A 144,179-nucleotide genomic window follows, 5' to 3' on the forward strand; every position below is an offset into this window, starting at 1 on the left:
ACTTAACCTTAACAAAACAAGATGATATTTTTACAGTTTTGTAAATATTTATTTTAAAAATTCCTCTTAAGCCACCTTAAATAAGGCAGGCAATCTTTTCTTGGTCACTAAGTTTTAGTCTGCAGACTGAGGGGATAGAGAGTTTCAATGTTTTTGGCTGAATAATAAACAGAAAATAGGCACATATACTGAAATTCTGACTGAGAGGTCCCTGAAGCAGGAGCGCTGTAATGTACTTTTCCATAGCCTCACTTCATGCACTGCAAGCTGCTCAGTCACTTGTTATATGTAAGTAAGTAAATAAACTTCAATCACACCGTGTTAGGTAATTTCTGACTGGGGGAATGTGTTCACATTTGAGACAAAAAGCAGTTGATTCAAGTAGCCATTAATGAATTCCTTTTCTGATTATTCTTAATACCTTGGATTAGCATAACAAAGTTAGACTCTTTAGGAGATCAGTTCTTGAAGCAGTTAATTTTTCAATTGAGCTTTTGAGAAGCTGGGATTTACAGTAATAGATAAAGTTCTTACTATTTCATCGAAGAAAAGTTCCTGAGTAGAATTACACTGCTGTGTAAATTGGCATTGTGGTCATCAAGTCTGAGCCTCACTGCCAGTCTGTCAAAAAAACCGTTGCTTTTGTAATAATAGGAGAATGTTGAATGTCCTGTATAAGGTGCTAAAATTTCTACTAAACAGAGAAAATATCTTTCTTTGTCAAAATAAGGGGAAAAAACATTATTTGTTCTTTTTTTTTTTTCTGTGGGGGACATTGTGTAGTAGAGCAGGAGACTGCATTGATGCTGTCCCTGGCTCTTTCATAAAACTGGAATGTGATCTGAAATTGCTCCCAATGTCTTTTTTTCTGATGCGATAAAATGGGAATGGTCAGCAAAATACTCCTGTATTAATAATGGTATTATGTACACAAATATTTGTAAAAGGCTTAGATAAAATGCACAATTAGACTCACTAAGCATTAATTTGGGGTGTTGAAGATTTTTATGATGCTGGGAGTTAGCTTTGAATGTTCTAAATGTACACGTTTCTGCCCTTGTCATTGTAATAATGCTGAAGAAGGCTCCATGGGTTGCAAGCAGCAGAAGAAAGTGGGTAAAGAATTTATTAGCAGAAACTTTAGTTCAGTCCTAAAAGTTGTCATCTCCCTTGCTGTGGCTGCACAGAATCCCAAGATCCTTTGTTGCATTAACCTTAACATCAGTCTATCCATGAGGAGGAGAAAATGGAATGCGTGTGTGTGTATACACACACATACGCAGCAGGACTGAGCAATTCAAATTAATCCTCTGAAAGGAAATTTTAAGATTAATAAAATCACAGACTTTTAAATTGTTTTCATATTAATTGTTCATTGTTAAAAATGATGCAACAGAAACCTGTATGTTAACAGTTGCTTTCAAATGTCTCTAAACTGAACTCTCAGTTGCCCTCTCTAATCTCCTAATCTTTTTGCAAAGGAGAGCAGAAGGGCCTCTCTACAAAGCAATCTTGACTGCTTTATTTGACTCATTGGGGTGAGAGGAAAAAGGGAGGGGGGGATGCAAAACATATCATGCTGCAAATACAATTCAACGTGTGCAATGAAGTGACAGCAGAATTCTTTGCGCCTTTATGTCAAAGAATCAGTGCTGGACTGTGGTGTGTAAGCAAAGACGTCTCGTACCGTTACCTGACTAGTGTCCTCTAAAAGCAACAGTCTGACCGAGAGGAAAGAAAATCAGCTCAACTCTCCGGAAAATAGAAGAACACTGGCACTGACTTTCCTCAGCAACTACCTTGCATAAAGCAAAGCTCAGCTCTTTACCATAAGACTGAACTAGTTGTGACCTCTCTCCACTGTTGCAGGCACTCGCAGCTGCTCTCTGGTGGAATGAGAAAAATCCAATTTCCATACAGAAGTGCATCATCTAAGATTTTGAACTTTTGTCTATTCATCCAGACATAATGTAACCCATTTTTATGATTGTTCTCTGGATGTGTTAAGGGGCTCAGATAAGTCTATGCTTGAAAATTTGGATCTGGATCCAAGCCTTTGACCATTTCTACCCTATAATATGAAGGTATTGAAACAAGTAATTCCACAGGAAAAAATTACACTCGCGGTATTTTGGGGTGCTGGTTTTGGTGTCACCTGAAAGAGAGAGAGATGATTGTGTTGTGCAACGCATGTTGTGCTGTATATTTTCATAAGGAGGCTGACTTTCTTAATGCAAACAAAAAGTTTGAGGTTAGACTCATGGTGTTTCTGTTCCCAATGTACTAACCTTCATGACAAATTCTATTACCTCTTCATGTTGTAGGACCTCAGACTCACAGTGAAATCACCTTTATCCAGAAGTACACATCCTGGTATATTCCTTAAAACCAGGGATGGACAAAGATAAGAAGCAGGGATTCCTAACTGCATATGCTGAATTGGACTGAGACCAATGGGCCTGTATAGAATGTAGATTCTCAAATATTTGGGTGTTCAGGAACATGGCCAGTGCAGTGCTGGGCCTGGGGGATGAGAGGCAGCAGGGGAGAGCAGCCACAGAGAACAGAGCTAAGGATTCAGGCTTGGATTTTTATAGGAGCCTATGCAAGTAAAGGCACCTCTCTTCCATAGTCTGTCATGAATACCTATTAAAAGCTTATATTTCTTGCTGTTGATTTCTCTCCATTTGCTGTAGTAAACTGGATCTGATTTCTTGATCTATCTTTCTGCAATCAGCTACCTTGACCCAAAAGCTGATTACAATAACTAAATTAAACTGTGTGCAGTAGTGTATCATCCCATCAGATGGCACAGATGAGTTCTACAGTCTCCTTGGAGTCACCCAAATCAACTATTAATAGCTAGTTTTAATGTAAGAATTCCTAGGCGGTTCAGTTTTTCCTTGGTCATAAGATAATCTGGAGGTTTGGGTTTTTTCCTTCCTGAAATTGTTGTGCGGTTTTCGGTACTTAAGAGACAGACTCCAAACGAAGCAGCCATTCCTAACCTATGCAGACAAAGGGAGTGGTTCCCTTAGCAACAGGAACCATGTGGAGGTTCTCAGAGAGCTCTCTTTTCCCCCTACTCGTGTTTTCTTTTAACTCAACATTTTGCACAGCATCTTGCATGGAGACTCCGACAGCTGGGCTGGAGGCAAACGGTTCTTCCGGCTCTAGCTAACCAGTGCTCGAAGGGCAATTGTTCTACGCTCATCAGACAGAAAAAATTATAATCATGGGTAAGTGAACTGGCACACAATCAGAGTTCACGCTGAGGAGGGGGAAAGTTCACTGGCTGGCAACCAGAAGTGTCCAGCACTTCCCAGTAGGCATGTATGTTTGAAACAGGGGTACTAATGTGATGCTTACCTTGTTTACTGGTAGGATTGTATGTCTGCATTTAGCATTTCAGGGTTTGGAAACAGTAGCACAACTGGGTTCTAGTCCTTAGTATGCTACTGACTTCCGTTATAGCCCTGAACATCTCACCTCACCTCTCCGTTTTCCCTCCCCATCCACTAAATGGAGATGATTTGCCATGAGGATCTTGAAAGGACTGTAAAGTACTGTAGAAATATACCATATTGCTTGGCAAAATGATATTTGCTTCTGAAGTTAATGATAAGGTGTGCAGAATCTGAGATAAAGTATTGCTCTTTTATTGAAGATTTAGCTCAATTAACTTCTCTGTAGATAGATCTAGTTGCTTTTCTTCATGGTACAGAAGAGGAGATATGTGCATGTAGTGTCTGTACATACATGTGCATATGTATAAAAATTTGTGTATGCTGGTGTATAAATAACAGAAATAGAGCAATTTATTTCCCTCAAAATAGCTATAGTACTGGTAAAATAGTAGCTGTGTTTCAAGGAAATCCAGCATACTATAAAATAATGGAATTTAATCTTTGTATGTATTGAAATAAACACTTGTTCTGCTGTCCCTCAGTGTTACATATTACCAGAGCTCTTGCTCGTCTCAGTTGGAAAAGCCTAATGCATAAAATCCGTAAGTCTGTAGTCATTTTACCTAAAAAGAGACATGTGAATTGATCCAATTTTAAGTCAGTTATTTTGTGGGGAACTTGCATAAGGGACAAATTTGTCTCTCAGTTCTTCTTAATTTAATGTACAAAGTTCCTCTGGTCACAATTTTTCATCACATTTGAATTAAAATGCAGGCATTTGAGTTCATATTTTGACAAATAGCGCTGCATACTGATCATTTTATTGCACACATACAGACGAGCCTCATAATTTCACAGTGAATGCATTTACCACTACAGGCAACTTAGTTGCTCTTATTTCAAATATGATTACTGCAGGAAAAAATAGTCGTTGGTAACTACATGCGCAGAGCAGCTGCAGAAGTATCACGCATCAGCTATCCACAGTCATGTCAATGATGTACTGTTATTGCTCTTCCTATTGCTTGTGCAATGCTAACCTTCTACATATCGCTTGCTATGTGCTTGTACAGCACCCAGTACCACGGAGCTTTTCCTAGATGATCACAGGTTCAAACAGTCCTAATACTCCCTTTTGCGTGGTAATTGACAATTTGTCTCTTAGCTCCAATTTAAATGAAGAAAAATTGCCATGTTTGCACTTTATGAATAATGTTAGCTTTTGTGCTTGAATAAAGATGAAGGCAATAATGTAAAGTCATTGAAATGAATTGTTTCTCTTTTCTCTCTGTGGTTATATTTCCCTCCTTTTGTGCTCTACTTCAAACAATACTACTGCATGAATCAGTGATACCAGCTAAGGTACAGGATTAAAATAGTTTACATTTAGTAGGCAGTGTTTGAGCTCCAAACTACAATCTGGTATGTATTTTTTGTAATATGTGATGAAAATCCTACTTTTAGTGGTTTTTTAGCAAAGATTTTAAGTAATTAAGATTGATCTTCTTGATTACTTCCCCCATCCCCATTTGGTGTCTAGTTCTGCAGTTTTCCCTTGTTCGTCATTTACCCTGTCTTTTTGGGTAGAGTTTATTTTCATTCAGACGAACAAATATGTCAGTCCTTTTGCCAGGCCTGCTGATTTAGAGGTTTTGTATGAATAAGCAACTGAGAGCACTTTGAGTTACTTCAGATTTAATAAGTTTGTACTGTTATTAGCAGCAGTTATACAGTTCCTTTCATCCAAGCATTTGAAGTGCACTGCAAACGTAAATGAAGCCTCCCCAGAAATCTGGAAACAAGGAAGTAACACTAAGGGATCACTTCATCCAGAAACTAAGTAAATAACAAGAATTTTAATAATCTACAGAAGTGCTACATATCCTAGAACAGGAAGCAAAGATCTAATGTAGAAGCAGCGGATTAGATTGATACCAACACCTATTTCAGTTTCTTGATGCCTCACATAGAGGACTCATATGTAGAGTAAACTGAAACGGAAGAAAAAGTGGATGTTAGTCTTAAAGATGAAATAAATGAATGATGATTGACCTATAGGAAGAGTTATGAGAAGCTTATTTATGTGGCTGGCAGCCAAGAAGTTGGAGAAGTTTCATGCTTTTAGCAAGAAGGATAATCTCATACAGATCAAATTTCTGGATTTTACCATTTTTATATACTATATGATATTTCAACATCAAGTAAAAGGCAAGGCTTATAATGTGAGTAATTCTTTTTTCAGTCTGATTTATTTATTAAAAGATCAGCAGGTGTAACTCCTCCAAGATACTTCTGGCTAAAAAGCAAGTCATATATTAGCTTATGCATGGATCATGGCTTTTTATATAGTAGCCCTGAAAAGGGGACTGGTGTGACAGTCTGATGCGATACTGCCCCTAGCAACCTGTTACCAGTCACCTGATCCGCTGCTAAAATACATTACTATTGCATGAAGGTAGGCAGTGGGCATCCTCTTCTGTAAAGACTTTTCAGCATCTTTTGTGGGAAGAGACAGAAAACCTAAGAATTATGAATGGCTCTTACGCATCTGTTTCCAATCCTGGAACTGGTCTGGCATTTTCCGAGAGCCTTAAAGGATTTAAGAAACCAGGACTAGTGACCATATACAGTCTGTAGCTGTTGTTCAGCAAAGTAGCTACAGTCTTTATCCTTGTGTCATTTAAGTCCTGACTCTGGGTATGTCCACATGGCAAACTTTGTAATGTAGCTAGAGAGACGCATGTGGGTCAAATGCCAATTAGTCCATGGGACTAATGGCCCAGCTACTTGCTTATATAGATGGAGACCCTGAAAGCAGACAAAGTGCCCCAAATCTTTCATTGCCCTGACATCCCATTTAGTCACGTTGTATTACTGAGTCAAATACAATTCTTACTGTAGCACATGCTAGTGTGCTCCCACTGACATAGGCAACAGCAGCTGTAAAAACACTGTGGCAATGGGTTTAGCTTGTTCCAGGTTGATGAGAAGACAAACTCTCCAAAGAACCCTGAGAGCACTCCGGTTTCTAAGGTGTACTAAATCCAGTGTCTTCACGTCTTCCTTGCTAGGGTCATCCTTGCTAGCTCATTTATGACAAAATTTGCTATAATCACATTATGTTATCTTGATGTGTAGGCATACCTGATGTGGTATAAACTGTACTGAATAAACAACTGGAAAGTGTTATAGCCCAAAGATTTATTTCACTGAAAAAACATATTCCCCAGCAATTAAGATGTAAAAATAACAATGTGATGTGCTTAAAAACTTAATGGCAATGAGCAGCACATGTACATCCTCTGAAGTGCAAGAGTAGGTGGGACATCTGAAAGAGTTCAGCAAGGAGTTTGGATAAACAAGCCTTGCCTCAAAGCCTTTTCCAATTTGCAAATATACGTATGAGAAGACCTAGATTAATGTTTCTTCTCTCTACTTGAATGTTACCGATACAGTTTTAATGGACAGCCCTATGGAGAACGGGTGTTACTTCCTTATGCCCTCATTTTTAATCACTTGCTTCTATTAATTCTTTAGTCATGATATTTGTGGAGCTGCTTTCTCCTCTTTCTATGAGAAGTTGATTTTACTTCTGTATCAGTTTTTGTTTGTAGATGTTGCTTTTCACACTTCCTTTCTCTTTTCTTCCACTCAGCAGATGAAAAAAGAATCTTTTCTTTCTTTTCATTTCTCTCTCTACTCTTTCAGCACCATTATGAAAAAGCACATAGATGTGTGTTTGTAGAGTCTGCTATGCAGAAGCTATTCTGAATTGGAATAGATGTATTCATGGGATCATCCTTCAGAGTCTAGTCTATTGCCTGGGGCAGTTGTAGGAAAAACTAAGTGGGAGGGTCTTCAAAATAAACAATAACTGTGGTTTATAATTTCCTTTCTCTGTCTCTAGAAATATTTCTTCCTGATCTAAAAAAAGTAAACCCAAGACCTGAAAAAAGTCCTTCACTGATTTTGTAGCCTGCTTTTGTGTCATCTTCAAGCCTGTGTTAAGGATCATCTCATGTATGATTCAGATTAGGTTTGTTCTGTAGTAGTAAACCTTGAAAGTTTGGAGTATACTTTGGAGGAAGGTCTGGAATTTCACCAGGAGCTTAAAGTTGATGTCTAAACTTGCCTTCCCCAGAAACGTATCAGAAATGCATATACAACGGCTCTGAGTTCAAGGTTAGTTTCCTGCCTTAAGGCAGATGGTGAGCTGAGAAAGACAGGAATCTGCAGAGGGATCCTAAAACACCCTTTTCTAAATCTTTTAAAGCTAATGTCTCCTTTTCCTTTTGCATCCTGACAATGTTGAAATTAATGATCTTTCCATTTAAATTTCACATGGAGTCAAGCTGAGAAGATGTACCTGAATCCAAGTTTCTTCTAAATACATAGTTGCTGAAGCTTTTGTTCAGAGCTAATCCTTGTGTGAATCATATGGCAACGCTCAGCATGCCTGGTCTCCTGAAGATGTTCCTTTGAGGTCAGCAATTGTCTCAAGCAAATATTTGCCACTTCATAAATCTCTGCTTGTATAGGCTGGATTCTATAGCCTCTTTTTTGGGCAGTGCCAGATTATACAATCGCTATCATGTATCATCGGGGGAGTAACATATTCTTTTGGAAAAAGGAGACCAGATATTCAGACGGAAACACAATGGTTTTTTTAGCCAAACTAAGTTTTAGATCAGTCAGATTGTCACTTCAAATAGATAGGAATTTCAGGTCCAACATTTTAATGACTACAATAATATGTTGTGAAAGTTGACATATGCAGCCAGTGCACTTTTGAAAAGCAAAGAACAAAGTTTGAAATATTTCATTGAATGTATGATTACAGTGCTTGTGGAAGTTTCTGTAATAATGTTTAAAATTATGACTGTATTTCAAAAATTATTATAATGAAGTGTATCAAATTTGTTCAGAAGTTAATGTTGAGTTAGAATTGCCATTTAGCCATTTGTACCTCTTGAAAAGTATATATATCACTAGGCATTTTATATATGGAAAATTTGATGTATGGTCATTGCAAAAGGATATGGAAAAGTACTGGCCATTTTTATTGGATTCTGTCTGGTGTGACAATACTTTTTGGCTCACAAGTGAAGGTAATCATTCAATTTTTATTTAATATATAGCCAGAAAGTTATTCTTCAAAAATAATCAACATAGAATTTTACTTTGTTTGAGTTGGAATTCAAACCAGATGATGGTTGTTGGGGGCTTTTGAAAACTAAATGGGCTGATATGTTATAAAATATCCCACCTCTAATTAGTTAATGTCGATTATGTTAAAAGTAACCTCCATCGCATAATTCCTTCTGTATAATCTGACTTCCGTTCTCTGCGGTACTGTGTACAAAGAAGCTCTGTGGCATCTCCATTGGGCAGCTGAATGTCTCTACGTTGTCTGTTTAACGGGTTCTTCAGATTTCTAACACAATGGTGTAAGGCTTAGACCGATGGTGTCTGGACTCGACCATTGTGGTCAATTTGGGATTAAAAACAAATGTCATAATGTTCACTGCTATATGTTCACTGCTTTCCAGGGTATTCTTGTATAAAGTATATTTTGTATCTCGTTATCGTTATCTATTTTGAGCATTTAGGACAGAAAGGGACAGTCTGAGTGTTCACAGGGGTAAGGATACAGCCTCAGCTGTGACATGTTTCAGTACTACCAAATTCAATTGAACTACTACAGTTCGTATTAGCTAAAGAATTGTTCCTTGCAGCAGTACATTAAAAAAATAACTCAATTTCATTTATATAATAATAAGAGGCTGAGAGTTGCAACATTTGATGGCTTACGGTGAGGCATGTATTTATACATGACGTCATGCTACAGGCGTGATATTTTAGGCATTTTTAAAACTCCATAAGATGATAGGAAGATAAAGTTTTGGAGACCATACCAGGTTCTGAGCAATGTAAGAGAAAAACAGGGTGGAGGGAAAGATTGGTTTGAGGAGTTGAAATGTCTCTCATTTTGTCACTGCTTGTCTGCAGTTTGGCGATAACCATTGCTCCAGACAGCTCCCATCCTCTCTTGTTATTGTCCCTATTGAACAACAGTAATTCTTTGCTATTTTCTGTTTAAGGGAACAAAACAGAATGGCAAAAGAGTTTCTCCAACTGAGATCTGCTGTTGTGTTCATATGGCTGTTTATTTAAACGGTATGCAATAGTAAAGCTGTGAAAGTGGCACTCTTTACACCGAGCATTGCCAGTCCTCACAGTCAGATTATAGTGCCAGTTAGGATTATATTTAGATTCATCATTCAAGAAACAAAGAAGGAATTGGGACAGAGAGAGGAGAGATGCTATAGGAGGATGGTAACAGGAAAAGTAAAAATATTTTAGCCTATTACCTCCCAGTCTACCCGGCTACCTGGCCACAGAGTACGGTGTGCCTTTGCAGGCAGAGGTGGCTAAGTGGAGATAAATGTATGTGATTTTATACACTCTTCATACCTTGCAGCTAAACATTATTTATAGATATTAATTAGTTCTCTGTCTCTGCTATTCTGCTATGAACCTCTGTCCAGCTTTCTGGCACGCTTTTTATGAGGACGATGAACAGTGAACTTTTAAAATGATTTAAAAACTAACTCCCCTGCAGGAATCTGTAGAGAGAAGAAAGGTGATAGTAATGCACTGCTTTAGTGCGATACTGAGAAACTGTGTGTTGAGAATAAGTGTAGTCATTGTTGCATGTGGGTTTTTTTCCTTTGAAAACTTTTGCTGAGCTTAATATTGCTATTGAAAAAGGTGATGTTTTAGAGTTTGTATTTAAGTTGTTGACATAAAGTGTATTTAGTTTTAAACCCAGCAAACTCTCTGTAAATTGTATGTCTCGGACTTTACTCTTGCAAACACCTACTCATGGCTCTTACCTCATCAAAATCAGCTATTTATATACATAAGTGTGCCGATTGGGCTTTCTTGCTTTAAATCTTTAAAGTTAAGAAAGACTAGTGCTTTCAGGACACTGATTGATTTATGCATGTTAGCAATAAAATATGTAATATACCATAGTTCTTTCAAAGTGCCCAGCCAACTTCATTGGGACTTTTATCCCGCTCACAAAGTTTGCCTTACAGGACCAGGTTTCAACGGTGATAGACTTCCCAACAAGTGGCTAGATTGTTTATTTCATGTTAGTTAGGCCACTTCACTTCTTAAATAGGGGTTTTAGATTTATCTTGGGATTTCAAATTAATATTATAAAGGGGTTTTGTTGGGACAGAAAGGGAACATAATCCAAAAGCCTCTGAAATTAATGGAAGCCTTTAGCTGATTTCAGCAAGCTGTGAGTTTAACTTTCAAAGGATGTTTTGCAGAATTAATCAGCTTATTTAGATACTTCCTTTATGAATCTGATAATATTTTTTTCTGTCTTGCTAAAAACCACAGGGTCTTTAGGATCAGAATTCTGAAATTTCCAGTACCCAGTACTCATACTTCATTTTACTATTCTTTTTTTTGTTGTTGTTGTTCTTAAAGAAAAGATTGAAATTATATATAAACCCCAAGATATCCAGCTGGTCAGACACCAGAATGGGACTAAGCAGAGCCAGCTGCTAAGCATGTCTCCACCGCTATGTAACTAAACCCACACATAACTACCATCTCTTCACCTTGCTGTTTCCTCTGTGTCTTATTTATTTATATTGAAAGCTTGAAAGCAAAAGTATTCTCTCTTGCTAAGCGTTTGTAGAGCATATAGCCCCAGTTTCAGCAGAGGCCTCTTGATACTATAGTAATAAAAATAAACAATTAAAGTCTAGAAAAATTGCTTTAATTAGATGTTTTAGAGCTGACCAACTGCTGATTATGGTAGAAATGTGTCATGCTGGCTGCTGTACTGGGTACAGAATAACTGGTTTGTGTCCTTATGCTTGCTAACAATATTCTTTTCAACTGGAGTTAGTAACCTGTATTCCCCCAAGAACTGAAATGTAATGCCAGTATGGTAACAAACATAACAAAAATGCATGCCATGTTTCCATGTATTACTAAATTGTTTTATTTTGAAAAAGTTTAATTATTGTCTAATGTATATTCCTTGCCCAATCCAGAATCTGTAACATTAGGGATGTCCACAGATCGTAATTCAGTCTTTGCTCCCAACACATTCTCTCTTATTTCCTTCATACTTCCGTATTGCAAGAATAAGAGCAATTTTCTTAAGATCCAGACTTTTCCTCCTTTCTGGAAGTTCTGGTTTCTGTTCATAGTTATCTGTTTTGTAGAGTTGAAAAAAAAATATTTATTAACAGTTGGTCAGGTGTAAAGTTCCAGTTTGCAGTGGGTGGAAGTTTTTAGTTTTACTAAATTTGTGTTGTCTATTTTTAATAGGTGACTGCTACAACACAAAATGTGCACCATGTTTGGTGTGGAAGGCTGGGAAGAGAGAGATACCTTGGTTTTGTGCAAAGATTTACTGGAATCTTCTGCTGTGCTTGTCTTTCTGGTGTGACTAGGGAAATTCTCGCAGACAGTAAAAAAATATACTCAGGGTTAGAAGTGTAGAGTAAATCAGATAAATTATTTCCTTTCCATAATGAAACATGAATAGTTTGTACATTATTCTGCAGGTGAAATTCATCATTAATGGTTTCCTGTTCTTTGGTTAAATCTGAAACAGGAATGGATAGCTTTTGAAAGTTCTTATAGTGTCTTACCATAGCCACTAATAATGGTTTCCACCCTATATGTGACAGTGTTCTCTATGTGTGAGAGAACACTGGGTGTTGAGACTGCATTTAACAAAATAAGAGCTTGTTCTTCTGAACAAAAAGTATTTTAAAACAGTGGCTTTCAGAAATCTGTCCTTATTGGGAGTCTCTTCATTTTTTGATTTAAAAGTTGGACTCTGAACTGGATTATTAACATGCAAAGCCACACACCAGCAGACACATAATATACCTGTCTCAAGATAGTTTTGAAATGTCACCTAAAATAGTTAATAGCTAATAGAAAAATTGCTGCAAAGGAAGCTATGGTGTTAGTTTATGTGTATTAGCATATGCAGCAACTCTGTGGGGTCACTTTGAACACTCAATAAGTACAAAACAGTTTATTCCACTTTCTAAGGATTTGGGCTATGGTGAGTGGATTAAGACAGGGAATTACTGCAAAGTAATAGGTATGCTGTAAATTTATGACCCAGTGTAATTTGCAGTAATTTCCTGGGTAGACAAATGCAACGGAAAATGAAATGGAAATAAACGAACAGACAGAAGCAGAGCAAACCCCAGCTTGCAATCCAGACTGCAAAACTGAAAAAACCCCAAGTTTCCATCTGGCTGAATATAAAGGAAACACAATCCATAAAAGGGGATACTGAGATCTCCTACAAGTTCAAATGAGGACAGCTATGCATCCTTAGAGAAGCCATGACCAAACTTGTATGGGTAGAAGTATAAAAATAGACTGTCAGCAACTTTGCGGTTTTGTTTTCACGTTCTCTAAGACAATCACTGGTGGCAGACAGACCACCCCAGTTTGCATTTTGTATAGGAGGTTTAAAAATGAAATACGATTTTTACCTAGTTTCTCCTAGTCCGCTTGATAGTGCGTGGCGCAGGCTTTTATGTGGCGTATTTGGTTAGACACGTTAGGAAGAAGTGGTAAAATTAAAGTATTTGCTAACCACTATGAAAATTAAATGCAGCCCCTGTGTGTGGGAAAAGTGGAGAAGATTTTTTTATGTAATTCCGTCTTAGTGTACTGAAGAATTTGTCCCTTAGCAAAGTGGTGTTGATATAGGAGTGGGACCTAACGGCCCCGCAGCCATCTTTTCTGCCTCAGCTAAATGCATTCATTGTAACTAGAAATGCAAAGATAAAAAATGGCTCACATAAGCCAGGCACCTGAGCATGTCTCAGTTTTAACTGTTACCTGATCTTTTCATAAACACAGTGTTACATTTCCCTTTGAAATTTTATTTTGCTTTTGATTTTTAAATTTAATGATCAAGCACAGCAATCTGAAATCTCATAGGCTCCTTTGCAAAAATCTTGCCCTTTGAACAACAGTGAAATATATGGGTCATTCCCTGGTCTGACTTTTGGTAATGGGACAGTAGTATATTTTCGCAAAGTGAGATGTTTCTCCCCAAATCTGAACACCTTGTAACATCAGTCTTCAGTGATCCTTGCAGGCTGGCAGGAAACACATAGTCTCACAAATGTGTCCTGGTCACAGACATAACAGGGCTGCCTGTGCATACAGAGCAGGTTTATCTGGATTCATCACCTCCAGTGAATAGGAGAAAAAGAGGTCTTATTCACCTGCGCCTGCTTCTGCACCAGGCAAGGTTAATATCGCAAGACAAAAATTGTTCTAGCAAAGGAAAAAGGAACGCTTTCCATTGCAAAATTGGAAACATCAAGACAGAAGAGAAAATGGGAAATAACAAAATGGACTAGACTTGTTACCAGTCCTCTGTGTGAAGGAAAGACAAAGGCATCTTTCTACCCTTCTTCCCCAGTTAGGCAAAACAGATCAACCAACACTTGGTTTTTATCTTGTTCTCTAAAGAAGTTCTATAGGTACATTTCTTTAACTGGAGCAGGGAAACAGGCAGTTCATAGATGGGTTCAGTATCATCAGGTTGCACCAATCCATGGCTCATAAATGCTACCACACTATTACTACCACTACTATCTTCTACACACTGTGTCAATCTGAGCATCCCTGTAGTCATTCCCAGCTTCGCCTCCTTGGAAATCCCTTTGCAGCATTTTTTGTTGAAGAGGAGAAGCTAACTTGGAGTTAACTCTATTCACCAGGAATGGGGTAGCGCCCCTTCATCAGGTCATGCAACAAACTCATAAAGAAATAAAAATAAATCTGATTTTCATTCCTAGTTTGTTCCAGGCAACTTCTTTTCTATAGATGAATGTTGTGGTTCTTTTTCCAAGAATGATGTGGCTTGATGGGATGGGGAATGGTATCTTTTCAGTTTACATGGAAATTGCCAAGAAAAAGATTAAACAAAAAATGTGTTTTCCTAATTTAGAAGTCACTCCAGGAGGCTGATTTCTCAAGAGCATAAATCTCTGCCACATAATTTTACTTTGTGCTTTTCACAACTGATTAGAGAAGATAATGCTGGAGAACTTTAAAGAAAAAATAAGAAAAACACAAAGTCATGAACTGGAATAAGAATGAAAGCTTGACTGTCGTCTGTAAATAAGTTATTTTGATAGGGGAGTGTTCCTACTGGCCTTTTCTCTCTCAGGGCGAAAACTAATTCAATATAGTTACTTTCCCAGTTTTCTCCCTGGAAAAGTTGAGCTCTGCATCTGGCTATTACCACAAAAGCATTTAAGAATTACTTCTCTGATGTTGTATGTAAAGCTCTTCCCCTTTCAGGTACTGCCTGACCAAGACATTTCAGCCCATGCCCAAATATAAGCAGATTAGTTAATTGTGCTGAAAAGGCTGTGTGACTTCCCACTCATAAAGAAAGACTCATGCTTTCAAGTATCTTTTTTAACTGCATCTAAAAACCTCAGCCGTTAACGAGAAATCTGCATTTCACAAAATTTATTTAAGGATGAAAAGATTGTTCCACATTTGTTTTCAGATATACCTGTGAATTCATGGTTCAGTCCTTTGGACTGTAATCAGCTTTCACTACAAAAGGTACTTGCACCACTTAGCTTAGGTGGCAAAATGGGGGGCCCAGACTCACCTCGTTGGAGGTAGGTGGCATCCCAATGTAACCAGTCTCAGTTACTCTGAGATGCTTGCCTCTCTGCTTTGACAATAAAGGAAGCATATACTACTGATGTATATACCTAAAATGAGGCGGGGTGGCTGTCTCGTCCTCACTCTGTCTTCCGACAGAGCTAACAGCATGGCATTTTGATTACAGGATTATCTGCCTCTCAGGTAAGTATTTGTTGCACTTTAAACTTTATGTCATTGACAAACAGACTGCTTCTGTTTAAACTTAAGTGCGTGCTTTAATATTTTACTGCATAGGAGGAAAAATGTCTTTCCAAACTGATTGAACGAATGTTAGAAAAGAGACTAATGTAATAGGGAAATCTAATGTTGTGTTACTAACTGCTGTGGTGATGCTCACCTACTTGATCTATGAAATCAGGATCTGGGTCAAATTTTGTCACAGTTTTATAGCCTAGATTTTCATGGTTTGCAAATGGTGGAAATCTGTTGCTCTGAAACTTCTAGCTTGTTTTTCAGGCTGTCAAAGCTCAGAAGTTCAGACAGACATTTGGCTGAGAACCCAAAACCTGAAATTTTCACCAAACTGGAAAATTAATCGAGTTTTACTTGTCACTGTGTATGATACTGATACTGGTGTTTACAGCAGAAAATATTCCTTTCCTAGCTAGAATTGTAAAGCTTTTAAAATAAGGTTCTTCAACTTAAATACTCTGACATCTGTGGACTTCTGCCAATTTTTAACAGCAAAATCATTGGTTCTCTGGAAATAAATACTACAGGCCTCTTGATAAACCACTTTAGACTTCAGAAATTTCCAACTTCCTAATTGTGATCAATAAAGGATTCTTCAGCTGGCAGAATAACTTCCCTTTATATATATGCTTTCTTTACACAAGGATTTTGTTGACATTAGCGGATTCTATTTGTGAAACAGTACTAATATACAGTGCAGAAATGTCCTGAACAGCAAGAACAATTTTTCAGTAATTGAGCTTGCAAATAGAGTAGTGAAGAATTTGCATGATTACGGAGGTTGTAGAAGATTAAATATAAAGGCACTGTTACCTGCAGGAATGAAATCCATCTTGTCAGCTAGTTGGAAGACTCATGAGAAGGAATTTCCTGTTGTGGCCAATTTCAGCTCTCCTTCCTCCGCCCCCATTACGTCTTTGCTGTGCCTGCTTCTTCAGCTCTATCCGAATATATTTTCACTACGGCACATTTAGTTATCAATCAACGGGAATCTCAGCTGCTGTTGTGCTTGGTGGACAAACTGTTCTTTCTTTACACTAACAAGGAATGCCTGAAATAGCCAGACACACAGCACTGATTGATGCAGCTACAGTTTATACACCTAGATTCAGACAGTCTGAAACTGCCAGAATTAATGGCTTATTATTAGAAAAATACTTCTGCTAGACTTATAATTTAAAACCATTTAAATGTCTCAGGCATAATCACTGAAGTTAAAGTTTTAGCTCGTAGCTTGATGGTATGAATTAGACACGTCTGCCTGTCTCAGGTGCGTTTTCTCTTAATGTTTTTGCTGTTCTAAGATTTTCCTGTATTTCTAGGATGTGATATCTGGGATGATCAAGATTCATGCACAGCTTTCTCTAGATTACATTATGTCCCCGACTTCTATTGCTGAGCAAAAGAGCAAACTGTCCCTCTTCCACTGAGTCAAGCCGAGTCCAAGCAGGGTCTGGATCTCCTGTAGAATACAGCCCCCACTTTTCAGTTCTTGTAGATAGCAATGTTCTGGTGTTCACTTCAGGGAGGGAGGGAGGAATAATTAAAAAGTGAAATGCCAACTTCCCCACTCCATGAGCTACCAAGAAGGGGAAGAGAAGGACGTAGCAAGCAGCATCAGAGACGGGAGCTGTTTCTTGCTTATCACACTAGCGAAAAGCAGGTTTAGAGGCTCTTGCAACGAGCATGGTTCTAAAGAGCTGGGAGTATACAACAACCAAACTTCAAATCAGCTAGAATACTTAAAGCACATTAACAGTCTGATTTGGGGGAAATTACAAGAAAGATGACGGGACCCCAAAAGTTTAGGCCTATGTAATGTTGTTGCACAAACAGAAAATGACCATACATTTTCGCTTACAATCTTGAACTATGTCTGGTTAGCTCAACTCAGCGAGTGCCCACTGCTCAGGGAAAACACCAAGAGGCCACCCCCTAAAGGAAATCTACATTTGCAGTAGTGTTGGCAAAAGCAACAACTGCTTTTTCTCCTGGACTTATTCTGACATATGACAGAATTAAGGGCTTCAAAGAGAACATGTTGGAAATGAAGGGAAGGTACCGAGTGAGATGTGACTGGAGTAAGATACCACAGGAACAGGGGCTATGGGACAAACTTGGCCACACGCATTCTTACTGCCTTTGACCGTGACTCTTAACCTAATGGTTAGCCTTTCTGGTTTATATATGAGAGTTTAAGTTTGTGACTGGCTTTCATCATGAAAATGAACCATGATTTAAAAGCTCCAGCAGCACAAATGCAGAATATTGAGCTATGGGAAACCTGCCCAAAGGCTGTGTTAGTGCTGAGTGCTCAAGACTAGTGCATGGGCTGCCCAGTTCGGTGAAATCATAAAACAGGAGGAACTAAAAGAGGATTGTAGCTCTAACTGAGATTCAAAGCACAAGGCTGTGTGTTGTCTAAGCAACAGTCTGCACCCAGAAAAAGCTATCAAGCAGACCTGGATATTCTCATCACCGAGTGTGTTTTGTAATGTGCAGTACATAGCACCAGGATGCCCGAGCAAGGACAGTCTCCTACATTTTGCTGAACTGTAAATGGCTATAGCTCTGCCACCTGTGTTAATACAATACTCTTAGTTTGTGTTACTGTGTAAAATTGTAAGAGCAAAATTATCAGTGCACTTAAGGAAGGTTTTAACTGATGGAGCTCTTCTGTTAACCAGCTAAAATAAGTTTTCTGGGAATACTCAGCATTTCAAAATATTTATGAAGGCTGATGCAAATATTTATTTATATATCACCTGCTAGATATCTTTTTATCTCTATTCTGTTGTAGCCTAGATGATCAGAACATCTAGTGCTTGAATCAGGTCAAGCTTTTTGTGAACTGACAAACTAAAAAAGGTGGTGTGTGCTGAACAGCATATTTTTTCTTAAAAAGTTTATGCTTTAGCAACCATCAGTGCTGTTATTTTAGCAGTCCTCTTTTTGAAGAGAATCTTTTTCATGGTCCACTATCCCATTCTCTAAGTCATCAGTAAAAAAAAAAAAGTCTCGGCACTATTTCCCTTTTGAACTAAATGTGTGCTATTCATCAGCTTTCGAGAGAGAGGAAGGACTTAGAGGCTAGCTAGGGCGGAATCAGGAGGCTTCTCTGTAACCTTGAGAACATGTGGGGCTGCATCCAGGGTTGCCTGTGTACTGAGGACACACAATGTCAGTCTGCCAGCTTGGTTGGAAAAACAGATTTTTTACCTGCTCTTGCAAAGGGCATCTTTTTTTCTCCAAGCGAGACTCCTGGTAGCTGAGCTCAATGTGTTAGTCTGGAGAGCACAACAGCAGTCTTCAAACACCGGTTGTTATGCCAGACCATTGTTCCTTGGTTTGTCAGAGCACTAAGTCACTCTGTAAATATACATGGGGTGTTAAGTATATCTCTGTTCTCCTTCTACAAGAGCTGCTTCTGAAAAGGTTTCTTTAGCTTGAGCAGTGGCAGGAAAAACACGGTATTGATTTCGTGGGTTATCTGAGGCAAAGTCTTGTTTTGCTTTCTCTGGATAATCTGAGGCATCCTTTATAACCATGACTTTCAGACATCCCTCAGAAAAGAAAGAATTTTAGAGCCTTTTTTCCTTGCTTTTTTTAAAGTGAATTCAAATGTAAGTCCTTTATCTTTAGCCCTTCTTGGTGAATCTCAATACATGTGCTGTATTTAAATAAAACATGCCTTTTCTATTTATTTTCATTCATTTGTTTCAGGAATAAATTCATAATATAGTGAGTCACAATACACAAGTGCTTTTTTTTTTATCTAGCTCTGAGTAGTTAATATACTTTTATACAAATTAGGGCTAAATTAATTATATATTTGCACTAGGAACACTAGGACTGTTTGCACTCTCATCGCACTAGGAAGTTCACGGAAGGACATATTTCTTATTTTTATTTAACATCCCAAATTTTATTGACTCAGAGTCTTAAGGTTAATAGGCGTATTTATAAACATACCCACATCAATTTATATTGTGGCTCTCAGTAAGTGCTAGAGAGGAGTTGTTTGCACAGGAAGTTAAGACAAATTAACTGAAGATATGATTTTAAAGTATATTAGTTAAAGTGCATTAAAGCTTGGTGTGAATGTTCTCATTCAGAAGTAAAGTGACTAGTTCACTTTACCTTAATGCACTTTAAATTCACACCTTTCAGCTAATTTAGCTTAACTTCCTTTGTGGACAAGCCTTAAGATTGTTCCCATTAAATGGCTGTGCTGAGCTTTATTTTCTACTTCTTAAATGCAAACATGTAGAACAGACTTATGTTCTAAAGAGACTATGTTTTAAAAAGAGATTTTGTTACAAGTTTTCCAATCATTGCATTTACCTGAATGGGGTATTAAGTGGTAAATTTTAGGACAATTTATAATTTTTTTTTTTTTATTTCAGATATGAGATTAGTGAGAGATAGAATGTATTTATCCAAACAAAAACATAAGGCACTACAGGCAGCACATGAAACTATGACAACTCTTACTCATTCAGTCTGGATTATTTTCCTTGGGAATCTATTGGAGCAGAATAAAGAGAGTTTGAACTAATTTTTCAGGATTTCTGAACTTTCAGAGCTCTGGAGAAAAGGTGCTGTACATAGGCAGATCGACTCACCAGCCCATACATAGTGACTTCGGTGCTTTGAGGTTGTGCAAAATTTGGAGTGGGGAGACATACACACGTAGACCTCTGCCCACTAAACCTTGTCACTAACATGGCAGGGCACAGACATTTCCTGGTTAAAAAACCTATTTCGTCTCACTATTTAGCAGTAATTTTGGTATAGGTATTCCACCTTACAGATGGATGCTTGGTGATTATTTATTACTTATTACAGTGTCTTTGTGTATTTTGGGGTACTTAAAATATATAAACTAATCACCTTATTACTCAGCATAGATTTTTCATTAGTTTAGGTTTAGGTTTGTAGCCTTTTATTCTCATGTTTATTATCAGATAAAAGATAATTGGCTTTCTCCGTTCCATTAAAAGCTGTATAGTTCAAGAAACTGAGCTCTTCTCACAAAAACTTTTGGTTTACAAATTGCTTAACGTTATTTGACGTGTTAGGCTCTTATTAATGTTGCATATTTATAATATCAGGGATATAAGCAAGATTGACCTATCTAGTACTAACTGAAGTCTAACCCTTTATGTGAATTTATCCAGTCTACTTGTAGCAACATTATTTACCCTTCACAGAACTAGTGCTTCTGCAGTTACCTGTAGGTTGTTGTATCAAGCGCCGTACAGAGCTGGCGATCTAAATGCATTCAACTGAAAACAAGGATGTGAATTAGTGGTTGGATCTGCAAAGCGTGTTGGTCCCAATCCAGCAGCCTACCTGAGTTTCCACTTAATTTTTAAGTACTTAAGTGGTCTCATTGTTTTCAGTGGAACTACTTAGACTTCTGAGGGGTTAAAGAAAATCATGTGCTTAATGCTTTCCAGGGTTAAAACCAGAATGCTAAACACATTTTAGGGTTTAGCGCTATGCATTTTACTCTGCCGATGACATGAACTTTAACCAGGGAGTGTGTGTTACATTTGCCAGCTGTTATCCATGGTGTTCTACGGTTTGATCAGAGCTGGCTTGTAGCTGAAAAAAAGACTGTATGGCAGCTGATAGTTAAGTATGTGTGTAATAAAAATTGTATTTTTGGTCTTCAGATAATGGTGAAAAAGCTCCAATTCTCTTCATACTCTTTTCCCCATTTGTCTTTTTGTTCGCATTTTTTTAGGAATTTTTACAATTCTTAGATCAGTCTTTATTCACTGTATTCACTTTATCCGCTTTGAACATAACTTCTCTTCCCTTTTTGCATTGTTGATAAAAGTTACGAATTGTTTGAGAACATTAAACTCTCGAGTACCAGTAATTCCTGATGGCCTTTTCCATAAAAGCCAAACCCTATGTGAGACAGAAGAATAATACATGAAACTGTGGGGTTAAAAAATGGGTAGAGAATAGTAGACAGATATAGCAGTGAGATACGTTGCCAGTGACCAACTTTTCCACATACTTTAATAGGTAAGATAAAATATATTAATTGGTGCTTCAAAATATATTTGTATCTGATATGTACTAGAAAATTTACAAAGGAAACAAAAAGCCTTTGGCGTCATTAATGGTTCACATATTTGTAAGACTGTTTTGCCACTGAAATTAGGATAATAATGTCTCCTGTGAGTTTGACAGTGATGTGTTGCCATCTCTTGAATCATAAACATAGAATATCACGGAGGGAACACGTCTTAATAAACATAGGCAAGGAGCATTGTACAGATATTATTTGTGTTACAGGATCACCTACAGGCCCTGGTTTATTAGGTATTGCATGTAAGAAAGCAAGCTTGCTGTGCAGACAGATGATGGATGAGGGTGGAAGGGGTCAGAGAAACAGGAAGCGACTTGGTCACGGTCATATAACAAGAATAGAACCGAAGTCTCCTCACTCCCAGGCCCAGCGTGTTATCCAGTATTCCACACTGCGTCTCCATCTGTATGCTTGGTTATTTCTTAAGCTCAACCACTGCTTGAAATCTGAGCCCACCTACCCTGGATGTGACAATAAGCACCGCCAAAGTTTTAAGTAGGTAAGCTGAATGTGCAGGTATAGCAAATAACTTAGCAAGTGTAGTGTCAGGTTTCTAATTTTACCTGCAGAAACCATCATTCCAGTTGTTACTTTAGCACCAAAACAGCACATTAGGCAAAATGAATTTGGCACAAATAGTGAGTTTATCATCTCTCTGTTTCCTCTGTATATATGATGATAGTTTCAAAGTTGCTTTTCTAGTTGCTTCACAGACAGAAGTGTAGTGTGTGGGAAGGACTGTAAACTAGTGGTCTCTGCAGCCAAGTTTTTAGATTTAGGGATTATTGTCAAAGGAAACTTTTTTTCAAGCTGTTTTAGCTTCAAGAAGAATAATTAACTTGTACCAGCTTTTAGGCTTAAGTCATAACCTCTGTGGACTCTTTTCCCTGGTATGCCATGTTCATCTTACAATAAGCTGTCTTTTTTTGTAAAAAAGAGAAAGTCAGTGATATTGTTCTGAATCAAACATGCAATTTTATGGCAAGGCTGCATCTCTTCTGTAGTGAGAGGAGAAGGAGTGAGATTGCTTCCTTTATGCTACAGTGGGAGTGTAGCAAAAGACACAGGGAGAGAGATGAAGTATCCCCGAGTTACAAGAAACGTCGTCCATGTTGTATACATGTACATTATCTCACAATTCCAGTATGGGAATGTTTAGCTTGTTGTACTTTGGTCATGTGTCAGACTAGATACAATTGACACCTTTTAACATTATAGTCATTACAGGGATTCAAGAATTTCAATTGGGAAACAATTCTTCACACTGGAGTTTACTGAAGAAGAAATATGGGGTACCACACCTCCAGATTTTCCTCTTTCTTGATAAAAACTTTAGGTTCAAAGATTTTGCCATTTTCAAACATTTATCCAGGATTTCTGGTCACACAGCAGGCCAACGGGTGCATCAGTGACTGCGTCCCATGCGGCAGTCGTAGTAAGCTGGTTCTTTCAAGAAATGTTTGAGTAAGTACACATGCACTACACAGTTGCTGCCTGCAATAGATCTGACACTTTCCGGAAGTTTTGGACAGACCTGCCCTACCACACATGTGCTTTCAATTCAGGCTGCACTCACTCAGTAAGTCAAGTCTTTCAGGAAGCATCTGACCTGCTTCACAAGCTCTGTATATTTTTTCCCTGCACGCACAGAAGATTTGTTCTGTTCCTCATGTGCACAACAATTATGCCCCATACAGTAGGTCTGCTGTGATGTTTTCAAGGTGTTGAGCTGGCTGCACAGGTGTTGCACAGCATATGCGTAAGTATTTCAATCTGGACTTATTATAGGAACCCCAGAAGGCTATGTCTTATGTTTAGCTGAAACAGTTGCAATCACAAGCAGTTGCTATGGCAGAACACGGTGCACTGAATTGTTACTGTATGGGTGGAGCTAGAGACAAGGGAGGGTAGAAACACCGCAAGTCAACTCCGCTATCAGAGAAAGTGCTTCTGGTACTCCAGCTTTTGTGTGCATAAGCCATAGAGTAACTTCAAGCATGCATATTAATCCAACGTATCTCAGGAGACTAGGTGACCTGCTCATGAACGGACAGTCTATGCAGCACGTGTGCACTAGGTCTGATGACTTGCAGAAGTGTTAGACTTACCGTATATGTGATACACAGATCATATTTGCATAGGGCAGCCCTGAGTATAGACTCATTCATAGGCTGTAGGAACACAAAACATAACCATGCTCTACAGCCATAGTGGCTTTGAATATTTTGGAGAGAGTTGCAACTTGTGCTTCAGCTGCAGTTTTATTTAAAAATTACTTTTCTTCTGAAATACAGAAGAAAATTTGTGCCCAAATTTCCATAGAATAAGATGACCTTTATAAGTATGGTAGATTATTTTAATCATTGATGGAAATAAATTGCATTATGTAGTCATTCCTATGCATGATTTATTTATACCGCATGTCCTATCAATATATCAACTTCTTAAATTTTCTGTTTACAGAAAGAGTATGGCCAGTATGTTCAGATGTGGCTGTTTTTCACTTGTTTAAAACTTCATTGTCTGCTCTTCCAAGAGTTCATTTGCATTAGAAATTACACTTTTGTGCAAATTGTTGGCAGATAATAATTACAGCTTAAACTGTCAGCCAAAAATACACCAAAACTGTGGTTCTCATATTTGCATTCTGTATTCCTTCACTGTCCACTAAAGCAAATTAATTACACTGTGTTTCTTTTGCAAGTCAGCAGGAGGTAAATTGGTATGGTAGAAATGAAAGGGAAGAGTCTGAAAGAAAATTGTCAACCAATTTGTTAAGTTTTCATTTCTCTTTGCTGCATTGTTTTGCAATATCAAAGCCTGAAAATTATATGCCTGTCATTGCTTTGGGCATTGTCCTAGTGCTGCTGGCACGGGAACTGTTAGTGGTAAGTGAAAATGTCAGATGGCGTTTTGAACGGCAGCTAAAGGACACCGTGAGGACTTAAAAAATCTGTTTCCTTTAATTTCTAATGGGCTTCACCGTTCATTATATTTAAGAGATATTGAATAACATGGCCTTGGTTTACTTTTTTGAGGCTCCTGGTATCTTGGCCTTTGCACGTGGGGGGATTCTGCCTCAATTTTTTCTTGAAAATAAAATCTTCTCTTTTGCTGAAGTCTGTACTCCATAGAAATAATCTAGGACATCTTCCATTATATTCAATGGTCTTTACGCTTGGGTTTATATACAATAAAAAAGTGCAACGTTGTAAGTGCATGTATTGCTCCTACTCTTTACACCTGTGTTTAGATTAAAGAAGCTGAAGCAGCTCATTACTGAAGGATGAGGAAGAAGCATAGTATCTATACACCGAGTGTGATCCAGTCCCCTACCGACATCCTCCCCTCGATTCCTTACTTATGACACCTCTCTTGGCTCACTCAGTTATGATTTACCAGAGTGCACAGATCTATGAGAATATAGGTTATCAGTAACGCAGGTGCAGTCTTGTAAGTTAAAAATCACATCAACATCCTACCAATGTTCTACTTCTAGAAATTTACCTGGAAATTGAGTTTTGTGAACCACTAACTGGTCTGATTGTGAGCCCTTGTTGATAAAATTCAGGTGACCTAATTTTCTGTATTATTTTGAGTCATATGGTTCCTAGTCCCAGTGAGAAAATACGAATAGTGACTTCTCCTGTTATTACATATATAGCAAAAAAATCATAACACTTGCTTCAAAATTCCTGGGGTAACACAAGCAACAGGTCATCTTGAATGGTATAAAAATTTTTAGAGGTGAATAATTGATTTTGAATTGAATCTTGTTGTCTAATGTGGAAAAAACCCACACCCAAACTGGAAGGTCTCAGAGCATTTAAAAAACATTTTGGTCCAATATTTCTAAATTTGAAAATAGAGGGAAGAATCTTATTTATTTGTTTCATTTTCAACCCATTGTGTAACAGGTAAAAAGGTAAATACGAACTTTTTATAAGAACTTTCATTGACATTTGAGATTTCAAAGAAAAGGAAAATGTACCTAAACATTTTTCTATGTTTGTGAGTAACTTCAAACAATAACACTCAAAACCAACCATTTTAATCTCTATAGTGTTGATTTCCAATTCTATGATTTCAGTTTGCTGAGCAGATGGTGTACAGTAATAAAGGGGGAACGATACAAGGGTTGAAAGGAGCTGCAAATATTAGAAAAGCTTTATTTGTTTATTTATTTATTTATTTATATTTAGGGGGAAGTCTGGGAAGTTCACAAAAGCCAAGTATGTTGGTTCCCTTGTATGCAATAATTCGGGTTCCTACACTGAAGGGGTTAAAGATCCGACTCTGATCTGAACCTTCAACACAAGTGCAAATTGAAAGATGTAAATCTGATCTCACAAGTCTAGACATAACTGTCAGCTACTTTTAGCCATTGTTCTGTATTGATTTTTACGTTCTTAGTTTCATTTAATGAACAGGCTATTTTTCCCTTCCTCTGTAATTCTGACCTTATTCAGCAGAATCTCACTCTGCAGCTCCCCTTTAACTTTCAAAAAAATCTCTTCCATAACAGGTTCAGAAAGCAGTTTCCTGTGAATTTTTATGAGGATGTTCTGAAAATTAGGGTTGCATTTTTGACCCCATTTATTCTCCAAGCATCTGGCTTGCACTGTTCTGTTTGGTGATGTTTCTTTCCCCCAATATGACTTTGATAAATACTTTTGGTAGGCTGCTTACCCTTTGCAATTCAAAGCATTAGAGTTATTTACTACACTCCTGCAAACTTTCCTATTGTTTCCACTGTCCTTTGTATCAAATAAGTTGGAGACCAGCACCAGCTTTGCAGCAGATTGATTATGTGGCTGTTGATGGCTGCTTCTTTTGGTAGTTTTGAATTTCAGTTCAGAGTAAGAAGAACTGTGCAAGTACTATAAAATTATATCTTTCTTGCTTTTATTTTCCCTTTGCACATGATGCTTTTATTAAGATGATATACTATTTTTATTTGCCATGAAATCTTAGTTCTACAAAACTAATTTAGTTCAGATGGCAATACTTGACATATGAATTTTTAAGAACTTTGATGTCCTACGGGACAAAATTCTTTGCATGCACCTTTACTTGACGAGCTGTATTTTTACTGTCAGTAATATTTACTATTTTTTTTGTAGCATAGTAGTACCCCACTGTGAGCAGATACCCACTGCAGTAGGCACTAAACCAACATTTATTAACAGAATTCTTGCCCTGAAGAATTTACAGTCTGAACATGAACATATAGAGGAGAGGAAAGGAAGGACTGTTTATTCTTCTTTTACAGAGGAAAAACTTGAATGCAGGAACATGAAGGCTCAGATGCACAAAGACATTTAACTGCTGTTGAAATCAACTGATTGATTCAAGGTCCACGATCACTCTCCGTACAAGTACCAGAGCGAAGACACCAAAGTTGGATATACACTTCCAAATAAAAATACTGGAAAAAAAATCACAATCAAATAAACTAGCCACAAATACATATGTGTACATATGGTAAATGTTTTTATCTCTTGGTGGAAAACACTCTTCCAGTATAAGTATTGGCAGTCAGAACCCCAACTATATTCATGGAAATTTGTAGCTCAGTGCTCTGATGATCAGAGAAAATTAAGAGGTGTCAGGTATCTAGTCAGAGAGATTTTGGAGTTTTGTCTTTGTCCTTGAAAGCTAACATTAGAGGCTTCAAAGTTCATTGACTCAGACTCATGATTGTGTGGAGGTTTTGTTTGTTCTATAACAGTTATAAATACATAGTTTATAATGCTTTTGTTTAACATGGGAAATACCCATTAGAAGCACAGAAGCTGTATGACATGTACAGTGTTTTCTTGCAACAAAACCTCTCATTGATCTGCTAGAGATCGTGGGCTTTCGATCTCTACTCAGTGGATGCCTCCAAACCTGAAGATAACCTGTAGGACTACAAAAATAAAATTCTGAAGTTTATCTAGGGAATTGTATAAAAAGCCCTTTTGACTGACTAATCTTAGAAGACTTAGAGAAGACTCATTGAAACTATGCCCTCGAGATGAGAGGAATACTTGGGAACCTGGTAATGTATCTTGTTATGCCAGAAAAAAAACCCAGGTCAAATACAATGCATGAAACCCAAAAATTATATATAAGCTTTGTCGTTTGCTGTGCTGCTTATGAGGAGCCAAACTGATATAAGCCAGCTCGTTCTGTGTAAAACAACACTGAAATTGAAACGGCATCATTTCATTGAGCTATCCAAGTAAATTCTGTATTTTTATAAAAATTAAATGTTTCATAATTTGTGAGAAACTTGACTTTTATTATTCCCTTGACAGGGATTACGGCATAAAAATAATTAGACAATTTTTGAAGATCCATGTAAAATCTTAGAAGTTAATGCTTTCCTAATAGCAATTCACTTTAAACATATCTCTATAGTTAGCTTACAGATAGTTCTGTTTCAAAGTTAGGAGAGGAACTGCTTTTACATTATCTCACTGGATAACAGAAAATCCCCAATAATTAATGCCAGATCCTCAGCTCTGATCGTTTCACTGAAACCATTAGATCTATGCCAGTTTACATCATTTGAAGATCTGACCCAGCAGGTATAAAAATGAAAATGGCAAGGCAAAAAAATACGAGCAATTTGATATCAATAAAAATGTGCATGAGGTCAGTGGGGACAGAGCCTTTTCAAGTTTTCCTTTGACTTTTTTATCCTAAAGAAGAACCTTTTTTTCAGTCATTGAGCAAGGTAATGTACAGCAAATGATAAATTACAAAAGAAATTAATCTGTTGTAATAAAACCTGGGCAGAGGCCCAAGTATTTGTTCCGAAAATATTTATTTTTCCCCAGCTGTATTTATGCGTGAATACACTGATGTTTCTAAAGCAAGTATTAAAAAATGTAACATCTTTTGAATAAGAAACTGGTTTTAGTTATGCACATCTCCAAAAAAAAGTTTTCCCTTTTTCAAAATTCGAACTTTGACCTTTCTGAAATCTCACTATCACAACTGACAAATTCCAACTGTTTTTATTTGACAGCGTTCGCAGAAAAAGAAATTTCAATTCAGAAGTCTGAATCAAATTTCTGACACAGCAAGTTACTCAGTTGCCCAGAAAAGAAACTGTAATAGCTCAGAGGACAAGTTAGTTCCTCACTTTGCATAGGAAAAACATTCAATATCTTGTATTGAAATTATTGTCACTGGAAAAGGTATGTTAATAATTATTTACCAAAGAAAAATTAAATCAGAGACAAATACAGAATTTGCTGTTAACTCAAATAGGGGATGTTTTCTTTTTATTTCATTGTAGCACTGGTAGAAAACCTCAATTAAAAATTGTTGTAAGGAAAATTACAGTTTAAGTAATGAGCTTAGTGAAAAAAGAAAGATCAGACCTGAGACCTGAGTGCAGAAAATGAAAAGTTTGAATTTTACTGAGCCACAGGGAGAGAATATTGTATTAAGGAGCTGGGTGTGTAGCCCCACATGTGATTAATTAGCTGCACCCAGGTGGTGAGATAAAAGAACAACAAGCAGCTTAGTTGAGAGAGAGCTGTGGGGAATAGGGGGCTACTGTAGAAGTGCTGGGTCAGGGAAAGGGGCTTGCTCTACCAGCTAGATGAAAGGCCTTGCTGGGTACACCTGCTGTGTAGACAGCAGCAGAAGCCCTTGGAAACAGAGGTCTTAAGAGAGGCCAGACAGCAGGATTTGGTTTATCTGTTTTCTTTATTGATGACCTGTGTTTGAACAGTAAATATGTTCCTTAGAGGAGGATACAGTGATGCTAAAGATGCTTCATTAAAAAGCGTGACTGGCTTATACCAGAGTGGGGAAACTGAGGCAGGGATGTCGGAAGATGGAGTTGTCGCTTGTATTGCAGTGAAGTGCTGTTCGGTTCTGCTAAGCCTGTATCTGACTTCCCCCTCCCGCTTTGCTTTGCCTTTGGAGTGGGTCATGACCAGTGGAGCAACTTGGAATGTTCTTCAGATCTCTGACTGAAGGTGAATAACAAGGATAATACTGGCTAGCAGAGAGCTGCACAGAGGATCTGGGAACAGAGAGTAAAATAAGTGGACCCTATGGAGGAGAAGTTCCTTGTCTAGAGTGGTTTGGGTGTATGCTGGGGCCTAGCCTCGTTATAAGGAATGGAATATATGGAATCAAAGTGAAATTCTATATGGGACAAGAAATGGGGTGGTCTTTATAGCAGGGTGGTCTTAAACTGAGGTTTAATGTATGTACAATATACAAACATTTTTGACAGACCATTAACACCTATAATCTTGTAAATATTTGCAATTTTCTAGATCATAAATATAGCTGCATAAGCAGTTCTTTCAGGACATCATTTATACTCCATTAAAGGTTAATTTACAAGTTAGTACCTTATAGAAAGAAGATATGTGTACTTTTATGTTAACTTTCTGTAAAGGGAGACTGGTGTCTCCAGCAGCAATTTGTAATTCTCCTGTGACGCTCCCAGTGGCACTATTCAAAGCACTATTTGAATTCTTTTCATCAGCTCATGTTCGCAGCAAACTTAATCTTCTGTTTTGAAGACAGAGAGGGAAAGAAAAAGAAAAAAGAGCAAGATCTTAGGTCTTCTGTCTGCGTTCCCAAGCATCCAACTGTTTGTTTAAACAGTCTCCCCTGACACACATTCTCATTTGTCACAGTGCTGATGATACCTGCTGCTGTATCTTAGCCCAGCTTAACTAGCTTGGTTGTGCTAGGGGCTCGGTCGTGAAGGGGGGCAGGGAGGCAAGAGGTAAATAGTAGGGGATTGACTCTGTGGGCTATGACTTTATTCACTGTAATGGCATTTGTGCTTTCTAAAGATCAAAGGCCAGAAAAAGGGTGGGGGCAGGGGAAGAGAAAGAAAATTGTTCACTGTAGACCCAGTCAGGAGCTTTCAGAAGTGCCTGTGAGAAATTAGGTGCCTCTCTGCACATTTGATCATCTAACTTTGAAATCCTGATGAGAGAGCTTAGGGAAGGATCTGAAGAGAAGGGAGAATAACCACTCATAGGTTAGGAATATTGGGAAAGAATAAACAAGGAAGGTGCCAAATTTAACTGAATTTGATCCATTTTATTTTTCTAAATGGCAACTTTCCTTGTTGAGCCTGGTAGTTAAACAACTGACGGGCTCTAAAAATTGCTGTTAGCTGCAGATATACAGGAAAAAAAGAAATCTGTTGTAAATGAATATTTTGTCAGTTATTGGGATAAAAGAAAGCTTTCTCAAATGGTACGGCATGACTTCCTACAATGGTCTCTATGGGTTTATTCACCTTCCATAGGATTTCCCATGAAGAGAGATGAAAGCTTTGTTTGTTGCTCACTATGTGGTGTATGTTTATCTTTGTTATTCATATCTTAATAGTGTAAAGATTTCAGCTTTTTTTTTTTTTATGTTTCAAACTACTGTGCACATTGCAGAATGTTCCAAGCTTTTGTTTTTCGTATATTGAGATTCTTTCAGCTGGTTTAATACAAAAAAATGGAGGGTGGTCATTATAGTACATTCACAACACACTAAATAGGAGCTAATTAGGTATTCTTACTATGCTGTTTTCACTGGAAAGCACTTTATAAAAAATTGAAGGTTTCCTCAAAACAGAATGACATCAACACTTGGGTAATTTTCTAAGGCTCAGGGTTGAATTTCTGACTAAGGGATGCAAGAACTGGAAGCTCTGACCATTGCACATTGAATTTGTGATCTTCCAATCCACGCTTACATTTCTCCTCTGAAAGAGGCAGATTGGGGAGTAATTAAAAACTTGCAGACGGACGTGGAGAAGTGGGAATGAGCTTCTCTCTTGCCAGGTTAGTGATTTAATCGCAACACTACAGGGTCAGTCCAATCTGTCAGAACTGCTCCGCTTGTTTTAAACAATTGCTTGTTGTCTCAGAGAAGAACTTTGAGGTCCTGCTTGTAGCCTCAAACCAGTTTTTCCTCAATATTTTTAAAAACACACTCTTATTAATCCACTTGTGCCTCCAGTGTTGAACGAAGTAACTGCCTTCTTGAGGCCTGAATGAATTGGCATGTATTTTAGTACTAAATTCAGCGGAAGGACTTCTACTATAAATGTAGCTGGAGTTGTGCCTGGCTTTAGGAGATATCTGGTACGCCAGTGGCAATGCCTTGAGTCCTAGTGTCATACACATGCTTGGAAATCACTGCATTTTGCATGACCAAGGAGACATCTTTAACTGTTTTAACAGGAACATCGATCGTGATGGTGAAGAGCAGCTGTGTGGCATGATGTTGCTGATCAATGCCATGTGCTGTGTGGCACAGGAAAACCAACAAGAGGTTGGAGAGGGGCATATTAAAATGGCAGAACTGAATCGGTCAGTCACAAGTCCAGTCAGTGCCCTTATGAGGCACAAAGACGGTTGCTCTGTCAAGTGGAGTGCTGGGTTGCATATACGTATCAAAAATGTGGTTTTAATTTATCTTGTAGTAGTTACCATACATAGCCTTATTATAGTTAACGTTGTAAGTGGGTGGGCAAAACAAGAGTAATCATAAAGAGAAGTCTAAAATGCCTCGTTCACTAGGGAACTCATCAAAGAACAGTTTCTTCCTACAATCACTAGTAAAGTGGCTGTGGTGAAGGAACACGAGGTTTAATGGCTGTGTAAGTGCTTTAGCCTTAAAAATCAGTTAGCCTCAGTGTGTGCAAATCCCTTTTTGCTACTTTTTTGGTATTGGGCCTGCTTGTAGGTCTATGGCTTGTCATTGCACACTTGAGGCAGCTTAAAGAAATATTTATCTACATTAAGAAGTAGCACAAGTATTTCACAAGGGCATTTGCCACTCATCTTGCAATTTGTGAAAGGACTGTCTTAATCATCTGTCTGGTCTTCTTTTGTACCTCCTGAAATAACTCCCCTCATATCCTTCAGAAATAGGGAAATCCTCTGAAGAAATCCTTTATACTACCTTTTTCCCTTTTCTCTTACCTGCCTCTCAGCTCCAGAAATGTGCAGTCCCCACTGTACTAGTTAAGGGCAGGGTCACAACTCAAAGAAGGTTTTATTTCATCTTACTCTGTCCTGTGCACAGCTGAGGGATGGCTGTGACTGGAAGCTTTGCTCCTGCGGCAGCTTTATTCATGTGTATAAAACTCTTCCTCATGAGTTTGCAGGACCAAGCCCAACACATTTGCTCTTGGCCTTCCTCTCCCACATTTCATATATAAATTTACACAGTGGAAGCTAAATTTTAAAAAAAAAAAAAAAATTAATAAGTAAATATATGATTGTCTCAGTGTGTTAAATCTTCCTGAATTCTATGGGTTGAATCCAGATTTACGCAAGTACAGAGCTCAGTGAGAATGTAGGCCTCGCCCATTATAATGCCTACTCATTTGGCTGCTCCAATGCCATTTACCTCTCTAAATTTTACAATAAATTGTGGAGCCTTTAGGCTCCTCTGTAGAAATCTTAATTTAGACAAAATGTTAAGGTCATAAAAGCCTGAAAATGTAGATTAAAGCAGGATTCATTCTATTAATTTTGTTTCCTAGAATAGAAGCAATTTTAGCTACATTAGAAACTTAAAGGAGTGTCTGTTAATTATTAAATTCACAGTTAAAAAAAAAAATCTAGCAGACTTTTTGGAATTGCATGAAAACCTATTTTGTTATGTAAATTGGTGCAAAAATATGTTCAGTTGCCTAATCTTTGAAGAAGTGATATGTCACAGAGTTACTTAGGAAGCTTTACAGAAGGTTACTTGAGGACACCGTTAAAGTGTAACATCTTTCTGCTGATAATTTTGTATATTTTATCGTGAATGTGGCTCTTACATTTATCAGACTAGTATCTCTTCCCTTTTCGTTTAAAGGGTGATGAATGGATGTAAGAGAGCGGTTTTTCTTTTCTGTTGTGAGGGAAGGGCAGTGTGTCAATGCTTATAAAATTACTATGTTATGGTTTGTTTATGATATAATTAAGTAAAAAAAAAAAATAACGTTTTTATCTAGACATTGATCAGGAAGGGTTTATTCCTGCAGTAGCAAAGTTAATGAGAGATTAACTGGCGCTTTGCGGTTTGATCAGAGCTGTCATTCCACAGTACTATTTTGCCAGTCCTCTGAATTACTGCTTTTATGGTAGAGTGTTAGTGTGGAAGAAGACTTTCATGTTTTCCTGTCATTTCTAAAAATGCTCTGTTATAATTCCAAATACAAGACAGCAATTTCATCATTGCAATAGATTTCTGGGAATAATAAGTTGTCATTAAATCGTTCTGCTTTAACTAGCTTGTTGCAAATTGACAGTACAATATTTTTCTGGGTAACAGTCAGCTTTGTTTTCTGAATGATAGTTTGCATGAGTTGAAGGTACTGCCAACGCTTGCTGAATGCGCCACGCTTCTGATCTTTCAATATAAAGCATAAATAAATTGCTCTGGTAGCTCTTCCTTTTATCTCCAGTCCCTCTCTGAAGCCGCGTATTTCACAGGTTTGTTGTCCTGAAGGTGACCATCAAAGCAGAGAGAAAACCAAGATCCTGATTTTCTAAGAGTGAAACAATCTAACAGTTATCTAAATATTTGCTTTAGGAAATCTGATGCAACTTTTTTAAGAGTCTCCTATTACCTTATAACCAGACAGCGCAGAGGTAATAACTGGAGCATCTTTAGATTGTAATAAACAGTTGCCAAAATGCAACGGAAAACTACAAGTTGAACAGTTGCACAGATTTCTTATTTTCACCTTGGAAGAATGCTGTAGATGCAATAGTAATTTCCTATATGACTTCTAAGCATCTGCAATTTTTAAGCAAAATGTGTTTTAAGATTTAAAAAAGTCTGCCTCCAAAACAGTAATAGGTGGATGCTGCACACTTTGATTCCCCAAGAGCTGCTTGTTGTTGCTACGCTGGTATCAGTGGAGGTTAAAGAAGCTTTCAGCTTTGGTGTTCAGATTTTATAAAAGATGCCAGTAAAAGAGCACAGACAGATGAGTTGTGGGTAATAGGAACAAGTTGCAGAACGTGTAACCTGTAGTTAAGAAAACCCTTCCACGTCTTCTGTGCTGTCCAGCAAAAGAATTAAGCCAATCAAAATGTACTCTTGAAGCACTTGATTGGCTCAAATTCTGTTTAGGTTAATAGTGGTCAGTAGCTTTGGATGGTAATTGCTGATCCATTATTGGTTGTCTTCATTCATCATTTGTTGAGGTTTTTTGAAGGTATATTATGCATCGTTCATTCTTAATATAGTATTTTCAGAACAGCACAGATAATGCAAATGCCATTTTTTGACCTTTTTTAATCATGACCTGTCAATTGTAAAGAAAGGTGATTTTTTTTTTTTTGCTTTTCCATTTGTTCCTGGATTAATAACAGTGTAAAATCCTGTGTTATTTGAAATAGGTGAAACTCTATATCAGTGTGTTGCCTTGTCATCTTAGAGACAGGTGAAAATGAGTTAATCTCTCTTTATATAGAACTAATGGAATAAAATTCCATTGTAATTACTTTCAGACTTCACTGACTTTCATATATCACTCACAAGCTTAATTTTCTCATCCATCTGTGTGTGCTATTCAGTTGTATTAATTATTCCATATTGAAAGACACTACTTGATAATTAGTTGGTTGTATAATTTGAAGCAAATGCTGTAGTGAATTTTATCTTTCTTTTTATTCAGAAATCATCTGCAAGCAGTTTTCTCAAAAGTACTATTTACAGAAAATTATTTACCTGGTAGTTATACTTGAGGAAATACAGTTGCTCTTTAATCGTGTCTAAAAAGCTCTTGTATGTATCTAATTTTTTTTAATATATTCTGACTCTCTTCCTTGCTTTTTATTAGATGAACACATCAATATAGTAATTTTCAGTACAGTAACTTCTTCACTTTCTGCATTGCTTTTCAAGGAAAGGAAAAGTTCATGAGTTATCTCTGAGAAGTCATCTAGTTTTATTGTTTGCTTGGAAATACGGGTCAGATGCTGCTTTGCATAGACAGACAGACAAAAGAAATCAAAAGGAACTGACTTGGCTTTGGAGCGTGCATTCTCAGAACCTCCTCTTGCAGGCAGACAACTTTTACTGCAAATTCAAAACTTACCCCTGCAATCCTAACTATTTTGTTTTCTTGTATACTTGTGAAGCAGGAAATAAATGGGTGATCACATTTCAAATGTATTTTTGGTATGCAAGTGGCATTTAATTCTTACCCTGTCATCTACCGCAAGCACCATGTGCACAACTGGAAATATTGTCTGAACTTGGAAACAGCTTTCTTCTACAGTTTGACAACTGATTGACAACATAGAACAGCAGTAGCTCAGTACTGCCAAAGTTTGCTAGGATTGGTGTTTCTGTTGTGATTATCTGTTTTTAGTAGTTGAATCTAGGGTTGAAGAAAGTGGCTATTTCTCATACGCAGTGAGGTTTCATATCGGTAACCTATCGGGAGAGTCTCCCTATCCAAACCTAAGATCAAAGAGCTAAGGAAGCTTAGAAACTAACAGATCTTTAGGAGATATCCAAAAGGCATTAACTTAGAGGGTGGTTATTATTTGCTAACAAAATAGGAGCCTCTATTATGGAATGAAGATCAAATTGCATGGAGTTGTAGCACTTCACTTAAAATTAGAGAAGATTCGTTTCACTCTAAAGCCTGAACTCCTTATTTTTCATGAGGGCTGCATAAATGACTCTGGCAGTTGTATGATCCTCTTACTATTCTCAAAAGCCTACTGAACAAGCTGCTGCATACTAAAATCACATTCAGCTGTTCATAGATAAGTTTTTGGAAAAACTGACCAAAATTTCTATTCTTAACTGTATGTAACTATAACTGCATTATTTCTTTAAACTCATATTAGAACTATTTGGAATTCTATGAATTATGGTTTTTCTATCACTTATATTAAAAAGTTAAATTCTGGTATAAATGGAGGAAAATCTAGGCAATCTTTGTGGTGGGCTGGTACTATTAAGCTTGTATCTGTGAACATAGCTGCTTCACTTGTCTTTTTGTGTGTCCCACAATTTTGTATTCTCACAGCACAGTTTGTATCTGATACGTCAGAGCATTCAATTTTTAGACTGCCTATCAGTTTGCATTTTCAGGAGGCTGGTAGTTACAGTCTTGGATTTCTCACCCTTCTGAAGAATCATTCTTTAAGGACTGAACTTGTTTGAACATGCTTTTTTAAGTGTCTGGATGTTTTTCAGAAAATATCAAGTTGTACTTGAACTGTGAGATTATGATATAATAATGGGCTCGGTAATCAAACTTTTCTATAATACTGAAATACTGACACTTTAGCTTGTTGCTGAAGTACAGGTTCACTTCTTAGTGTTAAGTTCGTTTTTAATATACCTTCATTTAAAGAAGAAGATGGCATCATTCATTGGCCACTAACTTTATTCTATTCTCATTTTATGTAATCTAATCTATGGGCTTTTCTAGCACAACTACCAGTGTAGTATGTCAGTAATCTTAAAATTCAGTTCCATGGCAATTTCTTGAAGGCGTGGGAGGTAAGTCAGACGAGCCAAGCTTGGACAAAATTCCAGCGTTTCTGTTAAGCCATATGATGAGGTATACATAGGCATAGGAGCAATATTAATGTCCAGTTCTAGCTCTGCCACAGGTACGCTGAGTAACCATCGGACAAATCACTCTCCCTACTTTCCTTTTCCTGTCCCATCTATTTGTAATCCATTGAACTTTTAAGTATTGGTACTTACAACAGCAATTCCAGTTCAAAATACACATTTCTGTACTGAAATCAGTGTGAAAATGCATCTGAGTTTTCTGATAGAATATTGTAAAAGGGATTACTCTGTCATTGACTGGTCCTTTTAAAAAAAAAAAATAAATAAAATGGAATTTTTATACATTTGTTTTTTTCACGGTTGCTCTTTATCTATGATTCAAGGTTGAAGTAGTTCTTACCAGCTTGACTTTTTCCCCCCTCTGTAGTTCAATATTTCTCTCAAGAAAATTCACCTTATTTGTAGTGAACAGTAGGCAACAGAGCCATCTGCACCAGCAATTCTAAGAAAGAATCTTATGATTCATGTTTAACACTGCTTCTTAAGAAGTGCAGCTGGAATAACCAATTTGACCTTCTGTTTTTCAGCAAATTCATCTGAAAGATGAGGCAAGACAGCAAATTCATCCTGCATACTGATAGTGGGTAATTCTCAAGTTCTTTCTAATTGGTGCCCCTAATTAAAACCAAACTACATTGTTTCATTATAAAGTACAGGCAATAGAAAAGATCAAGTGCTTCCAAAGTATTAGAGCACAAGATTTTCTGTTAGAGGACTGTATATAATGAACTACCATCCATCTGAGAAACTCTTAATACTTGACAAATATTGGTGACTTAAGCTTCACAATTCCCTTTCAGCTGTATATTTAATAGGTCAGAATCTCAGGAAAGGTAATTGTAACTTACTTAGGACACAGTGAGGTGTCCATATTCATATTAAAACCGGTAGTGCTGTCTGGGCTTCTTGAACCTTCAACTTGACCATTAATCTTCAGGACTTCCCTTCTGTTTTTAAAGAAACAGGTTATTCTACCTAGAAAGCTGCTGCTATCAACTTTTAAATTAATGTACCATCATCAGAGTAGAAGTGGTTTTGGCTAATAGCATCGTAACACATGATTGTGGTCATGTTTTAGGAGATCAACAACATATCACCAAAACACAGGAAAAATAAGTGCTCAGTTTCTGACCATGGTATGCATATTTGCCAATGCTGCTCAAATCAGTGCAAAACCAAAAACTGATCACAAAGCAAACTTTTCTTTGCAAATACATGGCTTTATTGCTAGCTGTATAGCAACACTGGATATTTTATGGAATCTGTTGCGATAGTGCTGATTTGGAAAAGTGGATAGAGGTCCAGAGGCAGGAGTTTGCCCTGAATGGTATCTTCAAAGAGGCAAATTATAGTCTCAGTAGCAATCATTCAAAAGATCTGCAGTGAGTGAAACAGTGCAGAATATGTTCTAAATCATATTATTTACCAATCGGAAAAAGTCACAAAGAAATTAAAAACTAATAATTGCTGTGATAAAACCACAGGTTTTTTGGTTTGTGTTTGGTTTTTTTGATGTTACAGTCAAGAAGAGTGCCTGAATTTAAACCTGTGGGCTTTTTTTCTGTACAAGGGCTCAGGTGTCATATTGATCAGTGATATTTGAAGGGTAATTCTCTTGCCAGTACTTAATATCTATAAGATTTCAGTTGGACTCAGTGTTGCCTATAGGAGAGACTCCCTGCATTACCATGTGATACTTCTATGCAGGTTTGTAGGTTACTCACATATATGTTATCTATTGAATACATGCATACAGATCATGCCCCTTTTTAAAAAAAAAAAAAAAGGCAGAGAAAAGGTACTCAGTGAGAGGTTACACATTGTGTGAATTCAGTTAATTTTTCCTCATAGCACCTCATAATTTTTCTGAACAGAGATCATTAATCATTCCAAAGCGTGTAGAAGTTTGTGCGATAGCTGTAAGACCACCAAACTCTGACCCTGGAGGAAATGAATTCCGAAAGGTGAAAAGCAAGTGTTTTCTTAATTAAGCCACCTAAGCTGCCTGGTTTTGCAAATATTTATTAACTCAATTCAGATGAAGTCAGATTAGCACTTCTAGCTGTAGCGAATGTTGTTTCATTGGACCACGAGTCCTTGTTTTCAAATCAATACTCGATCTTTTAACGCAACAGCAAATTGTTCTCCCCATCTGTCTCCTGTGATAACTCTAATGAATGTAATATCTGGATGGTGATGTACCAACGCTTTCTAAGAAGTACTTCATTTATACAAATATAGGTAGTAGTTAGTAATAATAGGCTGTTGGGGTGTTGGGTTTTTTTACACTTTTTGAAGTTAACTTTCAATATTCTTTTCAATTTGCTCCACGTAAATGAAACGTAAGTAAACATGTAGATAACAAAACATTCTCGACACAGTAAACTTGTGGGGTGTGTGAGCTTGGTATCACAAAGGCTTTCCCAGCCAACGTCTTTGTACTCTCGGACTAACAAGTGTTTTAGTATGAGTTGAAGAACAAAAGGTACTTTGAAACCTGGCCCAGCTGGAGACTGAACCAGCTCAGAGTGTGACTTAGAGCAGGCCATGCCAGTGGTACCGCCCTGAGTGGATCTGGGCACTTGCCAGAGCGCTGCTGTGTGCTGTAAGCACCTTCTGCCCCAAGATTAACCAGTATTGTTCTTTCTGATTTAAGGATGAGTGAGAATGAGTAAAGCATGTCCCAGATGGCCTATTAACAAGATCGAAGTTCAGAGACTTTCGCTAATGTATCAGGATTTGGCCTATACCACAATCCCTCATGAAGAGGGATTGGTTTTTTTTAGTCCTGAAAGGAACTGTGGCTTGAAGGCTGCATCCCAAGTACTTAGCTAAGGCAGAATTTGAATGTGGGAAATAAAACCAAGAATATCATGGTCTGAATCAGATTCTCTTCGACCCATTGGAAAACAGAGTAATGCTTGCTGCAACCTGCTATGAAAAGTAGGAATTCATTTCAGATTCGTTTCTCACCTTTGGTGTTGATTGGTGCATTAGTTAGGACATGAGGAAGATGGAGGAATGGAAAGAGCAGCTGTGAACTAAATCCATCCAAAAAGTACGTGCTCATTAGAGAGCGATGATCACTTTCTATTCTGTTCTCACTTGTGGTGGTGGAGGTAGGACTTGTGGCAACCAAGTGAGGACCAGTAATAATGTTTATTGCTTACTGAGAGGCTGACATAACTAATTGAAAGGAAACAGATTCATCAGTTTTAGGGCTTAACGAAAGTGATGAGAGGATATTTTCATGAACTGCTATTCGAACTGCTACATATGTTAAAAGCCTCCACTGCAATAAAAAAGTAATTTTTTTTGGCAAAGTACGTTACAGATCTCCTATATTCTAGGAGGAAAGATTTGGTTGCATTTCCTGCATTTTAATTTTACTGTTATTGAAATGTTGAAATTCAGGAAAGAAAAATCACATATTTCGAGTTTTGACACTGATTTTGCTGTGCCTCATACCCCTTGTGAAGGATACATAATCATATGTCCTGGTCTCTGTAAATTATAAAAAGGCTTTAAAAAACCTCTTCTATGTCCATGTACGTCGCCTCTGTAGTAAAGCTTGAATCATCAGGATTTGAAAGCTATCACAAATGCTCAGCAAAAACAAAAGTTTCAATGTGCTTTTTAAGTCAATGTGAAATAGAATTGCACCAGAAAGCCTGGAGTTACTGCATGGCAATCGCTTCTATTCTGTTTAGGTTTTTGTATTGCTCCTGTGAGACACTGGTTTGGAACTCCTCAGAGTTATTTTCGTTTTAACTAAAATGTAAATGAACAGTCACATCAGACCAAATGATTGCAGCGTGAATTCCCGCTTGTGTAAAACTCTCACAGCCAGGAAGTGTGATGTTTCGCTAGTACAGAGATGACCCATGGGGCTATTTACAAAAGCGGGTCTAGTGAGACAGATCACCCTGTGGTTCTTTCTCTGATAATGCAGACAGATAGGCTCTTGTTTTGAATTGTTGTTATCTAGAATAGTCTGTCTCGATCAGGATCTGGAAAAATTATTCTCCCTAGGTAAATGTTAGCCTTTGAAAATAGTTGTGTGTCCCCTCCCCCCTACTCCTTGTCCCTAGTATCAAAGTTTTTCTGAAATGGTACTTTATTCTTGTTTTTTGAAATGCCTGACTTTAATCACTATAAAATATTTTCTAAAGAGAAATCATTGCCCTTAAACAGATTTCTGCTTTTATCAAGGCAAACAAGCTGCTCTTTAAGGAGTATCTGTTCAGCAACATAAACATCGCTTGGGGTTCAGAGAATAGTAGGAAGTTGTTCTTCTATTATCAAAGTTGTTCCTTTGCTCAGTGTGAAAAACAATGACACTTGTTTAGTGCTTTATAATAGATGCTCTTATACATCAAATTTTGAAGAAAAAGGAGGTTCACCCTCAGAAATAGGCCTTAGATTAGTAAGTACATTGCTAATTGCTGTAATCATACAAAAGTTGCAATGACTGCTATCTATATATTTGTAAGTACATTTTGCTCTTTTTAATCACCACGTCACAGCTTTAAAAATTGTTCTGATTTTTGAAGACAGCATCACTTTATAACTGTAGTTTAAAAAAAAAGAAGTGCTTCTCTGGAATTGTGCATGTCTGCCTCTGTTCAGCTTTGTTCCATGCTCAATTTTGGTAAATCCTATTTTTCTTTTTTCTTTCCTAATCTAGAAATTGCCAGCTATGAAAAGCTTGTTAATTTCTGTTTGTAAAATGTTCGGTGGTAACTTGGATTAAATGCAGTGCAGCTGGGAGTAGTCATGGCCAAACAATACATGGCATAAATTATCTCTACATGGAGTGTCTGACTAGATAGCATAATCAACATGAGACTGACAAAACAACACACTTGCGCTGTTGTTGCTGACAACTTCATTATTTCTATGATGTTCAGCTGTGTAATTTGTTTCTGAGGAACAGCAATATCTTCAGATATGTCTAATGGCCTGTATGTACTTTTATAAGCTTTCTGAAGATGGATGTGTTTGCACAAGTTTAGGGTTTTTTTCCTAATATGGAGAAGAATTGCAGGAACCATTAGCAAAGAGCATTCTGCTCGACATTGTTTTTGCAACAGTGCAGCATTTCCATCAAGCAACGCTGGTGAGCACCTCTTGATATGTATGTGGATTACTTAGCGTAACAGCAGCTGCTCTTTGATTCCTTGTTTCAAACAGTAATGGCTTTAAGGATCTGATGAACTTCTTATACTAAGGTATTTCTCTTTACCTTACACTCCAAATGATCCCAAGTGACCAAATGTTGTTTTGTGGCTCAAACAATCCAGGCCTGATTCTGTTCCACTGCAGCCAGGGATTATTATTCTCAGGAATTTTCCAATTAAAAAGACTAGGGGAAAAAAAAATGCCACTTGGTCAAAAACAAGCTATACAAAAACCATGCCATCTTTAAAGAATTCTCACCAAACAGTTCTGGTTTCCTGCAGGTTCGTCTAAAACCGTCCTCTGAAATATAAGCAACCAGGGTCCACAGCTCCAAGGCACCGCTGCCATACAGGCTGCCACAAGGCTGGAGAACTCCTGGCCTCCACGTCCATTCCTGTGGAAGTGGGAGTCTGCAAGCCCCAGGCACTGGTGTATCTGCCAGCTTCGGCCCCGCAGCAGAGCCAGGGGGTGTTGAAATCCAGGTTGGGCTGAGAGGACTGTAGGTTAGGGACCACGGCGAAGGCAGGAAGCCTGGAGGAGCTGGGGCTGCCAAGCTCAGTTTCTTTTAGTCGCTTACATCACGGGTGTCTCAAATATTTCAAAACACTTGGGAAAATTATTTCATTGGGAAATTTTCTAAACTTATTCCAAATACAATTATTTTTTCTTCACTCACAATTTCAGAATTTCTCGAGTTTGTTCATGTCTATGACTGATGAACTGGGAAATATTTGTCTTTTTTATGAATATACTGAATACCTCTGTGTCTCTGTGGATAATAGGTTATTTGCTGTGGATTTGGATCAAGAACACTGGCTAAAGGAACTAGTGAAACAGTAAGACTCAGATCAATGTCCTTGACGAAACACAAGAAACCAGGGAATAGGACAGAGAACTAACGAATTGGCAAAAGGGTATGTGTGAAAGATGATAGGTAAACAAGGAGCCAGAGAGGCAGAAATTGCCAAAACCAGAGTTGGAATTTACTACAGTAGCTCACATGTATAAAAGTTTGCAAGAAAGAATAAGTGTGGGGACAAAGAAAGATACACTTTTATAGGCTTGCTTGTGGTTTTTGGGTTTGGTTATTTTACCTTTCCCACTGTATACCTTTGGCTGTATGAAAAAAACGCCCCAATATCTTGTTTCAAGGAGCAGAGTCACTTTCATCACCTTTCTAGTCATGGATTTCCAAAATGAGGGAGCATACAGATGCCAGACAGAGTTGGCCTGACCGTGCTACTTTGGGAGGGAGGCTGGAGATCCTATTCCCGGGTATCTGATCTGCCTGGCTACATTGCCCGACCCTGGCCGCAGCAGTGTACAGGACATCAGATCTGACGTTTGAGCAGTAATTGTTCTTTTAAGGGGGTTATGAACAGTCTAAAATACAGCTTTGTCTCTAGTGATGATGACAGCTTTGCCATTGACTGATTAGGAAGTAAAGTCAGGCTCCATGTGAAGTTTTCAAATTCCAAATGTTTGAGTGAGTTTCTTTGCTCTAACTTCCCACCCAGTTGCCAGACTACTGGTCTACCGAGCGTTTTTCACAAACTCGGTGTATGCATAGCGCCGAAACACAAGGCAATATAAAACATAGGAACGTTAGTTTCCGTATATGGAGGACGTGCTTGCTGCTGAAATACCATCTGCAATTAAGCGTTGGACGTTGCGGACTTGGGACAACGCAATACCTGTGTGTGGCTGCTGCTCCATGGACCACATCGGGCTTTTGAAGAACTGGGTGAATACTGCCACCTATTGATTGAGGAACCGAAAGCGAATGTCTCCCAGCTACCCTGAGATTTTATACAGAATAGCTTTGTGAGCTTCTCATCCTCCGCATGAGAACAGCCTCCCTCATCCCAGAAATGTTACTGGTGTCCAGAAGAAACAAATAGAATTTGCTAAATGGAATTAATGGCCAATACAATGTGCTGCTTGGCTCCTAAAAAAGTCTGTGGTGTATAAAGCTGAAAACAATGCAGGGGTAAAGATTTTGGTAAATCTCTCAGTTAATCAGCCAACTTGGGTGGCCTCTTTAAACGAAATGTACCGCTAAATGTACATCTTCATTAAAATGTGCAGCTTTAGCAATAGCAATGATAATAGCAGCTTGCGAAATCAGTTCATGGTGTGTACTGCGGGTAGGTAAACTTTTAGAGTGGTCAAACATGGAATGAAAATCTGTCACACTAGGTTAAATAGTATAAGGACAGCAAACAAAATATTCTGTTCAACTAATAAGTATGAAATGTAGGCAAGTGGAATAATAAATGGCTGACATCCTTGAGCCATCTAATGGAATCATCAAAGGCTAAAAACATGCAGGCTTCTGTACAAGATCAGACTAACGGATCTGCTTGCATGTGTTTTATCATAAACCCAGATTTTTGTTTTCTGTAAGTCTTTTAGTCTTCTCTATTTCCAGATCTAGATGAAGGTGCCTCTAGCACTTATTTACACACATTCCTTCATCATTTTTAGTAATTAATTTCATGGGTTTATCATTTGATAAATTTATTATTACTTCTCTTACCTTACTGAGTGTTGTTTTATGTCTTCTGCCTTTTGAACAGCTTAATAATGAACTTAAATTCATATGACAGGAAGATTAGAAATACGTTTTCTTGACATAAACAAACTAATTGTCTCTCATAGACCTAGCCTAGGCAAGAAAACATCTTGTCTTTTACTGCTCTACTAAATAATGTTTGGGTAGTAATAGAGAAGTACTAAGCATTATAAAAATTGAAATGGCAACTGCAAAAGGTCTACTTTCCACCAAGCTGAAGGGAGAAAGTAAAGGAGAGAAGGGGGAGTATTGACCCATAATGAGAAATTGCTAGAAAATGTTTAAGAATAGACTAGTTTCAGTAAGCTCACTTCAGCTTTTTCCCCTGAAAACAGCTGGAAATTGAGAATTCCCTCACAAGTGAGCTCCATACATGGGGTCTATACAGTCCAAAAAAACTTAATCAGGGATTTTGAGTCAGAAGAATCATCCCTATTCAGCACAGCACCGAAAATGGAATTTTTATGCTTACATTTAATTTTAACTAATTTAGACATTTCAGATTTTCAGCATGCTTTTTTTCCAGATAGTATCCCAGTGTTAGAGAGGTATTCAGTGGTTTTCGAAAGATTTCCAGTCTTCTTCCTGTTGGCAAGGAGCAGTGACCTCCGTCAGCTGTCCTGCAGCCTTCGGACTAATGATCCTTAGAAGCAGCAGAACAAAAGAGGGAATCCTATACACGTATAGCCTGTGATTTTTCACGGTATAGGAGAAGGAATGGTGTGCATAGCATATTGTCATAGCACTTTGTAATTCTCTGCTGTAGCAAAACATGCAGGTAGTTGCATTTGATATTCTTGTTATGTCTCTGAAATATGTACGTAGGCATGTTTACATACACACATATGTAAGCACGCATATATATGCAAATAGAAAATCTCTCAAAAAATGGCTTGGTCTGTATACAGATTGATTTAAAAAGTATAGAACAAGTTCAAGTCCCATGACATACAAATGTCAGGCTCAGGACTAGATTTTCGTTTCAGCTGCTTTGGCAAAAGGACAGTATTTGGTATGAGGTGCAGTACCCTTAACTGGGTTTTGAAGCATGGGAGAATCAGACTGGTCACCAGCTTTTGGGAGGTTTCCAACATGTTCCAAAAATCAAGCATCGTGTCTGAATAAAGCCAGTGAGATTTTTTCAGCAGATTGTAACAGGAGCTCTGGTATCCCTTTCAAAACAATAAAAAATACCTTTTCTGTAGATATTAATGATCATTGGCTACGACAGACCTAGGAATTAGTATGGTTTAATTTTTTTCTATTGCCAAAGGTTACACAGGAGTGTTCTGGTCACATGAATTTAACCCAGTGGACTGTCCAGGAAAGATAACGATTTTCTAGATTGTTTATCTTTGTTTATCACCGACACTATTTTTAGACTTCTAAGGCTGTGTACGGTTGTTCCGTATTCTGACTTTGTAACATCTTTTGGGGTTTCTGTGGGATCCAGCATTTGTGTTTGTTGCCCTATAGTAAAAAAAAATATATTTTGAAGTATCACTGTTCCACTCTTTTGGAAGCTCTTAATGCAGACATTACAGGATCTGTTTTAGCTGAAACGTAGGCATCAATAAAATGTTTTTCTTATTCATTTAATAATCTTTTTTAAGCGTAACCTGTTCAGGCTGGGAGCCTTCAAGTGATCTTGCAGATGTCCCATAGCTATGGATATGGTTGCTGCTTTTGTTGCTATGATTGCAGACAGCTGTAGTGATAGCTTGCTTGAAGAAAGAAGAAACAATACATCACATGCAACATGCATTACTGGACTGAGTGAGGACTGTGATTCTTTTTTTTTCCCCTTTTATTGGTTTCACATAAAACTAACTGCTTTAAGATGGCTGCATTAATGTCTTTTTGCTCATACTTCATGGCAAATTAATTACAATCACAGTTTTGTTTACTCTGGCAGTAATTTTTTTTTTTCTGTTTGCACGCTGTGCTGCTGATCAATTTTAAGGGATACAACAAGCCAAAAGCATACAGAAGTCATGGCATCTTTGACTACGGAGGCAAGAGCTTTATATATTAGTCATTCCTATAGCTGCACAGGTAACTAGCATAGAGTTAAGGCACCAAATATTTTACCTGTGATACAACACTATTTGCTTTAAATGCTCTTTTGCTCTGAGATCTTATCAGTGATCTTGGACTTCAGTAATTGCTAGTAATAAGCTTTTTCATATCTGATCATTCATGCAGTATAAGAAAGAGGTTTCCTCATTCTGCCCAGAGGCTGAACCAGCAGAGACAGCAAAGCCAATGTGATTCATTGAATGAAGACAGTGGACGATTACCAGCAACTTGTTCACGTTTTGCCTTGGATAGCCTAAGCTGGTAAGTCTAATTTAACTCTTTAATGCATATATTCTTAATTATTAGTTTCAAGTATAAAATTGTTTCATAAACATATTTAAGAACACATATAGCGTTGAGTGGTTTCTTGACTGTTGTGTTTTCCTAAAATCTGAAGTTAATGCTTTTACAGCTATGCTGTGTCCTACTAGTGCACCTGTCTATACAGTGCAGCATAGATGTGCCACATACAACAGACGGTGATCTATAATTGTTTTCTCTCTCTCTCTACAATATGTTTTTAAAAGGATGTGAATATTAGGTCAGTATTTGTCAATCAAAAAAAAAAAAAAGCTTTTACAAGGGTAACTAATTTATATTTATTTGTATTTGAATTTGACTCTTCAAGCACCCTGCTGTTGAGGAATAAAACGGTTGCTTCTGTACTTAGAAGCACAAGTAGAAATCCGATCACAAAGATTAAGCTACAGTATGTGCTGCATGCAATGTGTGTTGGAAGACTTCAGTCACTGGTTCGGTACATTCTATAGCAGGGTGACAGTCACACAAACGAGACTGCTTTGGTGGTTATTTCCAGGGTAGTGCAGTGACTGCTTCCCCAGAGATTCAGGTTATTTGTTACTGGAACCGCTGCCGTAAGACTTTCATTTTGTGTTTTTTAATTCTTGGAAATGTCATAATTAACAGTAGTTTGCAAGTTATAAAGGGAGCTGCTGTTGTTATTCTGTCTAGTTCTGCCTTTTGCTGAGAGCCTTTGTAACGTGCTGCTTGTTGTAGTTCTTGCCTTGCTGTGAGAATGCTAGTTAGTCAGATCGCACAGGGCTCTTCCGAACTGTATCGAGATGTCCTTATCTTTTCATTCTGACCTATGCTAGGGACGTGCAGAGGCTTCCACAGGTGAAAATCTCAAATGGGCCAGTTCTGGACATCACCTGTTTCTAAATTGTTAGTGTTTGATATACTGTGACAATGACATATCCTCAGGTTAAGTGCATTTCTGTTGGGGGATTTGTTATTTCAATCAAGACAATGCACATTTCAGGGTTTCACCTGATTGGTGAGGTGAGGACATGATTGTAAAAAAACCCCAAACGAATGACTTAAAGGAGCCTAAAACTGCTCTTACAAAATAGTTCATGTCTGTAAAAATAAAATGCCAACATCCAATAAAAAACAATAAGTTTTCAATCATAGAATCATGTGAATTGAGCTCTCTTTGTTTTCCTTATTTCTTATTATACATTTTACGCATTATTTTGCCTGATCTCATTTCCATTGCTCTCCCGGGAGTCATTTCTACAGCCTAACAATATCACGCTTCCAGAAAGTTTTCTAGAATATGCAGCTTACCTTTACCTTTTTTCGTTTCATACCTTGTATGTGACTAGGAAACATGTTAAGTATGATAATTTTCAGTAGCGTTTTGCATCTTACTGTTTCAGTACACTGGTAAAAAATGCAGATCATTTGCATTATATTATTCCAGCTATTGCTTTATTGTTCCACGTTTATTCCATACACAATTTCAGGATATCAATGGTTAGTATACAGGAAACATATGTTTCAATTCATTTGTGATGCACTGATTCTGTGTGGACAGCAAAGATGCCATCTGGTTTATTGTTGAATAGCTGCAATTTTTACAGTGTTTACTTAGCTTCTCTATAGACTTACCTGCTCTTGACTTAAGAAAAGCTTTCATGAGATTATAAAAGATTCTGTCCTCTTCTTACATTAATCTTAGTCTTGGGGATCTGCTCTGGCTGTGTACTGAAAAAGCTTCCATGCGTAATACGGACACCCTATTGTTACTGTCCTCAGAAGTCATTGTAGATGGTTAGTAACACACTATCGTTTTCTGAATGTATAAATCCCATTTCATTGACCAGGTCAAGGTGGGAAGGACTCCAGCAACCCCTAGGAATTGTAATAGCTAGAGTCAAACTATGTTGAGACACAGTCAATATGAACAGTAACCCATGCCGTGGGGAACAGGCCTGAGCAGACTTGGTATTAAACTGCTGCTAGGCTTTTCTGGGTTGGAGACATAGGCTAGCAGCCCAATGATACCTAAATTTGCTTTGGTCCTGAGACTACACCAGCATCTTAGAGTGCTGTAACATATTCAGAGAACCTAGTTTCTTTTTACAGTGTACATATTGAAATAGAGAGAACTGACCTGCAAACTGTCTGAATTTTGAATGTGTATTGGGAGATGTGTGACTAGAACACCTCTGCCAAACCCTCAGATTTCCTGAAAAACTGTTCAAAAACTGAGAGGTGCTTGTCCTTTACTTACTCAGGTTAATATCTCCTCATAAAAGAAAACGTTGCTGTCAAGCTGTTCTCTGTAAAAAGTTGGGATTCTGAAAACAACTTTTCTACTTCTCAAGAAAAGCTTGAATTTGATGACTTTCAAGACATTCTGTGCAAGACATCTGGGCAACTGAGTTTAAGGAGATAGATACAAATACGCTTCCTGCATTAGTGAAGGCTGGAGAAGAGACTGGGTTTATTTAGGAGTCAGGCTGGAAAAATTCCTTTTTTTAGTAATTATTTTAAGCCCCAATAATATTGTCACAACACTAATTCCATGGACTAGAAGCACTACAGCTTCTATAAGCATGACTTTAAATATAAATAAATGCCTCTTCACATCAACACCAAAAATCTCCAGCCAAGATCAGCTCTTCTTCAATGGTTGTCCTCTCCACCCGTAACTTAGGGACTTGAAGTCAACAAGCAGGTAGTTTGGTCTAGCGAGATAGAGGGAGGACTTTTTATCAGCCTAGGGAGGACTGATAAAGGCATAAGCCATGTTAGCTTTAATAACAGGTATTCTTGTTTGGTTTTAATAATAACAGAATAGGTATGAGAAGTCCTACTAAGTAGATATGCCTAATTTATTTAACGTAAACTTACTAAATGTCTACGCAGCTTCTCAGTAAGTTTCCATATTGACATATAGGCTCTCTATAATGTAATATTGTGCCACTCAGAGGTGCTGAGCCTGTTGCTTTTCGTATATAAAAATATAATCCTGAAGCAAACAGTGGAGTATGCTGAGCTACCTTCGAATTAAGTATTGGATGGGTCTACTCTTCTTTTTTGTCCTTGTCTTGATGTCCTCCTCTTTAGGTTTGTGTGGTAAATGCAAATTGTTCTCTCTTTCATGAATTTACTACTAACTGTGTGGTATTTGGTGTTCAATGACTGCACTCTTGGAATCAAATGATTTGGGGAAATTGAAACTTCCTTCACGAACATGCCTATAACATTTATTGGCATATTTTTATCCACAATTTGGGACCGATTCTTGACCCCTATTTATTGATGAAAGGAAGAAATTCTTTAAAATGGAGATAAAAGGAGAAATTTATGTGGGATAATCTGTAGCTCTATATACTAGTAAACTGCAAGTGTTATGCTAAGTAGCTGAGAATTAAATTATTAATAATAATATTTGGTAAATTACTGAGTTTCTTTAAAATACTAATAACATGGAACAGTGGAAGATGGATAATCAGCTTTGAGGGTAATCGGCTATTTCTTAAGCTTATTTTTAATAAATACCTGAAAATAAACTGGACTACTCTGAGGATAGTGAGGCACTGGACCAGGTTGCCCAGAGAAGTTGTGGATGCCCCATCCCTGGAAGCGTTCAAGGCCAGGTTGGATGGGGCTTTGAGCAGCCTGGTCTAGTGGAAGGTGTCCCTGCCCACGGCAGGGGGCTTGGAACTGGATGATCTTTAAGGTCCCTCCCAACCCAAACCATTCTGTGATTCCATTGAAGCTATGCTAAACAGGGACAGATGTGAATGAAATCTTTTGACTATCTTAAAGAATTTTATTTCAAGTTTATACTCCTAAATGGTTCCATGGATGCATCTGTAAAACAAAAGGCTGTCTTCTAAGTTTGTCCAATATTAAAACTCAACACTTACCAGTAAATTCCACACAGTAAAGCCTAGCCCACACTGATTCCAGCATAGGGTTCCAAATAATTCTGGCACGTCTGGAACATTTGTGAGTTGGCATTGGTGATCATAATTTTAGTATTATGCTCTAGTTTGACATTAACAAGCAACTTCTCACAACAGAGACTTTGCTTAAACATATTTTACTATGTTCCTTGGTTTCCACTCAGCCTTTCTACATAGTCTATGCAAGCTTGCTTTCTGGGGCAGAGAATAAAATGCTTCATTTGAAGAGACAGTGATTTCAGTTAGTCCTTGTAGGCACTGCTGAAATGCATGTAATAATTAAGAGGCAGGATGAAGTGCTTGTGAGAGCCTCACTTTACCTTTTTTCCATAAGCTCAGAGAAAAGCAGTCCAAAAATCATTGTAGTATTGTCACTCCCTGAGTCCCAGAGAGTTTGTTTCTTATCATATCTGCTCTTGCACATTAGTTTCAGGGATGCAGCTCCCATAATTCCCTTCTTCTGATTGTACACACTGATGTTCTAATTTAACAAAGTCTTCTCATCACATATGACAATTATGTTGACTCTGTTTCTCTTCATTCAGAGACTTGATCTCTCTTCAATGCCCCATGAGCTTGGAGAATATGTGAGAGTACTTGTAATCAGATACTTTTGTGCTCAGGATGTCTGCTTCACCACAATTTACAAATGAGAAAGGAAGATGTAGACAGCTAATGAGACCTGGGTGGTGTCTGTAATCTTAGGGACCAATTCAGGCCAGCGAGCAGCCTCAACAGCAGGGCGAGTGTTTAGTAAAAAATGCTTTTATGATTGTAAATAGTTATTAGAGTCTGGTCCTGCAGTCTGATTTGCTTAGATGCAGGCTGAGACCACGAGAACAGAAAGTTACAGAATTTGTATCGTAGTACAAAGAACTGAAAGCTTATTTCCAGGAACAGATAGTCTGAAAGGGTAGCCAGATTTACTATTACAACTGTGAGGTCTTCTAGAGAGACATTCTGTCTTTATAAATGTGTACACGCTCTTGGCAGGGAAAAAGGAAATGTGAAGAAATGGTGCATTTTCGTCACCTCTTCACTTACAGAGATCCCTGGGGATAGCTTCTGGTGCTTGCAGTTGGGTCAAATCTGATTCTTAGTTTCCCTTCAGAAAGGCAAACCTATTCCTACAGAAAGTATTTCCAGAGAGTTAAATATTAATTCAGTTTTTCCTAATATGGAAAAATGACTGTAATCATAAGAGCATAGAAAGTATTGTTTAATTATGAGATAATATGGAAATCCTATTGGGCTAGGCAGTCTTAGAGAGAGGAGGCAGTCCCTCTTGGAAGAGTTTGTAGTCTAAATGGACAGGGCAAACACAGAGCAGGATAAAGTTATAGAATATATAGTCAAAACCAGTGCCTGTCCACTAACTGAGGGAAGAAACTACTCAGTATGCAACTGTAAACAGCAACAGTTAGAATCACAGATTATTTTAACTGTAAAACATAGAGCGTAAAGTCTTTGTTTGCAATAACCTGGACACTAGCTGGCCATAGGTAGTTTAAACTAAATGTGCACATATGCCTTATTCTGCCTACAACAGAGCCTAAATGGGTTTTCTGTGTTTCAGCTGTTATTTGCTAATACATAATGCCTGAGGAGTCTTGGTCATAGAGCAGGTTCCCTCCCTGCCAAATGCTCCTCAAAACTCTAACAAACAAAAACATTCTCTGTAGCAATGGACTTTCGTTTTGATGACACGTTCAGCATATAATGCAAATGAAATGTAAGTTCACGCATTATTTCAGTAGTAGCTTGTGAGGGGTTCAGAGATGAAAAAGTATTTTGAATCCAGCCATACTTCCAGAGTGAGAAATACTGCTTTGAGTCTCTAGAGAAAGAGAATCCACCCACCCAACTGAAAATATCACATGCTTTTGGAGCACACAGTTTGCTAGCGGATAGTAATGTGGGAAATAAAGCATATGTCTTGCCACAGTTGTGCTTGTGTCAAACTTAAGTCACTTGCTCAGTTAAAAAATTCAGTCTGCATTGTGTTCTGTAATCAGTTAGATTTTTTTTTTCTCTCAATTGCTTCAGTTTTGTTTTAAGAAACCATTGTACTGACAAAACGCATGTTATGTACATGTTATCCAAACTGCATAGTAACATTTACATTTGGGTGTCATTTCTTCTGACACCTGTATTACCAGAACCCACTCTGTCAAAAGGCCATTTCCCTCAGTAAATGAAATCCCTTCTCCTTATACAAATTAGCAAATAGTTCTGAAGTGGTCTGTTTTCATTTTCCATCCTTAATTCTCCCTCCCCATAGATATCCATGGGACTAATTCCATAAAGAGCAATTTGCCATTGAAAAAGCCCCAAAACATGCTTCTGAGTGTTCAAAAACTGTGTGTGTGAAGGTGATTTTTGCCATAGAAGTCTTGCAATGTGTGTTTCAATGATACGGTTCTGATGAATGATGATAGCGTAGCAAAACCTTGTTAAACAGCTGTTGTTTTTCTTCTAGAAACTACTAGCTGAAAATGACACAGCAAATGCATAACTTAAGTCTCCTCCAGACTAAAAAGAACAGCATGCCATCCTCTCCAAATGCTGCAAAGCGGTTATATCGGAACCTGTCAGAGAAGCTTAAGGGGAGTCATACATCCTTTGACGAAGCATATTTCAGAGCTCGATCTGACCGGCTCAGTCTCCGTAAGACCTCAATGGTAATTACTTCATACTTATCAAATTGCTGATTTAGTGTCCTATTAATCTTCTTAATTGGTTTGCTTTTAATCTGTACAATTTTCATCATCTCACTTTGTCTGTTCCCTGACCACTGCTGTGTGTTCTTCCCAGACTTACCATTTACGATCCTGTGTCAAAATAAACTCTCACCTTCTGGAAAGCTAAAGAAAAGCTACATTTCTCAAGTGATGATGCTTTATTTTAGGAGTAAGGTCTTAACTTGGCATTAATGTGACAAAATGTGGATTAAATATATACACACAAGTGTTTCTCTTACAAGAAATGAAGAAAAAGTATTTTGAGAAAACTGAAGATTACTTTAGTAGAAGTTCCCATTTTTCCAAACAACAGAGCAAGTGGAACTTACATGCTGTGACAGATAAATGCAAGGTTGTTCCCAGACTGTGGTGATGGTCACTAGATAAGACCATGGAAAAGGGAGATCGCACATGAAGCAGTCTGGCCTGGGTACCCTACCCTAGCTGCAGAACACAGCCAAGCACTCTGGTGCCAGTACAGGAAAGCATGTAAGCACCAGCTTCACTTAACACTCACAAGCGCTCCTATTTATGCCACTGCTGGTGAAGTTACACAACCTCCAGCACACACATTTTGAAGAATGGACTGTGCCCCTGAAATAATAGCACAGTGTAAGTTCAGTGCACAACAGAATCCTTTATATTTGCTGGAAGAAGATGAACCTGCTGTTGATATCACCAAAACAAAATAAATTCTCCTTTTCCATAAGTAGGAAGAACAGACACATCCTTCAACTTCTCCTCTAAATTATTTTGAGGGAAAGAGTTCCTCACCACTTCTGAAGAGCAATGACTTATGACAGTGTCTGTGAATGTGCCAGGAGACACCTCTTGGAATCATTACTATGCTGCACTAAAGCAGATGCTTAGCGCAGTGCAGGACTAAACTGAATATGGTTGGGCCAGATAATAAAAATATTACATCTTGTCAGAAGAAAAAGCACACTCTAGATACTTCAACTCTCACAAATCTTTGTGATGTATGAGACAAATTATATGAATCAATGCAAGAATTGAAAATAATTTTAAAATCAATTCAATGATCCTATCCCCTAGGATCACTCCTTTCTTGAAGTCAGAGGAGCCATGCATGCCCCATGGAAGAGCTAAGCTGAAAGGTAGCTCTAGTGCATTGGAAAGTCAAGAGACCGTTGTCTCTCTCCTGTGACAAAAGGCTATGACCTGAAGGAAGCGGGGGATCATGGCTCCTTCCTCTCAGCTCTGCCAGAGCCAAGAGATTTTGTTTTACAGAAGGAGAAGCCTGAAACTCAACCAGGGCTTGATAGCTGGAGAACAGCCTTTGCATAGCAGCCAACAGCTGCGTTTTTGAGGCAGTGGGTTTCCAGATGCTTTCAGTTTGTAGACATCATTTGAATTTGGGCCTCTAACTATGAACTGTGGGAAAAGATTCTTTAGATTCATTTTTTAGCCACTATCTTTTCTTGCCTTTTTCTTTTCAATTGCAAGCCTGTGTGTGACTAAGTGAGTGAGAAAGAGGAGGATAAACTAGTGCTGGGGACCATGCCAGAGCAGACTGACATGTAGACTGAATGAATGCCAGTCTGTTAGAGTATCTTCTGACCAGTGTTTCTCTAAATATACACTTCAAATCACATATTCCTTCAAATATGGGGTCTTCTGTCTTACTTAACTAATGAGAAGAGAAATGGCAAATGAGCATAGCCCAAAGACTGAGGAGCAGTGTACTGCTGCTGAGGTTCAAGTCCTCTGGTATCCACAGTGCTAATCCCTTACAGTGTCACTTCTCTCCCTTTTCAGTCCAGATCTGTCAGGCAGTGGGAGTGCCTATTCAATCAGCAATTGCAATTAGGAGACTCAATTTTACATTGTGATGTGGACGGTGGTTTAATGGGGTACAGACTTACTTGTACTAACTTTGTTTCCCCCGACTCCCTACACTGTCATGGGAGTGACACAGCTTTTCTCATTGCTGACCTACAGCGAGCATAGGTACCTTTAGGTATCACCAGTCTGGGCTCTGAGCTGGTGTCCACAACAGTGAAGAGACTCCCGCTGAAATCAAAAGGCTTTGGATCCCATTCTATCCATTCTGCCTGTTGTTTCCACAGTTTTCCCTAGAAATAAATAGCAAGGAAACCATCAGTGAAGGGGTGGAAATATTCCAGGTCAAGTTGCTAGCTGATGTATTTTCTAATCATTGAGTTTCTGTGCTACAGAGCGAAGTCAACGACTAAAATCATGTCTCCAGACAAGTGAACAACATTTGTTAGAATTTGTTTTCTTTCAGCTTTGGCTAGTGAAGAGTTTTCTTTCCATTCTCTCTTGCTGTGCAACACTTTCCATTCAGTAAATTGTTGTCTTGCTGCAGACATAGCAATGTCCCAAAATAGCTTTATTCTTGAACTCATGTTTATCAAAACAAGTCTTTGCAAAAACTACTTTAACGTTTTTTCCAACTCCAGTAGCACATAGTGGACTTTTTCAGTCAAACCTAGAGCAAATATCTTGAAAGGGGCACTTCATTTTAATTAAGCTACATAAGATTGCATTTCTAAACACTCCAGCACTGAATCACTTACTGGAACATGGTTATTACTTACTGCAAAGCAATACTGTAGTCCTTTTCAGTATATACATTTGTGCATCAGAGTAACACCTAAATAAATTAATCACATAGCACAGCTGTCTAGCTAATGATTAGAGGCTGCAGGACTGAGTCAATGAAAAAGCAATGTAAAAACTGTCCCTAAACTTTACCTGATCACTTGTAAATGTGATTCAGTTTCTATTTGAATTCAATGGTTTTGTCTTTTCAGAGCAGAAGAAAGTTATCTAGTAAATGTAAATGAAGGCAGAAAGCAGAAGGCTCGTTAGTATTTGTGACACTACCTGCTGGACGAAAATTGAGCACATGGGTCTAAAGATACTACGTCTTACCCCTATCTGAATTTCTTACCCCTGGGCTGCAGATGTCTGAATAATGCTGCAATACTTGAGAGTCTTTTACATAGAATATGATCAACTTTTTGCGGAAAACTATATAACCTTCAATGTATTTCTGTTTTCTGTGTGAAAGCAAATAGTTGGGGATAAGTTAGTCAGGTGTGTAGAAAGTTTTTCTGGCCTTGGAGAGCTGGGCTTGATGCCGGCTTCTAAATGGGGCAATTTACTGGCATGGCTGAAAACGTGGTAGATATTTTGCTGTCTCACCAGGACATTTTTTGACTGAAATAGATACAGCATGGTTAGATGTGCACTGCTATGTGAACGAGGGATGCATACATGCCCAGGGAGAAAGGCCATATCACAGTTCCCATGTTTTCACACTCTTTGAAGTTACAAGACTTGCCAGCATATTTCAGCCTATTCCTTGTGTCTGAATTGTTCATTTGGAAAACCTGGTATTTGCAATTCGGTCTCATAATTGTTTGGATTGGATGAAGTAGCTAATAAAATTCATGCTCTGTTTCTTGTTTAAATCAGTGCAGCTTTTTCAATCAGATTTGTAATGAAATGAAGAAATAGAAATTTGCTTATATTTTTTTCCCCTTTTGGTGAAACATTGCTGCCAACCAATTAGCTGGCAGGAGTGTTTATGAGGAATTAACTTAAGCATGTGCTTAGATTCTGCTCAGCAACTTACTTAAGGCCAAAATTTCACAAATACTTTAGGTATTTCATTTGGCAAGAAAAAATCCAAAGATGCATTTTCAAAGGCATCTAGGCAGGTCTAAATCTTGATAACTGAATCCAAAAATAATAATTCAAGTCAAAGTTTTTAAAATAATTCCACACTAATTATTCAGGAAGGTAAAACCTGTTGTTACAGTGTGTGTACATATATTTGAAAATGGCCAAATGCTTTTGTCAGCCATGTCATTGGGTTAATTTCAGCTGGAATACTGCAGTTAGCCATCTTTTTTTTATTATGTAACAGGGATTTTTTGGTTTTGTATAACACAAGAAACTCCTGGGATGTAGTACAAGATTTATTGAGTTTCAAGTAAATAATGGTATTGAGCACTTAGGGTAGCACTCTACAAATGCCAACTCATTTAACTTTTGTGCACATACATAAAGTCAACTAAAAGAGAATTCTGATTTCAAAAACAGGGAAGCCCCTGTATGTTCCCAGTGCCACAGAAGTGGGAATGTGAACCAAGAAATACCTGTTCCTGTCCTAAGTGAGCACCACAAGCCTGTCATTGAGTAACACCATCAGCTGTACCCTTTTGTTCGGCTCTCAGACTGTTAGCTGGTGCTTCCGAAAATGAACTTAACTAAAAGAACTGGAAACTAATGTAGTCGTTCAGTTTACTTCAACCAATTCCCTTTGTAGTAAGCTCTTTATGAATTTACTGTTAAGTAGATTTTCCTAACTGTGATCAGTTACAAGATTAATAAGGTTTTGCTTGTTTTCTGATTGGATCAAAATGCAGATGCTTCTGAAGCATAATTACACTTTATTTCCATAAACAACAGTAGAGAGGAAGTTCCAAAATCAGTAGAAAAAAATTTGAAATGGATGTAAACTGTGATGAAATTAATGCTTTTTAGAATGTTGATACATATTTTTGGAAAACTGGTGAATATATTTTGCATTTCTAATCATTAATATGAAAAAACAGTCTATCAGTTCACAGTTCAGCATTCATAATAATGAAGTTTCAAAGACTGAAGGAGCACAGCCTTTTTTTTTTTTTCCCCTTTACGTGGAACATCAATGATCTATTTATGTTGATTTTGAGTACATAGTACAGTGACACATAGCTGTTACATGTCTATCATTGACTTGAGTGGGAGTTGATGACATATAGCATGTATCAGAATCATACCATTAATTAAAATAGCTTGTAATTATAATTAAAATTCTTTTAATTTCTAGCCAGAGCACTTCATCCCTTCAGGGTAGCAGCAAAACACTAGAATAAGAGTGAGATCTCTGATTTCAGGATGATAAGGTGTTATATAAGCAAGACAGCAGATGTGTGGAGCTACTGGAATGAAAAGAAATATTGCTGCATTGCAGTAAAAAATTCTCTCTTTTTTAAGCTTTACCTTATAATAAAAGAAATATGTGCTGGCCTCTTTTCTAAATTTCTCCTGGAGATGTGTCCTCTCTAATGACAGTATATGTCCTTAAAGACAATTTTTTGCCTTGAACAGAGGGGTGGATAAAGAATGATAAATCTCACTGCTCACCATTCAACTGTTCCTTTTTCTGAGATTTTCCTCTTACACCTAACACTGAAGTATGATCTAAGTATTTGATAATGAAGTTAAATCTGAATCCTACAATCTAGACAAGAATCTGAAAACAAGAATTTGACAGAGACCCATTTTGATGAAGCACTTGTTTAAGTAGTGTCTTTTATTCCACATGAAAATTTACAGAAAAAATATTTCTCCAGCATGAGCTGTCTTTTGTAGTGAAGTGTCTAAACAGCAGATTCCCAAGTTGACACTACTCTCCTAGATTTGCTTTACTGCTGCATAGTTCATTTCATCCTTAGATAGTCATCTAACATAAGTATCTCATTTCTCTATATCGACAATTTTGGGTAAAGATCATCTTATGTACATCTGTCTTCTTGTTCTGCTGATCCCTCATATTCAGCATAGGTGGGGTCTATATTAAAACCTTAAGATAACATCATCTTTGCAATTTTGTAGTGTAGTACCAATACTTTACATGCAAAACAATAGACCAGAATATCTCTGTCAGGCCTGAGAATTTCTGAAGACACTTCTAACTTCAAGCAGAACTGAAAAAAAACCTGTAGAACGGATCACATTCCAAGGTGTAGCTGTGGACTCTAGTTTTCAGAACTGCTTGCAAACCATTAGTCTATGCGTTTTAGGAGGAGACAAAAGATGTTCCAGCAGATCAGTGCTCTTTCAGAGAGTGTTATTTCACTGAGAGCAAAACTTGGACAGGGATATGGCAAATAACACTACATCAATTTAAAAAAGAAAATGAAGTTTTGTGGCTGAAATGTTAATTTCTAATCATGGTAGAAGACTCTTTCAATTCAATATTTATTTCGTATCATAAAGAATGCATTATTACATGAGAATAAGAATATAATAAGAATTCTTATTATATAAGAATTTTCTTTGTGTTTCCTCCATCTGGGTTTCAGGACACAGGAAGCTAGTTTACATCATGTATCCGCATCGCTTGCTGTCTTATGTATGCCTTTCTTTAGTATGCCCATTGGCACAATATGTCTATGTAGATCTCGGTTCCTTTATGTGACTGCATGCTGAGCCCTCCTTGCTTAGCTGGGCCTCTTGCTTCTACTAATTCATTCTTAAGAGGAAAAAAAAGCCTTCTGGGTAATTATGGCAATGGGACACTGGGAGAGAATTTAAAGAAACTTGGCAAATAACATGTCATTAGTGTAGGCTCCAGAAGGATGTTCTCATAACAGAAACCTGCAGGCCATGCTACTCTCCTGCACCTGCTTCTCCCCAGCTCAATTAAGAAATGATGGCTTTCTTTGGATGATACCATTCTTTTACCTCCTTGACATTGGTAAGGAACAGGTTCAGTGGTTCTCCCCGCTTGAGAGTCGGTGCCATGTATGTTCTTGGTTTTGGCTGCTTGCGTTCTCTGCTGTTCAGACACATCACTTTCTGGACATCCACGCTGGACAGTCAGTTTTGTCAGTCTCATATCTACCTTATTTAAGGACTATACATTTCAAAGCTGCTTCTAGTTACAAGGTAAATGCAAAAATATGAGCATCTAGAAACGACTGAAGTGTTTCAATGAACAGTACCTATTACTAGCTCACAGGGGAGTTGTGAAGGTTTTTCTCCAGAATAGCTTGTTTGATTTGGATTTTGATCACCTGAGTTTGTAGATTTTTACTTTAAATTTTGAGTTTGAAAAACTCAGTAGTCCAAGACTCTGCCAAAATCATAGTCTTTCATCCAGTTTCACACTGAAAACATATAATATTGCTCATATAGTTTGATTACAGGACAGATGTCTAAATAAGTAGGGGTTTGTTTTGTATGGGTTTGAAGCTCGCTTGAATCTTCCCACCGACCTGAAGCAAGTTCAAGCACACAAGTCCAGAGGCAGACCGAGCTCAGTTTTGCTGCAAACCATTTCCATGTTTCTAGCTGAACCTAAGCTGGGGCTGAGGATCAACATTTTCTAGCAATCTCACAAAACACAAATTTTCTCGATTTATTTTTAAAACACTGACATTTGAAAAGTTTTACTGAATTTCTGTTTTTATTGATACACAGAATTTCCAGTGCAATGAAGCTATGTTTGAGGCCGTAGAACAGCAAGATCTGGATGCTGTTCAGATTCTTCTTTATCAATACACACTGGAGGAACTGGACCTGAACACACCAAACAGTGAGGGACTAACTCCTTTGGATATTGCCATTTTGACAAACAACGTCCCTATTGCTAGGACCCTTCTACACGTTGGGGCAAAGGAAAGCCCACACTGTAAGTAAAGAACATGAACTGACTTAGATAATTGCCTGTAGGAGATTAGGTTTGCTGCTGTTCTGGGAAATTAATTACATTACACATAAAAATTGACTGGTTCTATCATAAAGATGATCATACCAGCAATAGCACCACAGCGCTGGAGGACATTTGCAGCAATACCTGCCTGTTGAATGCATGCTCAGTAGATCTTTTGTGTTCTCTATGTCAGATACACCAGCTGATGAATCAGGTTGAGCTTCTAATGTGATTAACACTGGGGCAGTTGAGTTAATATCAATACTGAGAAAAAAAATCTTTAAAATTATGGAAACAGGAACTGAGTGAGTGATTAAAGATCATGGTCTGAAATATGGAGTTTGTAAGCGAAAATGAAAGGATGATGGGTTGTCTAGACTTTGGTTTATTTTGATTATCCTTTTCATTTTGGCTATGCTGCCTTCAGGAGACAGGCTGCATTGAAATCTATCATTTCCATTACCTGCAGACTCCTCACTCCTAGTCTTCAAATGGCCTAAAATCCCACTTAAATGAGAATTTCAAACCAGAGAAAAACTAAACACAAAACAGACCTCCTCGCTTTACTGGAATACCAATATTGCTTATAACTACATATTGTAGTTATAAAACTCCTTTGTATTCCTTCATGGGCATTTTTATGCACAATTTGTGGGTTGGAGGGTGACTTACCAACCCAATTAATCAACCGTGTACCATGACACAAACTCTGACGCCTTACTTGTGTCTAAAAATACACCAATGTATGCGAATTTGTTTTAAACTGTCAATGCCTATATTTAGGACATTCCCAGCAAGGCTATAATGAGACTGTGTTTGAGGGGTTCGGCCACTGCAGACTCTGCCATTAATTTGAAGTTAGTTAAATTAACAACATTTAGTGCTGGCATGTCAATCTCAGTGCTCCAGGAAATTGCACCTTGAGGCTACTAACATTGCCAGTTTTTTCACTGGAGAGTGTGTGTGCATGTGCGTGTGTGTGTTGAGTTTTTTTGCCAGACCCTCAGTGTTGGTACACCTTTATTGCTTTTCTATGTCCACAGCACTTATATTATCATTTATTCTGGCCTCCTTTAACCTTCCCTGGAGATTTTTGCATAGTGTAGCTGCTCAGTGAAAAGAGTTTTTTAGTTTTATATTTATTTGTTTATTTTTCTGTCATGGTTCATGACTGAGGCTTTAAAAAAAAGTGTGACAGCATTTAGAGTACATGATTGACTGCTGAAGCAACATTCATTAACCATGACAAATCTAGAGGAAAACACAGTCTTGAGTGTTCTAAACAGCAGTAAAAAAGACTAAACTAATTTTTCATTGACCTCATCTGTAAATAAATGCAGTCTGATGGCGAGCAGGGGCAATCATAAATTAGTATTCATTTCCTGTAATTAATGCAAACATGCCTATGAACACAGGGAATATGAATATATAACCACCTCATTTCCATTTCAAAATATACCCACCAAATTTCCACTTCACTTGTCTTGATTTTTAGTTTTTCTGATTGAAATAATGGATGAAGCATTCTCAATAAAAAGCAAATGATTCTTTGTTTTGGGGTTTTTTACCTTAAGGGTTTACAGTTGCTACTTGAGAGCAAAATGCAAAAAGTTATTTTAAGCACTCAAAACAAAGGTTCACAGCATCTTTGTGTGAGGCTTCATTCTTGTGGAACTGATAGCAGTCACTTTCTATTTTCTCTAGTCTTTCTGCTTTGCTCTCTGTACTTAACCAACCCTATTAGAATGAAATCCAGTCTGTTTGTATGATCTCAGGGCTGCAAGAAGATGATCCAGCACCCAGCAGGAGCATTGTCATTTCTCTCTGGTGGGCAGTTGAGCAAGACTTCCCCAGGCTGAGTGGGAGGGGAGGGGATTTCAAGGTAAAATTCTGAATCACCCCAGTTTTGGGACAGGACACAAGCATCTCTTAATCTGATTGGAAGTGTATAGGACAGACGCACAGATCCGGGAGACTGCAAGGTAGAGGAATTCCTCATTCCAAATGCACACAGAAAGCTTGCTCTTCCACTGTATTAGCCGTAGTGATCCAGCTGAAATCTCATTATAGCCCCTAACCTAATGTTGTAGAAAAGAGGATCTGGAGGACAGATAGCTTCCATCTGTATTACCTGGATTTCTGCCTGGAATAGGAACAGCAGCAGATAAAGCAATAGAAAGTAAAACTATGATCTTCATTTCCACATGGAACTTAGACTGTATAAATCTTAACAGGAGCCCAACATCTCTTAAACACAAAGCAAGTAAGATCAGAGAGAACAGCATTTAAAATATTAATTTAGTTGGGGAGGAGGCAAATTCCACTGTGTTATCTTTTCAGTTACTCTTGTTCATCATATACTCATGGTTTGGCTTGTTCATGTGAACCCAAATAAAAATAAGATTAAAATTTCCAGTGGCTGATTAGACACATTTCCAAGACCTGACAATTGTGGATCAGAATCTTGATTAAACAGATAGAACCAGATCCTTAGTGAGAACTTGATCCAGTGCCAATTCTCAGTCCCCTGAAGTTCTGGCACATAAAATCTCCTTCCTCAGTCCTGTTGTGCTGTCAGATGTGTTGCATGCTTATTGTAGGCATGGATCCAGGAAACCATATCACCTTTGGCCTCCCAGTAAACAGGCAGTTCTGAGGATACCAGCAGATTCCAGTAAGCCTGGCCATATGTCTCTGATGTCCATATGAAGAATGATCAAACTTCAAGGATGGCTTCAAGCCAGCTTCTGAAAGCGAAGTCTTGGAGACAAACATTCTTCAAAAACAACCTTTTGCATGTCAGAGGTGTTGAGTAATTCTTTGCTCTTCTCCTGTGGCTTTAAAGATCCCATGGCACTTTCCACATTAGTGTGTAGGGTTATTCTTAGACTCCACTAAACTTTGATTGTGATATTGTTATGAAAGACAGAAGGCAGAAGTTAAAACGAGAGGTTCAGACTGGATAAAACAAACACCTTTTTCAACATAAGGACAGTAAAGCAGTGGAACAGGTTGCCTAGAGTCGTTGCAAAGCCTCCATCCTGGGAAATTTTCAAGACCAGACTGGGTAATGCCCTCAGTAACTTGGCCTGACCTCACAGCTGACCCGGTTTTGAACAAGAAGACTGGACTAGAGAAGGTCCTTTCCAATGTGATTTGCCCCATAGTCCTGTGATTCCAGTTTAGGAATAACACATTCATATGCGTGGACACTTTCACTCGTGGTGTTTTGATGTCAAAAACCTGTCAGAGTCTTGGTCCTTTATATGGCAGTTTGATGTTTTCAGAAATGTCTACTGCTCATGGCTTATGCAAGTGAACGATCGGTGCGTCCTGTGCAAGATTCAGGCTGTTCTTCTAAAAACCTTAGGGAAACCAAGAGCCTGGCTGTCCCTACATAGCAACTCCCCATCATTCCTAAGAGTAGTGCAGCGCTAGGGCAGTGTTTTCAGTAAATAGGGGCCTTTTAAATTAAGACTCTCTCAGAGCTCTTCTGCAAGAATACCAGACACTGGAGAAAAGTTATTTTCTGTGATTTCAGAATTCCTTCTCTTGTACACCATTTCCTGCATATTGAACATCAGATCGGTGGTTGCATTTCTTTTCAGATTAAACATCTTTACAAGTCCTATTTTCTAAAGTGCAAATAGTTTGAACAATTTCAGGCTAAGAGCATTTCTGAAAACAGGGCTTGATTCATCACATTTCACTGTATAATAAAGGGGCTGGTTTAGTGTAGTCTTGTAGGGTTGGGCTAAAATCAAACCTATTTTAGTTTGTAACCTATGCGATCTTCACTTTCACCTTTATTATCACGCAGTAGTTCATGCAGGCAATCTGAACTGCTAAATGTCAAATTAAAATTATTCTGAGCACTGGATAAAAACAAAGTCTCCATGTGTCAAGCCACTCACTATCTGCCTAGTCTGCCGGAGGACTAATTAGATAGCACATGGGCAAAATTGTGGCACAAAGAAAACCTGGAAAGAGATCCATTCGATACCAGCCATGGCTCTTAGGCACAAAACTCTCATTCTTAAGTTTGCCAATTAGATCTCCTTTCGCTTGTAGAGATTTATATATTGTATGTGTTTAGAACCAGTACAACCTTCTTTTTTTCTATGAAAGCTTATGATATTATGGCAAAGTAGGGGTTGGATAGAAACCAAATGATTTATTATTTTAGTTCGGTTTTAATATTCCACCAACTTAAAACATACATGCAATTTCAGTCTAATTAAGACATTTTTAGGCATATGAGAAACACTGGAAGACAAAATTTGCTCAATTTATTCATGTTGTTAATCCCATTTAAGTGGCCAGATCCTTAAGTGCTGTAAATTGGCATGCTCTAATCCACTTGATGACAAGATAACTCCTGGAAGGCAGAGTGTTCAAGGATTTGACCTCACGTGTTATACCAGAATGTGTAAGGCCAGAATTTTGTCACATAAGTCCACCAAGCAATTACTTACTTTTCCCTTTTCTTGGTAGTTGTTAACATGGAAAGCAGGTCAGCGCATCTGAGTACATTGGTCCAGGAAGCACAGCAGCGAGTTACTGAATTGTCTGCACGAGTGATGAATGAAGGCCTTGGTACAGACAGCACAGAAAAAGAGAAGCAACTAAAAGCATGGGAATGGAGATACAGGCTATACAAGCGCATGAAGGCAGGCTACGAGCATGCTAGTAAGTAGAAGAAAGTACTTGCAAAACTCAAGATGAGAACTCTACAACTGAGAACACTCTGCCTTTGTTAAGCAAAGAAGCTCTCGCTAACTGATCCTCACAGCGCTGCTGTGAAGCAGTCGAATCTTAGGGTGGGAAAACTGAGGCATACGACTAAATGGTCTTCCCAAGAATGAGAAGGAAATTGATCTTAGAACAATAGTGGATGAAATATCTGAGAGCAACAAGCACAAAGCTCCTTTAGGAGTGGGCTGCATAAAATTGATAAGATGACACCTTCAGACTCTTGGTTCAGGATCTAATGATTCTGTTCTGCTTATTTCTCTTCACGTTTACTCCTGGATCTCATTTAATGTGCTCAGAGTTTTAAACAGGATGATTAGAAATTAATATATGAATAGGGAGGAAAAGGGATGGGGTCGCTGGCCTTATTTCTGTTGTAATTTGATTTTTTTTTAAAAAAAGTATTCTGTTTTAGAAGAATGGAGTTGTTCTAAACATCTGATCAAACAACGGAATTTCATTTTACATATAAAAATTGTGAAAACTTAATTTTGGCATCCACATATAACATTTCATCAGCATAGTCACAGATTGGGTCACTTTAAACTGTTGTACAAGTGAGTCTGTACCCAAAGTAAATGTGAATTCAGGCCCATGGGAAGGAGTAAACAGGGCTGAATTGTTTCACATGTAGATCTTTTAGCTGTATCCTATTCAATGAAATACAATCATTGCCATTAACATTTTTACAACCATCTTTATATAAATGTACTTACAAATAATTTTCTCAAATTTATTGTATTCTAAGATTACTTCCTCAAGACAGATGTAGTGCTCCTTGTATCGGATACTAAATACAGGAAATATAGCAGTAGTGTAAGTTAATATAATGGGCTTTTAAATCAATCCCAGCAGTAAGTCATGACATTTTGTTTGATTTCTGAATTGAGTCTGATTGATATTCTGTGAATTAAGCTTTTTTTTTTAAAAAAAAAAAAAAAAGATGTTAGGCCTCAACTGACAACTGTATTTTGGAAACACTACACCAAAACATTTGTGGAATTTGCAATTTCTGAATCACAATAATGTAAAAATGTTTTCTGTTATTTGATAAATTTGAGTTTGTTAGTGAAACCATAAAGGTTTAATTAGCTCTTTGTGGTTTTGTCCTTTCTCTCTCCTCCTACCCACCCCAAGAGATTTATAGGGGCTTTTCATTGACATAATTAGCATGAATCTGTTTTATTGGGTTACATATATGCAGGAAGATATTTTTAACCAAAAGGAGCCCAAACCATGATAGAAACAAATGGTGTCTGCAGGATATTGTTAGCAGGGGCACTAATTAAAATGCTCAAAAGGCAGAGAACACAAACACCTACAACCCAAAGCTCACAATTGCAGGGTGATTTTCAGTGGGTTCTTTGAAGACTCAGAAACATTGTTTGAATAGGATTTGTTGTGCTGAAGAGCTGATGTTTTCTCTTCTCTCCCAGGAGCCCCTGAGGCGCCAACCAATGTCTGTCTCATGGTAACAAGCAGTACATCACTCACTGTCACCTTCCAAGAACCTCTGAGTGCCAACTCAGCTGTGGTGACCAAGTATAAAGGTACTGGATTTAGACATCTTTCATTTACCTTAACAATGTACAAAAATTTGAGGGCTAAGTGGCAAAGGTATTTATCTACAAGAGACTATATTACAATGCTAGTAATGTTTGAAATTAATTATTTTCCCAATTAATAGCTGTAGAAGTGGAATTTTCTTAAAAGATTTCCCAAAGACAAAATTTTTATTAAAAAAGAAAAATAAATTAACCAAAAGCTTTCTCCATGAGTGCTTTGAAGAAGTTTGCTTGACTCACTGTGGTTAGGACATCGGCTCAATGACTGGGTTGAGATGAGCAGTTATAAAACACAAGCTAACTTTTGGTGCCTGTGGGCTCCTGAAACCATGTGTATCCTTGTAAATGCCAAACCCACACCACCATTCCTTAAAGGAATGCCTCTGGAAGCTGAAACTTTTGGCAGAGGCATCATACAGCTCAACTAATTAGCTATTCCAGGGCTCCCACATCATTCTTGGAAGAGCAATACATTTGGGGTGGCACCAGTTAGTTGCAAAGTGGAATGAATAGGAAAATACTTCCATCTGAATAGCGCTGTTGAATAGAAATGGTTTTAAAACAGAATTTCTGTTCCACAGGAAATTCCAACATTTAAAAAAAAAAAAGTTTTATTGAAGATTAGGACAAAAATGAGAAATTTTAAAATTTCCTGTTGAAAGGAACTTCCAGGTTTTCTAAAATGTGTGGAACAGTAAGTTCTTCAGTGTTAAGTGCAGCCATCAGCAGTCTCCATCTTCCAGTGGGAGCCTGAGTCCTTCCACAGGTCAAGGGACTGAAAAGCACTGTTCTGGAGATCTGAGACCTTCTTTGCCCAGCCCAGGCGAGTCAAGAAGTGGGGAGCCTGAAAGACTTCTTAGTTATTTCCCACTGTGTCTCTCTTAATGTTTCCTGTTGTGTTTATTTCTTTGTATTAATAATTAAAAACTCATTTGAGAGGTACCTGAACCTTGGATTTCCGTATGCATAGCAAGAACCATTCCAACTGTGTTGTGGGGCAGTCTATTTCATGCTTCCATCTGTGGGTGTCACAGGGATTGCTTCAACAGGAGAGATTCAGAAAGCCCCAGTCCATCGAGGCTCCAATAGCTCATGGAGCTCTTCTGAAGTTGGGACCTGCCGGTGCACAGGCTCCACTGGCATCAAGCACAAGCACCCAAAGGACTGCATGAGTTTATTTTGGAAAAGGCAGATTCTCTCTTTCCATCCTCCCCCTGCTTCTGGTCAGAGATTTCAGTCATCACTGGCTATGCCCAGTAAATAATTTTTTACAGTGTAAGAAAAAAACCCAACCTCCTAGACATCACTAAAGCCATCAAAGTGATTCCATTCCTGATAGCCTCAGTAGAAGGGCAAATTACTGTATTTACACCTAGTCAGCTGTGCAGTGCTGCAGGAAGTGTGATTTTCAAAAACATCAAAGCCCTTTAGAACCCTAAATCTAATTTTCAGCAACGGGTTGGGTTGCCAGAAAACTAAATTTCATTTAAGGGCCTCCTACTGCCTGATTTACTTGTGAAAATGATACTTGGGCTCCTAAAACACTTAAGTTCTCTTGAAAATATCAGCCTGCTCTTTGTAACATGCGTATTTTAAACAGCCCTGAAACATTGTCCACACTCTAATTATAATGATTGTTGATATTTTCACAGTGAAGCAAATTCCCAAATAGAATTCATTTTTAAAAATACTCTTCTAAATGTTGTAGTATTTTTCTCTTGTGTATTCATTTGGGTTGAGTCTGTTTTGCACTGTGTCAATTCTGTCCTCTTTTTGGTAAGCGCAACATTCAGAGAAATTTAATCCAACCTGACCTAACTTTCTAATCAGACTAGGTAGCATTGCTGTTGTATTTTGAATTACCCTCACTGGTGATCATTTTATGCTTTATCAAGTTGACAGTTAGTTTTGCCAGAATGTTCTTTTTAAATCCTTTATCCCAGGAGACTTGCATATTTATGGTTAGATAAAAAGAAAGATCATTAATAGCTCCTTTTGGTGACTTTCGGGAATTAATTAAGCACTGGTTGTAGAATTGTTTATTACATTATGGAGTGAGATTTGTGCTAGTTTGAGGGGTCATAAAATGAACCTTTCAAATGATCACTTGCAAGAATGATTAGAACCAGGTAGCAATTACTAGCCCTCAAAGGAGAGCTTGATAACATTGTGTGAGGATCTTTTTAGTCAGACATATAACCTCCTATCCAGAAAACCAGCTAAGCATTTTGCGAATTCAGGGACAAAAATAAGCTGTTAGGGTTTTTTTTCCCTCAATACTTTACCATTTATTTTTCTAAGCAAATTAAAATTCAGGAGCATTTGCAGCAGTGTTTAGGGAATACCTGCTCATTAACAGAAGCTAATAATGTTCTTTTCTCCAGACCTGAATTATAGGGGGTAAAAACTGACATCACTTCTGTTCAGTTTAGTTTAGCTCCCTAAAAACAGTGAGAAATTGCCAATTCCTTTTTTCTGTGTCATCTTTTTTTTTTTTTTATTTATTTTTTCCAAAGCTTTATTTGCCCAAATGTCATTTAGAAACTGGGCTTGGAACATTATCTAACTGTCTGCTATTTTCCTGTGTGTGATCTTTTCCCTTGTTAGCTGTATAACTTACAAATAATAATACAGGAGAATAATACTTTGCACTCACTCTCTAACCACTAAAACCATCTCACTTCATTAGGAGATTTAATTTTAACCACACACGGTGAATGGGTATTGACTTTGGTGTCCCAGCTGGATGGCAGTTCAGTGACTGCATTCTGTTGAGCCATTGCTTTAGGAGCCAGAGTATTCTTTACTTCCTCTCCTGGATTGTTGTTTAATGTTGCAGGCACCATCCTAATGGCTCCCTTCAGTTTCCCTCCAGAGAAGGCTACAGCGTGGTGGTGGCTGACGTGAAATGATTCCTATGTATATTGTAACTTAGTAAAGTGTTTTGAGTCTGGAAGCAGACAGGCATGACATAAATCAATAATAACAGTAATAACCTGCTCCATGCTAGAGAAAGATTCAAAGCCAGAGACACCTCACCCCAGCCAGTTTTAGGAAGGATGTGAAGCATCACTGTAATATTGAGAAGAAAAACCCCTGCCCTTGGCTAATCATGCCCTAAAGCCAAACATCCCATCGTGGAAGTACTTAAGACCTGCTTTAGTTTTACATCTTTGAAAACACAATCAAAGTGTTCCACACTAATATACAAAATAACTTGCCACGGTTTGAAGCTAGGGTGAACCTTCTGTTTACACTGTCATAGTATTACTGCATGATGTATTTTTATCCTAGAGCTACACTACTGTAACTATCCTGATGCAAAAAATCCCAGCAGCAACATAATCCAGATAGGCACTACTTGACTCCTAGGAGCAGTCCCAATAGAGCCAAGTGGTAAGTGCTTGTAGGGCTTTTAAGAACTGTTCTTTCACTAATTAGCCTTCCTAGGGTTCACATGTTCCACACAGCACATACACATAAAGAAAGCAGTTTTATTTAAAGAACAAAATTATAAGTAACGGTAAGTAATTTTGTTGCACTTATTTTCTGTGCATTTTAAACCTGATTATTATTTGGCCTTTACAGTGAATAAGTACAGGTAAACCTCCTCTTATTGCATTTTTTTTTCATCCATTTCCCGTCAGAAGTAGTCATAATAATGCTGTGATCCCCAAGTATAGGATAAGGAAGAAAAATGGACACAGCACTGATCATTACCTACTGGAAAGGATCACTATGCAACGGAAACTCTCTGTTTATATTTTATTTACAATTTTTAAACAAACATCTATATTCCCTTTTGGAGAAAAAACGAAACAGCTTGTGTAACCAAAGTTGAGCTAATTTATTTAAGAGCCTGGAACTATTTGTGTTTGAAGAGGGAGGAAGAGAGAAAAAAATCTGAGCCATGTTTGATGTAGCAAACAGAGCTGATCTTCTCTCTGTTTGGATGTAGCTGTGGACTTAGATGCCAAGTTATTTTCCAGATAGTGATGCTAAGCTGTCTAGGCCACTTTAGCCCTTGTTACCTTTTTTAGTTTGTTACTTTAGCAGAATATTTCGTGTTTGTCAGGACTGTCCAGCTGCCTTCTAGGATTTCTGTGGGATGGAGAGAAGATTTTTTTATTTTCTATGTCAGTGTAGCTCTTTAAAAAAAAAAAAAAAACAAAACACCATGTCAGCTTAGATCAGGAAAGAAGGAATTATGTCTTGCTTAAATTTTGACAAAAAGTCATTCCCTGCCTCCCTTTGTCCAAGCCAATTTGCGGTTCATTTCAGAATTTTTTGCTTGAGAATAATTTAAATCATCTTTAAATCTCTGGTTCGGTCCTAGCTAGATATGCAGTAGCCACGGTATGTTGCTATCGCCTGGCTGCATGAAATGGGTTGGTTATAGGCAAGTACCTTTGTCCAGGAGAGGGTGATGCGATTTGGTGTTATCATTGGAAGTCTCAACTAAAGGATGAATGGAGCTGCGTTTTCATGATGGGTCATGGGATGAGGAAGCCTGCCAGGTTGGCCCTGTCTACGTTCTGTAGCTCAAAAAAACCCTGTATTTCAGATCCTCAGTTGACACCTCACTGTGTCAATGGAATTTTTTCTTTGAAAATTTCAGTGTGAAAAAACCTCAGAGATTTTACAAAAACTATCTAAAAATTTTGTGTGACTCTGCATGTTTTACTCTCAGGGGTAATCTTTTCATAACCAAATAATCTTATCATTTTGCGTGGGCTTCTGCTTGTCCTGTGAGCATGTACAAACAGCATATACCATATGTTTTGTAATTACGGATTTGATTTGTCTATCAATAGTTGACTTGCCATGCTTGATCAAGTTTGGATTTGTTCCATAGCAGGTTTCCTGCAGTGATCCTTCTAGTACTGTACAGTGGGGTTTGACTCCAGAGAGATTTGGCTAGTCTAACAGGTAGAGCTTACACAAAGACCTACATATGTGTGTGTATATATATATGACATCTCCAGCTTTTTTCCCTGTTTTGGTGGCAACTAACTGTTCACATAGCAGTGTCAGAGTAGGAAACAGCAAGCCTATGCTTTCTTTGATTTCTGGAAGAACCCTGGTTATGGAAATGAATGCCTGTAGAAGTGAATCTTAGGTATGAAAATGTGGTGCTTTAATATTAATACCTATGCATCTTTCTAAAGTAGATGCTATGTCACTGCTTGATCCTGTTCCAGTCCATAGTGGAGTTAAGTAGCATTCTGCATTCAGCTGGATCTTGAAACCCTTTTCACTTATTATTCAAAGTTTCTTTGTATATTTTGAAACTTATTCTTTCTTTCCCCAAAACAGTTCTTACTCCATAAAAAGGAAAGAGAATACATTTCTTTGTAATGCATTTGAATTTATCCTGCTGAATAGGTGTGGTCTGATATTTTTTACAGTAGTTCATTTATGGCATTTTATTAGGTCTCCTGGGCACTTTATTTGCACATTACATTTTGGTAGCTAACAGGACTGTGCAATTTGACTTCTATTTTTATGCCTAGCAAGTACAGAAATGTATAAATGTTAAAACAAACCTTTCTATTTCTAGCTCCTGTCAATGTCTGTAGTATGAGTTGGGCTTAACATAAAATTCTATATTTTAAGTTTGCAATGTATTTAAAACCACCTTTGATCATGGATCACATATTAAGTGATGGTGTAATTAACTAATGCAGTTTATCAGATACCAGTTACTCAATTCAATCATTCTTTCCTCCTGCTTTGTGTTTTATAAGGATTTTGAACAGCAGCTCAAGACGAATGGCTATGAGAAAACCCAGACATATAGGCTCTGGTTTTGTCTGCCTTTGGTGTCTAAGAGAAAAGGCTCATATCATGATGTTCCTGAATTTTAGACATTGCTTTATCTTTTACATTTGCTTTGACTTACCAAAATTAATACGTATTTTTAGAAATTATTTGCATGTGGCTAAGCGTTATAGCTTCCAGTTCATAGGTATTGCACAGCAGAGGTGAATAGTCAGTGGCAGGACTGGAACTCAAGACCTTCGGCTTCTGTCTTGAAGGAGGTTCCTGATTTAGCAGTTCTTTTGATTCATTGGCTTGGGAATGCTTCCTCACTGGAGGCTTGAACAAAACCAGAATGTCTTCAAAGGGATTGTGGCAAAGTTTTCCTGCTCACTGCTTTGTCTGAAGTCTTCTCTGGTCCATCATGGACCTTTTACAAGCATAAAGGGTCTAAAACATAGTCAGTTTGCCTCGCCAACCAAAACCTGAGACTGTTCTAGTAATTAGATCTGACCCATAGAACAGGTAAATGAATGTAAATTTGGAATCAGGCCTTTGGATCTGCTTCAACCTCATGTATTGAGCATAAATTGCAGGGTTTACTGTTTTCATGCATTAGCGCCCAATTAGTTCATGCATGAACACCCAATCAATTTATGCATGAGCGCCCAATCAGTTCATGCATGAGCACCCATTTGATTTACTAATGAACACCCAGCTGGTTCACACATGAGCGCCCTATTAACTCATGTCTGAGCACCCAATGAGTTCACGCCTGAGCACCCACTTAGCTCACGCCCGAGTGCTGTGTTGGGTATATATGGCAGGTTTCAGTAGCCAGGGCCACAGGTGTGGGAGGAGGTCAGGAGATGGCGGGTGCTGGTCACAACTGGCCCAGCTAGCTCTAAATGCGATGGAAAACCCCATCGCTGAGTGTAACCCTGTGGTGGAGGCAAGGGAAGTTGACAGTAGCAAACGGGGAGGATAGGTGTTTGGCTTAAGTTGAGCCAGGGAAAGGCGGTGGAAAGGTGTTCACTTAAATGTTTGTTTAATCGTTTATGTTTTCTTTCTTCTCACTCTGAATGAGCAATTAGAAGTTTGTGTTAATTGGCAATAAATTAAATTAAGTAAAAATTCCCCAAATCAAGACTGTTTTGCCTGACACACCTGGCTGCACTGCTAGGGAAAGGTGAAAGCTCTTTAAGTTACTGTGGGGATTAGTTTATAAAGAAATAAGAGCCTTAAATATAATTAATTAACATCTATGCAGCTAAGTCCCTCTTTAAAAATAGATTACAGGAGAACCAGAGGAAAAGCAGTGGAATCCCATTAAACAGATTACTTGAATTAGCGTTTGTGTATTTACTTTGTTAACAGTGCTGTGCAGTGTTCTGGTTTGTCTTGGACATTGTGATAGATTACTTTTTTGTTTGCATTTTCCCAACTGCTCATTATTAATTAGATTTTAATGTATTATGTTTTGGGAAGAAGCGGAGCCTAACCCAAGCATGCTCCACACAAATGAGTAGTCCTTACGTTCATAAGCTTCCCCACCGGCTTTGGTTACACCGATTGCAGGAGTAAAACGTACCCACTGGGAGTGGAAATCCACAGGATCGGAGCCAAGCCTGTTATACCTTTCTAGGATGTGAAGCCTTTGCATAAGAACCCCATTTATTCTCCAATCCCTTTTTACAGTTCTAACACATATTTTCTCTCACTTTCTTTCCGCAGCCAGAGTGGGATATGTTTGTCATTGGAGGGCTGAGAAACACATCTTGGCTATTATAATCCATTGTAGCTTTTTAACCGCCAGCCCACATTGGAAGGCAATATGCACCCACATGGCACATTCTCTTAGTTATTTATAAAATCTTAGTAAGAAACGTCACTTTCACTAACACAAAGGAAAAAAGTCCCTTCTTCTACTGGAATAGCTGACCTGATTACAAATGGATAAAGAATTGTTAGTACTTAGAAAACACTAATTAAATACTTGAGAAAAAACAGTCAATAATTTTTTTATTTTCTCTTGGCGAGAATTTTATTACCATGCAATAAAATAGTATCTTATAAATCATTTATACAATGTGGATTTGCTATAAGATGAACTAGCGAAACCATGATCAAGCAAAGATGTGTCTTTGGCACCCAGCCTGCTGTCATAATGCTTCCCATAAACATCAAGACATAAAATAGAGTATTCTGGCCTGGGTCAAAGGAACATCCAGAAACAGGGCCACAAGAAAGGTTATTTAACATCATTGGTTATTATTAGCAGGCGTAAAAGGTAAAGGAGCCCACAGCTGTTTGGGAAGAAGCTTTACTGCAAATAAACTATTTGATTATTAAAAAAAAATGTCCAAAACAAGTATCAGGAAGATTTATAGCCACAAAAGTTTCAAATGAAGATGTGCTCTCCAGGAATAGTCTAGGAATGCTGCTCTTGATACTCTCCTTGGTGTTCTGAAAGTTGTTCTGATGAGAGGCCCTTAAACCCACCCGTAGCTCTTTCACACTAACACACAGCAGTGCTTTATTTACTTCAGGTGGACACAGTGCTGTTTGTTTGCATCTTTTCCATTCCTCTTCAGCCTTACTGATGTTTCTACTGCCCCAGTGCAAAGAGCCTTAAATAAGTTTACAGAAATAACTGAAATAATAGATAAGATCCAAAATAATGAATGCTAGTATTTAGAGCAGTTAGGAGCCCAGGTTTTAATTTAAGCAGTACCTAGAAATCCTAGTCCCAGGCCACGACTACACTGTTTTAACTTCTGTGTTTGCACAGCAATATGCCTAAGTCCCTTAGGCATTGTAGTAAATCCCAATTGGAGTCCCTAAACAAACAAACAAATGAAAAGTTCACCTGTCCCTTTTGTAAATGCTGTGGCTCGTATCACATTGTCCCTGCCTACACTCTCATTGAGCAGAATGCAACCAATTCCAGACGTTCTAAGTTAGTGTGCCTTTATGGATGGATTATACCCTTCACGCAAAAAAACAAATCCATGGGAACAAATACAAACTCTTCAGTGCCAAACATTTGTTTTTTCCTAATGGAAGCACTATGCTGGGATCTCTGTAAGTACTCCCTACAGCTGGTATGACTTGTCTTTCTCCTATCATTCTTTGGAGAATTTCCAAACATGAGAGAGGCACGAACAGAGCCTGAACCCAAATCTGCAAAAATTGGGTTCCTTTCTTAATTCAGGCTGGAAAGAACAGTTCAAGGCAGTGAGGAGGAGCTGACCAAATACTGCAAACAATGTTCTCCATCTGAGCTGGTGACACTGTCTACACAGCAAACTGATTTCTGCTTTTCACTACTGTTCAATTCTCTTCACTTGTGTTATACTTCTAAATATTTGTTTAGGTACATTCATCCTGATTTTATGCACATGAATGGCAGTGTTTGATATCCTGAAATCAAGCTGCTAAGACGTTATGAGTGTAAATCATCGAAATTATTTCATAAAGATCAGCAGGCAGAAAAAGATGGTGTGAAGTGGTTTCTGGTGTTAGTGCACTCTTTCAGTCCTGCATCTCAAAGGAAGCTATCGAACAATCCAGTTATTTGTTTGGAGGCCCTTGGAAACATAAGCTACGATCACAGCGTCCTTCAGCCTAGGCCCTAGACATCGGGAGGAAGGGAATGGGAGAGAATCTTTGCTGCTTAAGTCTGGTTTAAAAGGTATAGTGGCATAATGTGTTGCCCAAGGTCACACAGCAAGTCAGTAGCAAATGCAAGAATAAAACCAGAATCCCAGCTCAGCACACTATTCTGTAGACCCCATCAATTTAGCAACAGAACTCACGTCCCTCGGTCTAATTAATCTACTCAGCAATTCAGTGAGTAATTTAAGTGCAAGCAAAAACAAATGCCAAGAGAAGTGACAAATTCTACTGTGGCTCAGGCTATTTACTTGACTCAGAAGGTCCTTTCCTAAATGAATCTACAATAGGGTCAGGAAGTGTTTTGTGCCTTCACTTTGTCTCTTGTCTGCCTGTCAGTCTCTCTGGTGAGCTGTTTAAGGCATGCTCAGTATAACAGAAAGATAGCGAGTCAAAAAGAAACAGGTGAAAATAAACTTCTCCCTTTATTTTAAAGTGCATGAATTGAGTATGAAGAGAAAAAAAAAAACTTGGCCACAAGTAAGTTACATAACTTAAGCCAGCCTAAAATTATGTGCCAGCAATTTACATGAGTTTTATGTAACTGTTTATACTGCTGTTTATTTAAAAATTACTACTTATCTTGGCGACCGCAGCAACACATCGTGCATTTGCTAGCTCTGGAATACAGGGCACCTTCATTAAAACACATAGTCACCAATATATTAAACACACAAAAAAGCCCTGCTCTGACATAACGTGAAGTGTCAGATGGAAAGCCGCAACAGCAAAGACATTCAGCGTTCACAACAAAGCAGCCCTTTGGGGTGTTCAGAACAGGACTGGAACATGCTCCATCCTTAATTCACCCAACAGCTTTCAGGTCCTTTACAGCACAGTTGGTACAGTCTAAAAGACCAGCTCTTGTTCCTGGGCTCTTATAAAGGACCCTCTTCATCTTCAGGTTTTTATACTTGAGCATTTTTATATTCAACTTATAAAGTGCTGAGGTTAGCTAGCCTTTTGTTCTTTCTTAAAGTCCCAAGTACTTTAGAGTTACACAAATGGTTGATATTTTTTGTTTACTACCAGAGCAGTCTCTCCCAGCACCCTCTCTCAGAAAGGAGGCAAAGATGTAGCAAAATCTTCATGATGGGTTGCTCATGCACAAAGTTACGTAATTTTTAGATCCAGGTTAATCACAAGGGTAAGACCATGGATGCGTGGCTTTGTATTGGTACCAGAAAGAACTATATATATCCCACACAGCCAGAAAATGTGAGCAACACTGGCCTATAAATGTAATATAGGTCACAGGCGTTTGTCCCTTGTTGTTTTGGGGCCTGCTGAGCGGACAAGATGCTCTGCCTCTCCTTGCCTTCATTTTCCCATCTATAAAATAGGGACACTGGTATTCACATCCTTCTAAAAGGTTTAAAACGCAATGAATGAGTATAGTAGAATATTATGTATTATTTTTAGATGACCATTATGGTAGAAAGCTGAAATCTGGCCATGTATAACAGGAGATATGACCTTAAGTGATAAATGACTTAAGTTGATTTGCATTTCTTTAAAACTATATCATGTCATCCTCTTCTCACTTGAATCAGTAAAATCATGGGAAAAAAAGTTTGTTAAAATGAAAAGTAAGCAAAAAATTCCAAAATTTGTTATGAGTTTCTTTATGACAGATATCATGAGTCAGAGAATGACATTCTGTCAAAAATAGCAATGCTTCAGTGTATCCTGTTGATATGTTTTCAGTAGTACTTTGAAACAAGGGGAAAAAGAAGGCACTATTCCAACACAGCTGTTCAAAAAATATTTATTTTTCAGTTATGGAAATCTTTATTGAAACTGGGGGGCAGGGGTTTTTCCAAATGTGAGGTTTTTAAATATATATATTTGAAAATTGAATTTTGAGGAACTTTGTATACACCGTCTTGTTAGGTTAAAAGGGGGGTTCTCAATCATAATGATAACCATAACCTGATCCACAAGCTAAGATCATATTCCTATGTTTTCAATTTCATGGGTTTCAGCCACCACAGGGTAAACTAAAAAAAATAAGTGCAAAATGTTGGCATTACTTGGCTGTCTAATGAGAAGCACAGCTGAGCCTCAGCCTAGCAGCCAGCGAAGACTCGGCTGGCTGAGGGGATCAGCGGGGTACACAGCTCTCCTCAGTGCCTCGTGAAAGGACTAGCAGACTCGGTCGCTCTCCCGAGCGAGTAGTTGTCCTTCAAGGGCCTGGGAGATCACGGTGTCACCCAGCAAGTGTGTGAGGGCGTTTGCCCTGCACGTGGGGTTTCACTAACAACAGGAGTTGGGGCAACAGTTTGCCCTAGAACATCAGAGCAAAGCTGTGATTTATTATTTCAAACCCCACTTCCTCATCTGTTCCTGAGTCGGCTTTAAAGGCAATGTCAGCCTTTTCTCCCCTTAGTAACTCAGCTTCTTTCTCTGAACTCAGTGGTCCTTGATTATTCCTGAGAACAAACTGCCATGCTGTTGCTAGTCATAATACTAGTACCACGATGTTCCTGCTGTACGCATGCTTGCAAACGTGTAGGATTGTAATCCTGTTTAGATTAAGGCAGTTAATTCCTCTTCAGGCAGTATGTTAGGATCTCTAAATATTAGGAGCACTTTTCTAAATGCTGGAATACAAGTGGAAGGGTTGAGAAGCAGACCCACATCAAGAATAGGGCTGCAATGTTTATTTGTGTAAGCTACCCAAATTTAAATATGCCTCTTGAGCTACCAGTTTATGTTTGGGCAGTCTCCAGTCCATAGAACAGCTAAAAATTTGGGAAGCTCAAAAGCAGCTTAAAGCTGCTTATTTCACCCTTGGCTTTTGTGCTGCCTAAAATGCAACCTTACCGCTGCCCCTCACGCTGAGAAGCGCACTTAGTCATGCCTGGGGATTTCAGTGAAGACAGGATTTGTTGGCAGAATCGGTCTGGAGCGACACTATCTTGCTTTACATCTATCTTTGAAGAGAAAAATGGTATCTGAAGTGACTGCAAGCCTGTTGATAACAGGTTCAGCAGTTCGAACAGGGTTTCTCCAATTTATCCTTCTGGAAAACAGACAACATAGTCTAAGTTTGCAGCATGTACGCAATGTCCTCAATTATTTCATACAGTGGAGTTATAAACCCTGAAAATCACGGTTTACAATGGAAGTTCTGACAGGCCATCAAGTTCAATGGTACTTGTAAGTATTCCTATAATTAAGTTGTCAACAAAAACCTACAATACGGTACCGTAACAGTCTATACATTTTCATACTAATGTACAGAGATAGCTTCCACTAAAGGTGGCAGTAATTAGGTATTTAAAACCCATGGAAAACTAGAAAAATACACTGTGAAAAAATTCAAAGCCAATAGACAAAACCAATATCCTTTCCATTGCAGCAAATACAAAAATGTTGCAGAACATGCTGTGCATTCACAAATTGCAATCACAGAAAAGGAGCAATTTGGAGAGAAAGGAGAAATGAGTTGTGCTCTTGATACTTGGCTATTTTAGAAAAATGTTTTGGCAGTTAAATGTTGTATAGGCTGAGCAAAAAATTTTGTGAAGCCTTTTTCTTTTAACATGAAAATATCAGTATGACACAGCCAGAAGATGAAAATTCCACATGCTGAAATTAAAATACCTATAGCCTCTGATCGATTCTAAATTATTGACTCCAATACTAATAAATATGCAAATAAACTATCTATAAACCATTTTGTGACTCTTAAAGGGAAAGCTTTGGGTTGAATTCTCTACTTTGGTGTAAATCCAGAAAATTGATGGGATTTCCCCATGTCTACAGTGGAATAATTTAAGAGATTAATTTCACTGTGGTTTTGATAGGTTTTCCTAGAAGTTGGAGTCTGAAGTACAAGTTACTAAATCCCAGAGGTCTGACTCTGGGATTAACCTTAATGCTAATCATGGTACCTGTCATTAATAAAGTATAATTTAAGAAGAGTCTGTTTTCCTACCTGCAGCCATCAGTTCCCCACTTGCATATATTCTTTTTCTTTAAATCATCTACTATGGTCTGCTTGATATTATTTTCCATGCACACTCATTTTTGCAAGTACTGAGAAAGAATACTGACAGCAGGGCTACTAATTTCATAACCCCTTAAGCAGGAATACGAATCGTCTGTACAAGTTGATGGGAGCACTTCGGTGAAGGTATCCATTGTAATTTAGGCTGCAGGACGGGTTGGGAGGGATGTGTCAGCCCAGCGCCGCTTAATTCACTTCAAAAATGGATACAACTTAACAGGTCTTTCTGGAGCTCTGTAATTTCAGTGACCACAGCAGCATCAGGCTTGGACAAGAGAGCCAGAACCCACTGAAACCAATGAAGAGACTCTAGTGAGTGTCGGATCTAGTCCAAGGAGGATATTTCTATACAAATTAGCCAAGGCTAGGTGATGAGAGTTTTGTGGCAAAAGGACTCTCTGCCCATGCCCACCGATGCAGATCCAACTGCAAAACAGTACTTTTGTTGGTTTGGATGTATAAACTGCCAAGTGGCATTAGCAGCTCCAAATCCTCTACCTACTCTTTCCCACTACTTCTCTTTCTTTAAAAGGAAATTGTTTAAATGAGGGCAAATGTTGACTGAATGTAATTTGTACTGCAGTGTATTTTTAAGCATTCTTTCCTGAAAAGCTTTTGAGCAATATTTTGCTTTTCTCTTTCATACACAGAGATATAATTTAATTATTGTGTGAAGTTTGGCTAAACATTTTTGTTAAACATGACTTTTAGTATCCACATGGGAAACTGCTAGGAGAAAACTTAACCTGTGAGTGATTCAAGTACTTTGATTTCTTTGCTTGGACTGGTATCTGATTTGATTTCCTTCTGCTATTTGTTTCCTAGTGGAATGGAGCTCTTCAGAAGACTTTTCTCCTTTGGTTGGTGAAATAATTATGGATAATCTTCAGTCTTTGAGGTGCACCATCACAGGTCTCAGAACAGTAAGTGCCAAACGACTCATTTAGATCTTGATGCCCCCTGTTGCCCCAGTGACATAAAGACACTGATAATTTGCATCCATGCCTGTTGATAATAACTGTAGAGTGCCTTTCTTCTAGCACGAAGTTCCACTCATTAAGCATAGTATGTCTGGTATCCATAATCCAAAAGTCACAAAGGAATAGACAGACAGCGTGAACTGTTTTATAAGTTCTCATGCTTAGGGGAGATCAGAAATGACTGGAGTAAAAGCTGCTGTCCTCTGGGTCACAGGATCATCTTAGTGAAGATCAAAGTCTCATGAAAGATCTAGTCCTGACTCTGATGACCAATAGCTAAAATAACAGTTCTTTCTCTTCTGCTTCTTCCAGGAACGCACACATCGCTGGCAATCATTTTCATTTTTGTTATTTATTTTTGTACAAATGTTCTACACTGATAAGAACTGGGTCAGCGATGGAGAAAATTGATGAATATTCATATATATTCTTAAGCAGAATAATTTTGACCATGTGTCTGAAAGTCTTCTTCCTACAGGTTGTTCAGGACCATTTGTGCAAGCAAATTTTGATTGACAAAATACTTGATGAAAATAAAGCTTGCTCAAAGTGCTACTATTTCCACTGAAAACATCATCAGAGGGGCCCAATCCAGCATCCACTGAGCTGGAGCCTTTCCACTGAACTCACTGCACACTGAAGCAGGCCCACAAAGTTATAGTAGGGGGACGTGACCCTTGACCAGCGTCCCAAAACATGGGCTCTCAAAATGACAGAATTAACTTTAAAGAGTAACCAATGGGCACAATATAAAACCCTCTACATAGAACAGAAAAAAATATTGGTTTTTTCTAGCCTTTTATCTGAAGAAATCTTTGATTTGAAGCACCCTGTCTTCCAAGGAGCTGAGCCACAATATGCATTTACTCTGTTTCTCATTTTCTAACAACTAAACAGAGTAACTGTTCTTAAGTTAAAATCAAGCAAGCTTGCACAGTCACTTCCATAGGCACATGTTAAGAACAGTGCTTACTGTGTGTTTGTCTCTACTCTCCAAAGTATATAACATATTTAAATTAAAAGTTAGACTTTCAGAAGTGCTTTCCATCAGCCTAGATTTATGAATCAAATTCAGTGATAAAGGTCTGACTGATTTCAGTGGCAGCCAAACGAAGCTTCTTCCATTGCTGTGCTGGTAGAGAGACTCTGTTAACTACAACAGGAAAAAAGGGAGTCCCTATTCCTGAAGTCTGATTGTAAAAGTTCCCAGGGTTCGGCTTTGGTAGAAGAGATTGCAGTTTCTCAGTTGGAATTGGTGTGTTCTGTTAACCCGCAGCAGATCACCTGTCCTGAAATCTTTGTACTATGTTTCAATCTGTCATGGTGCATCGTTGATGCCACTGAAAGCTATTTAAGTTTTTCAAAGAAAACATCTTTGGGAGGGACTGCTTTCCAGCTATTACAGTCAAGATTTTGAGTCAACTGACAGTTTTGACTCCAGTTGTTTCCATTTGCAGGGCCAGAGGTATTATGTCCATGTTTCAGCATACAACATGAGAGGATGGGGACCTCCACGCAAATCTACTCCTGAATATGCTTCTCCTTCAAGTAGGTTGAGTTTGTCTACCCTCCTAGTTTGATTAGTGATGTTGCTTTGTAAGAATTTCTCCCTCTTCAAAGAACAGAAAAAGACAAATATTCTGGAGTTCATCATTTAATTGCCATATCACCTAGGAGTGAAATAAATAAATAAATAAAACTCAGCTCCTTACACCCCCCAAAAATATGCAAAATAATCATATATGTATATTTATTTGTCTTATCTTTTATTCTTCTCTAGTCCTTTGACAGAACATTGTCATCTAGTCACTAACACTTAAGAAAAATGAAGGTCAACTATTTTGACCTTCATTTCTCTTAATAGAGTTCTGCTATATGGAACCTCATTTGTCAGTACATGAATGGATCAAAACCTGAATCTGAACTGCTAGAACCAAAGCACATGCATCATATGTAATTTTGTATTCTGCCTTGTGGCATTACAGATCCTATTCACTGGACCATTCTTATAGCATCCTGTATGTAAAATACTCTAGTATGGACACACATGTTGATAGGATCTAGCCCGTAAGCACTAAAATGTTCCAGACATGTCCAAAAGCCTTTCTTCCTTTTCAAACCTATGACAGGTTTTCTCAGACTCCATTAGGACTATGATTTTTCATTTGTAATTTTTAATCTATTATAATCACGTTGTGTTGTTAGATGCTTTTCCAGACTTAGTGTTCACTGCCAAACTGGCTCAGCATATTACAGCTTCCCTTGTATTGATTAATGCAGTAAAGTGGGACTTTTCATTTTATTGCATTAGCACTAGTTTTTATTAGGCTAATGCAACAATTTAATAACCTGGTATGCTAATGTGAGAAAATAAAGCAAGCTGTACCTACTCTCAGTAGTCATCCTGGAGAAGGTGGGATAAATGAGGCTCTTGCAGTACCACTGCCCCATTTTGCTTCAATTTTGCTCATGTTACCCCAGAATAAAAGCACAACTAAGCTAAAGAAATATTCTGTTTGAGAACAAGAATGTGCTACAATCGTGGGACAAAATTCTACTCTTGGTTATGTGGTTAACTCACTACTATGGAGTTGTTTTAAATAACTTAGTGACATGCAATTACCTTGACTATAGCCAGGTATAACTGCACAGGATTTGGCCCCACAAACAAAAAATTTACATCAGCTGAGAAACAGTTAGTTTCTGCTAGTTATTCAGCTAAATGTTGCCAAAGAACAGGCCACTCCTGGCAAGAGAGGTGGCATTTAAGACTGTAGCTTTGTACGAGCTTCTGCTTTGAGCATATTGCATTGTCCTCCCTGTCTATTGCTTGTCCACTATTATTAACCTTCTGAAATCTGATGATATCTGCCAGTTCCAAAGCTTTGGGATGTAAGGGAAGTTTTCCTGCAGATTTCAGTGGATCAACACAGGAACTATGCAGAGAATTAAGTTCATTTCCCTTGTTTAGTGTCTCAGGGAGTCTGGGCTTTAGAGTAGCAGAAAGTCCTAGACTTGCTGGCATTAGGGCCACGTTGTCATGTGCAGCTGCTCGGTGAAGTCCCTGCTTCCACCAGGGAGAGCAGTACCATCCATGGCAGTGCTACTGAAGTGCCTGGGACAATCATCGTGGAGGTGTTTCTCTCTGAAAGGCAGCCAAGGTAAAAAAAGGACTCTTTTGGATTTCCCTGTAGGAGAGCAGGAGCATCACTTGATAGATATGAGATGTTCTGTGAGTTTATGGCAAAGAGAAATGTTTCTTCATGGCTATATATGAATGTTTTCTTTGTTGATGAACACAGAAGCATTAGGCAGACTCAGCTCACTGTACATAGATAGCTGGCAAGAACGTGGTGTTTTCATTAAGTATCCTTAGTGACACATGCTTAAACTTTACAGCACGTGAGACCATCAGAGCCTAAATGTAAATTCTTTCATTAAGTAATACTAACGTCAGAATTTTAGCTTGAGAGACAAGATGCTATTTACCACAGCAGGTACCGGGGACAGAACTCCTTTATCCACGTGACTGCCTTCACCACTGGTTTTGAAAACTAGCAGATTTGTGCTTGGCAAGAAGGCAGCAACCTGAAATTACACCAGTGTTGCATAACAAAATATGGCCCTAAGCTAAAAATTAAATGTGAATACATTAGTACTCTACAAAGTTGTCTGTAATGGCAGCCAGAAGAATATGCAAGGGAAATGAAAGCTTCAGGGCTTAATCCTGATCCATTCCAACCTCAAAGCATCAAAGGTTAGTGACATCCTTGGAGATGCATCTGTGTAGCATGACAGCGAATGCTTGCCACTGTCCTCCCGTTCCCCCCACATACACAGCAGCAGGCTGGAAAGTGGTGGCCAGTGTTGTGCAGCTGCTCTGTGAAATCAGAGTAGATACTAACATTTCTAGGCTTATTCATTAGCATGTGAGTGATGGACAATGAGGGAAGCCGGTCTGATTTCCATGTCATTTTTAAGATAGTTAGCAATCTGGAGGCTCAAAAAGTTTGGAAACCACCGGGACAGAGAAATCATGAGGTTGTTCGAAACTCTACCAGTTTGATGACATCAAAGCACTTTGAGATTGGCGAGTTCCAGTTGGTTCCTCTTGGCTGCTCGTAGGAGATCTAAGAACTGGCCTCCCCACACAGAGCTATAAATGCAGCTGGCCCTTGATCTCTACAATAGCATGCAACATGCAGGAGAGCCACTCTGCAGCTGTTACAACTGCCCACAGGCTATCAGGATAGCAAATGTCTTCTCTTTCCACCCTTTCATGGGGCTTACTCTAGCTGCTATGCTAAATGGCAGCAAATACATATTTATATCCCTGGCATAGTGAGCCTATTGGAAGGAATGCTTGACTCCAAACTTGTACTAGAAACTAGATCTGTATATTTAGTGAGTGAGCAAACTGTTTGTTCGTGGCTGTGAATACGTACATGGCCTCTATGCCAGCAAGATGGAAGCATGTCTCCCTTGCAGACAGATCTCCTAATACCTTGATCCATCATTAATTTGAGTCAGGAAACTGGTGCAATATTTTTTTCACATTATGATGAAAGTATGAAAATAGTAAAGTCTGGAATTAAAAAGCTCCTCTCTGATACACACAGTTTCATCCTCCTATTTGTGATGAGATTGTCTGTTTTTTAAAATCAAGATTGAGACTGTAGCTAGCAGCAAATGAGTGAAAACAAAGTCTTCTGTTGGTTGAAGGTACGCGGGACAGAAACCGCAGCTTCTTGCCTCACGAGTGCAGTGCTGAGCAGACCGTAGACTCTAGGGCAGGAATTGCCAGTGTTTGTTCAGGCCTCTGCTGGGAGCAGATTTTCAGAAATAATTTTACTCAGAGCATGTTTCTCTGGCTACAGAGCTAGCTCTGGATGTAGGAAGATGTTAATTCTCTGTTTTGCAAGCGGTTTCCTATACAACTGTAGGAGAGTCATTTAGCCTCCTGGTGTCTCAACAAAATGCAGAAGGAGCAGTAGCGTGATCTTAGTGAGGTACTGAGAGTGTCAGTACTGTACAGGCTGAGAGCAGCTCTGACACTACAGCAACAGAGGCCATTTATGTACTGAAAAGAAATAGCCATTGTCTAGTCAGTCACTACAGGAGCCTCTAGGAGCTGATTGTGACCTCTTTGTTAATAATCATTATGATTAATTACCTAGCTGGCACAAGGCAAAGGAAACTCATTGTACGAGTAACAACAGCAGACTTAAAAACAACTGCCATTTTTTCCTGCATGCCCAGATGTAAAACTCCTCTAAAGCCAAGAAGTATCCGAGGCAAGAAAATATTTTAAAACCTTCTCCTGCTCCTTTGTGTTTCATTTCTGTTTATTTCCTTTGTTCAATAGACTGGAAAGACTGCAGTGGAAGAGAACCTCGGCACAGGGGACACACTGAGGCCCTGGAACGTCTCCTTCAGCAGGTTCGAGCAGCTCATCAGCATTATAATTGCAGAGGTAAGGATAAATATCTATGTGGTAGGGCACCAGCTGAAGCCTCTGTGGCGCCTGTAATTTTAGCAGTTTTCTAACTAGGTCATACCTTCTCATTCATCAGGAAAAGAAAGATATTAATATTGGCCCATCTGGAATCACTTTAGCACACTATCTTGCTCTTAACCCTTGAAATTAGTTGGATGAAAACATCTGAAAGCTAGAATGCACACAAGCACAGACACACCCTTTCTCCCTGTGCACCCTACACACCTATTGATTTGTTTTTTCCTACAAATTAGTTTCACACGGGATTCCACTAAAATGTTTCAAGGATCTCTCTTTTATTTTTTCATATAAAGAAATACTTTAGAGAGTTAACAACTGTTTTGGATCAAAACAGGGGACTTGGCTGCCTCCAAATGGAAGACACTAAGTACTCTAGTGGATGTGATGCCAATCTATAATGAAAAATACTTGCTCAATGCAGCAGGAAGATAAGATTGCTACATTTTCAAATAGAATGGATCAAACTAGGAGAGAGTTCGAATCTCAGCCAGCTCTTTGCTCGTCATTCATGAGAAACAGACTGTGCCTTTAATAGCTCAAGAGCCAAGGCAACAGCTTGGCATTCTTTTTAAAGCATATATAAAAACTCCTGTTCTATATGGGTTGTTGAAAAGTACCATTTATTTTCTTAAAATAAACTTCTAACTGGAATAATGCTTCATTGCAAAGGAACTTATTTTAAACTGAAAAGTTGAACTTCCATGAAGTTTTCATTTTTCTTCACCTAGTATGACTGTTATGTCAAGCTGCATCAATTGATTTAAAATCATAGAAATACTTAGGGCTAAAATCATCTGGCTGAAATGGAACGATGCAGCCTTTGTTCTTTACGTGCAAATATGTCACTATCACGATGATCCACAGTCTGCAACAACCGATTGTAACCATAGCAACTTAAACTATTCAGCTATGTTGCTTGGAAAGGGAAAGGAGATATTGCAAGAAAATGTTGTTTCTCTAATTAAAATTCATACAAGCATTATCACTTGCAGGTGGTCTTGGTACTGAAATTACAGATGATGTACTCGTACATAGCTTTTTCATGCTATTAAAGAAGTCTTTTTTCCACGGTACAGTTTTTCCTTTCTGAAGTTAGTGCATATCTCAGGTCTTTCAAGCCACCTTCCTAGTCAACAGGGAATAAGTGATGGAATATCTGAGAATATTCTTAGTATAAATTGTTTTACTGACATACCAGCCCAGAACAGAAGCAGTTATAAACAACATGCAGAAAATCCCTCCTTTGGAGAATCTGACACCAGTGCCTGGTTCTTATAAAATTCCACTGCTCCAGAAATTAACCCCAGTCTCAAAGCAAAGCACAGACAACTCTGTTGTTGATTTCCTAACTCCTTTTCCTTAAATAATAAATAACAACAATACAGAAAATCTGTTTAGCTCAGAACATTTTCTTGCATGTCTGAAAGAGGATATGGGATATGTGGCAGTACTACACTGTGGAGTCAGCTTGAGAAACACCCTTGCCTCCAACCAAATAAAAATCTCATAATTGCTTGTAATGCTAGCATTACACAGTAGTATATTTTGGATAAATCAGGATTGTAACATAATAGGAGGGCCTTTGGAACTTGCCTTAAATATATGACTGATGTCAATCCCTTGTATTTCAGTAATTTGGTAAAGAATCAAGACAAAGTGTTTGCAGAAAAAGTAAGAATTATGACATCACTTTGAATCTGAAACTTGATTCTGGTAATTATCAATCTCAGTGAAATCTGAGGAGTTTGATCAAGGATCTGAGATAAGCTACTGTATATGACTGAAAAGCCCAAATAATGACTTTCACTTCATATAATACAGAGGCCTGAGCAAGATTCTTAATTAATGTAAATTAGCATGATTCAACTGACAGATAGAAGTCAGCATGGATGTGTGGTTATACATAAGCTGAGGACCTGCCCAGGCATTCATCCATTCTTTACCATGCTTCTCTTTACCATACTCTTCTTTGATTATACATTAACAGTGTAACCTCTGTCTTCCTCATTTGTTTTAGAGATGTTGGTAAATAGCCGAACGTTGTTTGTAGAGTATCCTTGAATCTGCTTACAACCACTGATTTGCTGTGGTTTATAAATGAGAGCAGAATCCAGCTAGGTGACGACAGAGACAGGACTCAAACCTGGGGTCTTGGCACCTTGGCTTTTCACTAAGTGATTCCTCTGCAGGATATCACACTCATGATGCTCAGGCTGGCTGAAGGAGAGTGGAGGAGGAGTGCAAGGGAGGTGGAAAAAACTGAAAGGGTAATCAATCTAAAAGGCCAGAGATTACTTGGATAACATAGGCAAAAGCCTCAGAATACAGAGGAGCTAGAAGAGCAAGGCTGTGTGCTATTGCTCCAGCGTGATCTGGGAGGGCTAAATTGCCCAGATTCCAGGCAGGTCTCTTGCCCAAGTCTGTTCATTCAGGCGTTGCACTGCAGCCTGCCTTTTGCCCTGTGCTTTGCATTGCAGGGGCTGAAGAAAACAAGCTTACCAAAATACGAGGAAGAATACATTGGAATGTACAGTGAGTTTAAGAGCTTTTGGAATTACATCAGCTGTTGCTTTTGAACCTGCTCTGTGATATGATGAAATCTCCTAGGGAATTACTTAGGAAACTTTGCTTTCATCTGTTTAATCTTCTGGAAAACCCTGATGATTACAAATAACAGTCATCCATTTGTCTTCATAATACCATGCTACAGACTATCATAACTGATTTACTACAATTGTATGTCCTGGCAACACTTCAAATGTATTTTTTAAGTATTTTTTTTCTTTTAGATCATTCTTTCTAAACAATTCTGAGTGGACTAAGTAATTGTGTGATGCTTCATTAAGAAAGGAACCCAACTCTTCAGTAAAAAGCTTACCAGATACTTTCTTTCTGAAATTTGGTTGAAATGTATTTTACTAGACAAGTCAGAGGTGATGTAAATTGTAATTTGATTCACAAGCAGAGCACATGGTTTTATTGCATTTAACAAAGAGAAGGATCTCTGATTCCACAGGGCGTTTAAAATGTTTAAATTATAATTACTTGTGAGAATATACAAAAGCAGGCTTGAGAGCCAAGCCATAGACTGAGAAGTTCAGGTAGGGAATTTAAGAAGTTACAAGTTCAGCTGTTGAGCCTGACTTTGTAATGCAAAATATACCACCCGGTAATATGACTGTCACGCCAATAGCTTCTTCACGAGGCACAGAATTTTCTTTTGAAAGACACCCCACCTTGAGGTGAGGTAATACAGAATCTGTCACGGTCTCAAGCTACTGAGGTGTCTGGCCACTACTTACGCCTTTAACTTCTGCGTGGAATTATGTCTCCATGGACGTTATCCCAGTGTCAGTTGTCTGCACTGCTAAAAACGTGCAGCTTTAAATTGAGTTTGAATTTGTCTGGAAGTTTCCGGCTATTTGATGTATTTTCATAAGGTTACACAGTTAGTGAAAACTCTAAACCCCATTTTATGCCCTCCACTAGGATTTCAGTGGGATCTAGCTCATCTTATGCTAATTTGCTTCCTTATTCAGGGTCACCCTAAATGATATTATCTGTTCCACAGGCTGTCTGGTTTGTGGGGCTCTCAGATAATTTTGCACTGAGGTAATTCTATTTACTTCACATCTGCCCCACTTGAGAAGAGGCACCCGCTTGTCTAGTGATAGGACAAAGAATTCCAGATGATCTTCCTCCTCAAAGAAATGGCACAGCATAACAGGCATTCCTCTAGAGCAGAGACCCCAGGTGCATACTAGCAGTCTGAGTATTCTTCCACAACTGACTGACGTTGCTTTTAAGTATCTGTTGTATTTAAGTGAACTGTAAAGAAACATTTCTATATCCTACCTGAGAAGAGAAAAACTGCTAGTGTTGTAAACATACCTTTGTAGTTAACTGCCTACTTCAGTCCAAGTTTGAGTGCTTCTGATCTAAATCTAATCACTGGAAATTCTCTAATCTTGGCCACTATTTGTTCGCTCCTGAGCTTCTATTAAAAGAGCTCACAATTGCTGTATCATTTATTAATATAAACTTATTTTGTTGTTACTGGTGCTTTTCTATAAAGGTTACTCTATGTTATTTATTAGTCAATTAAATAACAGACAAAGTTCCATTTCCTGTAGATTCAAATTATCCTCTAATCTCAGCTCCATGTTTTTTGGCTTCTAGACACACTATACTGTAAAACAAAAGCAAATAGCAATGTAGGAGAGTTTACAGTCTCCATCTAGTTTCACATTATTTCTTTTCCTGTTGGCTTCTGCAAAGCTGTGGACTAAACCCAAACCACTGAATAGCCCAATAACATATATTTCACTGGTAATGTGCCCTCTTATTTTAATGCTGCAGTCTCTGGGTGTTTTATACAGAATTATGTTGCTTTGCCTTCAGCAATTTCCTCCTCCATTCCCTCCACCCTTAATATAGAGGAAAATAAAAATTGCATAATTAGAATGAAATTTATATTCCTAAATTGGTCTTAAACTTGGAAGAAGGAAACAGTAAGACAGGAGTTTTCATATAGCATTTGGTTTACGTTACTGTGATATACTGAAAAAAGTTCACAGTAAAATAAAAATTATCTGAGGAGATATGCACAGAAAAACAAAAGATTTTTTTTAAAAGGAAAAGAAAACCAAGATCAGTTGCATCAAAGGAGCATGGATTTCAATGAGTCTGTTAAAACTAAACTGAACGGCACGTTGGAGAATATGCCATGGAGAACAAGTTTGCACTGGAAAGACAATGGATTTGATGATCTAATAAGTCTTATACATTTGAATTGTGTGATTTCACCCCCAACAGAACCTTGTTCTCTTTGTACTTGCTGTTCAGCAGAGTGGTAATTATTGCTAACAATTTGTCTTCTTTCTGCGGTTTTCAATGTGCAAATTATGGTGTAAATTTATTCATCATTTAAAAATATGTTGAGCACTTCCACAGATGGGGTTTTGACAAGAGCAAATTTAGATGTTCTTTAAATGTTCAAACTCAGAACTCACTAGGGAGACACAGATAGACACCTCCTATTTTGCACTGGAGTTAAGTGGGAAATATGTTTCTCTGAAAACACCTAAGCAGACCGATTAGCAGCTTTCAGCAAATAGTTCTTCATGAGTCATATTTTTTCCCCACCGGAGAAGGGTGTCCCTCAAAATGTTTCCTGCTTCAGTCTGGATGGGTATCCATCCTTCATCCAAATAAACAGTCAGATCCTGGAAAACTGAGATGTAGTTTCACAGTTACGTTTTTCTTTTTGTCTTTCTTTTCAGATCACGGTAAATATCTGAAGAATTAACTCCATTTTTAAATTAAACGTTTCTGCTGTTTCTCTTACAACAGCATTAAACAAGAGGGACATAAGACAATGCAAAAAAATCTCAAACAGTTTTAAGCACCCGTTCCTTTTAAATGCCATATGTGGACAACAACTGACAATACATTATACGTTACACAATCCTGCATGTTCCTGACTGCCATCTATTGGCATACCCTCTAAAATCTGCTTACAGGTACACAGGTGGACACAGCTGTTTCACAGAGCTTGCGAGTTTCAGTTCCCACTGGAAGATTTTTCTTTGGCTTACAAGGAAACTCAGGCCATGCATGAAAGAAGGAAAGACATTAAGTCAAATTCATGAAAGTGAAAAATAATACAATGTACAAAAATTTAACCACATTTTTTAGAATATTGGGCAAATATTTGAATTTATACAATTCTTCTATTGAGAGCGCTGGTCCAGAGATCCTTGCAGGCACACAGCAGGTCTCAGCTTTGACATGAAGTGAACAAATGAGTTAAACACCTCTTCCTTGGATTCCAGATTACTAGGGAGCAAATGTAACTGTGAAAGCTCTGAAGCAATACAGGTGAGTGGAAATTGTTGTGATGGGGAAAAAAGAAATCCAAACAAAAGCACATGCATTTAGTGTGATACAGAGAAAGATGAGGGTCAATCTACTTGTTTCCTTAAAGCTTTTACTTAGATTAGTCTGGTGATGCTGTCATGTTAGTGATTGCCGGGTCAGCAATTATTCAGTTCTTAGAAGCTTAACGTATATATGGACAGAAACCAAGGAATCACAACAACCTAAAATGTTGACTGGTGGTTCGATTCTTTTCTTGGGTTTTTGAGACCACTTGCAAAATTCATATCCATTCAGAACATTAAGGATACGTGGTACTGGTTCAAGCTATACTTTGCCTAGGAACAAAATATTTTTACCAAGTCTGAGTTTGCTGCAAGTAAGGAAATTGTTTGCTGTCACATATCACTAAGATAATGAAAACATAAGCAAAAGGTTGTATGTGAGCATGTTTCTAAATGTTGTCTTTTGAAAGGAATATAGTGGGCACTGGTGGAAATTTAGTATTGTGGTTCAAGTGACAAAGGTTTTTTATGAGATACTAACTGAAATTTAAGTGCTGGGTTTGGTTTGCTTTTTATTTTCCTTTTTAGACAGTTCTAAATTACAGAATGCTGGTCGCAAGCAATCAGTTTCCAGAAGCCTAAAGCACCTTTTCCATTCATCGAACAAGTTTGTGAAGACTCTGAAACGGTTTGTCATTAATTTTATCTCCCAAACGTTCTGAGTTTTAGCTAGCAGTTGTTGCTCTTATGTAGTAGTGAAAAGCACCTTAGAAATACATGTGAAGATCCCCCTACCAGTGAAATGGCAATCAATCAGAATGAACCCGAAAAAATCATACAATACATGTAAGACTGGTGCAGCTGATGGGAAAATAATGCTCCAGTTCCTACTCAAATCAATAGAATCTTTTCATTGCTACTGTTGGAAATGGATTTGAATTGTAAGAGAGTGAAATATTCTGTGCAAACACAAAGTGCAGTTACTGAGGTATTTTGGAAGTACTGCCTCTGTTGCTGCTCAATAATGAAACTATGGCATTTATTTCATTCATAATATAAAATGCAGGGCTCAGATAACACGTTTTAATAGTCCATTGGCAACAAGCAACACATCTAGAATTCTCTAACATCTTTAGCTAGGTTTGCAACCTGGTGTGACCCAAACGACCCTCAGCCTTGATAATTTGTTTTAGCAAATGGAAGTTGCTTATGCTGGAATATTTCTTCTTTCATTGCCAGGAGTGTTCAGTTTGCTTTTTCTTCTTTGTATTTTGATAAGAGTTTGATTCTTTCAGAAGAGCTCTCCAGAGTCTTTAAATTCCCTAAGGCAGCTACTTAACATATGTAACTAATTGCAAGGGTAAATATCGAAAGGAATGATCACTATAAACAGTTTTGCAGATATGCTGGCCAAATTACACTCAATTACACTGATGTAAATCCATAATAACCCACCTGATTTCAATTGAGTTACTTCAGATTTACTCTGAAGCAAACAAGGGTGGAACTAAGCCCATTAATAATAAAAAGTTTTGGTAAAATTTCTGATTTCTAAGGGGCATAAAGCCTCCACTGTATATCGTTTACTCTGGCAAAATTCTTACTAAAACTGATGTCAGTGGCTTGCAGAAATTCATAATTTCTTAGATTCCTGTAGTCTCACATCATCTAAAGTGATGAACTTCCCAAATATTTTTCAGAATTCACTGGCTGAAGTTGCATGATCTATATAACACAGAAGTTAAGACCAGATGATTCAATTTGTCTCCTCAGAACCTAACATCTATGATTTTTTACCTAAAATTTGGAATGGATGTGAACAGACATGAAAGGTGTTTGACAATGTTTCCTTCTTTCTTTAGGGGACTCTACTTATCTGTTATATTTTTTTACAAAGACAATTTATTAGTAACCAATGAAGATCAAATCCCAATCGTGGAAATTGATGACTCTCACAGTAGTTCAGTTATGCAGGATTTCCTGTGGTTCACAAAGGTAACGGTAGCCTAATTTCATATATTGCTTCTACAAATTTTTTGCTAGCAGTGCATAGGCCTTAGCTCATCATTCTGAATATATGAAATGACATCATTAAAAAGCTAAATGATGAAGTGCTTTACCTTTCACTCATCATAAAATGCGATTTTCACAAACCATTTATACGGGTTAAATTCTGACTGGGTCGCTGACAGTGGCACAATTAGCTCTTTTAAATGTATGATCCTACATAAATGATTGCTACTTGGGTACATAAAGGTTTCATGAACACTTCGAGAAGAGGCTAAAGAAATAACTAGAAGTTTAAAAGTTGGTATTATGGTTATGCCATCATTCAAGATATCTTCACACTGTTTTTTATACCCCAAAGAACAGCAAATCAATTTTACACAATAGTCCAAAAAGCAATTTTAATAGGTGCATGATGTTTGCAGAACAACTTCTGTGTCTGATTCAGCACCTGTTTCATGCTTATCTAGGCAAATCATTGCCATTCACAGAACGTCAAAATGAGCAATGTCTACTGATTTTTCCAAGTCCAAAATGCTTTTAGTTTCATTTCTGCTTTTGTAAATGCCGAGAACAAAAACTGATTGAACTGGATATATTTTTGCAGTTGTCTTGCATGTGGGATGATATCAGATGGCTAAGGCAGAATATGTCTATATCTGTGTCCTCATCAACAGCACTTCAAGCCCGGCAAAAGATGCTTTCAGCAGCAGCACAGCTACAGGTTGGTTGCATTGCATATTTCTAGCTATTAACTTAGTGACTTTCTGATCTCTAAGGGATACTGCCAGCTGTCTTATGGTTCACAACTCCCCACTGGCCTGTTCTTTGAGCAGTGTTATCATCCACAATGAAATGAGCTACTGAGCCTCTCTTGCCAGCTGGAAGGAAGGAGTTACATTAAAATTAAAGAGTAGGAAAAAGAAAGGAAAGAAACAATAGTGGCAGACGAAGAAACAAACAGATATGAACCAGTAAATAATGACCACAGATAAGCCTGTGGGTTTGCAGATTGGGAATTCAAGATTTGTAAGCCTAATATTTGCTGCTCAAAAGCCTCTTAGAAGGCCTATTCATTATTAATTATTAATATATTAATGAAGCGTTTAAACTCTGGGTAAGATTTAGCACTCCCTTGTGCTATATGGGAACCTGCAGCAGTAGGTAGCTTCTGTCTAGAAGCAGACTGCTGAAGTTGCCAGAATAGTACTCTTGATTCACCCACGGCTTACAAACTGCTCAAGTACAGCTTCTAGGGCAGAACTACACTGTTTGACACACAGGATGGCCATGCTGTTGTGGATTGTCAGCGGGGAAATAAAAGTGAATCTTTCATTAAGTTCTTAATTGAGCTGCCAAAATTTTTAGGCTGAAATGTACCTTTGTGCAGAGAACCAGTCAGAGACCTATTTAGACCCTTAAAAACTGACACTAAGCAAGATTAAGTGGTGCATAGATCTTGTGTTGACCCCTCAGCACAGTGGTAGGGACAGCAGCACTACATGCACTATTCATATCATGTTGTTAAGGCCTAGCAGTGACTCTCAGGATGGTTCCGTTCCAACCTGTGCTACAGATACAACCTGAGTGATACTGCACAGGCCACGTAATCCGTCTGTGTCTCGGTCCTCTATTTGTTATGCAAACAGTAACTACACTTTCTCCAGCAGAACATTTTGACACTTATTGTAAAGCTTTTGAAGAATGGTTTTCATGATAACATGAAATCTCTAGCTGGAAGACATAAAATATTTACTTTGTAGGAAAATACATTTTCAAAAAGATGTGTGCATGATTCTTACAGAAAAAGTATATCCAGGCCTCACTTTCTCCTACCTTTTGTTTGAATGAAGTCACCAAAGTGTCCTAGAAAAATCTCTGGTACAGTCATGGAATTAATGAAGATCTTCACATTGCTTGGCTCATGTATTAGCCACACAGCCATCCCCCTTATTATTGCCAGTCAATGCAATAAGCTAGGTTTTATAGCAGCTATGAGAGCCAGATATTTTGTGGCCATTATTAAGAATATCCATGTGGGGTTTGTTTTACATCTTTTGGCAAAGCATGCTGTACAGGAGAGTAGCCTTCCTGGGCAACCACCTGTCTTGACTGATTTCCCCAAAGTATCCCGAAATATATGGAATGCCAGTCTGCTGTACCTTTATTGGAGGGCCACCTGTGTTAAGCAGCAGCTGCTTGTCAGTCCTTTGAGCTGTCACTAGAGAAAGTTTTAACTATATCTGCTGAATGTTCCCCCTGGCGTGGTTAGCTCAGCTTAGGTAGCACGTATTCCTTTGGTTAGCTCAGTTTCATTCCCTTTGTGCAGATTGCCTTTAACAGAGCATTGCTAGTATGCATAGACTGCACTTCAAGATAACCAAGGTTCCTAGTACACTGTGTTATTATTTGCTACCAGAGATGTTAAGAGCAGAGCTTGAAGCACAGAGATATAGCAAATGTGTCCATGTGGTATATTGCTCTGTTGAATTTCTGGCAAATTTATTGTCCTTAACGTTTGTTCTGTTAGCTTGGTCCCCTGATGAACACTGGGATTGTCACCGATCTGCCAGCCTCTAACGGTGTGTGGCCTAATGGGATCCACCAATGGAAGGATCTCAATAAAGTTTATACGGTTGAATACGTTTTATTGAGGCAGTTAATAGACTGACTCCGCAGGAATTTAGAACAGAATGGAAAAGATCAGTGACAACACAGCTGCTAAGGGACTAGAGCAGTAGATTCAGAGACAACAGGGACTGTAATTTTGCCTGTTGTTACCACTAGACAACTAACGCAAACAAAACACAAGTGATGGGATGCCAAGCTAAGCAGACACAAAACTTTTTTTAGTATATGAATTAATCACATATTCATATTAGTAGGTGCCCCCATTCTCTGCACTGGAATGCCATTCAGCACACGGTCAGTGACAGTAAAGAACTCTTTGTTTTCATCTAGGTACATTCATATATTGCAGTGATTATCATGACAACTAGATGGCTAACATCTACCTGCAATGATTTGTCCCACCTGTGGACACATGGATTAATACAAAATGTGCACTCAAAACACCCCATGTTAATCAGTTATGGAGGCTAACCTCAAAAGGCACAACAGTTAAAAAAAGAGGGGAGATGCTATATAGACATCAACAGTGTGCCCTGGAGAGGGACACATAAAGCTAAAATAGCTAAGTTATGCCACATAAAGGGCGGTGACTGTGCTGACTACCTAGAGTTTATAAACAACTTAATAATACAGTTTATAAGTACATATTGCCTGCTAAGTACAGGTAAATAAATTCAGGATAATCTATCCATTTACAATGTCATTAAGTTAACGTACAGCACTTTTCTAAACATACAATGTGCCACGCTGTGAATTCAAGTTTTCATTTTAAACTGCTCCCATCCCTATCCAGCTTACTGTAGATCTCTTGAAAAGTCACAAAGTAATGAGCATATTTTAAATGTTAGGCATTTTTCTTTAAGACATCTGGGAATCTCTTCAGTGGCTGGTCACTGGATTGAGTGTGTTTGCACCTATAAGCAGATGCCTTACTGTGTGAGGAAAGGGATTTTGACCAAAATATGTATTTTATGTGGAGTCTTTTAAAATTACTTTTCTTTAATCCTCACATATTTTCCTGGAGAGCTTTGCCCTGGTAGTTTGTTAGTTTCTGCTGGTTTTGTCTAGCACATTCTTCGTATCTGAAGTAAAAGGAAAAGGGTCCGCATCTCTACGAATTCCTCTGTGTTCCTTCACAAACACACCCCACAGTTCAGCTCCAGAATTATTCACATTCAACACAGATATGAGGGCCTCTTGCTTTTGTTGCTGAAAATAATCTGAATAATTTTAAAACAGAGAACAGAAAACGGAGATTATAGTTAATGACCCTAACAGAAAACACTTTAAGGGTCCAATATGAATGATTTGGGGGTAGAGGAAGAATTTTGTGTCATCTCTGTCATTTGGTAATGGGGAGGTTAAAATAAGCACCTAGCTCTTCAGTAAGTTCAAATCAGAAGGGTTTCATTGATACCAAAGGAATCACCACTAGACCAACGCTGGGTGCTTTTGAAAATTTCATCCTTTATCTTTACGTGACTGGGCAAAAATAGGAAGTTCTGTCCAAATAAGTGAAGTACTTTGCCGTGTTTCCTTTTACAAAGGCACTGGGTCATAATAGTCTTTCTGATGTTCTCCATTAAATGTTGGACTAAACACTGCTGGACCAAATACACTGGAGGATCCACAATTCAATCCAAAAACACAACCTAGGGGAAAACTTTTGCTTTTGCCACTGAATGATATGACTGTAGGGGAAGGGTTTGAGAAACATCGTCTGTCTAGTTTTCATTGAAGTCCACAGGACTGATGTCAGTGAGCACAAATTTAAGTTTCAAAAAATACCACTCTCCTGATATGTGATAAATAACTTCCATTTTATAATTTGCTTGTTTTCTAGAATTTGCTGGGAACTCACAACTTAGGCAGAGTTTTTTATGAGCCAATCAAGGATCGACATGGCAATATGCTGATAGTTACTATAAGAGAAGTGGAGAGTCTTTATTCATTTTTTAATGGCAAATGGATGCAGGTATCCAAACTACAAAGCCAGAGGAAATCCCTTTCAACTCCAGAGGAGCCAACGGCATTAGACATCTTGCTTATAACAATCCAGGTAGTGCTTTGCTTCTCTTACTGTATGTTATTTGCTTTTGTAAAGCCTGTGCCAGAGCCCTGATTTTTGGAAGAGTCTTGTAGAATTTTAGGCCTTAATCCAGTGCCCAATAAAATTAATGGCAAGGCTCCCATTGAAAGCAAAGACTTATATTACTTCCAGTGGGTCTGGGATCAGATCCTGAATATGTAAAATATCCATGAGATTCTAAAGAAATTACTTCGAAGTCCTAGCAGAGAATAGTACAGTTCTATCAGTTTCGGGAAACCATGCTATAGAATTCTGCAGCAAGGGATATAAAAACCTATAAAATTCTCTGGGATGTTCTTAAGCACCTATACAGACACTTACAATTTCTACACTCCATAAGATTTTTCCATCCAACCTTGAACACTAAACCTAGGTTTAAAACTTTACTGTTCTACTTAATAAACTTGTTCTGTGGGGTTCAGAGTTCCTTGGAGCCTGGTATAGTTGCTAAAGAATTCTTTGCTGACCATAACCCTCCTTTAATTTCTGCATAACATGCCCCTAGACTTCACAATTAGAAAAATACCAAGGTAAGGATTGATCTTAGAAGTTGCTTTTCATAGTCAGTTCAGTTAACATCATTGAGAGCCATGGGTTTTCAGCCCTTCAAGAATCAGGGTATCTGTAAACTCATGTTAAACGTAGATAGGTCACATAAAAGATGAATACATGTTTTCTGTAGGTAACAGCAATCTATTTCTCACAAAATGTCAGTAGACAATCTCTCTAAAACTCAGTTGCATAGTTACCCAAAATACTACAAGACAAATCATTGTCTTAGTCCCTTCTTTAGCAACCTCAACTAGACGATGACTGCTGTGGTTAATTTTTGAATTAGAGGCACTTTCTTGGGCAGAGACTGTGCTTTTCGTACCAGAAACTGACAGGCAATCAAAATATACATTACCAGGTTTTAGAAACGTTAAAAAATTTCCAAAAGACAATAAAACTTACCTGATCTATGTTAGATTTAATGTATTAAAATGTGTTAAAGGTGTAGAAAAATGTCAATCTGGGCAAAAGTTTTATATTAGGAAACCCAAAATACAGGCCTTGATCAGATTTCCACAGAGATCCTAGTGGAAAAAATGTTCCCCTAATGGTTTACACATTCCTATCTAATGCCCACCCTTTCTTGTATTACTTGTTTAATCATCGAATGGGTATTTTGTTCGTGAAGTGCCTGTGAAAATGAGGGTCTAATTGCATTGGTCAGAGCCAAGCATAGCACTGGCAGATAATTTGATGGTTCCAAGAGTAAAGGCATAAGGCCAGGTGTCTTAATCCTCACCCATTGCAGAAGCACACATTTCTCAGGATGGCAGCAGACATCATTTTTAGCGTAGTTTTGGGAGACTGCTATACATAGCCTTAAAAATGTTTCCTGGCTTCAGCAAATATGCCATTACTATTAATTCCTTCTAAGCTCCATTTGTTGGTAAAGATATTTGCTCAGAAAACACAGCCATTAATTAAACTTTGCAAACCACCAACCCCCATGCTCATAGAGATCTTCCTGTTGGCAGCAGGTGATACAGAACAGGTTTTTGAGAGATGTAGGCTGGGACTCTACATGCATTTCTTTGGTGACAGTACTGGCTCATGCAGCCCAGGTGACAGCTTTTTCCCGATGCTGCTCTGCTCCATCTGTGTAGCTACGCACCAAACGTGAACCAGGGAACTGCTCTGGCTGAAAAATGACTGCTCCTTTTCCTGAGTTGTTTTTCAGCTGAATCAGTTCCCTGACCCAGCTCACTGCTGAAATGATCAGACAGGAGTGCAGAGGTGGGTGTTATTTAAGCCAATTTAAATACTACAGTTGTAGAAGATTGAAACCTCAGTTTTTTAGAGCCAATTCCTGCATGACGTGGAGAGCTTAGAGAACCTGTGTATGGCTTTAAGTAAAAAGTTGTCCAAGTGCATCCAAACTACCAGAGATTATTTATATGCTTAAGCATGTGCTTAAATGCTTTGCGAATTGGGAAGACCATTGAAACAAAAAGACGGCTGTAAAAACATTTGTTGCTTTTTGATCCCAAACTCTTCCGCTTATGTGGAAACAAAAAAAGAGATTTTTATGTAGGACTGTTTCTCTTAAAACAGGACATACTTTTCTATCACAAACGAAGTCAGCAACGCCTCCCTCCCGGCCTGTATCTGGGTTACCTAAAACTCTGCAGTTCTGTGGATCAAATCAAAGTGCTTGTATTGCAGAAGCTGCCTAACATCCTGTGTCACGTTAAAATCCGAGACAACAGCAATGTCTCCAAGTAAGTGAACGTATACTTATTTACACACACATATGTGGAGAGAGAACATTTGTTTTAAGTTTGAAACAACTGATCAAATTTAAATGCTAAGGCAATTTTGCCATTACAAAATTGTAGCTGCCGGCAAAGTTTGGCTCAGGTGTGTACCACCACAGAGATCAGCACTGAACTAAACAGGTGCACCTGGGTGTTTCCAGCAATCTGAAGGCCTATCCAGAACACATACATGCGAGCCCATTCGTTTCTAAGGATAGCAGCCTGTCGTCGCTCAAATTCTGCACAGTGGTAATGATCTTCCCTATATCTGCTAGGAAGATCGTAGCCTGCAGCCCTGATTCAGTCCCCAGTGAATTCAGTGTCACCCCTTCTATTGATTTTCACTGACCACAGAGTGCTGGTGGGGTGATTTTTCTGTGTATTCTCTTGTGTAATATCCGGTTTCTCACTCTAATCCACAGCAAACATACAGCAATTGAAAACACATATTCAGGCAAATGCTATCAGTCATTGAACTGCTGCGTTCTGGGAAAGCCATTTTCCCTTTCTCTATTGTTTCCCTTATCTGCTGGGCAAGTGCACTTATTTGCACTTCCTAGTCCTTGCCTAGTGGGCAGCACATTTTATTGGCTTTTTTCTGGAGCTTTTTAATCCCATATCATTTCAGCAACCAGCTGATAATTTTGCATGAGGAAAGAGGAACTAGATATCTACATGGATAACAAGGATATCCAGAATGTAGTAGTTAATACTAACAAAAACTTTGGAAGGAATATGAAGCCTAGTGCTTCAGGGTTTATAACAATCCCTGACTCTTGAAGTTCAAGATCAGACCTTTATTTAGCAGCAAATTGTACCACATCTATCACTCATGTTTTAGTGGGGTTTCCTGTACTTTTTTTTTCTTGAATGTTTGGTGCTGGCTGATTTTCAAGACTGACTATTGGGCAGGGTGAATTAAGGATTTGATCCAGAAAGATGATTCCCATATTTATCAGGTCTAGAATGGATACATGTCAAGCAAACCAGGAAGTTCTTTGGCTCCAGTGAGTACAAAAGAGTCTGTCACAGAAATTAAACTTCCTGCTAATTGTCACTGTTGTCATTCTCAATGCATGCTTTTTAAAATATTGTGGTAGATAGGGAATGAAGTATGTGAAAAAGAAAACCTGGAGTGAGAAGCCTTAGTGAAATATTTCAAAGGCAGTTGGAGTTTCAGAGGTTTGCAAGGAATGTTCAGCCTGATGTACATGTGCTAGAAAAATTAAACTTTTCCAAGTTAGATTTTTAACCACAAACAATCAGGATTGCACAAGTTTAGAATGTTTTGCTATATGAGGATTAAACTATCAACAGATCCCAAATGCACATACACTGAATTCCTGCTTGTGCACTGAACTTTTGTTATATTTCTAATTTTAACTTGACTCAACATACAGAGATGAGTGGGAATGGATCCAAACACTTTCTGGCTCAGAATCTGTGGAAAGTATGGATCATACTTCAGACTGCCCTACTCAATTGTTCTTGTATGAGCTCCAGATGGCAGTGAAAGCTCTCCTTAAACAGATCAATCTACCTCTGCATCAGGTATTTTCCTTTGTGGTATTTATCACCTTTTTAAAAACTGATTCTTAAGAACACAACGAAAAGCTACAAACTGTGTAACTTGCAAGTAGGGATTATATGTTACGGTTGCAAGAAAAGCAAAGCAGAGAAGTTTTGTATTCAATTATTCTAAGTGTGTGTGTGGGGAACATCTTCAATAAAACAGTTATTTTCCTGGATATTTGAACATATAAGGATTAAGAGACAAATTTTCAAGTAGCGCCTATTTTTGCGTCTGTTAGCATATTTGTGCAACTTCAGGCAGGTGCAAATAAGCACTTCTGTATGAAACTCGTAGTTGCGAGCACCTTTACCCACCTGGCAAAGAAAAACAGGTATTTTTCCAGACAAGCAGGGCAATTGACCGTTCTTTTGGAGGTAATAGTGAGGGCGTATGCAAGGCCTGCTGAAGACACAGCGTTTTGCTGTTCTTTTACACACAGATAAACGTAGCACTTCTGAAACACAAAGTTCCAGCCCTCCAGATTGCTGTGGGTGAGGAGAGGTATCTGGCTTCTAGCTTTACATTTAGATACAAGAAATGCATATGTGAATAAATAAAGAAGTCAGGAAGGATAATCTATGATGTGAAAGATCTATGAAAAAATAAGCTAAGGAGTTTGTTTCTTGTTTACATGAATTCCATTTTATTTTGGTCTACAAGGGTAAAGAGGGCTTAAAGTAGAAGTAAATCATCTTTATATTCACTTCAAGCTCTGTTTGTGCAGCTAGAAAGATGTGGCCTTAAAATAAATTAATCTGGTTCTACATTTCTTGATTTTTAAAGGTTTAGGCTTTGCTTTTAAAAAGGAATCCATCAGTGCTGCACCTTCTAGCCTGGGAAGAGCCAAGTAAGACTCAAGTAAATCCAAAATTAAGACAGATGGTGTGCTGCCTTGTGGTCAGTCACTCTAATTCAATAGGGCTCTGTACAGGTCTCTATGCTAGTGTATTTTCTTGGAGGTTAGAGCTTTTGTGCATTTTTTTTTTTTTGAGCTAGGGACTAAAATTTTTAAATCACCATGCAATATGTTCCTTAGGCTGCAGTCCAGCCAAGCATCTAAGCTCATCTATTGTGCATGAGAGAGAGACATAAACATGACCTTGCAGTTAAACACAGTTGTAAATGTTCTGATGACTCAGGACCAAAATTCTATGTTAATGAAATGGTTTTTTAATTCAACAGATTTATTTATGCATTTTTATTATTTTTGTGGTGAACAGAATCACAGACAGTGACACTGGTGCATACCCAGGGTAAAATGCAGTGCTGCACACAGCAGCTCTACAGCAGCCTCAGGCCAACTCCTGTGTGTGCCATTTTCTCTTGCTGCAGCACTTGTTAAACCTTTTCAGTGCTGTGTTGAGGGAGAGCTGCATATTTCTCTTAACCAACCCTAAATTGAATCTTAAAGGTTTTTAATTGAATCCATTTTCATGTTTTCACATAATTATGCAATCATAATCTTGAAAAGCACATGGCATGTGATCATTTTCTGCCTAATAAGAAACATAAATGTTGTTTTCAGGGGGGTTGTGCCTGTGTGTGTTGTTTTAATGTGGAACATTGCAGCTTTAAATCTTTATTTTATGTAGTGACATGAACCCACATTTAGCCCCCCCCCAAATATTTATGTTTTATAAAAATTCCGAGCTTGATGTTGTGCAAATTTTCTTTAATGTTTTATATCATTTGGGGTGTTGTTTATATAAGTGCCATGTTGTAATTCTCTCCTATTTCTTCCCCTGCGCGTGTCCCTCTACAGGCTAAGCACTTCCGTCTGTATACACAGGAGGTGTTGGAACTGGGTCACAATGTCTCCTTTCTTCTCCTGCTCCCCGCCTCAGACGACGTCTGCACTGCCCCAGGACAGAATAATCCTTACACCCCACACTCAGGATTTCTTAACCTCCCTCTTCAGATGTTTGAACTCGGTATAGTAGCTTGCTTCACCTAGAAATATTAACCCAGTCTCCTTATAATAAAATCACAAAGTTGTATCTGTTTTCCCCCTTGTCCCAGTGGAGAGTCAATAAATCACATGATGGCTTTGGCAACAACACTACCTATAACTGTGTACAAGTTATAGAGGGAGCACAGCGGTTAAAGCATATACTGTAGCAATCATTATTGAAATGCAAAGCATAGAGCAAAGCCACAGTTATCCAGTTTGTGTCTATAAGCTTATTTGGAAGATGATGTTCTTTAAAAACAGAACTGAAAAATTACACACAACATAGCAAGGTTGGAGTGTGAAAGAAGATGCAAAAAAAAAAAAAAAAATCCCCCTAAATTGCCACAAGAATAATCACCAGTTTTGTACAGAATTTTTGCAGTTCCTGATTGCAGATAGTCTTCCTCAAGGTCTGACTCCCTCACAACTTTGTGAAAGGTCTGAGTGGAGTTTCCCATGCAAGAGTCATCTTTTTCCTTTGGATTCCTCGAAAAATGCAGGAGACTCAGTCTTATTGCTGTGGTGCAGGAAAAAACTGTTACTGGGAAAAAATGCCAAAGCACTGGACTTGAACCGATTTCTTTAGGGAGCACATCCTGTGCTGTAGCAGCTTCAGCCCTCTTGTTCCACTGCATTACTGACTGGGTAAGAATTCCCCAAAACAGAGTTTTCCAGCTGTCTCACAGAAGGCATAAGATGCTTTACCTTCAAGGTCTTCTATTTCTCATTTCTTCTTCTTTGGTCCACAGAGAAAAGAAAGGTTCCACATAAAAGCCGCTCATAAAGACTTAATAGTTCTTTTTAGAAAGAGTATTATAAGTATGGGGACTGCTGAGCCTTACACATTAGTCTCCTCTGTTTCCTTCTGGCCTGTAAAACTGGATATCCTTCTTTCCTCTGCCTTGGAGAAGAAAGATGTGAGCCAGAACTGATGGAGTCAGTACACAAGGAACCACTACAGAACAGGTCTCTAGTGGCAACTGTGTCCTGAGTGATATCTCTCTCAGGTGTTTATGTGACACCATTACCAGCACCATCCTATTTCCTATATATCATTGCTAAGTGCTGTTAGAGTCACTAATGTAGGCCAAGGATGATTAGATGTTAATGGAGGGTCTTACCAAGACGACGTTTCTGCAGGCACAATAGATCCGTGACCTACCATCATCCAACAACACAAATTTCATTTGGATCAGGCAGGAATACACGACTGTGTTTATGCCACATCAGCCAGAGCACCCAAAGTGGTGCCTGTGATAACTTTAGGTTTTTATGCTGGTTGTGGGCGGACAGATGACAGCTGAGCTGCCATAAAATTATGAGTGGTACAGACAGACAATACATGAGCTGGTGTAGTCTGCCAAGGAAAAGTTACCCCTTCAAAAGAAAACTAACGTAATTGAACTAGAAGAGTGAGGTCAGTGCTTTGGGTCATATGGCCATGGCTGCAGCACCCTAAAGCCAGACTTATTATCTCCTTGACACGCAACCCTGAAGTCTACAGTTAGACTCTGTGTATTGAGCATATCATTTCTCTGTATGAGAGGTGACTGCTGCATTCACTGTGCAAATTAATGCATGAAGCATATTCATCTCTGGCGAAATTAATCTCTGCACCAGAGGTTTTGGAGACTATTTAACTCTCATTATGTGGTACGCAGGCCGCGGGCAGGAGTCATCCTCACTTCTGGGACACAGCTTGCATCGGGCTGACAAAGCAGTAGGCACTGAATGGGACGATGTGGTACAGATACACATGCAACAGAGTAATCTCTCACAAGGCATTCTGGTTGCAGACCTCTCTGTTTAGCAATGTTGCTGCAGTAGGAAAGCAGTTCATGGTGGAGAGAACAGTATGGAAAGCTGAACTTTACTTTTGAGTATTTTTTTGTAAGTAAGCAATCATCCGGCCAAAGGCAGATGACATTTCTATATGACTTATTATATATGTATCCCTGATGCTCTATAAAGTGACTGTGATTCACATCTCAAATATTAGAAGCTTCCATTCCCCATTAGCTGGTGGCTACCAACTATATAATTGCATAACCACAAAAGACTATGTTGAAGTAACATTTGTTAAAGTAACATTAAAGGGTCTGACTTAAAACCACAAAGGCTAGAAACTTCAGCACTGAAGCTGAAACCGCGGCTGTAATTCACTCAAGAGTCCACCACATATGGCATATATACTGTAAGACCACACACTATTCAGACTAGATCCCTGCAATATCTAGGCATCGTGGGGAAACCAGAAGGTAGAATTCCTTCTTTCACTCTTTTTTTGTGGGATTTCTATGTTCAGATTAGGCCTTTATTGTTATGCTAATGACGTTTCTGTGATTGAATTTCTTAGTTTGAGAAATTCTTCTGTTATTCTTATCATGTTGTTCGCAAGGGAAAAGTAGATATGTGATGCTGGTTTTATTTCTGTTTTAATATTTATGATAATAAGAACATATAAAATTTACACTTGAAACACCCTGAAAAATATCATGCCACAATCCAGAAAAGTAGCAGTAGTAAGCCAGCTGGCACTGGCTGCCCTAACAAGATGATGCTGTACGCTTGTGTTTATTGAAGCACCAATGAACGGGGAAGTATTTCTGAAAACTTCTTCTCCCTCAGCAAGTTTCGGTATGTCCGTACTGCAGTTTGCAGAGATAACTGGTAAGTTTTGCCTGAGCAATTGCAGGTTCTGGAAGAAGGTAGCTTTAAGAGGCCAGGTAAATTAACATTTGTGAAGCTCAGTGGCACTGTAGTTTCTGTTTCTGCTACCTAGTTACCTCTTTCAGAGGTAGCTCAGCTAGCTCTCTGCTACTCCAAAGTCAAATTACACAAAGCAAGAGGTCACTTCTGACCTTTCTGTGTTACCCTTCTGCGTGAGAGTTCAGAGGATGATGCGTGATAACACCTAAGAGTTTTAATTGTTTCACCCAAACTGTGATATCACTGAAATGCTTTTACTGCTGAGTCATTTACATTTAAGTTACTGATTTAAGCGAGCCTAACCCAAGAGAAAGTTATCATTCTTCGAAATGATACTTTCTTTCTGAAACACTCAATTAAAAAAAAAAAAAAGATGAGTTCCATTTTCCAGTCATGTCATTTCTTTCTTGATAAAAGAAATTATGAGCTATAAAAGCCTCAGAAACAGCCTTTCTGATTAAAGTTAGCAAGGGCAAAATAGCCTCTGGAGTTGCATACTAAGGACCTGATTATCCCTTCACTTAGATATAAATTAGAAATGACTCTTTTGAAATTGGTGACGTTACAGAGTAAATCCAGTGTAAATATGAGAATTAGAGCCTGTATTATTTATTTCTAGCTTAAAGTAACCCATCCAGAAAGTTAGTAATTATATTTAATAAAATTTGTGTTCTGAAAGCTAAGGATTTTATATTTCATAACCAGAATATAACAGTGTTTCCTTTGCACTTGGTCTTTTCACAGTTCATTTTTGCTGTTACAAGGAAAAATTTATAAGCCTGTATTGCCGCCTTTCTGCTGTCATAGAGCTGGACTCTCTGAAAACCCAGCAATCCCTAAGGGAAGCAATTTCAGACAGTGAAGTCGCTGCAGCCAAACAAAGACACCAGCAAGTTATAGACTACATACAGGTAATAGTCTGTTTCTGACTATTCCAAGGAGATTTTAAGGTGGCTTTCTTAAAAATTGCATAGGGCTGTAATTTGAAATCTAAATGGAGAATTATTCACAGACATCATAAAAAGAGCAGTTGTATCAAAAGTGCAATTCTGTTTTTATGAAATTCAAACCCAGAACATGATTTCCTTAGTTGTTGCTTTTATACAAGGATTTTTATGGGTAAAATCAAATGACAGTTATACTAGACTGTTATAAAGAAATGTGTCAGTCTGCTTGTAAAACTCTCTCCCATCTAATGTGAGGTAAGCTAGTACCATGCTTGGGCATTCATTTGTGTAACAGTTTTTCTCTGTGAATTGAGGACATTTTTCACCATGATAAATTCCCAATTAAAAAAATTAAAATTCAGACTCAGTTGTGGAGACAATCTTCATCAACAACATCACAGTGAAGAAAGCAGCTCTGCGTGCAAGATGGCAAGCTAGCCCCAAAAGCATCTGTAAGTCTGTCCAGCACCATGCAGTGATACTGCTTCAGTCCCCCAGTGCAGAGGGATCACAAATGCTATCATACTTGTCTATATCTTGCTTATTCTCTGTCTCTCACACTGATTTTCCTGTACTGTTCCCAGATCAGGACTTTACCTACTCAACTCAGGGATCTTCGAACTACAGCTCATTGTGCGGCGTAGCAAGGCCTGTCCTTTTGCAAACCATTTTGGCAATTGGTTATCTATAGATAAAACTCATGACCTTTGCAGAATGCATCTATCGACATGGTTGATCTGTCTTCCAACAAGTGAGGTGCAGATACGTTTCCAGCTCTATATTCTTAATATTCAAGCAACCTTCTGTTGCAAGAGGGGCCAAGACAACCATTTATCCCATTGATAATATGTTTGGCCCTCCATAATTGTGAACAAGATGATAATATTTCTGTTCCTCTTTGCTCTGAATTCAGATCCCCTTTGCCTTGTCCACTTTGGAGTTTTTGGCAACCTGCAGGGGGGCAGAGAGGAATGTTCCATTGTACTTTCCCCACTCAATCATCTCCTTCCTTCTCGTCTTCCCATTCTCACACTCAGAAAATCTAGCTTTTTTCCCAGCATGCAGGAGAATTTGGAAAATTTTTATCCTTCACATCAAAAATAAGTATATGTATATAAATATGCATGCACTGTATAGACAGTTCTGTGTTCCTCTTCTCCAAAGTGTTTGAGTCACATATATACTCTGGGAGAACATTTTAAACTTCAGTGTTTTGTGCTGACTTATTGTGACAGTGTAGTAGCCTTGTTAGGTTTCCTCTCAAATGAAAACCAGCTGTATTCCACCTATTGGCAAAAGCATCTCAGCCCACCACATACCGCAATCTTCAGTGGTGACCACAAAACCGCAAGAGCATTTGTGTGATCCTAGATCTAAGACAGCGTTGAAGTCACTACACAAACCAAACATTGTAAAGAGCAAGGGAGTCTATATAAATGCAGTTCTGAAAAGGAGTCAGAGGGCAACTGAAAAGCAAAAATTAAAAAAAAAAAAAAATAACAGCAGATAAGGTACTTGGAGTCTTTACCAGAATGTTACACAGCAAGAAATCTACACACACTGAAACTAAAACTGAAGTTAAGCTGTAATTTATATAGCGTAAAGCTTCAAACATTCCTAAATTATAAAAGAACCACAGTTCATTAAAATGACTGGTCCATTATCCCAGGAGACACTGCAGAATGGCATCCGGGAGAAAACCAACAGGATTTGCATTTTATTAAACCGCATGCAGTATGATTTTTGTTGGGGGTTGAGGGAGGATCACAGAGAGGGAATATAAAATCTCCAAAATCAAATAGGTGAGATGTTTGCTAACTGGCATTCTCTTCATGGAGTTACACTGACGTCTTGAAATGATGTAGGATTATGAATTAATCTCTGAACCATTTGCTGTTCTTATCAGTGTATATTCTTAGCTCAAATTAACTCAGTGGCAAGGCTTGCACTGACATCATTGGAATCGAGATTTCACCTTTACATAAAAATGGCCATACTAGGTCAAAACAAAGATCCATCTATCCAGCTATCCTGTCTCCAACACGGCTCATCAAGAACTACCCTAGCTAATCTGGCATCTACAGTATCCTTGGGCAATAAATTTCACACTTTGAATGTGCATTTTGTGAAGAAGTATCTCCAGCTAAGGGTAGGTGCTGGAGAACTCGTCTTAGAGTACATCAGTCTGCAGTCTCCTTTCCACTGATGCCTCTGTTACTTCCCTATTTGATAATACCCACTGCACAAAGTACCACTCACTTTTGCCTATCCATTTATTGACCCAGGGCTCTCATTCTGCCTTCTTGCAGAACGTAGCTTGTGTAACTGTAAAGCAGTTTCCCTTAAACACTACAACATTAATATGAAGGCTCACTTCTTTAAATGCAGAATCTTCTGCAGCAAGAAGAAGTACAAGGGAAGTTCTAGAAAGGATACTGCAGCAGAAGGGTATTATACTCACAGCTACTGTCATTTGCTGGTTGCAGCAACATTTGTTCAGTCATCAAAGATCTTGAATTGCTTGAAGATGTTAAAAGTGTTCCGTTATCAGAAGACTCTCAAGACCCACATTAAACAGCACCTTTCCTCTCTGCATAATACTTAAAGCTATACCCTGGTATTGATTTAGGCACTTGTCTCTTATTGCCATCAACAGGCATGTGTTAGAACTCTCTTCATGTAGATTTATACTATTAAAATGCATGCAGACCAAAATTATGGTAAGGGAGAAAACCTGCAGTTTGGCTCATCGCTGTGCTTCAACCCTCCATGTACGTATACTCTTCCACATATATGTATATTCTTCTGTTAAAAACGAGGTTTGATCTGAGCACTCCGCTTTTGAACATAATCCTGGGTTTGCAAGGATGCTCAAGAAGTCTTGCTTTCATTCCAGTACAGAATGAAACCAACTGTCAAGTGTGCTACAAAATTGATCAATTTTTTTACTCCATCAAAAGACAATTTTCATTTTCTTTCCATGTCAGAGTTTAGGCCTGGATTCACCCCTCCTAACTACAGGTTCTTAATTGAGGTACCTAATTTGAGAGTCTGGTGGCCCCAAGCAGCCTCTGCAGTGGTGGAGGAGAACAAGCACCTAACCAAAGACAGTTTAGACCACCTAAATCCGAAGTGTCCTGTCAGGGGATCTTGCTTCTCTCTGTTGGCAGTGCCTACACACCTACTTGGGCACTCAAAGAAAGCACACACTTCGGTAAAATTAATACACAGACTTAGCTGTACTTTTTCACCCTTTTTTTCCCTACAGCAAATTGATGAGATCTGGAGGGAAATGAGATGGATCACAGAAGCACTGCAGTATGCAAGATACAAGCAGCCAGCAGCTGGCCTACCCATAAAGAAGCTTGTGGATCTTTCAGAAGAACATTCCCAAAAGAAAATCAGTTCAACCTCTTCACATCTAGATTGTCTTCCTTCACCTCCCCCTTCACCTGAGGCTAGAATCCAGAGGAGAAAAGCTGTGAGTGGTAAGAGAACTTTTCTTTGTTCATCAAGCGAAATCTTTGAACTCACTTTTAATTATAACAGTTCTTGTATGTCTTTTTATAAACGGAGTAAATTTTTTCCCATACCTGCCAAGGTATCCTAACAACCCTTTTACCAAGCATTCGCCACTCAATATCCTGAGATACTTCTACGATCTTTACAATCATTTTATTGTTTTGAACTACTCAGAATAATCGCTCATCATCAGCCAACTTTGTCACCTCACTGTTCCAGATCATTTAATGAACAGGTTGGAAGGGACAAGTGCTATCACTGACTTCTCCATGATGTCCAGAATTAGTATAATCCATCCACAGTGAAAGCTGACTACTTTATTTGTTGTCTACACCAACAATCTGCAATCAATATATGGAGGGAGCTTTATCTCAATTACAGCTTCATTGCTTCAGAAGCTGTGGTAAAGAACCTTGTCAAAAGCTCTTCAGAAAGCTAAGGATGCCTGTGTATTAATTGTGCACATGTTCGAAGTTTTATTAGACTGGTGAGATGTGAGTTACTAAGCAAAAGCTACTGACCCTTTCCCATCACTCATGTATCTATCTGTTCTTCACCATAGCTTCTAATAAGTTGTCTGGAATCTAAGTCAGACTTTTCCATAGTCTCCGTTTGTCACCTTCTGTTTCTCTGATATTACAGCCATTTTCTTTCCATGCTTTGACTGTTCCTCTGCTTTGGAGCAATTCTTTCTTATGCTCCTCTTGCTTTGTTTTGATAGAGCAAATTTTAGTCCCAGTAGTCCAGTTTGATTTAACAGTCATTTTCACATACCTCAGTGTTCTCAGTGCTTTAGACAAGCACTTTAAAACACAGAATTACACAAATAAGTACCCACCTCATTGACCATTATTGCTTCTCTGAACAGCTGGAAAATTAACCTGATGAAAGAAATGGATCACAGCAAATAAAGATGAAGCAAATCAAACAGTAACACCTAATTTGCTAACAGAATAAGGACTTTGGAGAAAAATGTAAACCATCATTCTGCTGAGCTGCCTTTAAGCAACGAGTAAATGAAACAGTAGAAACAAAAGCAACAGATGTTGCCATGACTGTTTTGGTAATAATAATTTGGTTTTTTTTCAAATTGGCAGTTTTATACAGTTAAGAAAAATGAATAAATCTACTCTGATCAGATTAGGTTAAAAGAAAAGAAACCCAAAGACGATGGTGCTTTGATTCGCTCCATTACACAGTCGTGTTCTTTCTCAGCATCTCTCCCTGAGCTAATTTTTCCCCTGTATTACAGACCATGAATGCAGAATAATCCTTAGCTCTGGGACCATGTAACCTAGAGCATTATCTTGTCCTGCATGAGCTTGATTCATTATTGCTGTGCCATATGGTAATTTAGGCTAGGTCAAAGTGAATAGCCAGCACTGTATAAAATCTACGTTTTTTGCCTTGGATCTAATATAAAGTATCCAGGGCGGTGGAGCATCAAGCCATTCTATCCCATATGCCACTACTTATTCTGTTATTGATCCTTCTGTAGCCAAAAGACAGCAGTGATTTCAGTGCCAGTGTGAGTTTTGGTCAACAAATTCACATTTGAATTAAGTGTGTCTGCTTTGAACATACATAATGCACCTGATGGGCAAAAGGGTAGCTTTTGTTCATCTGCCTCCATGTCTTGCCTCAAGCCTCTTATGCACACATACAGTTGCACCCTACTCACAGAGGTATAAATCTGGAGTAACTCAACTGACACCTTTAATAAAAACAGAACCTGGATTAGAGTTTCTCTCTCTCCCAAATCTCCAACTCTATGAAATTTGGTGAAAACAAGATAAAAGAAAACGGATCTTTTCAGAACTTAGTCCCAATTCAAATTCAAGTTCTTCCCTGTATTTAATATAATGAATCCTTTTTTGTTTTCCTAATTCTACCACCACCTCTCTAGCACATCTGTAAATCCTCCCTGACTACTGTATTTGCTGTCACCTAGGGCCATGGACAATTCCACAGAGGAAACACACATACATTTTCAGAATTGTAGATTTGATTCTAAATTGAGAAAAACAAACAAAAACAAAACTATAAATAACAGTCAAGCAATTTCTCTCCTGTGCTTGTCTTCTTAGTGTTAATCAGTTCTCTTTGCAGACTCCCAGCCCTGCTCAGATGAAGAAGGCTGCTCTGAAGTATTCCTTCCAACTGACAGTGACTATGACTCCAGTGATGCATTAAGCCCCAGAGAATTAGACCTGATTTACTCTTCCTCACATGACATATCCCAGCAGGCAGGCAGTGGCCTGGGTGGCAGTGCACCTGATGTTCTCCAAGTCCACGACATGAAGCCTTGCCTAACATTGAAAGAAGGCCTGACAGAGTGTAGTGCCTTTGATACTAATGCTGAATGTTGCACAGAGTATATGAGCAATCTAACAATGTCAGGGCTTACATCGAAAAGCATAGACAAGTCCTCTAGCTCCAAGCAGCCGTTGAGCTTTTTAGGGAAAAAAAAGCTAGGGAAACATCAACACTACAACTACTTCAGCCGGCATCATCGTTGGCTGCGTGTGCACAGCGAGACACAGTCTGGCTCTCTGTCTGAAGGCGTGTATACTCAGCATCTCATGAGATCTTCAGATTTGTCTCAAGAACCTACCTCCAGTGAGCAGTTAAAGATTCCCATCGATGGGTCTCGGAGCACTTTCTTACCTCATGCATCCAGCCTTCCAGAAGACGGGAAAGGCAAGTATGAGGAATCAAGGCAGAACGTCCATAGGATACACGTGGAGCCTTACAAAACAACATTTCTGGGTGAAGAGGGCAAGTCCTGGGCAATGAGCACACAGTCTGTAGAACACAGGGATGTGCACAATGCTATGCAACAGATAACGGGGCCAGATGACGAGTTGGGTTCTGCGGTCTCAGAAGTCTTCAGCAGCACACTTTAACCCCAGACTTCTGCATTGCTTCCCATTGCTTCCCAATGAGATCGTGAGCATTATGCATATAGGGCCATACTTTCAAACCACTTGTAAAAATCCAGCTCCTGAAATGGCAACTCGTGCCACGCAGAAGAATCCTAATCTTTTGACTTCATCACCAGATTTCTGGTCTTACAGGGGTATCTGCCATGATGCAAGCATTATTATTGGCATCTGCAGTTTTGCAGGTAGAGTCATAATAGTCACCACATAACAGACAATCTGTGGCTGCAAAGCCAGTAATCAGGTTTCGCAGTTCTCTGGATTTCCATATGTCGCTGAGCATGCAAAATTGTAAGCATGAGTGGTTCTGCCTGCAAGTTAGCAGAAACTGTAACATCCTTGGTGTTGTCCTGTTAGGACTGTGTCCTAAACTTCTATTAACCTGTTTTCCACCATTTCCTATAAATTTTTCCACTTCTCAGCCTTCTTGAATGGATTTAGGTTGCATACAACTAAAGCGCTAACTGGTCTAGCAACACAGTTAACCCAGAGTTTCTAGCCACTTACAGAGAAATGAAAATTCTTTCAATATCTAGAAAATGCACTCTCTGAATGCTGTCAGAGCCTGACATAATTATCACAATGGGGTTTTTTTCAGGAGCTTAGATTTCAAATTTTATAAGTAGCAAGTTATTTTAAAAGCTTAGGAGGTGAACCTCTGAGGTCAAGAGCAGGCAGAATGAGGCCAAGTTCTGAAGGAATAACATGCAATAAGTGAGACTGAAGCAAAGTTTTGTCTTTTCTTCTGCCCACCACACAAGAGCGCGTTTCTTTATGTTGGAGGCACTCTCATACACCCATTGGAAAGAAATGCCCCTACCTGTGTTCCTGACTATTCACTGTAAACGTCAGGGCTATTTGATCACCATGTATGAAATTGGGATATTCTGGCAATTCAGATTAGGGAAATTTGGGGTGCAGGTTGAATCTCTGATTTTTTATTTGGGCCACCAAAAATATTTGTATCATAAGGAGGGTGGGAGGTGATGTTTTAGCACGCTGTATTTGTCTAAAGGCAGATCACAGTAAGTCATGATTTTGTCCTTTGCAACCAGAATAAGATTTACAGTACTACCAAAGATGATCTCAAAAATGAAATCTATATTAATGAGAACCATAACATTTGAGTCACTAAGAAATGAACTAATGTGGAGAGAAACCCCATCTGTTGCACAAGCTTTAATTTTTCTTAAACAGTTCTTGAAGTTTAATTTTATAGGCCACATTCCTGCTGGTTAAATTCCCTCACTCCATGTTTGCGCAGCCTTCTACCTTTCAATTTTTCAGCCTCCAGGTGGATACATTCTAAGGCCTCCAATAAAGAGATTTGAGTTAAATAGTTGAGTTTACAAGTCCTTGAGGTAAAGGTAAGGATTTGGGCCCATGATCTGTGGTCCTTATTAAAATAGCACTTCCATAACCCCAGTGCTATTAAAATCCCTGTGAACTCAATCCATAAATTCAAAAATAAATCTTATTCGCTATTTTATGCTTGGTCAGTATGTGGAAGCCAAGAAGAGTCTTTGCAGTGATATAAGGGCAAAAACTTTCTATAAGGGATTTACATTTGTAACTTCTCTTTTTGGGAGAGGGAAGTTAAATTTTTGCACCAAAAATATTCATTCATTACCTGATCCAAAGCTCAGTGAGGATGGAAAGACTTCCATTCACTTCCACAGGCTCTGAATGAGACCCATACTGAAAATTCCTGTGGGTGAGAAGATGCGGGGGGGAGCAGAAGTGTCCGTGCCAATCTGCAGCTAGAAGGACATACATTGTATGTTTTATGCCACATGGAACTGCATGGGGAAAACCTGACTCACACACCATAGAACCAAACGGCGATGTTTTACTGTCACTGAAGGCAGTAACAGCTTGGTACATTAGATTATGTTCATTAGCAGAAGGCTTTTTACCAGGGAGAGCCAAAACAATATAATGCTCATATTCAGAAGGCAAAATAATTTACATTGTTTTCTAGTATAGAGCACCTAGCCCAGGCTCCCCTAATCTGTTTAGCCTCTAAGTAAAACTGCCTTAAACCTGTCTATTAAAGAATAAAAATAACAATATGCTGAGGCCATATGTTTTTGCAGGAAGTGATGTTCCTAAATGAAACCCACCTTGCTTTGCTTTGGCTCTTCAGGAACAGTGAGGGGAAGAAGCAGCAAAATCTACAGCAGAACAGGTACACACTGCTGGTTAGATAAGGACGTAAAAATCTCTGTTATCTACTCTTGCTGCTGGACTTTTCCAGAAGTAGTCATGTATCTAATAAAGAGCTGGATTCTTTCCTGGTAGAAAGGGCTTGACTTCGTCATAATCTTCTGTGCTAAGATGGAATTTGACTCTGGGAATGCAAATGCCAGCTACGATCTACCCCATCTGATTTTGACCTTGTTATATGGAAGTAGTGTTTACGTGATGTCCGATGGGGCATGCTACCTTGATCCTGTTACCTCTAGATTGAGGTTCTTCCACATACTTTAATAGTCAAAGTAGTAATTGATAGTTCTGACTTAAAATACTCCTGGTTATAAAGCACTGAATTATCTTTTGGTAGAAATATGTGTTCTTTCTCCAAAATTGCTATCCCTATCTATTCAGTGGGTGACTGAGTAAAGCAGCTCCTTAAAAGAATAGTAATGAACGCCCAGAGATAAATAAATAGTAGGCAGTGGTGCCTTTCAAGTACTGTCATAATACTAATCATAATACTTGCGTGGTTCTCTTAGGAAGCTCACTCACACATTTCACAAGCAATTCAGAAGAATCCTGCAAAATACAGCACTGTTATCCCCACTCCATAAAGGCACGAGTGACTCTTCTGAGTAGAGCTTAGAGTAAAGGCTCACAGTCAGGAATCAAATTAAAATTAGGAACTCAGGCTTTCGCTTTAATTACTAGGAACCCTTTCTCCAGGTTGAGCCAGAGTGCCCCTCCAAGGATTCTTGCACAGAAATGGGAAATGCTGTGGCTCACAGCCCACAGCGTACTAGAATTTCATTAGCCAGCAGACAGCTCATTCGAATGAGTCTGTACCCACTTTGTATCAGCTGAAGCTCTCTTCTGAAATGGGTACTAAGGCTTTGCAAACTTCTGGATATCTCTCTCTTACTCATGTATCTTGCCACGGAACCTTTGTCCTGCATTTTCCAGGGAGTATATTTTCACCTGGGCTGAACCCAGTCCCTCCTGTTTCTAAACATGACTTGGACTGGCTAGAAAAGAATACAGTGCTTTAATATTACGACTCCTATCTCCTACGGTCTAAAACTTTCCTCTTTCTGCTGGTAGGAAGTAAGATATAGGTAAACTGCAAGGTTTACACTCAAAATTCTTTGCACCCGCAAGAAGGCAGTCTGCCCATGGACAGTTTGCCTCAAGAAACCTGTGGCTCAAGCATTTATTTCCCATGCTTGTATTATGTTTTTTCTTTGCCTTTAGATATCAATTAACAAGCGGGTTTTCTATACAGGAAGAGCACACACAGAGAAATCTATAAATTAATATTTTTAAATATAGACATTAAAGGGGGAAGGAGAAGATGGAATATTTTATCCTGAGCATTTATGTTTAGAGTGTTTTGGAAAGAGATGGTGCATCTTTAAATTCTCTATGGTATAAAGAAATGCATTAAGTTGCTGGTCAACTCTTTCAAGGTGTTTAAATGCACGGCTCATGACTGTTATGTAAAACTTCAATACAGCCTTACAAACAACAAGGGTATAGTGTATTTGAAAATATGGTATACAGCTTGGAAACTTAGTCTGAATTTCTCTGAGGTGTTGAACTTTGCCATCAGCAAAAAGTATTTTTAGTAAAGAGGCCTTGAATTTTCAGACAACGGAGATTTCATCAGGTTGGGTCTCTGATTTTTCCACTCCAGAAAAACATTAAGTAGCTAGAATACTTTATTTGCAAGTATAATTTATCTTTTGATTCCATGAAGTAGAATTTGTAAGGCTAAATCATGCCCAGGAGTGAGAAGCAGAGCTGTTGGTCCAGTATATTCTTTGCAAAAACGAAGAGCAACTTTCCCCAAGGTGGGCTGAGAGTTACCCGCTGGAAGCGTGCTTTGGCCAGTATTTCGCCCCTCTTTTGTGCAGGCACCAACTACAGCCCTCCCTCCTGCTAAGTAAGCATTTGCAAAGTCATGAGGAGTCGCTTTGTTGATTTGACTGGGCTTTGGAGCAGGCCCCATATATTGTTGAAAGCTGCATGATCCGACCAGCTCAGAGACCATCTCTCCTGAGTGCTGATGTTTATGTGCTGTCCCATACTGAGCTTTTGGGGTGAAATAAGAGCCAGGCGAGAATATCTTCCTCAGCCTTTTCGTACCACAGCACCTTGGGCAAGATTTAGCCTTTAAACCAGTCATCCTGTAATAGGGGAATGTGTTACTAAGCTTGTCTGTCAGTAGGCTACAGAAAACCTCCTATTTTGCTGGTCAAATAATAGGAACAGATTTTTTATGTTTATTGTTATTTTCTTTCTGGGAAAAGCTATGTGAAGTGGATCTAACGTTAGAGAAAGTGATTGGTGTAGCACTAATCCACCTTATTACTGTGAACTGTAGTAATTCATTAAGCAGATTTTAAGCTAAACACACAGACTTTTTGTGTTTTACTTTATACAAAGGTCAGTTTGGGCTCGATCCTGCTGTCCTTGGACCTCACTCCAGGTTCTTTTGCACCAGTGTAAATCAAGAGTAGTTCCACCAAAGCTGAGTCGGGTATTACCTTGTATAAATCTGCATACCTCCACTCGCTCAGAAGGCTGGCTCGATACCAGCCGAGAATCTGGATCAGTAGAGTCATCACAAAAACCACACATTTATGCTCGTGTAAAAAATGATACGTGTCAGGAAGACAAAAGGGTTTTTATCTCATGGAATATTCCCCTCGAGGTCACAGGGACCGTTGTTGGGGCCGGGCTCAGAGAGCGAGCCCACCATGCTGCTGTGTTACCAGTTGTACTGGGGGGGAATACACACTGCGTAATATATTGCTACATTTTATAATAGGGACCAAATTTCTCTCCCATGTTATGCAAAGGAATCCCCTACTGAATGCAATGGCAGTTCCAGTTATTTCGCTGATAAAAATGAAGACTGTTTAGGGTTACTGGGGACTTGGGGGAGGGGAAGAGGGGTTGTTTGGTTTTTTTCCCCTCAGAGAAAAAGTAATTTAAGTGAAATGTGCAAGGCAGTGTTTAATTGCTTCCTGCCTTGTTTGTACATAGCAATTTGGCTGTTTATTGGTTGTCTTTGTTCAGATTTTTATTGTAACTTGTTGCTATATATGCAACCAAGCGTATGTTAAAGTTTAAACTTTGGTACATAATAATGCACAATTTTATGTGCTTTAAAACTTTGTAAATATATAGATGAACAATGTATGCTGTGCTAACTGTGATCTTGGGACTTGACACAACAATATTTTCATGCATATGTACCTGCAAATGGTTTGAAAATAGCAAAATATATATTGAGGATGGCCATGAGCCAAGAGTAAATGAGTGCCGTATGACTCATGCTTCTTTAATAATTCCTGAAAGAGGCATGTCTAGTACATAAAATAGACAATAAAAATAATTTTCAAGACTACAAATATTTTTTATAACTTCAGATATTAAATACTATTTTAGAAAAAAGATTGGTTGGTAAAAGAAATCTTAGGTTTATTCAAGTGAATCATTGTCATAAAAATGTTCTTAACATAGATTTTTTTGTTTGATCTAATATCATAGAAACCTAGCTCTTTTAAGATTTAGAAGACTTGAAGTGCTCTTGCATTCTTACAACTCCTGTGATCTTCTAAAATTATGTACTTGAAGTCTTCTCCCTCATTAACAAAGAACTGCTCGTGTATACATTCACATAATCCTAAACACCATGTGTACTTGTGTATAATCTTTAGACTGTTATTTTCTGAAATACGGTCTATCTGACCACCATCAGGTACCCATGTATGGGAGCTTTACAATCCATGGAAATCTGAACGTCGTTTGTGTTTTTCTCTGAATTCTTTTATTTTTATTGGAAAGCGACTTTTTCTAAGGCCAAGCTTTCAAATATGGTCTCCAAATTTTGCTTTTGGTCTACATATTCAGAAACCTAAATGAAATAAGCATGGCTTCCAGAGTTTGTGGATAAAAATAACCTCCCATCAAAGTCAGCAGAAATTGAAATTCAATTTATATAAATGTAAATGCCTTAATACAGAAGTGATATCTGGGCAGTCAGATTTGAAGTGGCATCTACCTAATCTGCGCGTTACAACCGCAGACGTTGCTGGCATACAAGCACCTTGGCCTCAAAGCAGTGAACGGCGTAAAAATCTCGCAGGCTGACAGCCTGAGCCCTCTCTCTCCAAGCCTGGGGCTGGCGTACGGGCTCTGCAGCTCTCGGCTCTGCACTCACAGCGACAGCCAGGCAGAACCCGCTCTGCGCTTCTGGTGTGAATCCGTGCTTTCAAGCCACGTTGTAAACACGCTGTATTGCGGGTACGTGTAATCTGCTCGTAGTCGAGAAACACCCCAGATATTACCTACTGAGGGAATTTCCTTATGAAAGGGAAACACACGCTTCTGTTGCGATTCCTCTGCTTTTCACATATTCTTGTACATAGAAAAAAACATGGCGACATTTCTAACGTAGTATAAAATTGGGTTACTGTATTTACACAAGAGATGCAAGAACAACTCCATTTCGAATGCTGAAGTGAAACTGGAAGGATTCTGCTTCAGGTCACTGTTTACCTTGTTTCAAAGATGGACAGGTTGCTAAATGTATTTAACTACCACACTGTCTGAGCCTCTCAACGCTTCACGTACTGTTCTCCCTTTTGTACAGATAATGCCATAATTGGAATAAGCGACATGCCCAAGGTCCCGCAGAGAGCTTGTGACAGAGTAGGGACACAATTTTCTGGCTAGCATCCTTACAACATCTTCAATTACCCGTAGCTCGTGCACAAGTATATATGGTAATGTAAATGTTGACAAATGTCTGTATTTCAGCCATGACATGCCAACTCACTGCAAGCTTCAGAATAACAGCATCTTACTGGAGTATCTGTGGATATTTTTACACATGGAAAATATTTTAACCAAAACACAGCCAAAGTGGAGTTAAGCAGCAGAGCAAAATAATTCTTAAAATGTAAGATAAAACGTGACCATCAGTCATTTCTGCTTCCTTGATTTTTAATTTCAAAACATTAAGATTGTTACCACATTTACTAAGTTAGTAAAAGAAAAAAAACAAACCAAATGCAAGTAATTAGTCATGTACAGTAACCGAACAAATTAACTAGAAAAAACACCGCAAGACAGAAGGATTTTTGTGTGCATGTACTTCAATTACTTTGGTGCATTTTTGCATGTACCATGCATTTTTTAGGGCCTGGTTGTTTGTATGTTTTGCTTGCCCCGAGCTGAGATTTCTTCTTAGTATAAGAAGATAAGTAGGTGAACAGTGCAATTCCTACTGACCTTTATAACAAGTTTGCCATGGTTTCTTGAAGGACAGTGCTGTTTTATAATTGCCTCTGTGTTCTATGCTGTTGTACTGAAATGCTTTTAAACCAACTGGAAAGAAGTTAACAAAGTCCTACAGGCATGTTTTTGACTCGTTCTTCTGACAGCTAAAGCAAACCATTTCGCCGTTCCATTCAAATGTATTAACTTATATAAACTGTCATCTCTCTGAGCAAACTATTAACTTTTTTTTTAAGTCTGTCTTTAAATAAAAGCTTTGGGTTTGATTTGGGGTTTTTGTTTGTTTTACAAACATGCAACAAATCTTTATTAGTAAGCTTTGTCATTCTCTTCCCCAGACTGCTGTTTTCAAACTATTTTTTCAAATATATGTTCATTTAGAAAGGGGTTATTAAAAATGTTTTTATTTTCTTGAAGTTTTTAATACCTATTAATTAATTATTCCTAATTAATCAATAGGACTTCTGCTCCTTACCTGTGTGAATAACAGATCTAATAATTCTGATTTTCCAGTTCATCTTTATTACACCAAACATGCAGGAAAAAAAATCAGGTAGAATCTCCTCCCCTCTGCTACTCCCATAAACACTCAGTTACAGAGAAAAAATGGTAAACTGAGCAGCAATTTTTGAGCTTTATAAACTAATATTAAAGTCAATTTAAAGACAAAGTCGCCTTTTATACCAGTAAATAGAAATGTTTTGTTTTGGAAATATCAAAATAAAATAACTGAATTTGGTGACACAGGCATTTTTTTGACTGAATCAATATGATATTTTCAAAATTAAAATTAAATTATTTTAAAATTTCAACCAAATTTCATTTTTCAGGGGAAAAAAATGCCATGCCAAAATGTTTTGTCCAGCACTGTTTGTAATCACTTTCTGAAAATCCTGAAGCAAAACATTTCAAGTGTGGCTGTCTTCCTTAAGTGGTGATAAATAAATCCGTAATAGATGACTGGGTTGAAACACCCTTTGGTAAGAAATGCCGACATCTGCCACTGCTGTTGGTTTTAGTGGTACTCGGGAGCGCTCCTCACTGCTGAAAATCAGGTGTTTTGTTGAAGCGCTTAGTATTAGTCACACGCGTATGAGAATGTGGCTCTGGCTCCCCTCGGCTGTGATCACTTCTGGACCACAAAAGCTTTTGCCACCTACGTGGAGGTCCTTCCCAAGAACCCGCGTGGCCTTCGCCTTTTCCCATATCGCTTTTTAAAATGTTGGAGAAAGGAAAATGTTGCTCTTTTTTTTGCTTATCTTCTTTTTGCCTGAAATGGTCGCAGAAAGGAGCTAAACCAGAACTTGGGCTTGAATAGTTTAACGCCCGATTCTCATGGCTACATGCGCTTTGAACCCAGCCCCAGCAGAACAAGGATTTTTTCAGGCTCTCCTCTGGGGCACACTTGCTCCTTCCCCCTTCTGTGCCTTGTGGTTTCGTTCTGATCCCCAGCTCTCTCGTGGCTCCATCCTGATCCCTCTCTTCCTCGAGTCTGAGTCACAAGAGCAATAACCCTGCCTGCTTCGACCTACTCAGTGCCTCAGCTGTTAGGGTAAAGCCCACGCTCCCGCGGGACTCACGTTTGAGTACAACCCCAGAATTGTCAGGGCTCTGGCTGGCAGTGCTGCCGAGGGGACAGTCTAAGGCTCTATTTTAATCTTCTGGAGTCTGGCCAAACACTGGAACGGAGCTGCCAGCACGAGGGGGGCCCTCCTGCTCACTGTGCCTGACCTCCCATCAGGAGAGGTGCTGGTGTGTTCCTTCTCAAACTACTAGGGCTCTTTCATTGCGCCTGACCTCCCATCACGAGTGCTACCAGGGATCCAGCTTCGACTACTGGGGGCTTAACCCTGGCACGGGTCCAGCACACGAGCTACACGCCGCTTGTCTCCAGATGTAAGATGCACCACGTGTAAACCCACGCGCCGCAGGCTCAGCTGGAGGGGGCTGTTTCAGGTACTTTGTAAACGCAGCCACGGAGCGCCGCCGACTCCTCGCCCTGTTTTACGGAGGTAGACGTACCGCTGCACGGTTTTCAGCTGCTCCGTACCTTTTTATTTGGGTAGATGTGTGTAACCAGCACTGTGTTAATGGTCCTAGCCTGAACCCGTACTCCTGCAGCCGACTGCGGCTTGACTACAGATACACGCTCTGTCTTGAGTGGTATCAGCTCCACAGCCTGTCCCCACAGACAGTAATTAGGTAATTAAGACCTGGCTGTGCCGTGGGCCTCGGGGAGGGAGCCCGTAAACAACTGCGAAGCGCAGAGCATGCCTTACCCTCCCTTAGATACCCAGAGATGTGAACTTTACAAACGACCCTTGCAGAGGTGAGCAGTTCAGCTCAGTCATGCTGGGTTTTGTTGCTCAGCTTTGCAGATCTCGCCTTCAATACAGGCAGCAAATACAGCAGCGCTCTCCTCCTGCCCCGCACTCCTGCTTTGCTCAGAGCGCCAGGACGCCGGCCGAAGCCCGTCCTGGCACCCAGAGCTTTTCCCTGATGCCAGCAAGCTCTGAGCTGGGATCTTATTTATTAGCAGCCTCCTACCCTGTATTTTTACATGTGCTGCATATCATAAATAACCACATCACCCTCCGTACCAATCTAACACACCTTGCCACGCTATAGAGTATTTTTCATTGAACAAGAAATATTTTTAGCAAAGTATGCCCTTATGAACTTCATTAGTTTGCTACTAGATACCCCCATCAGCTCAGCTCCACAGAGTCACGCAGGTTTACACCTCAGCAGCCCGAAGGCTCCGATGTGGCTGTGGCGACAGAGCTCTGTGCTGCGGAGGGTGTGGTACCAGCCACACGCCAACGCTGCCCTGCCCTGCCCTGCCCTGCCCTGCCCTGCCCTGCCCTGCCCGCCGTGCTGCCCGCCGTGCTGCCCGCACCGGCCCGGGGCCGGGCCGGGGCGCGCTGCCCGCACAGCAGGGCCCGCGCGCCCCGGGCGCTGCCCGCCCAGGGCCGGGCCCGCGCCCGCGCCCGCGCCCGCTCCCGCTCCCGCCGCGCCCCTCCTCGCCTGACGCCCGCCCAAAATGGCGTCCCGCGGGAGCCGCGCGGCGCCCTCTCCTGGGCAGCCTGAGGTAATGGCGGCTGCCGGGCCTGGCTTGGGGTGCCCGGCCTTAGAGGTAACGGCCTAATGTGCGCTGCGGGCTCTGCGGGGCGCGGGAGGGGGCAATTATCCAAGGACCCATAAACGAGTGAGATGAAAAAACCCCTCCGGTGTTTTCCACAGCGGCCCTTAGCTGGGACATTACGGCAGGTCCACACTCCAGACATGGCGCCCACGTTGCTAAAGCTCAACCTGCGTGGATCACCTCCTCTATGCCAGCCATCGATGGCCACTGCCACCCTCTCAGGTATTTATCGTTTTCGGGCTCTGAGGTGACGGGTGGCCCGCTGAGGGCGATGGGGGCAGTGACACAAGTGGGGTGTGCCTCTGGCTCACCAACGCAGTCATGGCCGGTCTGAACCTCCCAAGCTGCAACCCGCAGCCATCACCACCAGCCTTAAACTCACTATACAGGGATCTGCATCGTGCCTTAGAAAAGCCGTAAGGGTTTTCCAATCAAAAGAGATTGAAAAGCACTGCTCTAAGTCACTAGGAAACACCTCATGTGCAAAAACATTCAGGCGTGGGTCCGCGTGGATGAGGCATTTCAACAACCAAGGGAGCGTCTGTGTCATCCCCGCCGATGAGATGGTTTGCACATGCATTCTTGGCAAAGTTAAACTCATAAAGTTTACTCTGTTTGAGTGATTGTGTCACCACAGGTTTCTGAGTGACTCCAAACTCAAGATGCATATTTTAAATCTCCCCTGCTGTTGCTGATAATTTGTTCCATATTTACCATATTACTTAGTACTTGCAAATGGAGTTTCTTTTAGAACGTAAATGTTAATTAAATTAGATAGCCGTAGCCACAGCAGGCCAAACTCATCTCTGACCCTTCATGCCATTGCAACCCATGGTTTTAACATTCAGGATGAATTTAGCAATATTGACTTTCCCCCTGCATTAATCCATTGTACTTGAAAGGAAATGGCGCTTTCCCTTCTGTGTAAATTCAGATGGTAACTATTTCTGTGTTGAGCTTTGTGCTGGCATTGGCTCCTAAAGGTTTTCAAAGGATGAGGCTACTGAAACTGTTTTGCTTGTTAAAGTATAAATAGGTGATGAATATATACAATTCTGGACTTATTCAAAGACCACAGTTCTTATATCTGCATCTGTCAAGGTAGGATTTGGGTAAGAATGTAGGTAAAATAAAAGGTTTAATGCAACAAGCTTTTAAAACCACATTTACTCAGATGGCATTTTTATGGTAATATTTTTCCTTAAAGTAAACAGTGAACTCCCACAATATCGGAAAAAGGGGCAAGTCAGAAGAAAATTATCTCATGCACAGGTCTCCTGCATTCTGTAACGACTCCATCCTGTGACCAGTATTGTGTTTTTCAAATCCATTGAGTAAAATTATATTTAAGGCAACGTAGTTACCATTTATGAATAGAATATCCTTTACGCGCTTGATGATGGCTTTCACTTTGGAGCAAGTATGAAGTAAATGAGATCCATGCTGTTGGGCCCACTAATGTGCAGGCTGATGAGAGGTCCATTGTTCCTGTCACAGCTAGATAGCTTTATTATTTCACTTTCAACATGTTCTACATTATTGGCTAAATCAGTTTACAGAAATCAGTTCAACCAAGGCTGAGAAAAAATATTTTAGTTTTGGCAATTAATTTTAGAGCAAACTGAAGATTCATTTCCGTATCCACTGAAGCCATGACAGCTGGAGAGAATGCAGCTGTACTGAGCATCACCTACCTGATTACATTCCAAGTAGGCCATAATCTAGTTTTCAGCTTTCATGTTAAAAATCTCATTTGAAGTGACAAACTAATGTCTTTCACTGGTATTTTTCTTGCTAAATGTCTCCTCTGTTTGTGGTTTAACCAATTATTTTAACTTTAATTCTTTGCCAAATGACCAAATTTACTACATACAGATCCATATTAATGTGTATTAATACAAGTAGTAAAGTATTTCATCCTGTTCTGGTAGTCAGACTTCAGAAAAGTTCAGAAGGATCAGTAGAGGTTTATAAGAATGATTCAGAGATTGAAAAACGTACCTTAGAGCAAGATACGTAGGCAACTCTTTCTAGTTCATGTAGCCAAGAGGTGAGTAAGAGCTATTAGCTCCTGTTCAGTATGCGTGTTCATGAGAAGGACGCTTCAGATTGTAAAGGTCTCCTAACATTGAAAAGAAACGGCATTGTGAGACCCAGTGTCTGGGTACGGGAGCAGTTTTGAGTAGAAATAGGGAGTACAATTAACTTCTGGAGAACCTTGCTGAAGATTGACTTGCCTTTTGCACTGAACTGCCTCTCTAAATTCAGATTTCTTATTGGATGTGAAAAAAAAAAAAAGAATTTTTTTGCCTCCCAATACTTTTTCTTAAGTAAGAAAAAGCAAAAAATGTGACTTACGATGAACTCTAAAAGTATATTTAATACATATGCCATAAGATACATATACAACAGCATGTATTCCCATGAAAAATTTTAGGAGGAGCTGTGCTCCCAAAGTAGTTTGTATTTGGCCCTATGCATGTATTATTCATGCGCACACATAATTTCTGTGAAAGTTGAAGGAAATGAATAAAGATTAAGTCATTAAAAGGAAATCAATTCAGTTGATCACACTTCAGCCCAATTTGTGTGCCCCAGGTCTGTCTGGGGTTTTTTTTAAAGCTATGTGCAAAGTTTTAAGAAAAACTGAAGAATGGATTGGACTTTGCCTCTGGAAAACGTCTCTTGTATTGGGGCATTCTTTAAATTAAAAAATATTTGTTGAGTACTTTTTCATACTGAATGGTACGAGTTAGCAATTCCCCTCTTCAATGAGAAATTTGTGGAAAAAGAACCAATTGTCCCCATGCCCTTATAACTTCACCATATACACTCGACATACATATTTTCAGCATAATGTAGCTAGTCCTGCTGGTGTAGCAGTTAATGTCTCCCATGCTTTAATTCGTACAGGAATTGTTTTGGTCTACATTGCTTAAATAGCGTGTTAGCAGCCACTGAAATAAGGCATAGTTTTAGACTCCGTGTGATGCTTAGCAGTTTATTACTACCTTCATATTTTGTGGACTTTCATAACACACAGTCACTGCCCTTTTGTAATAAAAATCAACAGCTGTGGAAAAAACGGTGCAGTTGGGCTGTACCTATTCCTCTATGGCCTTTCTGTCCCTGTCCTAATCCGCTGAGCCCTGCTGGAGAATGGAAAGAGCCCTGAGGAGTAGCGCACTAATACCTCTGTGCTGCTTAACCAGTTTGGGGAACGAGTAGGTAGTCTGATCGGTCGCGTTGTCGTCAGCCAGGAGCGAGTATTGCACACACGGTGACCTTGCCATCTGTGCGGTGCCCGCCCGGCTGTGGGAGCATCTCCTTCAGCTCCTGGTGCTGACTCTGTCCCAATCTACGGCCAGAGAACTTGTCATTCCACTGAGACCTCTGGAAAGGACATGGGAAAACTACCGGCAGTGTGAGTGATCTTGACTTAAATCTTCCAGCCTGAGCAAATATACAGCTCTGGCTCTACCCTGTACCCTCTAGGCTGGCAAGAAGGCACAGGTTGGAAGTGCAAATTAGCATGCTTTGAAGATTATTTTGGTGTGAATTGATGGGGGACAGGCAAAAATACTTGAGAGAGCACTGAGGCTACAGAATAAATAAATGAATAAATACTGAAAGTTGAATGGCCCCAATAAGAGTGTTGGTTCTGGGAGATGAACACAGGTAAGACTTGCCTTTTTGGATGCAGTTTGGCAGGAGTGAAAGTTGGCAGAGCTAAGCCGACAGCGAGTGCTCTAAAAATCCCATCCTTGCCCTTTTAGTGCGCTGGGTAATACGTTCCCTCGGGCTGTCTGACTGTACACAGCAACGCACCTTTAAGTACTTCCGTGCTGGTTTGGAGTATTGGCTCGTGCTCTTCTTTAGTTGCCTGTAGGCAGGTTTATAAATTATCTGCTGAGGCTTATTTTGCTTATGTGATTTCTTGAAACATGCTTAAACTTAGAAGGTATTTAGTCAGTATCTTTGTCTCTTTAAAGACATTCTGCTATAATACGTTGCTCTTACTATTAGCTTTTGGGTTTCACAGAAACTCATAAAAGCCTCTTGACCAGCAGACCTGCGGTAAAGGTCTGCTTGCCACAAAGACCGCCCGCCTGCTTGCTAACCGTGTGCTCTTTGTCAGAGTACCTCTTCTCCCCTATTTCAACCTCATCAACTGAACTTTGTTGGCAAGAGTGAACAGTTAAGTAGCTAAATATCTATTCAATGAGTGGCCTGCCAAGTTACCAATGCAAGCATATTTTTGTAAAGAAATATGCAGCTCAACTTGTGGTGGCCATTGAGAAGCTGAGCTGCAAAAACATCAACACCACAAGGACACAATATTTTTCTCCTGATTACAACACGCTCATTTATTTTGGAATTCTTATGCCAGCTGAGGACTACAGGGCAGTGACAGTAGAAGAGTTGTCCAGATGCCAAGGAAAAGAGAGAACTGTATATGTACTCCTGTCCTGAAATGGTAAAGGGTAGGGAGAAAGGCTGGTAGTGATTTGAAAGAATACATTTCCATAAACTTTTTCAAGGGAGTCCACAGATTGCTCCCACAACAGATACCTGCAATACTTTGAAAATAGGTATAAAATCCAGCTGATTGCTAAATTCTCAAGTCTGCTTGCTCACTTGAAGAGAATACAGAGATCTGCAGATTCAGAACAACTTTTCTTTTAAAATTAAGATAAATTATTCCCTTTCAAATTAGCTGGGAAAGCCATGGCATAATAAGGTACTTGTGTTGGAGCAATCCCTATAGTATGTATTCCTAGGGCCTGAGAGATAGTACATCTGACCGGGTTGGTCAGGTAGCAATAAAAAAAAAAATAACTATAATAAAGACTTTGTTTTGATTTATGTGGAAAACTCAAATCGCCGTGTCTTTCTATAGTATATGTAGACAGCTTTTTTATCTCTTAATATGTGATGATTTCTGTGTGAAGGCAACCTCTCCAGCACTCAGCATTATTTAAAACTTTTAGATTCACTGCAGTTCACAGCACTGACTTTTGAAAGAGACTGCGTTCATCAAAATGTACGGAGCACAGGCTGTATAGCCTAGTGCATGGGCTGGACAGATTTTTTTTTTCTGGGTCTTACCACAGTATCTGAAGTTTTTTAAACCTTTAATAGCCTTTTTTTTCTGTTTTATGTGGAAAAAAAGAATTGAGCATAGGTGCTGAAGCACAGGTGTGCTGAAGCAAAGCAGCAGACGGTACTGTTTCATTGTCTTTCTTCTGTCATGCCATCTGTTGCCTCATGGTTTTGACCTAAGCTATAAATTTTTGTTGGAGCAGAGATGCCTTTTTCTTACGCATTTGTACAATACCAAATGTGGTCGTTCCATGTCCAAGCTTTTAGGTACTATGATAATATAAATAATAAATCTTTGAAAGGATATGGGTTTTTATCTTCCGAGTATCATCGTGGGTGTGATGTCATTTTATGGCTGGAGAACTAAGACATAGATGGTCTACAGTCAAAATTATCCTGTATCCCCTAATTGTGGGTGTGCTTACTCAAGCCACCTAAGAGCTGATATTTCATATCAGGACTTTATATGTTCAAAGCACAGTTCCAGTTGGCTGGAATTGCAGCTGTTGTGAAGGCACGCCCTGCTATGAATGGAGTCCCAACTGAGGCTGCATAGCTTAAGCATTGTCGAAAATGAGACATATACATCAAGTGGCCACCTGTGAAAAGTTTTCAGTTGCTTATATGCTACTGCACTGGGATTCTCTGGCGGAACACAGGGAGAGGATTCATTTCTCTGTGATGATGTTCAGTTCCTGCAAGTGTTGCCTTTATCGTCTTGCAATCTTCTGCTTCCTTCACTACTTAGCATCTAATTACTGTAGCAAATCAGAGAGTCCTGTTTCAGCAACAGTCTCCTTTCATTGCATATCCATTGTCAGGTGCACGATCAGCGAGCTCCAAAGATGAAAAAGAAAGTCCGCGCACTGACTATAGAAAAAAATACACAGGGAGCAAATGGCATTTGCTTAAGTAGTGAAAAGCTTGAAGTGTGAGAACAATTCAGGGCTGTTTCTCAGACACTAATGGCACATGATAGCACATGGTTCATTATCAAAAATGTGTTTCCTCCACACGAAGGCCCTCCAGCTTCATTCCTTTATATATCACGCTTTTGACTGGTTGTGGTTGAAGGTCCTCTATCCCCAGGACTGGTATGTGAGAAACAGTGACTATTCAGATAAAATAGTGAGAAGCCCTATAAAAGCAACAATTATGTTAAATTTAGAAGGCTGCTTCTAAACTAAATTTTATCTATGTAGTATTTCCTTGAAATTACTTTGAGAAGTTGTGCAGAGAGCAACCGGTATTTCACACACTGCACAACTGTTCCTGTAGCTACAGTTCTTATTCTGTCACGTTCATTGCTAGTTGATAAGGCCACTGTTAGCAGCGCTGTGGAGTTTTGTCATTGCCTTTCATGCAGCTGTGATTTGGATCTCCCTTTCTAATTGATGACTAACTTCCACTCTAATGAAATCAGAAGACGCTATGAAACATGCCAACATGCTACTCTTATAAAAGATAGGAACTGGTCCTAAGCAGGAAAGCGGAGCCCTCTTCTCAGTTTTGCTGTTTTGTGACCTTGGGCAAGCCCGTTCTGTACTTTGTGGGCTTTTATCCTCTCACCTTTTATCTGTGTAACCCATCAAGATGATCCAGAATTCAGACCCTGAACTGCTGTTCAACACATGGACAATGCTGACTGCAGAGGGATCCTGATTACACTGCACTAACATTCACCTGATACCTTTAGCTGAAAAAGCAAAGTGAACAACTGACAGAGGAAGCTGAACTTGACAGAATAATCACTGAGCAAGCGCTGAGTACACATAGCATGGTGCAGAAAATGTGTACCAGTTTGTATGCAATCTTTTGGATACTCTTCCCAAAGACTCTCATAAATCTCTTCACGAATGCAGAGCTGCCCCTGTGTACTACTGTATATGTGTTCCTGATGTTTTGAAAATTTTCAAAGCAGCCTTTCAACAAGAAGCCATTATTTTCCTATGTTCTTAGTCCATGATACGATAGTCTTATCTCCTTGTACAAAATGGCCTCTCCGCTCAGTGCCCAGTGAATGATGTCGTTTGAGCCAATCAAATCGAAGTCAGGTTTCATTATACGCAGCACCTCGTGTGGCACAGCAGGGTTGTAAAGCAGCATCTGGGATTTCACAGCTCTGAGTTCAGTTTTCAGTTCTGTCATAGATTCATGCGACCATCTCTGCTCAGGTGGTGACTGGCTGCACCTGCATCAGGAATGAGCCGCGCAGCCCAGCCGGAGAGCAGCCAGGCTGGCCTGGGCCTTGGGTGAGGGGGGGAGACGGGGTCCTCTAGCTAACCAAACCCTGGGGTTCCCTTCCAGCTGTTCTGTATCACAGCGCAGCATCTGGCTCTTCCCCCTGCCCACGCTGTAGTTCTGCCACTGGTTTGAGCAAACATTCACGCTCAGGTCCAGTTCCTACTGACTTAATAAACATGACCTACACCAGGACAGTGATTCAGTGACAGGTATCTGGATGGAAGCTGTTCTCCGAGGGGTTTGTTCCTCTTGGAGATCAGCATTCGTTGGCACTCAGTGGCAGCATCCTTCCCAGGGATACCTGTGCGTGCAAGCACACATGCTCACATGTGCTGCCTTTCGGTATGCTTTTTCAGCAGCTAAACAAACAGGGATCGAAAGGAATCAAGAGGCCCGATTGCTCTTTGTTGCTGTCTTTTGGAAGGCTCTGTTGCCCGTTAACATCCATGTGAGCTTTTTCTGTCGCTTCCCAGGCTTCTTAAATGAAGCCCTTTCCAATGTCAGGATCTAAGCTGCAGGATCAGGCTCTTACCTTGAAAATCTGTGCATTAAGCTCCTCGTATCTTATCTATATAGCTGTTGAACTAATCAATAAACACTCTGCTAGTTACATTTATCCTCCCAAGCTGAGGGATCACGCACCACTGGCATTGAAAAGGCTGAATGATTTGCCCCGGTTCATGCTTTTGAATAAAATTGACAGCTATGAGATGGAAATGTTCAGCTCTTTTTTTAATTTGCTGCGGAAAAGATTTATCAGACAGAGGTGAAGTCTTTGACCCAGTTTTGTCCTGCTGGGGTCTCTCTGAACGCCTTTACAAGCTACAGAGGGAAAGGAGGAGTCCCAAGCACTGACATTTTCAGGTATCTCTTACTCTACCAGTTACAGCCGTGATACCCCAGCAAGGCAGCGGGGTTTCAGGATACCTCCCTGGCTCTGCGTTGCGGCCTGAACCGCGCTTTTGCAGGGCTGGTCAGAGATTGCTGCAGAGCAGGGCTGGGGGCACGCTCCCACCCAGCCGGGAGCAGGGGCTGGCCGGGCATCTGGAGGTGCCACATCCACACGCAAGGAGCGGTCAGGGAGGAGAGGAGCCCTCAGGATGCTCCTGCCAGCTGTAGCCTGAATGGCCCCGCTGGCTCCAGGGGCGGCTCACGGGGACCCTCGCTGGGGGGAAGTGCAGGACGGGATGGGGGCTGGCAGAGCCCGGGGGGCTAGCAGGGCCAGCAGGCCCAGCCGGGAGGGCTGAGTTCGGCCCAGCCGAGGGCTGTGCTCCATGCAGGGTGCCGGCGGTCCGCGGGCCTGGGGGCAGGGCGGCTGTCTATTTTTAGTGAGGGTTTTATAGAGTGGATCCCTGCGGTCTGGCTCCACACTGAAATATTGTCCTAGTCTCAATGACATAAACACAGGGCCAGCCTGTGATCCTGGCGCCAGCATCAGCTTAGGGAATGTGAATGAAAGTACCAGTGGGGTCCAGGCAAGAAGGAGAAGAAAAAAATCCCGACTGTAATTACAAATAAATCCCAAACCCTTTCGCTCTCATGGCTCACTTAGTACAGCAAATAGCCTCTGATTCTCTACAAATAAGTCCCAGCTTAGTTACTGACAGATCTACCAAGAGGCAGTTAATGGAATAATGACTGAGGGAAGCTTAGGGTAATTTACAAACCTTCCCAGTGTCGGAGGGCGATCGCCCCCACCTCGCCCCCCACCCTGCTCCCTTCAGGGCCTGCAGCAGCAAGCCACTGGGCAAGACCTAAGCCTAGGCACACAAGGGCCTTCTTAGGCTGGTGGGGGAAGGCTGCTTATTTATTTATTTACTGAAGAGATCTAGCACAGAATGATGACAGGCAGGCTCCGAAATCTGGCGCTGAAGTGTCCCCCTGGAGAGAGTGATTTAGGTTAGGGTCTGCAGACCAAGGTTATTCCTACCTTCTTTTTTTATGAGAAAAGTGGGGAGATCTTAAGTGGCATAAAAAGCCACCTCTACCATGAGACACTTTAAATGCAGCAGTGTTCCTTTTACTTCTTTTTCTGTTACAAAGGCATGTCTCTTCTTTGAATCCCTTGTCCAAGTCTGTTTCAATACCTAATATTTGAGTTGAAGTGCTCAGTTTGCTTACAAAAGTTAACCGTCATGTTCAAAGTATGGAGAACTCTTGTGGAACTTCCACAGCGGTCAGGGCAATTCTCTTTTTTGTTTGGTTTTGATCTTTTTAGAAACAAAAACAGAATAGTGTTCCAAAGACACATTATCCTATCAAGAATGGGAGTAATGGAAAGACTGTTCCTACGTGGGAGCAATTGCACATGCATGCATACACACACTCTTGCACAGACACATGTATAGAGAGAGAGAACAAATCCAAATAATAGTTAAAATATATGCCATTGTGTCTGGCATCTTATTGAACTGCTGACGTGTTTATTATGAAAACAAGTACTTGAAAAAGTGATGTGGCTTCCGAAGACGTGCTATACAGCGAGGATATTCAGTTGAAGTGTCATTATTTCAATCTTGCTTGAAAGAAAGTGGCCCTAAGACCAAGGTGTATGCAGGAAAGTCTAGCTGATTGTTAGACCCGTGATGGGTTGTTTCTTCTTACTGTGCCGTCTTAGACTTTCCAAGTATCTGTATTAAAAGGAGGAGGGTAATAGCCGCTTGTTAATATTTTTTCATGGAAAAACCCCCAAAGTCCTGACTCAGGCTTATTGAAGGAAGCTGACTATACATAAGCAATGCTTTGCTGTGAGCAAAGTAGTAATTTGTGACCACTTCTTTCTTTGCTGTGGAGATGTTTGCTGTGCAGCTGTTTGTGTCCTGTTCCTACTATACCCTACTATACCCTGTGTCAGTTCTCTTTTAGAGATGGTGGTGTTGTGGGACGTTGCTCTATACCCTCTATACCCAAAGCTTTTAACTCTATCCTGTAATTGATGTGTTGTGTAAACTGCAATAAAGGAAGGATATTAAAAAGGGGGGGGGGGGGGGGGGGGGAACGGACACGACACAACAACATATTTAATGAGGATGAGTAAACACACCCAAGATGTAACTGTAGATATAAGAAAAATAAAAGCAGCTGGGGGGCTTCTGAGACATTGTTTGTCTTGAAAGTGATGAGAAGAGGCACCATCAAAAGACTTGTTTTACTACAGTCATGCTTCATTATGGGGAAGGAGAGTGTGGGGAAGGGGAGGGGTGGGGGTTCCCTACGTGACCAGGTTGCCAGAAGAGAGAACCTAACTCGTTTGCATGGCCTAATTAATCCCTGAACTCAGTCAAAGCCTGAGTCAGAGGGAGAGAGCAAATGTCAGATCGGTGTCTGGGAAGACTAGATTCATTATTTTACTCGCCTGGGTCCCTTTGCCTTCACAGGCAAAGACTTGAAACTCCCAAGGCAAAGAAACACATCCCAGAGATTCATACTGAACATGAGCAGGTTTGGAATCAGTCTCCTTTGTGTCTGTTTCTGTATCTGAATTAATCCCATGCCCCCACGTGTGTGTCTGTTTCATCATTTGTGAGAGAAAGTGGAAACCATTCCATTTGCCACTAAAGGTACAAGTTTCTTTGAAAAGTATCCTATTGAACATACAGCTTTTCACAGCCAACCCAGTCACTGTGAGTTAATATTTTGTGAGTTTTTGTAGGGGCTGCAAAGATAATGTTATGCACACAACTCTGGCTGATCATTGTGATCTACTTCGTTTTGAAGAGATCAGATTCGCTAAAGGGATAAAGGAGAAGAAGCAGGACAGAAGTGATAAATACAAAATGCTGGGGAAAGACATGGAGTTTAATTTTTTTCTAGTTATTAAAACTCCTTCATCCTTGCAGATTTTCTAGCCAGAGCAAATTTAAAGAATGTCTCATAAAGCAGCAGTTCCCAATTTGTGGGACCTTCCTCTGCTGCATTTATTCTTGAGGCAAAACTATAGTCAGGAGTTGTTTTATATATTGTGTTAAATTCTGCTCTTTTATTACCCTGTAGCCAAAATACTTCTTGTGAGCACAAAGTGCAGCCTTTCCAGCTTTAGTCCAGGGTTTCTGAGTTTGATGTATTTGTGATCCTGCTCCCCTTGGCTCTCTGGTCAGGATTAGACCCTGCCTATGGGATTTTGTGCTTCCACAAAACCCGTGAGTCTCTTGGAACATTTTGCCCAGCATCTGAGGCAACATGTACTGAGTGCAGGGGACCCGGGGGCTCAGGACTTAGTTGACAGAAGTACTTTTAAAATAAGTTTAATTTTCCTTCATTCATAACCAACAAGCTAAATATGATGTAATCGGATTTATTTTTTCCTCTTCGCCCCCACTGGAGCCAGGAAAATGAAGTAGTTGAGAGAAAAGGGGTTGTCATTTTCAGTCAAGCAGCCATTCATCACGTAGCATTAGACAATTAGCAATAAAACATTTGAAGGGCTCCATTGGTGCTAAAGGGCGAGGAGGTCTTTTTAAATATCAGAGGTGGGAAATGTTATGTATCAGGGTTATTCAGTAGCTGGCATCAATGAATCACTCACATGCACACAGGGCTTGATTGGGGGGGGTGCTGTATTTTTCACTTCATTGAATCTCTGTCACTCAGTTGTCTTCAGTGTTTTATAAAAAAGGAATAATAAAAACTTGGTTTGATGTTTATCTTAATAAGCAGGCTGGCAAAAATAGGATAAATACATTCCTACTTGTCATGTGTGTATATATGTAATATATGCTGCTACAGGGAGTTTGTTTGGATAAACAACGTTGTCTGTGTGGAAATTCAAATCCCCGTCAGGAGCCATTGCTTGTAAATATAAGTGTCATTTTTTAACATAAAAAATGCCTGGGTTCCTGTTTCATCTTTCCCAGTTCTCCCACTGGCCTCTCTCTCCATAATGAATTGGTCTGCAAACTGGGAGACGCTCAACCGGCTCTGGTCTCTTCTCTTGACTGCTGAGATGTTAGTAGTTGGCACAAAAAGAGGGATGGTTAGGTGGGGTAGAGGAGGGGGAATATTTAGAAGAACTTTGGGTTTCCTCTGTTGCAAACCTTTTGCGTGAATAAACAAACAAATAAATAAATAAAACTTTAATTCCTCCAAGTGGGGTTGCAGCCAAGAAAACCCTGTTCTGAGAGATTCAGATTTACGGCAGAAGACACTGCTGAGAGAAAAAGCGAGAAACAGAGACAGTGGAGTTCCACCTCCCATGATATATAGAGCCGAGGGGAGGTATAAATACCCGTCACTTCCCGGACCCTCTTTTAAAAAAAAAGACAAACACCCAGGATCCTGTCTCTGGCTGGCTTGCAGCAAGGCGCCCTCATAAAAGCTAAGATAAACAGTTTATCAGCAGATGAATGCACAAGCTCTGTTCTAAAGACAAAAGTCTATACCTTAGGAAAAATGCAGGAGCAAGAGGAGAGTGGGCTGAGAGTCAAGGAGGCACAGTGTTTTAGGAGCAAGAATGACATGAAATGAGAAAAATAGGGCAATTCTTTAAGATTTTATTCTCTTCTTTTACAGCCTTCTCTTTTTTTTTTTTTTTTTTTTTAAGGCAACGGATACATTTCTTCACATATAGCTGTACTTAAAGACTAAGAAATAACTTGCTTTATTTGGGGGGGGTCTCCTTTTTTTTTTTCTTTTTTCATCGCTTTAATGCATCAGTCATCTTAGGATTTACTCCGCTATAAAACATGCATCCCAGAGCTTAGTTTCAGAATGTATTATTCATACATCATTTATCACTGCAGATACACGTTCTTGGCCAAATGTATCCTTCCCCGTCTCCATTCTGTTGGGATTTCAAGGTAGAACTTTGCTCTCTCAAAAAATGTTTACCTTCCAAAGTATGTGATTCATAACTGTTTTCTTTCAGAGCAGCTGATCACCTGCTAACATTGTATACTCCGTTAACCCAATCCTCATTCTGTGGCCCTTTCTGTGAATCAGGAAAGGGGCAGGGAAATGGATGAGGTACCTTGGGACACAGCACCACATTCCAAAGGTCCAGCAAGATCTCCCTGCATCTTTCCAGAGTAAAGAATAGCTTGAAAGCAGTAGAACAACGATTTTCTACCTGTGGTGCATGGATTCCTGGGTGAGGTCATACATGACCTTTGATAGCTAATAATGTAGATTGGGTAGAGTGTCATATGGCATAGATCAACTATGTAAAATGTCTGAAAGCTGGGCATCTCCTCTAGAATTTCTTTAGGGATTCATGGTTTTTAAAAAGGTAGAAAATTAATCCGTAAGGATTTCCTTCCAAAATTTATAGGGGTGTGGCCAAGCAAGAGGGAGCTGGCCTAGTAGCTCACTAGGACCTAAGACTAAAATTTAAGTGATTTTAATTCAGTTGTCTGCTCTATCAATCACAGGTTTCCTCTGTAATTTTCATAAAACACTGGACTCTTCCCTCTGCATTGGTATAGGTTTACTGGTAGCATCTACTCAGGCTCTCCAAGATCTCCATGAAAGAGGCAAGGATTAGCATTCCTGCTCTACAAATAAGGAAAGCACAAAGCTATGAAATTTATTGCCCAAAGCCATATGAGAAATTTGCATGAGAGCTGGGCAGAGGACTCATTCGGTTATGTTGCTGGTTTTCCTTTCTTTAACAAACAACCATTGTTTCATGCCAATGGGTTTTTAAAAATAAGAAGTGAAAGGCAATGAGATCATGAATGAGATCATGATTTAAATAATCTTTAAGTGTAAGGGAAACAAGAATAGTTGTAAGGAAGCCTCTACTCATAAGGAAGGCAGGGCTCGTCCAAGCACACCTGGCACAGTTCTTCCTCACCCCAGTTTTGTAGTGGCTTACTACTTTCTGTGAGATTCCCTCCGTGTGTGGGAGTCGTGCGTGCATCGAGCTTGAGACCACTGCTCATAGACCAGACTGGTTCGGCACCATGGGCTGAATTCAGTGGGATGTCCCTGAGCACTGGGGTGAGTGAAATAGGTCAGGCCATTTTCTCTTAGTAGATTTAATGGGAAACAAATCTATTCTGAATTCTTTCTGTGCATCCTTGCTGTTATGGACTGAAATCAGATCCTTACATAATGTGTTTTCAGAGCTGTGGCTGCATACCTCTTCTCTCCTCATCAGAGATGTGACCCTGCAGAAGTGGCATCTTTCTCTTGCCCACATTGGCTTCCTGTGTGCCTTAAGGTTGTATTTGCTTTGTCTACTGAAAAAACACATTTTTACTACTGACAGCACTCCAGAACCAACAAAGCTGAGGTGAAGGGAGTTGTTTTCTCCTCTGCTGTGTGCACCATTGCCAGTAGAGTGACCAGCTAAGGCCTCTACGAGCTGCTGGCCTCTCTCCCTATCCCAGGAAGGGCTGGCATCCTACACAGAGCCTGGATCAGGTCCTTGACCTCCAGGTTTCATTTACTGCTGTTTTCAACAAACCCTGAAATAAACCAGTTTGATGGGAATCCAAATCTCTTTTCCCTCTGACCCAGAGGCTTCTGGCAGAGCTGTTACTGGCAGCTCTTCCCCAGTCCTGCCATCAGCCATTCCACCAAGAAATTCTTGGGCCACGAGGGACTTCTGTCACTTCTGCATCCCTCGAGCTTCCACAGCCTTGCCAGGAGCCCAGTGCAGCCCAGGCGGACACGTGCGCTTGAGGAATTACCAAGCCCCAGCCTGCTCCGCTCAGAACAAATCCCTGTACCTTCCCGAGGCATTCCATCTGAACCAGCCTCATTCCAGAAAACATTTCCTCCTACAGGTAACTCGGTTCAGGCGAGAAAGGCCTTCGAGTGCTTCCTTAGGGTCACAGTTTTGAAGGCAGAATCTTAAACACACACCTGGCATGAAACAGACAGGCCATACGCCTTCTAGGCTTTCTTTTTAGACTTAGAGACTGGTAGTTAAAGAATTGTTTTCGAATAGCAGCTGAGTAAAACCGAATTTAATATTAAAGAAGAACTACAAGACATTAGGCGTGACTTCTGAATTTTTGCTTTCTGTTCAAAACACTATTATTTTAGCCTAGTAGTGTTATTTGTGCCTTTGTGTTTAAACAAGGTGGTTTAAAAGCAAATGCAAAAATATTTGCAGTGACTTAGAGGTGACATTGGCTGGAGGTAGAAAGATAGTGAGGAAAGAGAGAGAAAGGTACAGACAGGCACCCCAAGAAAAAACATTAACACCTTGCTAGGATTCATCAGCCAACGTCACTACTGCTCCCTCCTGAAACCAGTCCCATCAGCCCTTCCCAGCAGCTGTGGATCAGCCGAGGAGCTCCGAGTGCGGGCTTACGCTCCCGTGTGTCAAGGCACATTTTGTCCTGCAGGGCGGGCAAAAAATGGCGTGTGTGGGAATAAAGGCAGGATGAACAGACCCTCCCCAGCTCAGCTCACCGACAGAGGAGCAGCTTCTACAGGCTAAATCCCAGGAGGCAGGAGCGGAACCGTGGCGTCAACAGGCCAAGACCTCGGTGAGAAGCTGAGCCAGAAGCAGCGTGTGTCTGAGCTCATGCGCCGGCTCTGTGCGGACCTCAGCACCGCCATGTCCTGCTCATATCCAGTTCAGCATCAAAGTCATATCCAGTTAAGTCCTAAATTCAGCAGAACGGAGGTCTTCAGCTCCTGACTGAGTTTCTACTCTTGAATTTTGGGGAATTTTATTTTGAAAGATAAGAGGTGTGGCTTCTCGCTTATTTCCAGGGACAACTGGTATGCCAAGTTTCAGCAATGAAAGTTTATCAGGTTCTAGATGAAGGCAGAGACCTAAACTTCCAGGTGAAAAAATATCTAATAAAACTGCAGCAGATCCTTGACGGGCATCGTAGCAGCAAGTGTCACTGAGAGGCTCCGTTTAGAGTGTAGAGCTAGGGTCAGTTTCCCATCTTTTTCATGTCATTTATTTCAGTTATGTATTATTTATAAAATGCCCTACATGATCAGGAAGAAAGCAAAATAAGATGATTTAAATTTAACTTAGGAGTGAAAATAGTTGAAAAATACAGTTAATTTTTAGAAAAAAGTGCTCAACCTGGGTAATACGATCTATATATTACTTTCATAATGAACCTCAATTTGAAGGTTAACATTTAAACAAATGGATAAATAATTTAGGTGAAATAGCTAAGCTTCAGTCCCATTAAACTTAGGCTCCTAAGTGCCTAAATAGCCTGCAGGAATGGGATTCAAGCACTTCAGGAAATTTTACTCAAACCTTAATAGACTTCACCTCCCGTCGGAGCACGCTGCCTGCCGTGCCTTGCGAGCGCTCTTTGTGAGGCGGTGATTTTGCAATGCAAGTAGCATTTAGTATCAATTTTTTAAATTGTTTTATGCGTTTGCTATTGGGGTAGACTTCCCGTCTTTTCTCTGTGGATTGGGGACATAACTGGAAATCGTGTTTCTGATGGAGAAGTCTTAGAGAACTCCCTGGAAAAGCGCGACGTGCGTGCGGAGCGGAGCGGAGCCTGGCAGCCTGCCGCAGCGACCTGCGGTGGGAGCGGAGCCGGCGGGCTCCTCCCGGGGGACCCCGGGCTCCCTGCGGCGGGTCCCGCTCGGCGGCCGCCGCCGAGGTCCGAGCCCTGGCCGCGGGAACCTCCTCCTCCTCCCACCCGCGATCTTCCGCAGCGGTTTTGCACACCGTCGTTTCGGCCGGGCGGGCTGACTCTGCCCCTGGAAAACGCGGCAGCCGCGCCGGCTGCCCGCCGCCTCTCGCTCTCCCCGTGCCCACCGGCAGCCGCCGGCCCCGGCCCCGGTCGCGCCCGGCCCGCGGCGCGGCGCCGCCAGCAGAGGGCTCGCTCCGCCCGGGACGGCGGCCGGCGGCTGCGGCGCCGGGGCCGGGGCCGCGGCTGGGCGCGGGCAGAGGAGGTGTCTGCGGCGGCCCCGCGGGCGGCCCGCCGGGCGCGGCGGGCAGGGCACCGCGGGCCCATGTGCGGAGCCGGGCGAGCAGCCCCCAGCGGCCGGGCAGCGCCGGCCGGGGCGGCAGGGCGCGGGCGAGCGCCGGCGGGGCCAGCGCGGAAGCCCCCGGGGCGCGCTGCCGCCCTCCGCGGGCAGCCGGGCCGCGC

At 39.4% G+C, this 144,179-nt stretch overlaps 1 protein-coding gene across 1 annotated transcript; it reads left to right on the forward strand.

Moving 5' to 3' along the window:
* Positions 1 to 3,108: 3,108 nt before the first annotated feature.
* ANKFN1 (ankyrin repeat and fibronectin type III domain containing 1) lies at positions 3,109 to 116,120 on the forward strand. Its single transcript, XM_087750845.1, has 19 exons — positions 3,109 to 3,239; positions 47,018 to 47,152; positions 53,594 to 53,795; positions 61,101 to 61,311; positions 65,827 to 66,021; positions 67,521 to 67,634; positions 81,925 to 82,022; positions 83,537 to 83,627; positions 87,445 to 87,552; positions 94,068 to 94,167; positions 95,342 to 95,474; positions 96,094 to 96,210; positions 99,961 to 100,176; positions 102,310 to 102,476; positions 103,913 to 104,063; positions 105,848 to 106,016; positions 109,490 to 109,656; positions 112,961 to 113,180; positions 115,324 to 116,120. Exons 3-19 carry the CDS (start codon positions 53,610 to 53,612, stop codon positions 116,118 to 116,120), a joined length of 3,240 nt encoding a protein of 1,079 aa, XP_087606971.1. The 5' UTR covers positions 3,109 to 3,239; positions 47,018 to 47,152; positions 53,594 to 53,609.
* Positions 116,121 to 144,179: the final 28,059 nt, after the last annotated feature.

The sequence above is a fragment of the Nipponia nippon genome, unplaced genomic scaffold (genome assembly GCF_047370975.1).
Source record: "Nipponia nippon isolate SJK-2023a ecotype South Korea unplaced genomic scaffold, ASM4737097v1 scaffold_14, whole genome shotgun sequence".
NCBI lineage: Eukaryota > Metazoa > Chordata > Aves > Pelecaniformes > Threskiornithidae > Nipponia > Nipponia nippon.

Coding starts and splice junctions, on each gene's coding strand:
- ANKFN1 (XM_087750845.1), top strand. CDS start 53,610: ATGACACAGCAAATGCATAACTTAAGTCTCCTCCAGACTAAAAAGAAC. Junction 53,796..61,100: donor GTCTCCGTAAGACCTCAATG/GTAATTACTTCA, acceptor ATTGATACACAG/AATTTCCAGTGCAATGAAGC. Junction 87,553..94,067: donor TCAGCATTATAATTGCAGAG/GTAAGGATAAAT, acceptor TTTCCTTTTTAG/ACAGTTCTAAATTACAGAAT.